Source organism: Empidonax traillii, unplaced genomic scaffold, assembly GCF_003031625.1.
Source record: "Empidonax traillii isolate 1590-97213 ecotype Southwest subspecies unplaced genomic scaffold, ASM303162v1 scaffold426:size1138770, whole genome shotgun sequence".
In the NCBI taxonomy this organism is placed as follows: domain Eukaryota; kingdom Metazoa; phylum Chordata; class Aves; order Passeriformes; family Tyrannidae; genus Empidonax; species Empidonax traillii.
In genome coordinates this window covers 757,176-891,957 of record NW_020955619.1, presented here as the reverse complement: position 1 = coordinate 891,957, position 134,782 = coordinate 757,176, and the positions used below count along the sequence as shown (strand labels likewise).

General features: G+C 51.2%; 5 protein-coding genes and 1 long non-coding RNA gene across 7 annotated transcripts in view; 2 read left to right on the top strand and 4 right to left on the bottom strand.

Annotated features, from left to right (window-relative positions):
• Positions 1–34,200: 34,200 nt before the first annotated feature.
• On the bottom strand, positions 34,201–46,435 carry MVK (mevalonate kinase). Its single transcript, XM_027894333.1, has 10 exons — positions 46,317–46,435; positions 46,066–46,213; positions 45,025–45,172; positions 44,089–44,244; positions 41,122–41,225; positions 40,260–40,305; positions 39,345–39,435; positions 38,821–38,937; positions 35,994–36,147; positions 34,201–35,678 (listed from the first exon to the last, which is right to left on the bottom strand). Exons 1-10 carry the CDS (start codon positions 46,401–46,403, stop codon positions 35,527–35,529), a joined length of 1,203 nt encoding a protein of 400 aa, XP_027750134.1. The 5' UTR covers positions 46,404–46,435; the 3' UTR covers positions 34,201–35,526.
• A 167-nt stretch (positions 46,436–46,602) lies between these two features.
• Positions 46,603–51,116, top strand: MMAB (metabolism of cobalamin associated B). The gene is made up of 9 exons (XM_027894350.1): positions 46,603–46,694; positions 46,906–46,979; positions 47,057–47,150; positions 47,267–47,324; positions 48,068–48,140; positions 48,896–48,993; positions 49,307–49,371; positions 50,290–50,349; positions 50,510–51,116. Exons 1-9 carry the CDS (start codon positions 46,603–46,605, stop codon positions 50,595–50,597), a joined length of 702 nt encoding a protein of 233 aa, XP_027750151.1. The 3' UTR covers positions 50,598–51,116.
• A 5,070-nt stretch (positions 51,117–56,186) lies between these two features.
• Positions 56,187–78,034, bottom strand: UBE3B (ubiquitin protein ligase E3B). Of its 2 annotated transcripts, XM_027894331.1 has the most exons (28): positions 77,925–78,034; positions 77,307–77,500; positions 76,778–76,898; positions 75,435–75,494; positions 74,983–75,087; positions 74,793–74,889; positions 74,257–74,342; positions 73,528–73,610; positions 72,473–72,578; positions 71,703–71,823; positions 70,900–71,077; positions 70,343–70,512; positions 69,433–69,600; positions 68,495–68,666; positions 67,783–67,901; positions 67,066–67,180; positions 66,587–66,686; positions 66,113–66,232; positions 65,603–65,779; positions 65,413–65,523; positions 64,686–64,823; positions 64,446–64,511; positions 62,169–62,227; positions 60,441–60,623; positions 59,856–59,967; positions 59,436–59,528; positions 58,602–58,807; positions 56,187–56,652 (listed from the first exon to the last, which is right to left on the bottom strand). In XM_027894331.1, exons 2-27 carry the CDS (start codon positions 77,465–77,467, stop codon positions 58,616–58,618), a joined length of 3,213 nt encoding a protein of 1,070 aa, XP_027750132.1. In that variant the 5' UTR covers positions 77,468–77,500; positions 77,925–78,034; the 3' UTR covers positions 56,187–56,652; positions 58,602–58,615. The 2 variants fall into 2 exon arrangements, with proteins under 2 accessions (XP_027750132.1, XP_027750131.1); XM_027894330.1 differs by having other exon boundaries at positions 56,187–58,807.
• A 917-nt stretch (positions 78,035–78,951) lies between these two features.
• Positions 78,952–91,584, top strand: KCTD10 (potassium channel tetramerization domain containing 10). The gene is made up of 7 exons (XM_027894406.1): positions 78,952–79,046; positions 80,449–80,662; positions 85,651–85,820; positions 85,958–86,044; positions 86,687–86,739; positions 87,471–87,666; positions 88,161–91,584. The coding sequence occupies exons 1-7, from the start codon at positions 79,044–79,046 to the stop codon at positions 88,377–88,379; spliced, it is 942 nt and encodes a 313-aa protein (XP_027750207.1). The 5' UTR covers positions 78,952–79,043; the 3' UTR covers positions 88,380–91,584.
• Positions 91,585–92,351: 767 nt separating this feature from the next.
• Positions 92,352–109,448, bottom strand: MYO1H (myosin IH). The gene is made up of 31 exons (XM_027894398.1): positions 109,296–109,448; positions 108,998–109,113; positions 108,363–108,561; positions 107,860–107,940; positions 107,269–107,448; positions 106,824–106,922; positions 106,098–106,211; positions 105,697–105,768; positions 104,876–104,995; positions 104,670–104,737; positions 104,241–104,346; positions 103,739–103,819; positions 103,343–103,434; positions 101,903–101,997; positions 101,627–101,673; positions 101,332–101,412; positions 100,680–100,785; positions 100,301–100,418; positions 99,917–100,030; positions 99,489–99,565; positions 98,810–98,878; positions 98,090–98,174; positions 97,183–97,342; positions 96,739–96,822; positions 96,203–96,296; positions 95,620–95,675; positions 95,023–95,158; positions 94,555–94,622; positions 94,108–94,205; positions 93,056–93,155; positions 92,352–92,502 (listed from the first exon to the last, which is right to left on the bottom strand). Exons 1-31 carry the CDS (start codon positions 109,419–109,421, stop codon positions 92,479–92,481), a joined length of 3,066 nt encoding a protein of 1,021 aa, XP_027750199.1. The 5' UTR covers positions 109,422–109,448; the 3' UTR covers positions 92,352–92,478.
• Positions 109,449–129,768: 20,320 nt separating this feature from the next.
• LOC114062686 overlaps positions 129,769–134,782 on the bottom strand; it is a 6,400-nt gene continuing 1,386 nt past the window's right edge. Inside the window, exons 2-3 of the long non-coding RNA XR_003572429.1 lie at positions 130,138–130,209; positions 129,769–130,053 (exon numbers count right to left, since the gene is read on the bottom strand). This is a non-coding gene — a long non-coding RNA (uncharacterized LOC114062686). The remainder of the gene's footprint in view (positions 130,054–130,137; positions 130,210–134,782) is intronic.

The following is a 134,782-nucleotide window of genomic DNA, read 5'->3' as shown; positions in this document are numbered from 1 at the left end:
GCCGCGTCCTGCGGGGGGGGCGGGGCCTCCTCCCCCCCTTCCCCGAGTCCGCGGGAAAATCCGAACGGAGGGACTGCGCTTCCCGGCGTGCACCGCGCGGGGCCGCCGCGCCGCCGGGGCCGTGGAGCGGCCGCGAGGCATCATGGGAGTTGTAGTCCTACCGGGACATCACCGGGGGGGACACGCCGAAAAGCCGCACCATACGGGGGGTGAAAGCCAGTCTGGAGCTCACCCTCTCGCCAGCTGGTTAACCCCATGGCAATGGCCATACACATGTAGGATGTGTAGTCCGAGCAAGGGCTGCCTCACCTGAGGCTGCCCTTGGTGACAGAAATCCTGGAACCCATTATTCCTTTTCTCCCCCAAAACCTCTGCCACAGGTGTGGAGTCTTTTTTGCCACTGCAGGTGTGCGGGAGTCTGTGGGAAGAGCAGCAGCCCATTCACTCCTGTCCATAATGATTCCACGTGTGCACATGCAGCTCCCCTCCACTGAGCACCCCACAGCAGCCCAGTGTGTACCTCCAGGGCTCATCCCCTCCCTGCCTCCCTCCTCCCTGGCTCCTGCCCTCTGGCACTGATCTTTGACCTGTTTGGGGGTGATCTGGCTTCTTAATGAGTTTTTAGGAGGTTTTGGGGTGATCTGGCTTATTTTTGGGGCCTTTCCAGCTCCTCTGCCTGGAGAAGCATCAGCAGCTCCCCAGGCATCTGTGACCTCAGGGAGGAGGAGGGTTGCCATCCAGGACCAATTTTGGGAGACTCAGTGTCTCTGAATACATGAAGCTGCTCCAGTCACCACTCCCCATCCAGCAAATGCTGAAGGTTGGGAAATTAAAATAATAGCTAGATCTGCTTTCAGGAGAGCGACTCCTCTGTGCAATTATAACATGTATTATCCTCCCTGTGAAAATACATTATATTGAATAAATTCCCTCTCGGAGCAGGGCTATTCATACTGCTCATTTGTTTCAGTTCAAACATTTTTAGCTCATCTCTCTGGCAGGTTCTGGTGTAGTTTTATACCTTCTCTGCAGCTTATTTATCTGCTTCCCATGCTGCAATAGAGGCCAGCGATAAGAATAAAACCATTACAGATTTGTGAACAGCACTTAGATTTTTTCAGAGATAATTTAATCAAAGCTATTAGTAAGGCAGGAAGAAAGATTGCTTTTTATTCAGGGGAAAAAAAAAATATAAAAAGGAGCTTTCATTCTTCTCAGCAAATGTTTTAGCCACCTGAAGTCACTCACAAGGACTTGAAAGGGTGATGGCGTCTTTGCCAGGGAAGAGATCCGTCCCGGAATAGCGAACTTCAAAAGGTGGGTGTTTTGGCACTGCCTTCAAGGAGATACTATTAAGTAGTTCTGACCTCCCCATTTCTACCCCCTTTTTTTTTATCCTTTTTTTTTTTTTTTTTTTTAAGACTCTACAGAGAAGAAACACTTTGGTGATTCAGGGAACCCATGAATACTTTACCGGAACATAAATTTCCCCCAGTGATGTTGGGAACACAAGGAGAGCCTTAATCTGCTAATGAATGAGCTCTGCAAAGTGAAACCAGCTCCGCTGCCACTTCCAGAGGGATTGAATTGCAGGGAGGAAGCTGGAGGAGAGAGATTTTTAAAACTCCTTCTGCTTTAGCACAAATAAATAATGCATCAGTGTGTCCGGGGTGGTAGCGGGTGAGTCCTTCCCCTGTGGCACTGGGGAGCCCACATAAAGTTTTCCATGCTCCTAAAACAGGGATAACCTGTGATCGCAGTGACAGGACAAGGGGAATGGCTTCAAACTGACAAAGAGTAGATTTAGACTGGATATTAAGAATAAGTTCTTCCCTGTGAGAGTAGTGAGGCCCTGGTACAGGTTGCCTGGAGAAACTGTGGCTGCCCCCTGGAAGCGTCCAAGGCCAGGTTGGACGGGGCTTGGAGCAAAACTGGGATAGTGGGAGGTGTCCCTGCCCGTGGCAGAGAGTGGAACTGGATGATCTGTATGTTCTTTTCAACCCAGGCCATTCTGTGATTCTATCCTATGATTCTCTGGTCTTCCAGATGACAATATCCCTTTAATTTAATATCATTTTTTTTGACTGGTGCTGGCAATCTGGAGCGTGGAGCATCTCCATCTCTCATCCTGACAAATGCACACTTTAATTCTTTGCCCAAAATGTCACTCTGCCCTGGCAATGCCTGGCCGTCAGAATGAGAAAGATTTCCCAGGGATTAAAACCGGGCCATTACTCTCTGCTTTAAATGCATCCAAGGCTCTGAAAGCTGTATCTGCTTTCGTTCCTTTTGTACGAAAAGTTATTGACTTATCAAGGTTAAAATCCATTCCGTATGGCCCAATAAAACAGGGATATCTCCGCATCCGTGCTGTCATTTGCAGGTCCGTTTTCATGGCAACAGGGCTCTTTTCTGCACATTAAACGGTTCAGTTGTGCAAAGTTCAGACATTACACAAACACAGAGGTAACAACAACAAAAAAAAAATCAATGAGCTCATAGGCATGGAAAGAGGAGATAGCATTGATCAGGGCTGCCGTCGATATTTGGGATCGCTGGCTCCTGCCCCGCTCGCAGCCCTCCTGTGCTGGGGACACAAAGGGATGGTGAAGGACACAGCAGGGGAAATGGCACCTTCACCACACTGCCAGTTCCTGCCCATAATTAATATCACCAGGGCCCGGCAAGGCACACAGGGATGTCCACGCACCCAGCTGAGGGTTTATCGGTGCTAACGGAGGTGTTGTCGCTCCAGTGGGTCCTTCCCACGGCTGCTTTTTCAGTAAAGACCCCACTCTCTGTTTCCCATCAAATCCTGGGAGGTTTTTCCCCAGCTCTCAACCATTTCCGAATGCAGCTCCCCAAGGGATGGGGGTCTGAGAGGTGGCTTCAGGCAAGGACAGAGCATGTGGGGGACATGAACACATGGAGCACATTAATGGTGGTGCCAGCACTGTGCCGTGGTGGCTCCGGCAGCACCAGGAGTAAGGAGGCGCTGGCAGCTACAGTGGGGTGCGGGGTGTTGGGGCGAGTGACTTTGATGCTGATGGGAGATGTCAAGCTTTTTGCTTCCCAGTCAAAGGGGAGAGAGAGATTCCGGCGCTAAAATGCTCGTTAGAGGAGAGACACCAACATCTGTTGGGAAAGCAAATGGAGAGCGGAGTGAGACGACCGGGGCAGCCAGGCGTGAAGAGGAGGAGAGAGAGGAGAAAGAAGGCAGGCAGGAGTGGGGATGTTGTAGAGCTGCTGCTGTATCACAGAGGATCTGCTGCCCCTTGCCCCATGCCAGCATATGGGATAGCTCCTGGATCCCAGATCTCACTGGAGAGAGAGCAGAGTTTGCCCGTAGGGAAAAACTGATCCTTGTTGGGGGGTCACCAGGGGCAGAAGAGCCTCAATGCTGGGCCAGACTGGGAGAGCCAAAACAGGAGGGCACAGAAGTCATGGAGGGCACAGAGGGAAGTTGGCTGATCCAGGCTCAGAAAGCTCTGGTTCAGGCAAGGAGCTGTGTCCCAACAGCATCCTCCCCACTGTCCCTGCTGGCTGCCACTGTCGTGGAGGGTGGTAGAGGTGGAGCTGGGTGGCATTCGGGGGCAGCTGCCTCTGGTGCTGCAGGGTCAGCAAGGCAGAAGCTCCCGTGCTCTGCGTTTGCTTCCCCCCAGTTTATTTATAGATTCAGCAAGTTATTCAGCTGAAACAAATCCTGATTCCAGCCGGGTCCCAGGGCCAGCGGCGCCTCCGTTCTCTCCCAGTACATCAGGCAGCATTTTCTGGGGGCACTGGCAGCCCCACACCACCATCCCAGTGTCTGCCGGCTGCGGGGGACGGGGGTGGCCTGGGCAGGGTGACAGTCCCTGGGGCACAGGGACACAAAAGTCACTCTGAGAGCAAGCCACGACACCACTCCTGGCAGGGTGATCTCCATGGAGGGTGAGGGGTGGGCTTTCTGGGGTGAAGGGCTGGGGTACATCCTACCCCCCCTTCCAGCCCCCAGACCCCTTGACAGCTACGCCAGGAGCGAGTACTCGCTGTCAGCCCGAGTCTATTTTTATTCCCTGCTTAAAAATATCCCCGTCCGGGTCACTGGCACATGATGGATCATCGCTCCTGTGACTTCCCTCAGGGTCTTCCCAGCTCTGAGACGAGGAGCAGAGTCTGGCTCCCTGTGAGAACCCCTCACACACTTCCCACCCTGTAAAAGCACTGAGGGGACATCACAGCCCCTCTGCTGTGGGGGTGCAGAAATATCCTGAGGCTGAGGAATGATGAAGCATCAGCCCCAACCCTGAGCTGGGCCCTGGCATGGCCCTGTGCCAGCTCTGCATCCCAGCAGCGGCCAGGAGCATCCTGGGGTCACCGTGTCCTCGCTCTCTGCTGTCACCATACTCGATCCCTTGTCAGTGGCAGAGCAGATCCAGTGCCTTTGTCTTTCACCCCTATTTGTATTTTGTGAAAAATTCAACCTTGCTCAAAACCTTGGGCGAAAAGTCCTTGTGAGCAGGGCCGGGAGCACAAGGAGCATTTTCGAGCCCTATTAGTCACAAGGCTCCGATGCCACCCGAGATATGGCACTGACTGACAGGTGATTCAGTTTTATCTCACCTGGGGATGTTTCATATCCACCACAGGGCCATCCCACAGCCTTTCTGTTTGGGAGTGCTCAGCAGCATTGCTGGGCAGAGGCAAAGCTGAGGGTCTTCTGGGGGGTCTCCAGGCTCCAGCTGTGAGAGAACCCTCAGTGGGCAGCACCCTGGCCATCACAGAGCAAAGGCATTGCTCTCAGGGAGGGGTTGGAGGTCACAGCCTCCTCCAAAGGGGTACTGTCCCCTCTCCTGTGGGCATCACCTCCTCCCTGGTGGTCCCCCAGGGCACTGAGGAGCCTGGGGTGCCTCCTCCTTTGGCATCAGAACCTATTACAGGGATTCACTGGTTCCCTGGCCAAAGCCTTTGGCTTTGTGAGTGACCTGGAAGAGGAGATGATCAGGGCCAGGAGTGATGGCGCTGTTGGGCTCGTTTCTGCCCCATCCATTGTGTGGGGTATTATGTACGTTCCTTCCACACCAATGTTTTATTTCCCTTCTTTTACTTTCTAACTGGTTTTCTTCTCCCCCAAACCACTCGATTATGGTGCTTAATTGCATTTATGAAGCAGTGCTGGCATGTGCCGCCAGCCTGGATTACAGGGTGGTCCCTGCCAAGGCAAGGAGCCCTGGGAGCGCATCTGTGGGCTGAAAGCTGAGCTCCAGGAACAAAATCAGAGATTCCCAGGAGATCTTCACCTTTAACTTCTTTACTTCTTTCCCCTCCAAATCTGCTGACATTTGGAAAAGGAGAATCATTGCTATTTGCTTGTTTCAGCAGGTTCCCCCTCTCCCCTGTGCTGCTCCCAGCTCTGCTGGTCTGTCAGGGGCCCCAGTGTGGTGGAGGGCACCAACTTGGGAGAGGAGGAAGGTGAATGATCCCTGAACCTGCCACAGTGTATGGCAGAAATGAGGCTGCACACCACACAGAGTTCAGTTTTGGGATTTGTCCTCCAATCTTTCTGGCATTCCACTTTTATTAGGGTTTCTTTGTAAACAGCACCTGGTGTTTGTCTTAGAGTTAACTGGAATCCCCAGGATCATCCTAAACCAGTGCCTTGATCCCACACATTCACCTGGCACCATGCAATGGCTGTGTTCAACCACGAGAGAAAAACACACGCTATCACACAGACCATTCAAAGTGGTTTATGCTTTGAGAAAACAGCACTCCCTTTATCAAAAACACCAGTCAAGGCCAAAACACTCCTTTTTGATCCTAATTACCTGAATGCAGGTGCTGCCAGCTTAACTGGTTCCCACACAATGGGACAGACCAGTGCCCATGGCACCAAGCAATGGCCAGTGGCCCCAAGTGATGCCACACGGTGCTCCTGTGCCCCCCATCAGGGCTGCCAGGAGAGCCGGCACAACCCCTCAGCCTTTCTGCCAGGGAAGCACCTGATTCAATCCTCCTGACAGTCAAGAATTTGAAATGATTTATTAAAAATGTATAAGGCTGGGTTGTCGGTGTCGCTGCTCTAATAAGAGCGTCTCCCCCGCGCCGCTCCCGCGGCAGCCACACTCTGCTCACGATTGCGTTCCCCTCTCTCAAACGGCTCCTGCCACCCCAGGGGGAAGGATCCCTCCACTCTGCATATTAAATCCTGGCAGATTGCTGCAGGCAAACACATCCAGGTTCCATAAGGCATTACAGCTTAGCTGTGACCTCCGGGAGGGCAGTGTCATGCTGGCAAAGCACAGGGCAGGAGCCCTCTGCCCACACCTCTGGCTGCCCCAGTCCAGCCTGGCTATGGCACCACGGTGGCACCAGGCTCATCTCCTCCTGCCCCATCTGCCCCCTCTTTCCCCCTAGAAGTTGAGTTTCCCTTCCTGAATGACCCACAGCACCCACAGAAGATTAATGGAGACATCAGGAGTATGAGTGGTTCCATTCCCACCTGATGTATTCCAGCTTCTGTAAATCTGGTTACAGAGGTTTTGATCCAAAGCTGAGGACAGAGGGAGGCAGAGACACCGGGTGTCCTGGAGTGGCAGAGGTCAGCAGGGCAGGTGTGGGACTGGGACTGATTCGTGGCTCCATCATCTCCCTGGATTTTCCCTGGGAGATAAATAGAGGATTTATTAGGGTGAAGTTGGATCCAAAATGAAAGAAGTTGGAAACAATTTCTGATACCTGGGAGCCCTTAGGGGAGGGATGGGAGGCTGTGGCCATCCTAGGCATGTACCCAGCCCCACAACCCCCTCCCCAGCCCCCTGATCCCTGCCCACAGGGGTCTGCTTGCCCAAAGATGCTCAACTTTGTGCCATCAGAGTTTTATCTCCCCTCTGGCTCTCTGGGTGCCAGGGACAATGTGACAGAGGTGCTGGGGATACTACGGCACCAAAACACTTGTCACATCCCTGTGGGACATTGTCTGGCCCTGGTCAGGATTTCAGCAGGATGACACAGGCACGAGGCTGTGAGAGCCCCAGGGGGGCACAGCGATAATGACCAAAATCAATATTTTTGCAGGAGAGAAATAAAAAGCCTTATCAAGGCCATAGACTGGAACATTGCAGGGGAAAGAGAAATGGGACCACTTGGCCAGCGGTGCTGTGGCTCTGCTATCCATCCATGCCATCCTTGTCCCTGTTACCTGGCACCAGAACCTCCTGTGTTCTCAGCAGGGTGTGCCCAAGCCAGTTGCCTCCACGGCAGATAACTGATTTCAAATACGGTTTTCTCCTGGTTTTTTTTAAAAAAGCCCCTTTCTCTGCAGCACTCTGGTTTTCCCTGGCAGCCCCAACAAATGCATTGGGCATCCCTAGCCCCTCTCAGGCTGAGGTTGTCCCATGGAACAGTCCTCACTCCAGGTCTGGGGAGGAGGAAGCTGAGCCTTGGTGACCCAGACAGCACATCCGTCACCACCAGCGCTGCTCTGCGTTTGTGTGACACCAGGACCATGCAAATCAGGCTCTGTGTGCCCCCAAGCCAGGCTCTGCATGGAGCCAGCCCTGGAATCTCTCCTGGAGAAGGCACAGCATTCACGGGCAAGAGCCTTGTTCTTTCAGGATAACTTGATGCGAGCTTGTCGGAGCTGAGAGCCTGGCAGGGCTGTCAGGATTGGCAGGACCACCTCATCTCCAGTGGCATGTTGCTCCCAGCATCCCAATCCCAGAATCCTGCTCCCAGCATCCCAGCCCCAGCATCCCACTTCTGGCACCCTGCTCCCAGCACCCTGTTTGCAGGACCTCGTTCCCAGCATCCCACTCCCAGCATCCCGCTCAGCACAGCCCAGCCACACCGCCCCCCTCTCCCACTTTTCAAGGCCAATTATGGCTCGGAAATTAGCACGATGCCCAGGTGTATGATCCCAATTAAGCTTTGCTTAAAACCAATTAAACACCATTATAAATTTTCCATTTTGGAGCAGGTTTCCACGGGACAGTTGCCTTCCCACCGGGCAGCTCAAAGCTGGGTGCCAGCAGTGCTGCCACAGCCCGTGGTTGCCCTCACCTGTGGAAAACACTTCTGATTCCAACTTATCGTGCTGGGCTGGGGCCCCTGCGGATGGTGCTGATCACTGGGGTGCTCCCTGTTTTGGGCTGTCCCTGTTGCATGCCTGGCGGCACTGGGTGCAAGGAGGGTGCTGGGGACACACGGGGACACCCACAGTGGGCTGATGGCCAGGAAGGGGTGCTGGAGGCCTTGGCTCCCGTTGCACCCCATGCCTGTGTTGGATCCCACGGGAAGAAGGGTGAAGGTGGCAGTGCCGGATGGTGCTGGGCACCGCTGGGGTCTGGGGGGCTGGGGGGCCGCGTGGGCTCAGGCGTGGTTGAGCTTTCGGTGCGCTGCCGGTGCCCTCCCACAGCGGGGCTTTGATCCAAAGAGCAAAGGCAGCGCCTTTGTGCGCTGGGAGGCTTTGAAGTCTCCCAAAACAGGGCACAGGGGGTGTCTGCCCCTTCCCTGCCGGCCCAGCATCCCCCCGCCCCACTTTCACTCCCTTTTTATTTCCTTCTTCTCGGTCAGGAGCCATCTCCGGTAATAAAACCTGCAAACTTTCCCCAGCCGGGGCTGGGGGCTGTGCGGGGCGTCACACCACACAGGGCCCTCCGGGGGTCCCAACATGCTCCCTCCACCCTCTATGGCCACACTGACATGCTCCCCCCAGGACTGGATCCCCAATTTGGGGTAAGTGCCTTCCCCGGGAGCATTGCTCCCACTCCGAGTGGCAGCAGACAGGTCCTGGCCAGCGGGTGACACTAATTATCTCTGTCCTTAATTCTCATCCTGTTTTTAATTTTCCCTTCCAAAAGCAGAAGCAAAGAGAGGCTCTTTTCCAACCTCCCCTTTTCCTTCCCTACGGCTCCACTCAGCCCCGGGAGGGTGAGCAAAGCCCGGTGGGTACGTGTGAGCCTGTGTTTTTTGTCAGAAAAATGCGCATTGATCATTTCTGGGAATCAGGCTGTGTTTTTTACTCTGAAGCATCCATTATACACAGCTGCTTAATTGACAAGCGCTGCCGAGTCACCTCGGATGCCGGAGTAAAACAGCCTAAAAGCTCCAGCGCAGAGGAAGTCCGTGCTTTATAAATTGATTCAGTGGGAGAGAGAGGGAGCGAGTGAAAAAAACATTAATTACAGATGCTTCTGTGGGCACTGTTTTATGGCAGCGAGACCAGGATGTGGGCAATTCTCCTAAATGTGCTGATTAGACAGCACTTCATGTCTGGGAGCACATTAAATGGGCTCTGTAAAGCTATTAAAGATGCAGCGCCATAAAGAATTGACGAGAGCGAGCGGCAGCAGCACAGCCCCGGGGCTCCTGCCCAGCTCTAGCCCCGAGCTCCTGCCCAGCTCCAACCCCAGGCTCCTGGAAGCTCCTGCCCAGCTCCAGCTCCAGGCTCCTGCCAGCTCCTACCCAACCCTTGCCCAGCTCCTGCCCAACTCCTGCCCATCTCAGCAGCAACAAGTCACTCTCCCAGTATGAACCAGCAGCATCAGAATATTATGATGGTCCTGGCTCCCAGGAGCCCTTGGAGCATCTCTGGAGCATCCCTGGAGCATCCCTGGAGCCGGGTTCCTTCACACCTTTCCAAGTGCTCCCAGAGTTGGAAACTCATGCTGTCCAGAGGACAGATACCCTGAGTCCAAGTGGGGTGAAGCCAGGGGACTTTGAGTGGTGCTCTGGCTTCGTCCACAGTCTCTACCCACCCAAGCAGGCAGGAGCTGGTGAGGAAGGAGCCATCTGTGCCCGTGGCTCCGGGATCTGTGCTCGGCAGGTCGGCGTGACCCTGGCGCAGTGGGTGCAGGGCCGGCCGGGCGTGCGATGTTAACACAGCACAAATCAATTTGTCAGGACACAGCTCACCAATTAGCACTCACTGGGATTATTACTCATTTGCGCACTGCAGGTTTCAGGGAATTAATCAGGGAATCACAGGGAGTCGGGACAGCCAGGGCGGGAAGGGTGATGCCGGCACCCGGCACTGTCGAAGGCGTCTGGAGCTGTGTTGGAGGCATCTGGTGTTCTCCCCGGACCCAGGGGCAATTTGGCCCTTGGAGGGTACCCCAGTATAACACCCACTGTGTCACTCGGAACCCCACATCCCCACCCACACCCCAGCGGTGCCAGATCCTGCTGCCTCAAGATGCCGGGAGAGCAGTGGGACATGGAGCAGAAGGAAGCGAGCCAAGGCAAAGTGACACTTACCATGTCATTCCAGGGATGTGACACTGAATAGTGACCCCCACACACACCTGACTCGGGGAGCGAGTGTGGCCCTGGCCCTGGTGTAGCCCTGGAAGCACCAAGGGAAGCAGATTCCAGTGCCAGGGGTTTGTGGTATCAGCTGTGCTTTCGGCATCAGTTGGGTGGGGGAGTGTGCATAAACCGAGTGACACACGTGTGAGCAAACAGGACAAGAATTCCCAACCAAGGCTGTTAAATAAAACAGCCCTGAGCTGTGCTGCTCAGTGACATGGGGATGGGAGCAGCATTGCAAGACCCCCAGGCCCCCACTCCGTGGCACAGGGACCCCCACCTCTGGTGGGACAGGCACCCTGACCCTGCCCTGCTCAGAGGGATGCTGGAGCTGAGTGCCCCAGGGGACTCCCAGCCCTTGCCCCAGCTCTGGCCCCATCTAGGGGTCCCTGGGCTGCCTCGGTGTGGATGCTGGTCTGAGGTGAGTAGTGGGAGGTGGGATGTGTGTGTGCAGTGCCAGCAGCGCCCTAGCCCGCCATCCCTCTGACGGGTAATCGATCCCTCCAAGCCGGGGAGAGACACACTGTCCAAACGCATCAGGCTTTAAATGCCAACTTCCCTAATGCAATTTTACAATCTCCTATAATTGAGTCGCTGCGAAACTTCCCTTTCCCAGCCTCCTCTCCTGTCGCAGAGTGTGTGGATCATGGGTGCATCCCCCCAGAGATGTGCTATCCATGCTGAGCAAAACCCCTCTGGGATGAGCCGTGGCCCTCTGGGATGAGGGTGCCCTGGGGTACCAGCAGCCGCCCTCTGCCCGCACACAGCCCCCTGGAGTGATGCACATTTTTCCCAAAACATGGCCATGCCGATGCACAGCCTCCCCAAATCCACAGCCACTGGGAGCCCCAGTGCAGCTCAAGGTTAGTGCTGGTAATTAAGGGCTGGGATTTGCATTCAGCAAATGACTCCAGCTAATTACAGGTTTAAAAGGAAAATGATCGGAGAGAGGATTGTTTGCAAAACTGGGGCAGGCTGAGAAGCGGGTGCTTTGCTCTCCTCTGCTCTGGAGGTCACCAGGCTGGCCAAGACATCACCCTGCACATCTGGGGACAGCACATCTGGGTGGCCATGGCAGAAGCTGGCAATGGCGCAATGGCCACAGGCATTGGACTATCAGATCAGCGAGCCCTGAGGGACACAGGGTGACTCCCAGCTCTAGAGGTGCTCCTCTGGGAGCCCCTCAGCCCCAGGACAGACTCCCCAGACCCCTCACACATGGGCAGAGTGTGGCATCCAGGCTGCTGGGCCAGTGCCAACTTCCTCCCCCCCTCCAAAAAAACAGTCACAAATGCCAAGGTGCTGAATTGATTCATTTAATTTTCCCTTCTCATTTGATCAAGAGCAGGGTGACATTTGGCAAAAGTTGCTGATGAGGGATTGAATGATTAATTGTCATGACAACCATTCCTGGTTAATGACAGGGATGAGATTGTGCCGGCATAAAAGCCAGAGAGTGGCCTTGAGTGCGGCGGTGCTAAATTACCAGGCATGTCACTGTTTGTGCTTTTGGTAAAACGTGGCCATGCGTTTCTAATGAGAGGTTAACTGTGTCCCCAAAGTAATTACAACTGATTGAAGAGGTAGTTAGTAATTAGAGGATTAACTGTAATGAGTCTCACCTGCAGCTGTTGCCATAGTTACGGTATTTTAGATGATAGGAGTTAAAATAGGACGTGGTGCCAGGAGAGGTGGTTCTGTCCCCTGGAGGGTTGGTGTGGGCTGGGTGCCCCCTGCACCCACTACCCCATGGCACAGGGTGTCCCATGGCCAGATCCTTTGGGCTGGGCATGGAACTGCAAGGGAACCCCATCCCAAAGCCCTGGGATGCCCAGGGAGAAGCATCCCCCGTGCCACTACATTCCTGGGCACTGAGCAGCAGGTGGGAGCCTCAGGGCTGGCTGTGCCAGCAGGGGATTTCTAAAGGCAGTGAAGTCATTAAAAAAGCTTAATTCTCTAAATTCTGACAACCCACTGCCAACTGGCACTCTTTGAGACCTGGGAATGAGGACCCCAAGCAGGGACAGGGACAGGGACATACCCACAGCACCGCTGGCACTGGCGTCCTCCAGGGTCCCACAATCCCAGATGCACCAAGCTGCCACCTGAACTGCCCAAACTGAGGCTGTTCCAACTCTCCTGATTCCCTACTTTCACGGATGACAATTTACAGGCCCATGTAAAACCTCCAAGTACAGTATCTTTAATTATTCCATCCATAAATGATAAGAGCCATTCATTTCAGGGCTCTCATTACGAATTTATACCCCTGTTTAATGTGCTCACTAACAGCAGACATCCCACAGCTCGTGGAGAAATATTGAACAATCCTTTCTGGAAGAGCTGAGCAGATACTGCTGGAGCTATTTTGGACTTGGGAAGAGAGACGGGCAAAGCAGAGGACACTGGTTTATAAAACGAAGAGTAAAACCCTCGCCCTGGGGAGTTCCAGGGGGGTGGAGGAGCTCTGGGGGCAGACGGTTCCTGGGGCTCAAAGCTTTTTATCCTGGTACTTCCCAGGTGGAATTCTGCCACTGGTTTTTTTTCTGGATGTGCTGATGAGAGAATGAACTTCATTTTGATATGAATATAAAAATAGAGCTTCATATATATAAATATATATATATATATATATATATATATATATATAAAACTATAGGAGGGCTTTTGCAGAGGCAATCCCAAATATTCCCATTTCTGAGCAAACACACTGAGTTGGTCTGACCTCGAACAATTTTTTTCTGGATTATTTTCCAATACAAAACCTACATGCTCCCGGCGTCAAATCAACCCCCTCCCACACCGTTTGCCTTTGGACACTGAACTGTTGTTTCCTTTCCCAGGGACAGGGGGTCCCAAGTGCATCTCTCCAGTTTGCAATTTCCCAGTATTCCAAGCCTTTTCCTTCCCAGCCCTGGGTTTATCTGACCCCCAGGGTACCCTGGGTGGGGGTACCCTGCCCCTCAAACACCCGCTGCCCACCATGCCATGAGCCCTCGGGTGGCTGTGCCCCCATGGGGCAGGGTAGGGCTTGCCCCTGAAATTTGGGCAAGGACACAACTTTATGGAGACTTTCAAAGCCATTCAAAAGCTGCTGGTGAGTCTGAAGGGAAAACACAGTCTCTACTGTAAATTGGAAAAAAACCCTAAGTGCAACATAATTAATGGTAATATTGGCACTCAGGTCTTGGGTTTTTTTACAAATCTTAAATTTAGGGGCAGATATTACCTGCCAGGGCTCCTTTAAAGAGGAATTAATAGGAGCTGTTGTAATTGCTGACGAGGAGTAGCCTCTGTGAGAGATAAGCTTATAATGAGCTGTCAGTGCCGGGTGGCTTTGGAGTATGAACACGTAAGTTAATAAACACGGATAATTGGGTGTCCCCTCTCCCGGGAAGCCTTGGTGCCACCGGTCCCTGTGGTGATCCTCGTGCTCACTGGATGTGACACTCATTGGATGCAATACTCACTGGGTGGGATACTCAACACTGGGGATGCTCACTGGGTGGGATGCTCTCCAGAGAGGACAGCCACTGGATATGGCTCTTCCTGGGTGTAACACATGGCAGATGGGATGCTCTCCAGAGAGGATGCCTGATGGATACGATGATCCCTGGATGGGCTGCTCTCTGGACGTGATGGTGGAATGCAGTGTGCCTGGCTCCCTCCCTCACTCAGCTCCCACCTCTGCCCCACCTGAGCATCCAGCATGGCTGGAGGATCCCAGTTACATCAGCTCCAGTTCCCACTGAAATTAAAAATATAATTCATGGAAACCCTTCTGCTCGTGTTGGGCTTGGAAAACGCCGAGCTGCCTCCCCCTCCTTTTTAATAACATCCAAACTGTGGAGCTAAACTACTTGACAGAGGCCTTTAAATATGTGCAAATATATATTTGCACTCGGGTTTTTTTCCCGGAGGCTCTTCCATTAGGTAATATTTGTTGCCAACATTAATTTCATTAGATTTTCATGGCATTTTAATAGGAGCCCTGGTGTTTTTTTGCATATATTAGCATGCAGGAGGAAGCGAGGATCACCAAATTAGAGTAAAAATCTGGTTGGCAGGCAGAGAAGGGAAATTCTTGGGAGCGAGACAGAAGGGGAGTCACGGTCCGTGGCTGTGACATTCCAGGTCTGGCATCCCGGGCGGGCACCGCATGCCTTCCCGGCGGCTCTGGAACCTGCCAGCGCTTAATGAAGATATTTCCACCTTGATTGTCAGCGGCGCACGGAGCCTGATTAGAGCCCGAACCCGCGTGGAAGAGCTCGCAAATTAAATACGTGTTGATTATGCAAACTCGATCCCGTGTTTACTCCTCATAAATAAGGCATGAGCCGGGCCCCGGCGCTCCGAGGGCGATATTTATTGTATGCAAATCGGGCACGGGGCTGGGAGGAGAAGGAATCAGCTGTTCATCAGGATTGCTTGCCATCAGCCTGGGAATAATCACCCGGGAAGAGGTGGCCGTGGATGGAAGTTGGACGGGCATCCCCTCCTGTTACTGCTCCCGGGGCGGGTGTGGGGTCCAAAATGCCCGTGGGCACCATGCTCAGGGTCTGCAGGGGCTTTAGGGGTATTTTAGGGTGCACAGGGGTATTTTAGTGTCTATAGGGGTATTCTAGGGTACGCAAGGGTATTTTGGCGTCTATAGGAGTATTTTAGGTTGTGTAGGGATATTTTAAGGTGTATGTGGGTATTTTTTTCTGCACGGGGCTATTTTAATGTGTGTAGGGGCACTTTGGGGTGCATAGGTGTCTGTCAATACACACAGAGCTATTTCGGTGTGCATAGGGATATTTTGGGTTGCACAGGGGTATTTTAGGGTGTACAGGAATGTTTTGCTCTCCATACATTTATTTCACTGTGCTTAGGAGCATTTTAGTGGCTCTGGGTGTATTTTAGGGTGCACAAGGAAGTTTTGGGGTGCACAGTGTATTTTAGGGTGTATAGGTGTGCTTTAGGATGCACAGGGATATTTTACTCTGTGTAGGGGTACTGTAGTGTGACAGGTATATTTTGGTGTGTATAAGTGTATTTTGGGGTACAAAGGATTATTTTAGAGCGCAGAGGGGTCTTCTCATGTGCATAGGACCTTTTTAGTATGGACAGGTGTATTTTACTCTGCTGAGGGGTATTTAATTCTGTATATGGGTATTTTAATCCTCGTAAAGATATTTTAACGTACATAGAGATATTTTATTGTGCACAGGGGTATGTTAGTGTGTTATAGGTTTATCTTGGGGTGCACAGGGGTATTTTTCTCTGCACGGGGGCATTTCACCACCCACAGGTGCATCTTACACAGCTGTACTTCACTTGGTGCCATAGGATTCCCAGGAGCCAGGGAGGAAGGCCAGGAGCTGGGCTCTGGTATGTCCAGCACCTCCAGAGCCCCCATGGGCTCCCAGCAGAATGAAAAATGGCATTTAAAGTTTTTAGAAAAGCCAGCCCTGGCAGCCTGTGTGGTCCTGCCCGGCGGTGCCCCTTCAGGGAGCTCTGGGAAGGAATCTGTGATGATGATAAATGCAGGCAGGGTGATTTTTTTTTTTTCCCTTTCCCCCCACATCATTTTATAGGAAATACATGTTGGAAATGAAATTGAAATGAAAATGAATAAATATTTCATAGAATACAATTACCGTGGCTCAGGACCAAGACAACTGCAGCAGCTCCTGCTGCACACAGTGCGTGAGCAATTCAGCGGCAACGAATTGCTCTCTCGGCTTTTAATCTGCTTTTTTGTAACACAAATAATGGCCCAGCCCCCAGCAGGGAGGTGCCCCTGGAGAGAGCTGGGGTGAGGGGCTGGATCTGGGCATTGCCCATTACCCCGGGGGCACCCAGGGTGCAGACTGACTTCGCCACACAATTTAAAAAAAACCAAAACACAGGTTAAATTCAATTCTTTGCCATAAAAGTGAGAAAAGGTGAAAAACCAGCAGGGAACAGCATGGAAGAGCTCAGCTTCAGTAAAAGGTGACTTAATGTCCTCCCTCTCCCTCCACTTCCTGGCTCCATGGGATGGTGACAAACATCACTGCTCTGTGCCTGGGCACTGGGACACGGTGATTTCCAGCCACCACCAGTCAATGGAGAAGAAAAAGGGCTTTTTCTGGAGCACAGTGGGAAGCAGAGGATTTATGAGAAGCGATTTGGTGGCAAGAGTTGGTTTTGTTTGTTTGCTTTGGCAGCCAGGGCGGTGTGGGACCCTGGGCTGTGACAGGGCTGGGTCTGGGTCGGGTGCAAGAGCAACATCCCAAGGGTCCCTGTTGGGAGATCCAAATCACCCTGGCTCCAAGGGGACACAGGCCAGTGTCACCTATGGATGCCCAAAGCAAGGCTGGCTGACACACTTCAGTCCCCAAAAAGCATCCTTCTCCCTCTCCCCCACGACCCACAGGGAACACTCGGTGCTGTCTCCCGCTGATGCCTCGCTCGCACGCTCTCTCCATCCTTCCCACCCGTGGCCTGGAAATCCAAGGAGAATCACAGAACCCCCCCCCATTCCCCACGGGCCCCCCGAGCCAGGCCCCCCCGTGTTTCCCCCGCCTCGTGGGGGTTTGATGCCGGCGGCGGCAGCGCGTCGCCGGTGGCGGGAGGCGGGCGGGAGCGCGGGGCCGCGGTGGCGCTTTGAACAGGAATTACAGGGAAAACTCAACAAAATGGCACAGCCGCGGCAGCGTCGTGTTCTCCCAAAGCAGGAATAAAACAGACGCGCAGACGGTACTTTGCAAACAATTTAATTTGCCTGATGCTTTGATATAGATGAGGATGCGGCGAGGCGGGCGCGCGCAGAGATGAAACGCGCTGTCGGATGCGGGGGGGGCTGTGCCGTGTGAGATGTGCCAGAGCACCGTGTGAGATGTGCCAGAGCACAGTGAGAGCTGTGCCGGCGTGAGGTGTGCTGGTGTGTGATATGTTGGTGCCTGGTGTGAGGTGTGCTGCTGCTGGCACAAGGTGACTCTGCCCATCTCTGACCTGACCCTTGGAGCCGACGCCAGGGTGACCCCAAGCTCTCGCAGGACCGGGGCTGCACTATGAGCACCACGTGCTGAGGAGTCCACTCTGGTGCCTCTCAGGGACACCCTCAGTGCCACCCAGCCCTTCCCAACACCCACTCTGGGCTGGGACTGTGGGAAACCTCCATCCCCCATGTGACACCTCTGCCAATGCCGTGGTGACTCCAAGCCCTTGTAGGACCAGGGCTGCACCATAAGCATCATGTGCTGGTGCTAGGACCCCTCTCTGGTACCACCTGAGGACACTCTTGGTGTCACTCAGCCCTGCCTGATGCCCACGCTGGGCTGGGGTCTGTGGGAAACTTCCACACCAGGGCCAAAGCCGCAGTGATCCCAAGCACTTCCAGGACTGGGGCTGCACTATGAGCACCACGTGTTGGTGCTGGGACACCACTCCAGTGCCTTTCAGGGACACTCTCCGTGCCACCCAGCCCTGCCCGATGCTGGGCTGGGGCTGTGGGAAACCTCCACCCCCAGCAGCTAAAGAGACAGGGCTGGGAGCGCGTGAGGAGCGCGGCTGTCAGATGTGGGGCACGCTGAAATATTAATGGAACTAACATTTCAATTACCTTTTATCTGTACAGGCTCAGGCTGCGGCGAGGGGGTTGGGGCGGCCCCCCCCGCGCGCTGTCACCCAGACATTCATGCTGTGCTGGTTCTTTTTATTGGTTTTCATCACTTTTGACATTGCCAACAATGAACCTTGAAGTAAATTTTCAGTAGTGACTGTGTCAGTGGAAAACCGTCTCCCTGTCATTTTTCTAAATTAGGCAATGATTCGAGTCCTTGGGGCTGGTGAGGGAGGAGGAGTGATGGGGCTGAGGAGGAGGAAGGGACAGGGATGGGGAGCCTCCTCCTGACCCTCCCCCAGCCCAAATCCCAAGACCCCATTCCTGGTGGGACAAGAGGGCCATTGCATCCCGCAGACATCCCTCACCTCCCTCCTGATGCTCCAAAACCTGCCCTGAGCTGTTCCCAGATGTGCCCCAGCACCAGATGTACCCTGAGCAGTGGCCAGATGTGCCCCTGTGCCAGATGTGCCCCAGTGGCAGGGCCTGCAGTAGAGCCACGGTCCAACCACCCACTCTGGCACCTGTAACCCCCCTCCTCACCGTTCCAGCAGACTCCAGCCATCAGTGACCCAGACAGGTTGGCACTGCCACCCCCATGCAATGCCCCTTGGGGTGCACAGCTGCTCCCTGAGCCAGGGCTGGCTCCTGGCTCCCAGAATTTCCTTAGGTGTTTGCTGGTCCTAGGACCTCTCTATCCCCACTGATCCCCATCCCACACATCTCAGTGATGCCGGGATCATCCTTCCAGCGTGGCAGAGCTGTTCCAGCTGCCACGCACGGTGCTGGCACGTGGGCACACCTCTGCTGCACCAGGGCCCCTCCTCGCCCCGGGGGGAGCCTGAGCAGAACTTTAATTTTAATGTTCATTGAGCATGTAAAGGGAAAAAAAAAATCAATTTAATAACCTCTCTTCACAAACAGTGCCTGGAGGCTGCTCGGCACACGCGGCTCCGAGAACTTCACAAAGTCTTTTGTGCTGTTATTTATTGTGGGGATTAAATGGAGCCGTGAGCGGGAGCAGCTCCCCCATCCCCTGCATGGAGCTGGGAGTGCTCCAGCCCCACGCTGCTGGAATGAGGCCCTGAAACCAAGAGGGCATGGAGACGTGCAAACACATATCCCCAGGAAAAACTCCTCCAGTGGCTTTTTCCAAAGGGATATTCTCCTCCACCACCAGCTCCCTGAGAGCATCTTCAGGGGGCCCTGAGAATGTGATGGGAACGATGGCTCTGCTGGACACCCAGGGAAGAATTTATTGTTGAACTTGACCTTATTTGTAGGAGAAATCATTCAGCAAACTTATCTCAGTGCTGGAGCCACGATGCTGTGGTGGGAGAAGCACTTTGCTTCCCAACACGCATCCTGGGAGCTGTGGTGGAGTGATGGGTACCGGCCCCCTCCCTGCAGAGCCGGCCCCACCTGCGCTGTAACAACTGTTTGCCATCAGCTTTTGATTGCAACCTTCTTATCTCCAGATTTCGGTACCGTTACGAATCCCAGCGTTATTCAAATTGCATCAATTATTCAATTCCTGCTGCTGGGAGGGTGATGGGAAGGCAGCATGTCACTGAGCAGCACCCACCCAGACTCCTTGGAGGGATTGCTGATCCCAGCACCCACATGGCCCCTTTGGAGGTATTTCTGATCCCCAGGGGATCCATTTGATCCTGTTAACTTGTGCCTTTGGCTTCTGTGGAACCAGCAAATCGCTCCAAAACCTCTTAAAAGTTTGTTTCCAGAGACAATTTGTGGTGGGAATTTGAATAAACTTTCTATTGATTTTGATGGCCATTTCCCCAGCAATCTTTCCAGCCCAGCACTGCCTGGTCCAGGGTCGAGTCTGGGGACACTGGTAATGTCCTTACAGGGGCTGTGGGCACTGCCAGCTCTTCCCATGGGGTGATGGCTGCTGGTGGATGAGATCCCGATGTGGGGGGGAGATAAATCCCATTTCTGGGGGGGCTAAACAAGGAGGCCCAGCCCTCCTTGCTGCCGTGCCCACAGAGTCCCAGAAGTGGCTTCTCTGGGGGCTGGAATGGGGCTGAGCCCACTGCAGCCTTCCCTGGGGAGAGGAACAGCCCCAGTTCTCCATGCAGCCTCTCTGCCTCCCCTCCTCCTCTATTCTCAGGGCTGAGATTCTTGATGGGATTGAGAAGGAATAGGTGGGAATACCCTGGGAGCTGCCAGCTCTGGTGTTCACCCACTGAGGCTGAAATGTTCCCTTGATGCTCCAGCCTGAGCCGATCACCTGCTGCTGCTCCACACACCTCCCGGTTTGTTTTATTCTCCTGGAGGAAACCAGGGGCAGATTTTGCCCGAGATCTGCAATATTGGTTCTTTCCCACTGGGAAATTGTATAGAATTCCAGAGAAGAGACGCAGCCGGCGCTCGCAGCCACAGACCCGGAGCTGCTCAGAAATTGCCTCAGTTAAATGAATTCGAAATAAACTCGGGGACGTGGTTGACATGCAAAGGTGGGTGACGGCACATGAGTCTTCACCAACCCCCTCCCACGCTTCTTCATCCCCATCCCACCACTCAAAATCCCAGGAATCCTGACCCTGCTCCTGCTATCCCTGAGTCACCACCTCCCCTCAAAGAGGGGCCCAGATTTCTTTGCTTTTGGTGAGTTTTTCGAGGCTGAAGTATGATTAACACATCAAAAGACTGTTTTGCTTTGCTTAACAATATTATCTGCTTAACTGCACTGTTAATTGAATCACGGCAGCGTTTGTTTGTGCAGGGGGGTCACCCCAACACGTCTATTCTATTTTGATGACTCTTGTGTCCTATTAGTGTTTTTTAACGCTGATTCTGTCTCTCAGCAGGGCTGGGCAGGGAAAGCAGGATGGACATGAGGCAATCCCAGTGTTTTAGCAATGAAATCCTGGCTACTGGGTTTGCTCAGGCACCGAGGATGGGTCTGGCACACAGGGCAGGGATGGGACCCCCGGAGCAGGCAGAGCCATCCCTGCAGAGCCATCCCTCCTGTGCTGCAAGTGCCAGGTGAGTGCTCCAGCCTCAGGTGCCTTCAATGCCCTGAGAACCCCAGTGCTCTGGGCATTCCCGAGGATTCCACTGCTGTGGGTATCCCTGAACATCCCCGAGTGTTACTGGTCCCTTCAGTCCAGGGAGATCAAGGGATGCATTTCAGCCCCTGTGCCAGGTGCCAGCATCCCTCTTGCCCTCACAGCTGGTAGATCCCTCTCCAGGTCTGGGAGCAGGGCCAGGCACACAGCTCACCCCTGGGAATGTGATGGTTGGAGTTCCTCAGTGGGACATGGATGAGCTGTGGGACCACAGGGATGACTGGAGGGGGATGTGGGTGCCCTATAACCCCCATTTATGTCCCAGTTTCCCAGTCCCTCCATCTCAGTATGGAAACTCAGAAACTCAACCAGATTGGGAAAACAGCCCTGTGAGTCCTCCCAAAGCACCCACTGACATTTTTCCCCACTGTGGGCACTGCAGCAGGGCCTCTGAGACCCCCCTCGAGCCCCCCCAGCTCGTTCTCCCCCTCCTCTCCCAAGGCTCCTACGCCTGAACTGAACAAAATCAGATTAAGGGCAGCAGACAAAGCCCCGTGCAGGAATAAACACGATGGGAGAGGGTCGGGGCTGCTGGGAAGCCGGAAAAACCCCAGGAATGGGGTGGCCACAGCGGGAGTGGGGGCAGCTCAGGCCCATGTCCGCCACAGGGTTGTCCCCATCCCACACTGGGTGGGATGGGGACACAAGGACACGGCACAGATGGAGACAGCACCTTCCTGAGTGGATAAGCCGTTCCAGGAGGGTTTCCAGGCACTCCTGCCAAGGGGAGAAGATGAAGGGATATCGCAAGAGTAATGGAGACGGGGACACATGAGGGCAGCTGGGGACACTGTCTGGGGCCGGTGACCAGTGAGCAGGATCACATACTCACGGCTCGGCCCGGCCGCTGCCGACCGGGGGCTTTATCCTTCTCACTGCAACCCGTGTCATTTTATTCCTGCTCCCATTTTCCTCCGGCCGCTGGCATTCCAGCCGGGCTGGGCTGGGGACAGGCTGGGGACAGGCTGCGCAGTGCTGAGAGTGGAGGAGACGGATTGCTGGAGAATCCAGACAGCAAATAATCTGGCTCTGAAAAGAGCTGCTGATGCCTCATTAGCAACTTTGAAAAGCATCCGGTGAAAAAGCCTCTGCCCTTGTGTTGGGGGTTTTCTGCTCATTCCTCCTCTTGTCCTTGATTAATAAGGACATTTGCATGTAAATTGGCTCCCTGCATCCTTCCCAGAGGTGCCGGCTCGGGTCTGTCCCCACCTGAAGCTCTCCAGTCTGCACCCACCGCCCTGGAAGGTCTGGATGCCCGCGGCATGGCATGGCATTGTCCAGGATGGCCCATGGAGCCGGGACGCAAATGTCTCCTTTGCTCTGCAGTAATTGGTTTGAGTCACCAATGTCTGCAGGGCTGGGACACGAGACAAGGGCATGGAGCAGGGACATGGGACAGGGAGAGGGAGGTAGGACACAGGGTACCCTGGGGAAACTGCCAGCTTGAAGGAGCCCAGGGTCCCTCGTGCTGCTGCCCATGAGCAGTTCTGTGCCTCGGCTCTGCTGTGGATAGTACAAAGGCTTTTCCAGTTGTTTGAACACGTTCCCGTTCCCGCCTGCGCTCCCCCGGGACAGCATTTTCCAAAACAAATGCATTTGCTGAATGCATATGGAGAAGTGCCTCTCGTCGGGCGATCGTCTGCCTGTTTGATGTCTGTTCCCACATCGTGTCACTTTAAAAGGTAACATTTTGTTAATGGAAAACATTGCCTGGCTCTTCCCTCTCTTCTCTCCCAGCCTCCTTCGATGCAGGACAGGACAGGGGACAGGCCATGTGCCACCGGTGCTGCTATTTTCTGACAAGTGTGAGGAGGAGGAGAAGGGGAAGCACAACCCTGACCTTGGGTCGCACAGGGAACTATGCCTGTCCCCCCAGCCGTGGCAGGGAAGGGGGACAGTGGGGGCTCTTGGGTGACAGGGGTGTCACCTGCACCCTCCCACCTGGTACAGCCACAGCACCCACGGCACGGGGCTGCTCCTCCAGGGTCCCACAGAGCTGTGGGGGTCCCACACTGGTCGCTCCCTACCAGGGCACAACCAGACTCCATCTCCACCCTGACCCAGCCTTGGGGTCCCCATTTTCCCCCAGGCAACACGCTCAGCTGCCAAAAAGGCAAGGCCAAGTCTGGGAGGGGATAGGGAGCCACTAGCCCTGTGACAGCAGTGACAACAGGCACTGGAGACAGTTAAACAGCCCCCAGACTTGCAGGAGAAAAGGGTATTTTTAGCTGGGCACAGTGTGCCACCACCACTGCTGTCACCATCAGCGCTTGCCATCCCCTTGGCGATGGAGAGAGCCGGGCCTGGCGCCGGGGATGGGTGGCCGCGTGCCAGCGCCGCCGCCGCTCGGGTGACGCTGATTTTCCAAACACGGCGTGCAGGGGAGGGAGACGCTCCCCCGGCACAACGAATTCCCCAGCCCCCGCTAATCAGCAGCCAGTGCTTAATTGGCACATTTCTGCCTGGCTGGGGTCTCTGCCAAGGAGGGAGCCTCGGCGCTCCTGGCAGCCGCGGCCTTCCGTGCCCTCGGCCGAGACAGGGACAGCGCAGGGACAGAGTGGCTGAGGGCTCTGGGGCCATCCACATGTCTTGCCTTGACCGCATCACTTGGCCCTGGACAGGTCCCACACCAGTGCCACCGCCCTGTCCCCCAGACCAGCCATGCCCTGGCGCGGTGACACCGAGGAGCCGGCGGGGCCGGCAGGACCGCGGGTGCCGCGCGCGGGGGTGACGCCGGCAAGAGCCCCCGTTTGTGTCGTTCCCAACCTGCCACCGCGAATCAAAGGATCTGCCACGCACGCCACAGCCCTTTCTTCTCATATCACTCACACCACTTCCACGCTGCATTGTGACAATGGGGTGTAATTAAGGTGTCAGCATATCATTTAGCCTTTTCAATATAAAACCAGGAGACAGGCTGGGAAATCTGTAGTCTTCTTTAATGAGGAATGCAGGAGGAAAATAGGAGAAGTGGAGGTAGTGGCTTGGCGAGGGTGGGACAAAAGGCACCTCAGTGGTGTGGGGCTTTAGAGGACACAGGGCACTGGGCTGGCACGTGGCCATGGGTCCCTGTGCTCCACTGGGCCCACACTATCCTGGAGGAAGAGGGGACCCTGCCGGGGCCAGGCACTCCCAAAACTCTGGGAGCATCCCTGGGGGGACTGCAGGAGCCACCAGCACCCAGAAAAAGGGACTGGCAGTGCCATACGGGGCATTCCAAGTGGTTTCCACTTGAAAGTTGAACTTGAATGCTGCTCCCACCCCATGGGACTCTTGCAGAGCCTTGTGGGACATACAACAAGCTCATGGCACAAACTGTGTGACAAGGGACAGAGCCACGTGTGCCATGACATCACACTGGTGCCAGAGCAGCACCAGTGTTGATCAGTGCTGGGTCCACCATGGTGCTGTTGGTTTGCACAACAGCCATTCCAGCCTCGCTAATATTTTTCCCAGCTCCCAGCATTCACTACATTGGGACACCCCAGCAGTATCACCCCGAAAGCAAAGTGTTCCCATTTCCCCACACCGTCCAGTGGGCACCACAGCACACCAGGGGCCGGCTGCAATCCAGAGGGCAGCCAGTGAGTTCAACACCATCAATAATCCCTGATGGCTACAGAAAGCATTTTCCCGAGGAATAAATTCTTGCTGCATCAAAAGGAAGCTACAAATCAATGCAGGAATCGCTCATTCCGAGCGCTGGGAACTCGTCTCGCTACAGTGGGAAGCATTAGCTGGGAACGGGGGGAACACTGAGCTGGGTCTGGGATCATCAGTCCCCTCCATAAACCGGGACCAAAACTAGTGATGGGGTGATGCAGGAGTGTGACGATCTGCCCTGCTGTCCGTGCTCACCCTGCTGCTGTGCCAGCCCTCAGAGCCGTGTGCTGGAGGCCACGGCTGCAAACTCCTGGTCCTGCTGCCAGCTGGAGCTGGGGATGGGTAGGGAATTGCTGCTGGGATTTATTTTTCTTGTGTAACCATCCCCGTCAACTTTTCCGTGCGGCACATCCCCGCTCCCGGCCGGCGGTTCAAAGCCGCAGCGTGGTCCCGGCACAGCCTCCCGCCTCCATCCTGGCCTTTGTCTGCGCCGGCTCCGCTCTCAGGGCACTTTGGGAGAGATGGATGTGCGGCCCCGCCGAGGCAGACGTGTTCCAGGCGAGATCCTGGGAAGAGGTTTCCTTAGCAACAATAATGAAGTGTGAGCCAGAGAAAAGCTCTCCTGGCTCCGCTCCCTCCTCCGGGGACTCCCGGCAGGTTTGGGTATCCCGGGAGGAGAAGCGCATTCCAAGCGTCCGGGATGAGTGCCGGAGTGGGTGTGGAGCTGCTCTGCATCCTGGCATCAGGATTAGCCAGGAGAGGGGGATCTGGATGCCAGTGCCACATGTGCCAGGAAGCCAAACCACATGTGGGCAATGACCACAGCACTGCCTGAGCACCCCTGTGACCATGGAACAGCCTCAGCTCCCAGATCTCCAAACCACCTCTGCTCAGGAGGATGGAAATGTACCATGGGGGCAGCTCCCACAGTCCAGCTCAGGTAGGAAACCCCAAAATGTGACAGGCGACCCCATCCCTGGCAATGCCAGGTGGCACAACCTGCCCAGCAGCTCCTGGTGGGATACTTGGGAAGTGGCATGTGGAGCATCCCTCTGGTTTCCGGGGCTTGGAGCAGTCCCAGCCGCAGGCACGGGATACATGGCTGTGGTGGTGGGTGCTGGGTGGTTCCCAGTGGGAATGGTGGTGGACTGGATGCTCCCCTCTACAGCCTGGCAGTGGCTAGTGCCACCTCTAATTGCTAGTCCAAGTTTTTAATTATCTCATTTGCATTGGAGTGTTTCCCTTTCACCCCTTCCAGAATGGAATCGCAGGTGAGGCACGTGCTGGCAGGATGGGAGGGCCTGGAGGGGTAAATCCCTCCATGGAGCTGGTAGGTTTAATGGGGCTCAGCCAGCAGCTGCTGCATCCCAGTATTTGTTGTTGCAGGGAAGTCAATCAGTACATCACTAGTGTTCTGCTCCCTCCCCTCCTTACACAGCCCCACTTTGGGGGGCAAAACCAACCCAATTGGGCTCTTGCTCCATTTGGGATCGCTGGGGTGGGGTCCATCCTCTGGGAAACATCAGCTGGAGCAAGAGACAGGGGTGGCTCTGCTGGGACAGCCCCTGCCCATGGCCTAGGTCGGGTGGGACTCCCCGGATCCCGCTGGGAACTCCCTCCCCTGGGTTGTATCCGTTCTCCAGCCTCAGTGTGGAGCCGTGGAGATGCCCCCTCCTCCCGGCCCCGCCGGCTCTCTGGGCGATGGCACTGTGCCTCGAATCACAATTACAGTAAATAAATCCTATTAGAAGGACTTTTACTACCGCATGCTCCTCATTACAATATGCCCAAACCCCTGGCTCCTGGGATCACCCTCGTAATGAGGCCGGGATGGATGGATGCGGGAAAATTAGCGCCAATACAAGTTAATTTGTTTTTATTAGTGCGGTGCTGGCAGAGGGGATGGGGAGGGTGGGTGCCACCCCACTGGAGCGCCACAGGGATGGGGACCCTCCTGTGGGAGCAGGTCCGTGGGCTGTGTCATTGTCCCCTCGGCCACCGCCCAGCTGCCCTTGGCCTTGGGGATGTCCCTGTCCCTGTCCCACGCCGGGGTGGGACAGGCAGATGGTGGCGAGGAACCACATACTGGACGAGGTCATATCTCATTATTAAAGGCTAATTAAGAGGAAATCATCAAAAAGAGGGGCTGGAGTTGTCTACATAACCCACGCCGATGCTGCTGGTAATTAAGTCGGGGCTGTGACAGCTCCTGTGGCTGGTGCGGCACTGGGGGGTCACCAGGACAGCCCTGCCCCCATCCCCTGCCCTGCGGCCACCCAGTGTCCCCTCGTGCCCCCCATAGCACCAACAGCTGGACCTGAGGGAACAGCTGGGCCTTCCTTGGGCTGGGAAAATATAGATCACACCGTTAATAATACATACATTTATTAAAATTAAACCACCGGCAGATATTACATCCAGCAGCACTGAATTATGGATAGACCTCAGCCCAACCTTTGTTTTTAATTAAAAAGCCCCTTTCAGTAATTCCATTAAAGCAGCAGCTTATGTTTTCCTTCTCTTCCCCCCTTTCAAGCACACGATCCGGCAGCATTCGGGTTGCGCTGATGAAACGTCTTTGAAGTTTCATGAATTGCTGATGTAATTGAATAAAAATAATATTAAGGGAAGAGAGAGGGAGGGGAAAGAGAGAGAGACTTTTCTCTAAACCTAAATCCTAATGAAATCACCTTACTGCGCCGGGCGGAGTGACAGCGAGCCGCTGGATTTGTGCATATTCCCGTAATCCTAAACCCATTAGCCAGGAGGCTCCGTGCGAACCACATGTTGCGGATTACAGCCGGAAAAAAGGCTCCAACAAACCCCCAAACCTCCCTTTAATTGCTGTGGGGAGGCCCGGAGACGCAGGACCCCCTGAGGGCGGGAGGTGCAGTGAGTGTGTCGGGGCTCAGAGCCCTCAGAGGCCCCCCTGACAGCAGCTCATTAGTGATTTTTTCAGGGAATTAAGGTGGAGACCTTTCCAATTATTTCGCTGTGTCCTGTTATTAATGGAAATACGAATTTTTGCCTTCCCTCACCTGCTGATGGAAGATCCCATGGGAGGGATGTCCGGCTGGAGGGGACGCTAGGGATGAGTTCTGGTGGCTGTGCTGAGAAGGAGGCCACAATCTCTGGGACTGGGAAGAGAAGGAAGGTGTTCTTATCCATGGGAGGGAGAGCAACCTGGCCTAGTGGAAGGTGTCCCTGCCCATGGCAGGAGCTGCAACCAGAAGATCCTTAAGGTCCCTTCCAACCCAAACCATTCCAGGGCTCCACGATTCTATGACAAAGTTGCCTTTCCTTTCTTCTCTCTCTCCTAATTCCTTCCTTCCCAATTTAAGCTCCTCTCCAGGATAATGCAATAAAGACATGAAGCACCTAATTTTCGGTGGGGGACAACAGACGCGACGGTGTATTTACCCAGTCAAACCATTATGAAATCCTACAATTAAGGCTTCAATCAGATAAATGCAATTACATAATACGATCTTATACGATATAATTAAAAACATCTGCAATCAAACCGAAGCCGATGGTACAGTAATCCTTAATCAGAAATTACCCAGCTCCAGCAGAGAGGCTCCAACCCAGAATCTGTTGGGACATGGTGGTGGCATCGCAGTCCCCCTCTGGCACAGTCACCACGGCAGGATGATGGTGGCCATGGGTGACCATAGGGAGCTGATGGGAGCTCTGGGCCAGCCCACCTGATCCCAGCTTTGCCGTGTCACCAAATCCACGCCCACCTCCGCCAGGACACCAGCTCAGCAGCACTGTGGGCACACAGAGGTTGTGCCACAGACAAGGGGTTCGCTGGGGGTCTCCCCAGCCCTACAGGAGGTCTCAGGCTGGCAGCTCCCTGCCTGCAAAGTGACTGGGAATTCTCCCTGGGAACCAGAATGGGAATCATTGGCTGTTTTTTGTTGCACTGGTCATGCCTGGTGCTGGGACAGGCTGAGCTGTGCTGGGAGTGATGTGGGTCCAGGGCTGAGTGCCCGGCCCTGGCACAGCCCTGCGTGTGCCGGCTGGCACCAAATGAAGACAAATGGGCTGGTGACACATCCACATCCATTAATGGCAGCGGCGCACTGGGAGCGCTGCAGATGCGCCGGCACTGCCAGGAGCAGCGGCAGCCCTGGGTCCAGCACCCCATCTGGGGGGGTCCAGGGGTAACAGGGGTCTCAGAGGGGCCAGCACAGCCCTGGGGCTCCCACGCCCTCATCTCAGCTCTGCTCAGAGCCAGAGCCTGTCCCAGGCTGTTGGCAAGGGAAGGAGCAGGATGGAGTCCAGCACTGGCAGCATGGTCCTGCCACAGGTCCCACATCGCTCCGAACCCCTCACCCTCTGTAGCCCCAGCTCCTGCCCTCTGCCCTGGCCTCTCACAGGGCTTGTTCAGAGGTGAAGACATGACCCCCCTTTGTATGTGCTGACCCATCTCTCATGGGGCTCAGGTATCCCAGGACAGCACGTGGCACTTCCCAGAGTGGAGCACCAGTCATTGGAAGCGATATCCAGCCGATGGGGTGTCTGTGCCTCAGTTGTCTGGGGGGGTGGTCAGGAAGAGCCGCGGGGTGAGGCTGGAGCACCGACCCTGCCAACCTTTTCCACCCCCTGACCTTTCCCCAGCCCCTCTCGGAAATGCCACAGAGCTCCTCTCCCAGCCGGATTAAATGTCAGGGAAGGTGGATTGAATATTTCCAGCCGCTGCATCGGGTGCTGCGGGTGGGTCTTCCAGCGCTGTGAGCAGCTCCAGACGGAGCAGGGGCTGCGATGCAGCCTGTCCCCATCCCTGTCCCCATTCCCACCCTCATTGCCGTGCCACCCCAGCGCAGGGCTGAGCCGGCCGGGACGATCTGCGCTCGGCTGCCTGCGAGCGTTTAAGCAGAATTGAGTGTGTGTTCAGGCACTTTCAAACACAAGTAATCTTCATCTTGGAGACGGGAAGTGAAATATGTTATTGCCGGGCGCAGTAAATTACCCGTGCCAGCCCTGCCGTATAAAGCATCGCCGGCGCCGGCCAGCGCAGTCACTCACCCGCGCGGGGCCTCCACCACCCCCATCCATTACGGAACAAACGGCTGCTGGTCAGCACGGACCAGGTGCTGGGGCTCATGTGGCCACTCCAGCACCAGCTCCCACCCCAGCACCACGCAGGCAGGACCTGGTGTTGGGGGATGGATTCCCCTGGAAAGCACCAGGTCAGCGGGAGCTGGGGACGGACCAGCAGCGGCACCGCCACCGGCTCCTCCGAGCAGCACATGCTGCTGGCTGGTTCCTCTCCTGCTCCTGGGAACAGCCCCAGTGGGGTCCCACATTGGAGTGTCCTTGTCGTCGTGCATGTGCTGCTCCATCGAGGCGGATGAGCTGCCGCAGCTGAGTCAGTGGAAGCGCTTGCGGAAGGCAGGAGGCAACCGCACAACTCCCACTCCTTTATTTTCCTGGGAAAGACCTCTGGAAAGCCAGCCCCAAGCCTGTAAAATAAATAAAATAAATTCCTGCAACTTTAACAATCATTGTGTTGGATTTGGGAGATGTTATTCCTCGTGACAGACAAGGGCAATTATCTGCTATCCGCCAGCAGTTTTAGCCTAATTTCATTACTGCTGTGCAATTCTTCCCGAGCCGCCAGTCTATCACTGTCTCCCAGAAAGGATTAGCCGGCACTTTCTTCATCTTCAAATGAATTTTAGCTGTCATGCCCTTGATGAATAGAAGAGGGAGGACGGCGAGCCCACGCCGGCGAGCGTGGCAGCCCAGCTGCACCACAACGCCGGCACCGGCGCTCACCACGAGCATCACCCGTGCCAGGCACACCAGAGCCACCAGGACCAGGCAGCCGGGATGTGCCCTGGGATTTCCTGCTGTGCAGGATGAACTAGCCACAGGGTTTTCTTGGAGAGCACGCTGGAGGCAGGCAGGGCTCTGAGCCGGAGCCCGGGCGCAGCCTTTCTCCCGGTTTCCAGGAGGGATTAAAATGACAGCATCTGTAATACAAGGAAATAATGAACACGCCGTCCTTCTCCCTCTCCAGGAGATGCTTATCTGTCAGCGTGGGCCACTGAGGAATAGAGAAAAGCAATTTAAACTTCAGAGATGAAGCTGCAGAGGATGCTGCGGGGAGAGATGTCCAGGCGATGGTGTCCCGTGGGGATCCACCACAGTCCCAGAGCTGATGGGAGAACTGGTGCTTCGCTGTCCTGACCAAGCTGGAATAAGGCACAGGGAGCCCAGATCGATGGCCCCGTGCCCTTATGCTGAAGCCTCTTGCCCCCATGGCCTCAGGTGGTGCCAGGAGAGGCTCAGGTTGGACATCAGGAGGAATTTCTTCATGGAAATGGCTGTTAAACGTTGTAAGGGGCTGCCCAGGGAGGTGGTGGAGTCCCCATCCCTGGAGGTGTCCAAGGAACGACTGGACATGGCTCAGTGCTCTGGTCTGGTTGACAAGGTGGGGATGAAATACAAGTTTGATTTGGTGTTCTTGGACACCTTTTCCAACCTAAATGATCCCAGAATTCTGAGAAATAACGAGGTAAACCCTGGAGCCCAACAGCATGGAGAACCCAGTTGTGTCCCGGGACAGATGGAGCAGGTCCAGGGACAATCCAGGGTCCCCCCAGGATGTGGGAACATCGCTTGCATTAATGGGAACTCCAGAGCCGGTGCCAGCACAGGGGCTCCGTTATTTTTGTAAACATTAATTCCCACAAGGCGCATCGTCCTGGTGGAATATTTTAGCACCTTTAATGCAATTTCCTGCTCCCTCTGAAATATCATTTTAATAGAACCAGCCGCACCGTGTACCTGCTCCCTAATAAACCTCTGCGACTTTAATGAACTAAATAGCAAATTACTTTTTTATTCAAGAATGAAATTTCATCATATTCATAATTCATATTTTATTTCAGACATCTGCTGCTGATTACATTACATTTAACTAAAATTAGATGATGCTCAGAATGTAATTAAGCCCCTGCCAAATTCTCTGGCCCACCAATACCAGGCTCGCTCAGCGGGGGCCGCTTGGAACCTAATATGTAATTAGGAGCTATTTTCTAGCTGTTTTTAAAGTCTGAAAATTAGCTGCCTTTATTAATCACACAGACAAATATAAAGCAGAGCCAACGCTTGCTGAAATTTCTAAAAAGGATTTTTTTTTAATTATACACCACATAGCGCTGAGACTCATTTTGAATGTTGATTTGTTGTGCACTGACATTTTGACAACTAGTTCTCAATTTGTCTGTCGTAGTTAGGCAACAACAAAGCAGACGGTAATACTTAACTTTCAAAACCTTCAGCGCGCAGGGAGGGGAGAGGGGTGGGGGAGACGGGGGGGACGGGCTCCCCGAGGCCCCTGTGTGTTGGTGCTGAGCCCCGGGAATAGATGAACCCCAAAATCCCCAGGGAGAGGTGTCAGAGGGGACAGGGAGCCCGTCTGCAGTGGGAGATAAAGATCTATACAAAGTGCCCTTGAAATGGCTCTGATGGGGGTCTCGACTTGCCCTGGGGGCACCCCCAGCCCCAGGAGGACCCTCAGACACCCTGAGCCCTCCTGTGCAGAGCCCAGGACATGGTGCTGAGCCCTTCCAGCCTTCTGGGGGTCCCCTGTTCCACTCCCACACCCTGACCCCAGAAGGGGCCCTGGGAGTGTCAGGGAGCCCTGAGGGTCCCCAGCAGCCCCCCACCCCTCCGTGGCTGCGCGCTGACATTTCCTCTCTCTCCCTGACCCTGTTTCTGCTCTCTCTGTGCTCTCCAATAATGTCACTGCTTCCTCAGCATCTATTCACCAGAGCAGAAAGAAGCCACTGCTGACATGGAGTGAAAACAAACAATAATAATACCATCTGTGCCTGGCAGGGGCCAGGCAGGGAGCAGTGGGGTCCCAGGTCAGGGGGAGATGTGCTGAGGGGCACAGGAGCCCTCTGGGGTGGTGGGAGACACTCCAGGGACAAGGTTGCCCTGTGCACTGGTAGCGAAGGAAAAGGAAGATATTTTTATATGGAAGGTATTTTTATACAAAATGCTTTCCTTTTTGCTGCCAAGAAACACCAGTGACCCCCAGCTCTCAAGGGGCCCCCACACTCGCCCACGGCAACCTGGCCAGGGTGCTTCCCAATTCCTCAATCCATCCTTTAGGATGAAGCACATCTTCCCCTCCCCGTTCCTGCGCTGGCTATTAGAGGCAAACCCAGGCTCGTTAGTCTTTCTGCAAAGCTCATAATGTGAAAAATGAAGCTTGAGAAAAATTAGCCAAATTACCAGGCTAATCCTTCAGCAGCAATCGCTGCTTCGCTGCACATCCGTAACGCGGGAGTAGCCGGCTGTGGGGTGGCTGGGAGAGGAGGGATGATCCGTGGGGAGAACACGCTCCACGGGCTTCAGATGGGCTCCAGGTTTGCTCCCAAGGCAGCAAAGTGCAGGAGAGAGGCGGCTGTGCCTCCTGCTGCATCTCCCGTGTTCCTGTGGGGCATCATTCCCATGGGAGCAGCTGCTCCTGCTGCCCACAGCTGATGGGGCAGGGATGGGGTCCTTGTACCCCAGAGGTTAAGGAATCACAGGAGGTGGTTGCAAGTTAAGGGGTGATTCCCTTGTGGAAGTTGGGGTAAGATACATTCCAGATATCCCTAGGCTATCCCAGGGGGTGTGTGAGGCCCCTGCGAAGCTTCTGATGGAGTTGGCAAAGGAGGAATTTGGAAAGGAGGGAACGGGCACTCCCGTGCTCACAGATGGATGTGAAATCTGTGCTTACTTCCAACAGACTGGGACTGGCTCCAGCTGCTGATTTCAGCAATTCTGGTCCCTGTGGCACAGGGAATGCAGAGCCCCAGGGTGGGTAGGGTCCTGCTGGCAGTGCCACCCTGGCTCGGGGCCCTTCCCACAGCAGAGTCCCACAGACCCCCGCCCAGGGCACCCTCCTGCCCCCCACAGTGCCACACCCCTCCCTGGCCTGGGAACATCCCCCACTTCCACTGCAGCAGGAAGCAGAGCAGGATGAGCAAACCTGGAGGAAACCTGCAGAGGTGGCTCGTTCAGGCTGGACATCAGGAAGAATTCCCTCATGGCAAGGGTGGTCAGGCTTTGGAAGGGGCTGCCCAAGGAGGTGGGGGAGTCCCCACCCCTGGAGGTGTTCAAGGAACAACTGGATGTGGCACTCAGTGCTCTGGGTTGGTGACAAGGAGGGGGGTCAGTCAAAGCCTGGACTTGAGGATCTGGGAGGTCTTTTCCAAGCTCAGTGATCCCAGGATTCTGTGAGTTTCCCCTCTATTTCTCCCCCAGCCCTCGCTCCAGGGAAGGCAGTTAATGAGGCTCAGCCCCTGACGTGCCGTTTAGAAGCGACTTTTCCCCGTGCTGGATTTGGCATTTCTTTGTGCCAACCCTCACAAAGTACAGACACATGTAAGTGGTTAAAAGTCAACACGCTCCCAGATACTCACATTGATTACACTGTATTAGAAAATAGTAAATTATTTATCAGCCTTTCTGACTTGTGATTAGTGTAAAGCTGTTCTTGGATGCAAATTGGAATTGTAATTAGACATGTAGAAAGCCAGCATCTGAGACCTGCTCTCCTGAAGCAGTGTAAGGTACTGTTTTCCTTTTGTACCCAGAATAATTATCAAAGAACACTTTGCACATAAAAAAACCCCATCAATTTATTAAAACCAGAGACAGTTTTACATGTGATCAGGGAACTAAAGCTGGTCAGCATGATGCTGGGAGTTTAGAGCCAGAACATCTCAGCTTCTCACACTTGCTTTTGTTATTCCTGCGCTGGAAGGGGAAGGCAAGTTCCCCACCTCTGCCAATTCATTACTCAGCTTTAAATGAAGCAACTCTTGAGCAGAGATACACTTAAAAACCCACTTAAAAAACCCACCTCAGACAAAGAGAACAATGATAAAACCCCTTTGGCAAGTACAGTAGAGACCACAGTCGCTCAGAGTCAGCTCCTGGCTCCCAGAGGCTCCGGCTTCAGCCACTTCCCAGCCAATTCCCCTCAGTTCCGTGGCACAAAGTCATTAAAATTTCAGGAGTAAAAAAATGCATTTACATTTGTGTAATAAGTCTAAATGCATTTAGGTTTTAGAGTTTGCCAACTGCAACTTACGGTGAGCTTTTGAGGACGCGGTTTGGGTTTCTTTCCCCTACTTAATTACATCAAAGTAAACCCAACACCAGGCAGGGTCAGGGATGTGCTCGTTTAAGACTGAAGCGTGAGAGAACAGTTATTAGAAGGAGAAATTTTAAGCCTGCCCTTGCCTGGAGTCGCCCTCCTTGCAGGTGACAGGTGCTGTTTGAGCCAGACCTGTGAATAAAAACGGAGCCTGACTACACACTCTGCTTATCAGCCCAGGCAGAGATTATGGAAAAGAGTGAAAACTGATAATTTCACTGGAATTGTGCTCTGTCTTGCATTTTAATTACCCAACTCTTAATTAGCAGCAGGTAAGAGTCGTATTAAAGGTTTCCTCTCCACTGTGAATTAAAGTCCAGAAGAAACAGACACCTGAGTGTCAAGCCTTCAGTTGTCAAGATGCTTTCGTCCAAAAATGTCAAAGCACATCAACCTTGCCAGCCCCCTCCACGGGACACCAGGGAAGAGGGAGGAGATACCACATGCATCTGAAGCAGCAAAGCGTCATTACCCTGCTGGAATCCAGCCAAGCCCCTCTTCTCCTGCCCCTTAGGATTAACACAGCAGTTGAGAAAGTAAATTCAAACCAGGACTTTGAGAGCCTGGGACAAACCCACAGCTCACCCAGGAGCAGGCAAGTGCTCCCGGGTCCCCATGGCAGCCCTCATTCCCAGTGACAGCAGGCCCAAAACTGGCTCCACACCCATATGTAGAGGCCCTCAGGCACACAGGAGAGTGCAAAAGAAGTTTCCAGGCATCCAGGCACGCAAAGCTCCGAGCTTTGGCGCCAAGGGCTCCGTCCTGCCAGAGGCAGCAGCTTAACTCTGGGAGAGCACGTGCAGCACTTGGGTGTTCAGAGAGGAGAGGGAGTGCAGGGTCACCCCGGGGGCCCCAATCTTGGTCTCCCAGCATTCAAATCCACAGGCACACAAGTCTTGCTTGGCTGCTTCCACGGTCAGCGGGGAGGTGTCTGCCAAGAGGAAGGCAAGAGCAGCCAGTGAGTCAGCTGGGCCACTGCAGGGAGAGCAAAACAGGCCATGGCACCTTCAAACACACGGCCCCTGGCACGGGGTCAGTGCCCTCAGGGCCTGACACACATAAATGAATGCCCTGAACCGCCCCTGGGTGACACACTGCAACCCCCAGTGCCAGGCAGCTCTGCCAGACATCCCACCCCACCCTGACACAGCCACGCCAGGGCTGGCACTGATCCCTTTGCCCTCAAAGCTGAGCCCCCTGGGGCTGTGGGGAACGGGGGAGGATGCCCAGGGTGGCAGTCACTGACCTGGTGGAAGCAGGGTGATGGCACAGCCGCCCCCGCCAGCCCCGGTCAGTTTGCTGTGCAGCCCGTGGGACGCCGTCACCTGGCACAGCCTGTCCAGGGAGGGGTGGCCAACACCCAGAACGTTCAGGTGGTGTTGGTTTATGTCAAAGAATTCCTAAAAGCAACCACACAGAGATGAGTTGAGCACACGTGGAGACAGAGAATCTTTACAGAAGTGGTAGAGAGGTGCAGGGGAGTTGCCCTGCCTTCCAACCATCCCGGTTCTGCCAGGAATTTACCCACCAGCACCAGGCAACGAGGTTAGGACAGAGTCTGAGCCTTGGGCTGTTCATCTGTCCCTGTTCCCCTCGTGCTTTGTAGAGTGACAGGGGTACAACAGCTCCTGGACCTCCTGAGAAAACCCTGATCACTGCAAGCTGCCAGCAGACATTTATTCCAGAGCTCTGTGATGCCTCCTGACTCCTCTCCTCTCCCTGTCACACGAGTGTTGAGCAGGAGGCTGTGCAAGGCCGTGGGAAGGGCACTGAGCCAGCATCTCTCATTCCTGGCTGTCCCCCTGCCCTGCCCTGCCATCCACCCAGCAGAGCTAAATCCAGGGACCTCTGACACGACTGAGGCACCACTGCAGGGGCCACATGGAGGTACCTCCTCTTGTTTGGTTTGGGCAGCACTTCTCCTCCTCACGGGCAGGGCCTGGGCCAGGAGCCAAGGGGCCTCTTGGCAGCTCCACACTGGGAATCTGGCACCCAGCTCGAGTGGGGTCGAGAGAGTTGTTCCCTCAGGAGCAGCACAGGCCCCCCTGAGCACCCCCACCCTCCCTGCCGCTGCCCCAGCCAGGCACAGACCTGCTGCTCCAGAGAGAGCTTCCCCAGCAGCCCTAAGGGATGGGTAACACCACAGAGGTGGGAGTTATAGCTTCTCTCCTCCCAGTACAACAGGTGATGGATTCAGGAACAGAGGGAAGGGCTTGGCCTGTGCTCAGAGCAAGTCTGGAGCAGGGCCAGGAGCTGACACTGGACCCCAAGTATCACAAAGCTGTCACAGCTCATCAGTACCAGCAGCAGAGGAAGGCTGTTCTCAGCAACACCACTCTGACACCCCAACTCCACCACCTCCACAGCACGTGCTGGCTGCTCCCAGAGGCTGTCACAAGCCAGGGGACACAGGACCAGTCCCAGAAGGGCTCCCTAACAACAGCCCCATGGTCCCTCCTCCAGCTGGTGGCACCAAGCTCTTGCCTGCCTGTGGTTCACAGTGAGCCAGGAGAGATGCACAGGGAACAGAGAGGTGTCAGCCACATCACCCTCCCTCAGCTCCACAAGGAGGGGACAGAAGAATCCCTCTCTCCCTTCAGAGCATTTCTGTCCCATTTAAAGAACAGCAGGGAGAGGAATGAGCCAGCAGCACACAGAGCTCAACCATCACCCTTCTGGGCTGGGCTGGACACACGTCCATCCAGAGGCCTCTTTACATGCCTGAGTGAGGGCACAGCACTGCCTGTGATGATCCAAGACACCTGTCATCTCCTGATCCAAAATCTGCCAGGAATCAGATGACAGCTTATGACACACTAGACTAGTTCGACGGGTCTAATACAACACTGGCCAGAACTGAACATTTCAGAAACAGCCAAAAATATATATTTTTATATATATGCTGCATATAATCAGCTGGGCCTCTGAGGGCTCTTCAAGCACAAGACGAAACAGTAGATTCAAGACAGGAACCTGCTCACTGCAGAGCTGCTTCCTGGGTGTGGGATACAAGGATGCTTTGGCATCTTCCACATGAGGATCTCAAAGCACAACTCAAATCATCCCCCCTCTTCCCTGTGCCCCAATACTTCCAACAGCCTGAGGACATGGAATTAAGGGGTAGAGTGGTGTGAAGCTATGCTGTGAACAGACTCCAGACCTCCTCCAGCTGATGCCAGCTCAGTACACCCTGATTAGTACAGGATCCCACCACCCTCTTGGTGCAAAGGGAGCAGAATTTTGCCATGAATCCGCCAGAAGACCCCTCAGAGCTGCAGAGGGAACAACCCACCAGCAAGAGCAAGGACGAGCAGAGTCCTTGCAGGAGGGATCCAGATGCCAACAAGGATCTGCCTTGTTGATACCAAATGGCTCTGAGTGTCCAGGTTGGCTCCCAGGGCCAGGCCAGGTTTGGCTCAGCTGGGACACACATCCCTCCCCCCGGGCGCTGGGGATCAGCATTACAGCACTCTCAGCACTTCTTCCACTCGGAAGCGTGTTCCTCCCCCACAGCAGCCTCTTCTCTGTGAGCAAAGCCAAGACAAACAGATCTTTGTGTGCACCTCGTGCATCACTGTCAGGTCAGCTCTGGGCACAGCTCTGTCTGTCGTTCTCCGGAGCCAGGACGAGCGCAGGGCACTGGGAGCTGGCTCAGAACCAGCCCATCACAAACCAGTGGCCCTGGGCTCTCACTCCTCACTCCAGCCCTGGCAGTGACAGAGCAGTTGCTTCACAGGGACTGCCAGAACGAGCACGGCTGGCCCGCGGCACAGACATCACTCCACGATTCGCAAGGAAGGGAAACCAACCCTCCAGAGCCACAGGTCCACAGAGCCCCAGCCCCACTACCCCCATCCCCACCCACAGCTGTGGAGAGGCGGCAGCAGCAGCACTTTGTGTCTCCTGGCTCCAGGAAGGGCATTAAAAGCAGCACACAGAGAACACGGCTTCGCTCGGAACTGAACATTTCCTGCCATCACACTTTTTTTTTCCTCAGACCTAATGTTCTTTAAATGACATTTTGATGTTCAACAGCAGCAGTGTCTAAAAATACTGGCGAACAAGCCCCTTACCTCCAGCACAGGGTAATACTCTGGTGATGGATTTGCAGGCATCTCTTCCAGAACACTTTGGCACTCCTGAGAAATGGCATCGATGGAGTCCAGCACCGGGTTCATTATTGCAGGGAACTGAGAAGGGGGGGAAGGAAGAGGTGAGACACTGTCCTTCCAAAGCACTGGGATAAAACCAGTCCCAGTCTCTCTGAGCTGGGCAATTCCTCACCCCATTTGGGGCTACTCATTCACAGAGCACCCCACTGTAGGGCAGTGCTGCTCCTGCCTGCAGAAAATGGAGGAAGAGAGGGGAAGGCCAGAGGAATGAAGTGTTCTTTTGCAAACTGGTGGTTTTTGTGGCAAGCCCTGTTAATGCTGGAGAAAAGGAGGAGATGAGCTGAACCCCCATTCTCAGGCAGCTGGGCTTTAGGTAGTAGATAGGAATGCAGTGACCACAGGAAGGATCTCCCAAAAGATCCCCGTGGGACCTACAGTCCCACATGAGGGTTATCTCCACCCCCACAACCACGCAGGTGCTGCACCTTCAGGATCTTCTCCTTGACCCCAGCCACCAGGACCTTGGTGCTTCGAGGGACTTTTGTGTTGGTCAGCAAGATCCTCAGCGTGGGCACCCTGAAAGCAACAGCAGACAGAGAATCCCAGAGCGGTTTCAGTAGGAAGGGACCTTAAAGCCCGTCTCATTCCAAGCCCCTGCCATGGGCAGGGAACATCTTCCTGGCCTCTTTCCTTCACAGTCCCCAAGGCTAAAGCTCATTCTGCCTCAAAAGGCCTCTTTCAGACACCCAAGATAAAGAGACCCATTAGTTTTACAAAACTGAAGCAGGTGCTTCAGTGCTGGGTTCAGGCTTTTTCCTCTTGGATACAAGGAACAACTGTACTAGTACTATAAATAGGACTGTAATGTATTTACTGAAATCCGTGTTTTTCAAGCAAAATTTTTCTTTTGAAATCCTCTCCATGAGGGTAGCCAGCAGTGGCCATTAACTGCTAATAGAGCAATTTCATGCACTGTGAAAGATTTTAATGGAGTCAGATTATCCTTGGCTGGCAGGAGGCAGAGGGAACACGCAGGACCCAGATTTCTCTCTGCCCGTGGGTTTTCCCCCCACCAGGTAAGCACAAAGTTCCCCCTCCCCACAATGTCATTTGCTGCCAGGAGCAGATCCATTCCTGCTGCCCATAATGCCATGAAATTAATATTGATCCTCTGTGCTGTGTTCATCTAATGGCAGATAATGACCCAACGTTTCATTGTGCCCCCCATCCACCCCAAACCGGGGCAACACTCAAGCTGCCCACCCCCCAAACGTTGCTGCAGAGCCCTTCCCACGCTCCAGCCACCTCCCATCACCCTCATACCCACAACACCCACCCAGAGCCTCCCTGGCATGTTCCGCCCACCGTGTGTGAGGGTTATTTTTAAACTCCAATATTACCTCCTTAATGGTGTGATTTTTCCTGCTTGGTATCTCAGGGCTCCACCTAAAGTAAAATACATGTATTGTCTCGGCACAGAGCGAGCGCAGAGATAACACAGGAGCTCTTTCATCTTCAGAACCTCACCCAGAGCCTGTGACAGTAATTGCAAGAAACACCAGCTAAATGAACCATGTTCTCCAGCAGCACGAACGTGCCTCACCCTGCTGCCTTAATGAGAGGGTCTGGCCGGATGTAGTTAACCCAGGGCCTTTCCCTTTGCTCTCCTCTACTCTGGGATCACATCAAATAATTTTTTAAAAGGTAAAGAGTTTGGCCAGCAGTAAATCTTCCCTGAATAAAAAAAAAACAGAATCCAGCAGCGCTTCCCTGGGGCAGAGCCAAGCACAGGGGTTTCCATAGACCGAATGTGCAAGCAGCCATCCTTCAGCATGGAATTTCATTGTCCAGAAGGAATGTCTCACTTGGCTCCTACCCTCACAGAGGCACCACGATTAGGTCTCATTAGAAAGATTATTAACAGTCTCCAAGGACACTTTCAAAACACTGGGAAGTCTCTGCTAATTGAAACTAAATGACAGCTGTCCAACTGCATTTTCTCCAGCATTATCCCTGGGACAGGATTAGGCTTCTTTGTTCCTGCCAGAATGTTTAAAATATCAGTTATTTGTGATGGGGTCTCTGCCCCACGGCACCTGCCTGGGGGACACAGAGCTCTGGTGTTCCTGCAGCCTGTCCCCAACATCCCAGCTGGCTCCAGTCCCAGCTCACAGATGGGGCAAACTGAAGGATTCCCTCTGCTCTGAACAAAACAGGGCTCTGAATTTGGGAGTTTCCATTGGGAGCAGCAAACACACCTACCCCAGGTACCAACAGCATTGTCCACACCCGATGGATTGCCATGGATCACCCGCTCCCCCTGGAAGGCCCAGCTGTTAATCAATGTCAGCTCCTCTTCTGTCCACCTGGAAGGCAAGAAAATTACCCCAACACACAATTACCCTGGGCCAGTGCGAGGGAGGAAACAGATTCAGGGAGATCAAATTTAACAGGATGCAAGTCCAAACCCATCGCCACCTCACTAAACACATTGGAAAGGCTGAGGGAGTTGGGATTGTGCAGCCTGGAAAAGAGAAGCTTTGGGGTGACCTAATAATTGTGGCCTTCCGGGACCTGAAGGGGCTACAAGAAATACAGAGAGAGACCATTTACAAGGTTCAGGAGTGACAGGACAAGGGAAATGGCTTCCCACTGCCACAGGGCAGGGTTAGATGGGAGAACGAGAGGGAATCCTTCCCTGTGAGGGTCATGAGGCACCGGCACAGGTTGCCCAGAGAAGCTGTGGCTGCCTCATCCCTGGAAGTGTCCAAGGCCAGGTTGGACAGGGCTTGGAGCAACCTGGGTTAGTGGAAGGTGTCCCTGCCCATGGTGGGGGGGTGGATGAGATGATCTTTGAGGTCTTTTCCCACCCAAACCATCCCACCATTCTCTGATCTCGGTGTGAGATCCTGCTCATCAACAGGTAGGACAGTGCACTCACAGGAGCAGAAGGTGAGAACAGAATGGTAAAAGCTGCATTTCAGACGTGCAACTTCAGCCCCTGCTCACCAGCTGCTCAGCTGCAGAGCCTCCCAAAATGGGTCAAAAAGTATATCAGTTCTAACTCCACCATCTCCAGCATAAGACTTTGATTTTCAGGGATTAACTCCAAACACTTGAAGCTGTGCCAAGTGCTGGCCCAGGGAGCACAGAAGGGAAGCAGACACACATCCAGAAGGTGTTATCCTAAAAACCACAAAAGCAGCTTTTCTGTTGTCTGAAAAGCAGTCACACAAAGTGGTGAATGCTTTGGGAGTTTAAATGCTGGCACAGACTTTGGTGCTGGGTCAGACTCACAAGGATCAAGGCCCCTCACTGAACACACTAATTAACGGGCTGCAGAAGCAGAAAAAAAGCAAAGGCAGAGCTGCCACTTACAGAGCAATTGCTGGCTGTGACTTCAGAGATTTCTCCCCCACTGCCTCCCAAAACCCTAGTGCTTCCCACACATCCCCTTCAGAACTCACCAGTCTCTCAAACCCACTTGTTCCCTCCACAATGAAGGATTCTGGCACCCCAAGGGAAGCTCAACACCCACAGGGTGCCAGCTGAGCCTCCTGCATCCTGCAGGGACACATTTACCTCACCCAAATCATGGAATGGTTTGGGCTGGGAGGGACCTTAAAGATCATCTCATTCCACTCCCAGCCATAGGTAAGGACATCTTCCTCTAGACCAGGTTGCTCCAAGCCCTGTCTGGGGGGCGCCTGGACACTTCCATGGACAAGGCAAACACAGCTTCTCAGGGCCTCACCACCCTCACAGGGAAGAATTTCTTCCCAATATCCAATCTAAATCTACTCTCATTTTGAGCACAGAGACACACCTGTGACCCTCCTTGCACACCACAAGCCTGCTCTACAGGCCATTCAACAGGTCTTTAGAATAAAACATGTATTCCATGCTGGAGCACAGGCACAAACACACATTTTGGAAAAGCCTCACGGAGTCTTGCAAGGCAAGGCAGAAGTTCCAAGAGCCACCCGCTGTGTGGAAGCTGTTTCCCTTCACTCGCCACTTCCCCGGGCCTCAGCCGAATGTCTTTATCCATCTCCACACACCTTGCATCCCACTTGCCAGTATTTAATCCGTGGAGCACTCAGAGAACAGCTCCCAGCACCACGACTCCCAGACAGGAGCGGGGTTTGCTGTAAACCACTTGTTTTTAATCCTCTTTGAGAGGCTGCGATTCCTGCCGACACAGGAGCCATTATATCACGCTGTTCTTTTCTTGCCATGTTAAGCAAAAACCCTCTGAAGTCTGACACCCCCATCTCTCACTCTCCCCTCTGCACGCCAGCTGCAAGGAAGGAATTATGCCGGATCCACGCTGCAGCCAAGGGAATGAATGAAGACATCCTGGCTGCTCCGAGCGGAGCTGCCCTTTCAGTTCTCAGTGTGGGAGATTTGCCCGAGCGCGGGGGGACAAACTGCTCCCTCCAAGAACCTGTTTCTGGGTCAAGCTGAAAATTCTGGTTTAGAAGGAGGACACAGTCACCTCCTCCCTTGCTGTCTCACTCTTATCCCACGGCAAATACGGCCAGAAAAGGCTGCACCTGGCACAGGGAGCACAAGGAAGTTCTGCCCCCCCTGAGCTGTGGCAAGCTGCTTCAAACAGAGCCTCCTCTCACACAGGGCACAGCACACCAGGCCTCCAGGGCTGAGCTCCAAAGGCAGAAGGAAAGAAACTCTCTTTCTCCAGCCACTGATAAAGGGGAAAGACAGGCAGGAGATCAGGAGGAAATGTAGCACACGCAGAAAAAAAAAACAAAAATCCATGGGAAATACAGAAAACCCAGAAATGATCCTGGAGGACTCAAAGCAAAACTTGGAAGATGCTCAGAGACAACAGAGGAAATCGAGGTTAAAAAAATTCAGCACATTAAAGCGTGTGTTTTATTTGCTTGGAAAAAAAAAAATCAAGGTTTTTTTTTTTTCTCTCTTTGAGTATGTGACACCAGACAAGGGAAATGGGGTGAGTTTTATGACATCTCAGCTGCTTTTATCAGGAGAAGTGAATGACAAATGTGATTTCAGGTCAGGGCTCTGGGACAGGGTTGGGAACACTGGGGAGAGACAGGAAATGGGCTCAGGGTGCCACTGCTGTGTCCACAGCCAAGAGAGAGCAGGAGAGGTGGCAGTGCCAGAATTCCTGGAGGTAAAAGCAAAGATGGGGAACAGGGAGCAGAGCTGTGGGTCCCAGGCAGGGAGGCTTCCCCAGCTCCTTACCTGGCTGTGGATTCTCCCTCCTGCAGCGGGCAGGAGATGGCCCCACACACCATGAGCAGGGCAGCAGCCAAGCACACGGCATAGGCAGCACTGGAGCCCAGCCCTGCTCCCGTGGGCAGCTCCGACCACACCACGATGTCAACGCTCGGAACGTCCCTGGAACACAGACACACAGGAATGGCACAGCTGCCCCAAATTCCACCCTGAGACAGCACTGCAGAGGCAAAAGAGGCCAACTGGGACTGATCACAGGGAAAGCTGGTTGAAAACTGGCAACATCAGCACATGCATCTGACACACAGAGGCTTCAGGAGGGCTCACTCCCCAGCAGAGCGGCCTGGCTAAGCCTGGCACAAAGCCCTGCTGAGCCGGATCCAGGCCTGGCACAACTTGTCAGGCTGACAGCAGGGACACTTGGTAACTTTAACGTGAATACTGAAGCTGGGCTCTGAATTGGTTTCTAAAAGCCAACAGGGCTGTGTCAGACTGACCACCTGCCCAGTCACACCAAGGGCATCGATGGTGCCGGGCAAATTTGGAAACTGGAACAGCCCTGAGCTGGGCTTACCTCAACTTCTCCTTTTTTTAGGCACATTCAGCCCACAAAGGGATCAGACTTAGCTCAGACAACAAATACAGGAGCTGCCTGCTGGAAGGAGGGATGTCCGTGTTGTGACTGTAGGATGAACTGCTCTTATTTAAGCCTCTTGATGTCTAAATGAAAGCAGGTGATTCCCAGCCCACCTGCCCGGGGCATCCACCCACCAAACAGCTCAGCTCTCCAGTCTCCTGAGGGCCCAGAACCCAAACAAAGCGAGACACCTTGTAATGCCTTATTTTGCCCCCAGGATTTGTTTTCTCCCCATGACTTTGTAGCAGCAACTAACGGTGAACAACACCCAACAGGTTTATTTTGGGGCAGGAGAAGAGCCTTACCCATACTTAGCTGAAATAGCCAGGCACATGTACAGGAAGGCAAGGGTAGCAAGGCTATCAGGGGCTGAAGCTTCGGCAGCAATTCCAGCAAACTCCCTCAGTGCATCCAGCTGTTCTAGGCTGGGGGACTTAGAGTCCTCAAAGTCAGCTATGGAAGCAAGCAGGGGAGAATTCAAACACTTAGAAACCATGGAATTGTTAAATTGAAAGCAGCATTTACAACAACACCACCTGTTACAGCAGGCAGAAATAGGTGGAGCTGCTTTTAGGCTCTACCTCAGGGTTTGTGATAAAAATCAAAGCGAATTCTCCACCAGCCATTCTCAAATCCAAGTGTTTCCATCCACCAATGTTTCCTTGACTACACTTCCCAGTGATCACTATGGAAAAGTAGGTAAGTCACAAACTCTTCATCAAAGGATGTGGATTCTGGAACTGGGATATTCTGGGGCTCTACCAAGTACAAGATGCTGCAAAAATTCCAGTGAAGGCTGGCATGGGGCAGAGAGGCAGGAAACAGGCCCCCTTATCCCTTCCTTAAGAGCCCAGCTCTGACCAGCTCCAGAGAGGCTCCTTTTTGGCCCCCCATCTGTGACATCCCTGGACGTGGTCCCTGCCTGGCTCCAACACTGCCTGAGCTGCAGCAGCACAGGAACAGGTCCTTGGGGCCTGAAACAGGAGGGGACACTGAAGGGGGCACACACAGACACCTGAGCACCGGAGGGGGTCACATGGAGGGAGGGTGCAGGAACAGGTCAGCAAAGCACACACACCGAGCAGGGTCAGAAACAGCGAGGGGAACACTGCAAATAACCCCGTGGGGGGTCCCAGCACTGTCACCCCACAGGGGGGTCTGCACGGTCACCTCATGGGGGGTCCCTGCACTGTTGCCTCGGGGGGGTTCCACCACAGTCACCCCTCGGGGACACCTGCACAACCATCCCACAGGGGGTCCCAGCAGGGTCTCCTTGCAGAGGGTCCCACCGAGCAGCACCGAGGGCGCCTCGCCCCGCCCGGGCAGCGCTTCCCCCCCAGCCTTGCCTGCGATCCGGCCCCGCAGGGCCCGCAGCTCGGGGGTGTTCCAGCTCCTCTGGACGCCGACCCCGGGCAGACAAACCCGTACCTGGCCCTCGGCCCCGGGCCGCAGCCGGAGGAACGTCCGCAGGTCCAGCGCCACGGCCAAGGCCACCTGCGGGGGGAGAGCGGAGATCATGGGGGGCCGGGTAGCGCTCACAGAGCCAGGCTCGCCTGGCCCTGCCCGGCACCACGGCCGGGAGCTCAGCACCCCTCACCTTGCCGTGCACCACCGCGTGCTCCCCGTGCACGATCACCTTGCCCGGCGCAGACACCGCCAAGCCCCGTTCCCACATCGCCACCATCACCGCTGCTTCACGGCCCGCGCCGACTGACAGCCCCGCCCGCCAATTGCAGCCCCGCCCCGCGGCGGCCCAGCCAATGGCCGCCAGCCCCGCGGGGGCGGGACTCGGCGCCGGCCAATGGGGAGGCGGCGGCGCGCGGTGGCGCGGCGCTGGGGTGAGGGCGCGGGCGGGGGGCGGGACGGGACGGCGGCCGGCAGGGATGTGGCGGCGGGCGGTGTTGGCAGTGCCAGGCCGGGGCCTCCGGGGGCCTCCGGGGGCGGCGGGGCGGCGGGGGCGGAGCGGGGAGGACAGGTGAGAGAGGGGGTCGAGGCCTCCTCACCGGGTCGTTTCCCGCTCACGGCGTGTGTCCTCCCCTCACTGTGTGTTCTCCCGGTGCCGCCCCCTCCATGGCGTGTGTCCTCCCCCCCAGTGTCCCTCCCCTCACTGTCCCCCCGCTCCTCTCTGTGTCCCCCCACCCCACGGTGTGTGTGTCCCTCCCCTCTCACGGTTTGTGCCACCGCAGCTCCGACCGCGATCCCCCCGGCCGTGACCGCCCCGCCCGCTCCCCGCGGATCTACACCAGGACGGGGGACTCAGGTAGAGCCCGGGGGGCGCCGGGGGGGCACCAGGGCAGGGCCCCCCCAGACCCCTGAGTGCTCCCGACTTTCCCAAAGGATTCTCCAGCACGTTCACCGGGGAGCGGCGGCCGAAGGGCGACAGGATCTTCGAGGCCTTGGGAGCCACGGACGAGCTGAGCTCGGCCATCGGGTAACTCCGGCTGGGAGGGGCCGAGCTCGGGGGGGTTTCATATGGAAAATCGTGTCTGTGGTGATTTCTCCATTCCTAGCTGACTCTCTCTTTTTTTTTTTTTTTCTCTAACCAAGGCTAGCTGGTGAGTTTAGCAGTGAAAAGGGTCACACGTTTGTTGGACAACTTCACAAAGTGAGTATTAATGGTAATCCTCACCCAGTGCAGTCGCTGCATCTGTACTGAAACATAAACTTGCAGGAATCCCATACATTTAGTCTTTAAATAAATAAGTAAATACCTAAGACTCCCTAGATTACTCTCTAAGAGTAACCAAGAAGGAAAGTGGTAGATCAGGTGATCAGTTATGGGCAGCAGACTCATCTCTAGGTTCATTCAGAGTTAAGTCAGAGACACATTTTGGACACAAGTTTTGTTGTCACAAAGCCTTGGGTTTGAAACTGGGGCACAGACCCACGAGGGCACAGCACTGATGTAGGTGGCAGCCTGTAAGCTTGGCTAATTAACTTTGCTGAGCACAGAAATGCAGAAGGTGCTAATCAGAGATTTTAGGAAGCTTTTCCAGGCTGCCTTTCCTGTATCCCAGGCTGCGGAGATGCCCTGTGTGGAGGGGGGCATGGCAGCGCTGTCTGCAGCTTGTCCCTGCCTTCCCAGAGGTTTGGTGTCCTGTCAGCCAAGGAGTTCTGTGAGCATTCCCAGTGTCCTGCAGTCAGCCAGGCTGGTTTGATGTGCCACTGAAAACAAGAACATGTGCTAATCTGGCTTCTCAGGCAGCACTTGGGGAGCACTTCCCTGCTCCCTCTGCAGCAGACTGGGGATGAGGTACATCGAGGGTGGGATCTTTGATCTGCCTCCCCTGGCGTGTTAAAGGTGGGGAGTGACAGCACTTGTGGTTTCTGTCCTGGTGCCACGTGCAGGTCCAGTGCATGCTGCAAGATGTGGGCTCCAACCTTGCCACGCCGCTCTCCTCCGCCAGGGAGGCTCACCGGAGTAAGTCCTGCCTTTTCCTGGCATGGCAGGAGTGGGGCACAGCCTGGAAGGGGGTTGTGTGGGTGGTTGGATGCTGTGCAGTGTGTCAGGGTGTTGGGTGAGGCACAGGGAGGAGCAGCTGGGGGGGCTCAGCCTGGAGAAAAGGAGGCTCAGGGGGCACCTTCTGGCTCTCTGCAACTCCCTGACAGGAGGGTGGGGCCAGGTGGGGATCGGGCTCTGCTCCCAGGGAACAAGGGACAAGAAAAGAGGAAACAGCCTCGAGCTGTGCCAGGAGACATTCAGATTGGACATCAGGAGCAATTTCTTCATGGAAAGGGTGGTCAGGCATTGGAAGGGGCTGCCCAGGGAGGTGGTGGAGTCCCCATCTCTGGAGGTGTCCAAGGAACAACTGGACGTGGCACTCAGTGCTCTGGGCTGGGTGACAAGGTGGGGAGCAGTCACAGGTTGGACTTGATGGTCTTGGAGAGTTTTTCCAGCCTAAATGATTCTGGGATTCTGTGAATCACACATGTCCTTGGGTGCTGAGTGAATCACATACAGTCCCAGCAGCTGCTGTGCTTGTGGCACTCAAGTGATGTCAGGTGGCCTGAGGCGCTGGCCCAGCACCCACCCGGCCCTGCTGAAGCAGGAGGAATTTTTTGGGATGCTTTCTTAGGACTTGCTGATCCAAGGAAAGCAAAAATAGATCTGTGTGTCGACTGAATTTGTTTCTAAATCACTTTTTTTTCAGCTGATTCTCCTTTTCCCCTCTGCAGAACGAACATCTTTCAGCGAGAAGCCGGTGCTGGAGCTGGAGCAGTGGATTGACAGTTACTCAGAGCAGCTCCCTCCCCTCAGAGCCTTCATCCTGCCTGTAGGTACTGCCTGTGCCTCTCACCCGCTGCAGGAGGCTCACTCACTTCTTTAGGGGAGCCCTGCTCCACCACTTACCACAGGAAAACAGGTTGGGAGGCCACTATTTCCATTGACAAATGCCAAATAAAAGCAGAGAGGATTTGGGAGTTAAATTTCCTCATCCTGCTGCCACTCAGATGTCCCTCCCCTTGCCTGACCATGGCACAGGGATCAGTCTCACATGTGTGAGAGGTGCTGAGCTGCCCCAGGGAGTGGAGGGGGGGCTGTGCTGTTGGTACAGACACTGAGGGGGTGTTTCCTTGCTGTTCCAGTCCGGAGGCAGGAGCAGTGCTGCTCTCCATTTCTCCCGAGCCGTGTGCCGCCGGGCTGAGAGGTGGTGAGTGCTATGCTGGGACAACACTGGGGAAAGGGGATGGGGACACTACAACAGCAGCAAACCAGTGCAGTGGGAGCCACCAGCCAGGGCTGGGCTGCAGCTGAGGCTTGAGCCAAGCTTTTGTTTGTTTAGTCCAATTCCAGGAGTGCAGGCAGCACAGAGCCAGACTGTGTCTTCCCTCCCCTCAGCTGGGTCATCTGAGCCGAGACAGCACAGACAGGGTTGTGTTGAGCTGCAGCTCTGTGCTCAGCTCCTGTCTGGTCTGATAAATTCGGGAAGGTGGGACACTGGCAGGTGTGAGATCCAGGGAAGCTCTGAGCAGCTTAACTGGAAGTTAGCTCACTGGAAGTTTTCAGGGGCAGGTTGGACGGGGCATGGGATGGCCTGGTCTGGTGGGGGATATCTGAGCCCATGACAGGGCATGGAACTGGATGGGCTTTCAGGTCCCTTCCAACCCAAACCATTCTGGGATTCTGCACACCTGTCCAGTCAGGCCTTGGACACTTCCAGGGATGGGGCAGCCACAGCTTCTCTGGGCAGCCTGTGCCAAGACCTCACCACCCTCACAGGGAACAATTCTTTCCCAGTATCCCATCTAACTCTGCCCTCTGGCAGTTGGAAACCATTCCCCCTTGTCCTGTTCCTCCAGAACCTCGTAAGTAGCCTCTCTCTGTCCAGTCATAGCCATAGATGAGTATCCTTGGAGGAGAAGAGCTGGGGGCCTCCTGGACAGTCACAAACAGTATTGGCACCATTTATCCCCCCCCCCCAAATTCCTCTGGAGAAGCCAACAGCCTTCATAGATAGAGGGGGGACCCTGGAGGAAGTTGGGGAGTGAAGGGGCTCCAGCAAATTACAGCTCTTTGTGCACTCACACCTGGAAAGCTAAACATTAACATTTTCCTTTGCTTTTTCCAGTGTGGTTCCTTTAGTCCAAGCAGGGGAAGCAGATCCAAATGTGGCCAAATATTTAAACAGGTAGGAAAAAAATAAATTACCCCAAACCCTTACTCTGTCCTACTGAAGCATTCCTGGTGGTGTTCCCATAGTTTTGGGAGAAAACTGGGGTTTTGCCTCCTGAGAAGCTTCTGGTATAAGATCTTTGAAGTGGTTTTCCTGCTTTTCCTTTGGTTTCCAGGCTCAGTGACTATCTCTTCGTCCTGGCACGTTATGCTGCAATGAAGGAAGGGAAGGAAGAGAAAATATATATAAAACCTGAGCCATAGCTTGGAGCTGGAATGTTTATTTCCTTAATCATGGGAAGGTGAATCCAGCAGACTGCTTTTGCCCATCAAGGATGGGAAAGAGAACAATCCTGGACTGGAGGTGGGAGCTGCCAAGGACTTCCAGCTGAAATAACCATGACCTTGTTGAGAAATCCTGAGAGGAACAGAATCACAGAATAATCTGAGTTGGAAGGGACCCATAAACAGCTGTTCTGTTCACTGGGCCTGGTCCACACATCCCTTGTGGTGATGGCACTAGAGTCACTGCTGCTCCCAGGCTGGAGTTGAGGCAGGAAAATTCCAAAAACACTTTGGAGATGCCTTTATTTCCCTGGGCAGTGGCAGGTGCTGTGGGAAGGACTCTGAGGAGTGAGGAAAACAATCAGGTTCTCTGTGTCAGTCACGGTGCTGGTGTGGAGCAGCAGGTGGAGGGATTTGGGAATTATGTCCACAGCTTTGAATTAATAAATGTGAAATTCCTTGTACCAAAGGGCCCTAAACTGTCACACTCAACACTGAGCCCTGTGTGCTTTTCTCTTCTGAGTCGCTTCCGATCCATCAGCCCCGGCTGGAGCTGGGCTGTGCAGATTTACAGGAATGCACCAGGAATTCCTTGGCTCTGACTGCCTCTTGTTGTGCACGTGAGGAATGTCTCTTGTGCTGACAGTCCAGTGCTTCCTCTGCCAGGAATGGGGCTCACAGGATGGAGGGGTTAGAGGAGGAAAGGCCGAATCCCATGGCTGTGCTGGGATTGACTCCAGGTGGAGCTGCCCCTCGAAACAGGGACCGGCCAGGACAGCAGAGCCCTGGGTTGGCACCACCCAGAGCACTGAGGTTGCAGGAAAAGGGGTTGGGATGAGGAGCAGGGCCCTGGCAGTGCCTCAGATGGGGGCCTGGGTAAGAGGGACCATCACCCTGAGGGTTGGTCTCACCCCCTGCAGGGTCCATGTCAACCTCAAGAGTGTTGCCCCATGGAGCCCCCAGCAGAACGGGATGGAACATGGCCTGGAGAACATTCTAGAGCTTGGAGAACCTGGCTGCTAACACCATGAGAGCAGAACACTGCTCAGCACAGAACACATCCTCTGTTCCAGCTTCCCCAGGGACTGAACACTCGATTCCACGTGTAAACATGCACATTCCAGCAGCAGTGTGAGCTCACACCCACCCCCATGTCCTGCACAACACACACGATTCCAGCTTTGCAGCCAAGTCCAAGCCCCTTCCAGCTTGGAAATATAACCGGGAAGAATCCATGTGGGACCTGGTGGTCTCAGCCTTCCCCCAGGGAACGCTGTGGGCTGCAAGGGAGTCATGCCCATCAAGGGCTTGTCCGCTAAAGTGGAGGCAGCTTTTAAATCCATCCCACACCTTCCCCTGTTCAATTATTTGAACAGAAACAATCTTAAACTTGTTCCTAAAAGAGCCCCTGGCTCTGTGTCCCTTTTTGGGCAGCGAGGAACACCCAGCACTAACAGATCCCCCATCTCATCACTCACCTGGCTTTTAGGCAGATATTTCATGGCTATTGTTAATGCACATTTTTCATGGAGTAATTTTCTGAGCCTCAGCCTGGAACACATCCCAGTGACAAATGCTCTGGATTTGGATGGTCCTGTCAGCTTCAGTGTCACCTCAGCCATTCCCCCAGTGCCTGCTCCAGACAGACCATCCAGGTTTATGGGAGCTCTGGCTCCAGGAGCGCTACTGAACCTCAGGAATCGAGAGGCTTTTCAAGTTTAATTGAATAAAATCCTTTGCAATATAAATTCTTCATGAATGCTCCATAAATCAGCTCTGGGAGGGATTTATAGTAGTTCCTTTTTTTTTTCCAGCTGGGGGGAAGAAATCTCAGTACTGGTTTGGGACCAAAGCTGGCATTGTTTGGATTGCAAGGAGAAATAAATTTAGCTACTACACTTTAATAGGATGGAGAGATTAAATTTATTGGGATGCTCCCAGCTGCCCCTCTCTCCCTCTCTATCCACAGCAGTTGTTTCTGGGGGGCTGAGGCAGAGGGAGGCTGGTGCAGGGTTTGAATTTAGGAGGGAGCAGAGACAAGGCTGAGCGCAGCCCCAGAACTGGGCCAGGAGCAGGACTTTCTGTCCTGAGAGTGTCCCCAAGGTCACCAGGGAGCCTCAGGTTGAGGGAGCTGGGGGGGCTCAGCCTGGAGAAAAGGAGGCTCAGGGGGAACCTTCTTGCTCTCTGCAACTCCCTGACAGGAGGGTGGAGCCAGGGGCAATTGGGCTCTGCTCCCAGGGAACAAGGGACAGGATGAGAGGAAACAGCTTCAAGCTGTGCCAGGAGAGGTTCAGGTTGATCATCAAGAGGAACTGGAGGAATTTCTTCATGGAAAGGGTGGTCAGGCACTGGAAGGGGATGCCCAGGGAGGTGGTGGAGTCCCCATCTCTGGAGGTGTCCAAGGAACAACTGGACGTGGCACTCAGTGCTCTGGGCTGGGTGACAAGCTGAGGATCAGTCACAAGTTGGACTTGATGGTCTTGGAGAGCTTTTCCAACCTCAGTGATGCTGGGATTCTGTGACTGTTCAGACCCTGGTGTGGCCTTCTCCCTGTGCTGGGAGCAGAGACCAATGGTGGGGACACAGGGCTGGATCAGGGACCTCATGCACCAAGGCCCAGCGCGGCCGAGCTGCCCCTGCTACGATCCCACGGCACCAGAGCCCGTCGAGGCAGCAGGAGCAGAGCCACTACAATGGAACGCAGGCTCTAAAACAAATAAAGCTCGTCTGCTCCGGGCTGGCATTTGTTTTTCCAAGCTCTTTGTCCCTACCCAGCAAATCCAGCCCTACAACATAGGGATTTTAGTGCCTGCACCTCATTAATATAACGGGGGAGGCAGATGCTTTGTCCGTGCAGTGCCCAGCCACATTCCTGCCTCGCAGGGCGCCTGCTCCCGGGCTGTGCCGGAGCTGCCAGCACAGACATATGTTGCTAAGGGTCGTTTATTCTTGTTTGTAAAATGTATGGCTGCTCCCGGCTTCCACACTGTCAAAACTGGAAGAACTGGCCCCAAAATCTCTTGCTGCATGATTGGATCAGACGCCTGTACATCTGTTAACGCTGTAGGAGCTGTAAAACGGAATAAGTTGTGCTATAACTCAAGCCCCTCGATTGCTGCCGCGATGCGGGAGCAGCGGAGCCGCTGCTGCTCCGCCAGCAACGACACAACATCCATTTGGCCAGTCAGATGTAAATTTACACAAGGCAGCGTTTCCTCGGCCGGTGCACAGAAGGGAGGAGGGGGATGTGTGTCCTCACCTTGACAGGATGTGCTGGACCCTCCAGCTCGGTGAATTTTGGGGTGCGCAGCCCCAGCAGTGGGAGCCAGCAGTAGCTGTGTGCTCCTCCTCTCGAGCTGGAGGAGCTGAAGGGACCACAGCTCCACCAGGTCAAGTCCTCTGCACTCACAGGCCTCTGAAATCCTCATTTAGCCTAAAAATGGTCAAAGTAAAACCCTCCCCACCCAAACACGTTGTGCTGCAATAAGGGGAGCCCTGGCTGGGAAGGGCAGGTACAGTTATGCCACCCCAGGGTAAGAACCACCATCCCTGCCCTGGACAGGAGCAGGTTCAGCCTGTTTGTGTGCAGGAAGGGGCTGTCAGGGCCTCTCAGCTCCATCTGCACTGCAGCCTGGCCCCAAGCACCCACCTCAGTGCTCATCCCAGTGGCCACCCCAGTGTCCCATCCCTGCCTCTTCTGCTCCACAGGGCAGGCATAGAGAGGCAATGACAGAGGGAGGGCTCAAACCACCCCCAGGGGAACCTGCAGAGGGTCAGTATTAAACAACTTGACCTTAGAAACAGCCTCAAAAGCACTTTTGTGAGCACCAGTTCAGTGCCACTTACCCAGATGTGGCAGTGCCATGTGGGTATGTCCCCTCCACCACCAGGACACTGACCTGTTGCAGGAGCTGCTGCACATTTTGGGAAAGGTGAGCAGATAAAAACAAGCTGCAGGAACATCAAATCTCGTTCTGCCCAGGGATGTGGAGACCAGAGCATGGCACACCCTCCTCTCTCTCCATCTCAGCTTGTAAACAGCCCTAGCATAGGGTGCAGGCCAAGAGGTTGCACAGAACAGGGGTATCAAACAGGGAATACCAGCCTGTGGTGTGAGTGTGGGGCTCAGGAGACCCTGTAGGAGCAGGAGAGGAGCAGCAGAGCAGCTGTGTGCTCCCAGACCCCCTGTGCCCACACAGCAGCCGCCGTGGGTGGGACACCCAGCTCTGCTCTGTGCCAGCACAGCTGAGGGAGCACCAGCCTCCAGTGACCGCTCCCAGCTCCACCTCAGGCAGTGCTCAGTGTTTGCACGGTCCAAGTGCCCCGCGTGGGGCACCACCTCACCCTCGGGATGCCCTGATCCAGGCTGGGATGCCCAGCTCCAGGCTGGGATGCCATGAGAGCAGGCGCTGTGCAGGCCTGCCTGCCTGCTGCCAGCTTTCTGCCTTGGCAGCATCTGCTGTGGGGGCTCTTTTTGCTCTTTCTGACAGTGCCAGATGCCTCTGTGTCAAAACAATGGCACTTGCACACTGACTGGGAGCCTCTCCCTCACTCCATCCCTGCTCCCGCTCCCTGCAGAGCTCCAGCGCCCACGGGGCCGGCCCGGGGCACCAGAGGCACAGGGAGTGGGGCAGGAGGGCTCCAGAGCAGGGACAGATGGGCAGCAAAGGGCCATGAGGTCACACACATCGTGGGGGGAAGCTGAAGCAGTAGCAGCTCCTCAGTCCTACATGGAGCTTCCAAAGCCAGGCCAGAAGAAAAATACGGAATATTGTTATCAACATAAACCCCACAACGGCTCCAGTGGTTGAACCTCAGGGCTGCCCCCTCTCCTGTGCTGGGGGATCCTGCTTGGGTTTCCAGCCTGTTTCCCTCTCCACCAGTGGTCCCAGTCACTATTCCCAGACATGCACCAAGCACTGCTCACCCCAGCACCAGTCCTGGGTCGGGCTCACCTCTGCCTGAATCTGAGGAGCATCAATATCCTCGGGAAGGTACCAAGGACCAAAGTCACAGCACACTGCAGGATCGGGTGAAGCTTCTCCAAGCATATTCCAAGACACAGGAGCAAATCCTGCTTTAAACAACACTGCCTGGTCCCTTTGGGCTCAGCGGTCCTCAGATCACCCCATCAGCATCATCTCTTGGATCCCATCTCTCAGGGACACATACATCAGGAACCAGCCTGCAAAAGGGATTCCCAAGGCAGTACTTAGCTCTGTTCTCTGCCTGAAAAAGAATCCCAGAATCCCAGACAGGTTTGGGTTGAAAGAGACCTTAAAGCTCATCCAGTCCCACTCCTGCCATAGGCAGGGCACCTTCCACTAGCCCAGGTTGCTCCAAGCTCCATCCAACCTGGTCTTGGACACTTCCAGGGATGGGGCAGCCACAGCTTCTCTGGGCAAGCTGTGCCAGGGCCTCCCCACCCTCAGAGTAAAGGCAGATTTCCACTAAAGGCAGGTGCCCTGTGAGAGGCACCAGCCCCCCCACTCCGCACTCCCCTCTTCCAGGAGCATCCCACCCAGGCATTCCCTGCCCTAGGAAAGGACAAGGACACATTCAACCACCTGAGCTCAAACCAGCTTTATTTTCTCTGCAGTTCTGACACACAGGGATGTACCCAACGTCTCCACGGCAGCAAGGCTTGGATAGAAAAGCTCCTCATTAATCTCCCGTGGCACAACCATCCCTGCCCTGCACAACACCTGCAGGACACATGGAGCAGGCAGGACTGACACACCTTCCCCACCTTCTGCTCAGGTAAACACGTGTTCTAGCCTCCCCAGGACACAGAAATCAGCCCCTCCACAGAAATCCTGGTCCACAGCTATCGGGGAGTCACCACACAATCACATTTTATACACCAGCTACAGTGGGGAGCAGTGTCTTGTAGTGCAACATTTCCAGGTTTGGAGGGACCATGCTAAGTCTTTTCTAGGAATTATACTCCTGAGGAACAAAGGGAAAAGGGGAGCAAGGATTTTATTTCAGTGTTCAACAACTCATTGTGCTCTAGTTCGACACACTGCGTTTCCTAAAAGAAAAAAAGGAGATTTTGGGTGGCATTTAAACTATGAGTGGTCCAGGCCAGTGAGTAAACCTCCCAACTACACAGTCACCAACTGGTTAATGCCAAAATGCTCTATGTAAAAAAAAAAAAATATTAAAAAGAGAAATTTCCTATCATCTTTAATTTCTCCAATTTCTCTGACTCACAGCCCAGTGCCCTGAACCCTGTGCATGCAGACATTCCTGTCCGCACCAACACGTCCCATCACTCCTGTTTAATATCACAGATCTGACAGAGAAAAAGGATCCTGACGTTGCTTTCCAGATGCATTTCCAGGCATCAGTTCTAAAAAAAGGGTTATTTCTCTGAAAACCATCTGAAGCAGGACAGGAGGATGAGGCAAAGGCCGCCTCTGCTCGTGGTTGGTCAGTGCCGAGAGTTTCTGATCCATTTGAAATGTGGAACGTTGGGGGCAAGGGGGTGTCCCAGAGCCCAAGAGCCTTCCCCATGCTGAGCACACCTGGGGACAGGAATCCCATGGGATGGACCAGCAGGGCAGCAGGTGAGGCAGGGTACGGCCAGAGCAGGGTGAGGTTCGCCAGTGCCAGGAGGGGAAGGAGGGGAAAGGAAACCCTGGGCAGACACCACCAGCCTGTGCAGGAGCTTGTTTTATTAGTGGGATGAAGGGGAGAAGGTGACTGTTTTCAATCCTGTCCCAAGCAGGGCAATGTCTGTGCCAGAATCCCAGCAGGGACAGGACAGCCCAGTCTCTCCTCTCCCTGGTTCGGGCTGGAGCAGGACTTGCAACAGCACAAGGGACCAGAGTGGGAAACTGCAGAAACACTTTATCAGTGTCTCTGGACTTGATTAGAAATGGCAGGAAGGGTCCCCACCTTCCCAACACCCCCCTCACACCCTTCAAAGTCGCCTGCTGCAGGCAAACGTCGTAAGGCCAGAAAGAGACAAAGCGACCAAAATAAATAGTTTGGCAACAAAGCAAATGTGGCTGTTACACAGGGACCCAGTCCTGGGTGGAAACAGTGCATGTCCCTAACAAAAAGGGCCTGCAAACAAAGTGAAATTTCCATCCAACATGAATTTTGCCAGTGGAGGTTTCCAGAGAGGAACCTGCCCCACCTGAGCACTGCGCTGGGCAGCCAGGGCTGCCTGAGCTGTGTTCTCTGGAGCTCCTGCCCTCTGGAAACTACACAAAATTAAACCATTTCTGCTCCTGAGAAATTGAGACACAACCCCTTCCCATTCAAAGCCCCGGCTCTGGCAAGAACTTGGCAGAGGCACAGCTGGCTCAGCACACTGACCCCACGCCTGCTGCTCCAGCTCTTAACCTCCAGCACTCCCAGACCTTCCCGAGAGCCACAGGGTCCATCTGCTCGTGTTTAACCTGCTGCTTCTCGGGTCTGGCACGTGGTTCCTTCTTTGAGACACACCAAGGGCCTTGGGGGGGCACCTGGAACCTCCCTGCAGTACCTGAGTGAGCAGTGCCCGTTCAGGGCACATCCAATGCTGATGCCTCCCACTTGTCTCCCTGTGGGCTCTGTCATCCCTCTGCCTTTCCCACAGACTCACTTCCACCCAGAGCAGCTCCTGGGAAAGAGAAAAGCAGCACTCCCACAGCAGCAGCTGCCTGGCCCGCCCAGCCTGCTGGGGGTCTCACGGTCACTAATCTGACTGGCACTTGGAATGTTCCTTTCGTGCTCTCCCGGGGTTTTGTTTTGAAAGACGATTTACGTGGGTGTCAAGTGAAGTGTTTCGGGTCAGGCCCATCACCTCCTCCAGCCTGGAGCCGTGCCCAAGAAGAGCCAGCCCTGAGCCCAGCAGCTCTTCCCTGGATCCCTGTAAACCACTACTCCCAGTTGCATGTCTCCAGCCCTCAAGTGAGCCGTGGCTCCCGGGAGCTGATCCAGGCTCCGTGCACGAAGCCTCCCCTCCGGCAGCAGCTCCGAGCCCCATACCGAGTGCAGGCCGCCTAGGACAGCTCAAAGCCAGTGTTCATGCTGATGGCATAGCGCAGCTTCTCCCTCAGGATGCTTTTCTTGCTGTAGTTGGGCAGCTTGAGGAGGTTGAAGCAGGTGGAGGAGGTCGGGAGCCGCCCGCCCGGCTCCTTCTTGCGGATGGTGAAGAAGCCACGCAAAACGCTGCCCAGAGTGTCCCCCGTGTCCTGCAACAGGCACACAGCTGTCACCTCCCCCTGTGCCATGGGGCCTGCACATGGGGCAGGGCTGCCAGTACAAAACCTGCCACTGGCAACGGGGAGAGCCAAACCCCAAGGCTCTGTCCCCCCACAGGGAGCTCTGCTTGTAACTGCAGTGCTGTGACACGGGCAGGGTGTGCAGGGAGATGGGAGGGGGGAACAGGGGAACACAGGGAGAGCCTGAGGAGAAAACAACCCTGGACACAGGCAGAAAGAGCCCAGAGCTGCTGTGTGTGGGGAGAGGAAGTGCAGCCATGAGCATCCTATTAGGTTGGGGTTGTTTTCACTGTGTCCTCTAGAGCACAAACAGAATCATGAAATGGTTTGGGTTGGAGGGACCATAAAACTCATCCAGTGCCATCTCCTGCCATGAGCAGGGACATCTTCCACATGACCAGGTTGCTCCAAGCCCTGTCCAACCTGGCCTTGAACACTTCCACAACTTCTCTGGGCAACCTCAGGGCCTCAGAACCCTCATAGAGAATTCCTTCCTAATACTAACATCTAATCTTCCCACCTTAAGAGTTTCCTGGTCAGACAGAGGGGAGGAAGCTGGGCAGGGAATGCCTAAGCCAGGAGCAAGCAGGGTGCCCACCTGATCATCAGAGACTTCCACACAGCGGATGGAAAAAGGAGGCTTGAGGTAGGCAAAGCCCAGAAGAGGAGGCCTGGAGCAGCTGGTCACAAACTGAAAAAGGGATGGAGAGTGAAGATGGCAGCAGGGAGGGCAGGAAGAGCCACACAGAAATAACAAAGCATTTCTGGGTCTGGTCTGGCACTGTGCACCTCAATAGCACTGAGTTCTGGTGCACAGCCCTGCCTGAGGGGTCACAGTTGTGCAGAGTATTCATGGTGACACCAGAGCATTTACAGGAACTCTGCCTGCTGGGCACGTTCAGGTGCCCAGGATTCTGATACTCCTTTTATTAGTGGCAGAAAGCACGCAGGGAACTGGAGAACAGCACTGGCCCACCCACCCAAAGCCCAGGCTGGGCTGCCACGATTTCCCACTCACCTTGAGGAACATGGCTCTCTCCTCGGGGCTGAAGTCATTGGCCAGGATGTCCCACAGCCAGATGATGACCCGGTGACTCCCATGGAAGCCCCCGTAGTACACGGTGTGTTTTCTGGGGAGACAAAGGTTTTGCCAAGCCTGTGTCATGGCAGCAGGAGGGGCACAGCTGACAAGTGCTGCAAGGATCAGTCATGTAGGATGGTCTGGGTTGGAAGGGACCTTAAAGCTCATCCTGTTCCAAACCCTCTGGCATGAGTCAGTTCACTGCTCCAGCTGACACTGACAGTGCTGAGCCCCCACCGGCACTTACTGGGCACTTGGTCAGAGGAAAGGGAAGGGCAGGGAGAAATTCTGCTCCCAGGAACCAGTGGAAGAAAGGGCCCTTCCCATTCATTAATTATGCAAATTAGCTTTAAGGGACATGTTCCTCAGCTCTGTCTCTGCTTGCTCCTCAAATTCCAGTTAGGAGGAGCACAAAGTTGTGGACAAGCCAGTCTCCTCCAGCCTGCCATAAGCTCTGTGACCAAGGGGCTCAGTTTACTGCCTTGCTGAGGGGAGGCCCAGCAGAACGAGCTGCTCACTTACTTCAGGTCCTCGAGGTCAATCTCGGCGTTGTCCCCGGAGATCAGGCGCTGCAGCTCCGGCGCGGAAAACATCCGGATCCACTCGGGCTTGATGATGGACCTGAAGCCGCTGATGAGAGCGGCTGTCTGGTTCTTGATCTGCGTGTGCATCCGGAAGTGAGCCATGAGGTGGATGTAGCTGATCCTGGGTGGGACAGGGCAGGTGGCAGGGAGGGATGGAGCAGCCAGGGATATCCTCCGTGCCAGTCCTGACATGTCTCTCCAGTCCCAAAGGAACCGGCACTGCCTGGAAGGGGACTGTACTTTCCCCTCCAGGGCTCTGTTCTTTATTTAAGCACATAAAGATGTTGTTCTGCCCAGACTTTGCCCCCTTCCCCACCTCTGTGACTCTGCTCATGTCTCGGAGCTCCTGCACAACCCGGGGACTAACTGGCTCCAATAACCCCTTGATCAGCCTTGGCCAGACACAGCTCACAAAGGAGAGCACACATCCAACTCCTCTTTAAAGGATCAGATCCTCAGGCAGACACTCTTCTAGTGCTCCTGCCCCCATAGCTGGAGAATGAACACACCAAAACCACACAGCACATTCCCACCTCCCTCCAGGAGTGTGGAAGAGGAGCCCTGTTTGTTGCAGGAAGGCACCATCAGGCTTCCTCCTCTCACCCACAGGCAAAACATCTGAATTTGTTGATTCTTCTTCCTCAGCTCCCTGGCAGACCCCACCACAATCCCACTGACCGGGTTTCTGCCAGGTCACCTCACTCCATCATTCCCAGACAGAGCTGTTCCCAGATTGTTTCTGCTCCCTCCCAGCTCCCAGTTTGTGTGCAAAAGCTTCAAAGTTTTCGCTGTAAATGATCAGAGCAACATCCAGGACTTTTAACTTTCTCCCTGAGCTGACTTCTGATAAGGCAGAGGAAGATTCTTTCAAATGCAAACTCCCTGGTCAGAGCTGGGGAAGGGAAAAGACCACGAACATCAGAGTGCAGAGCACGACTAACACAGCCAAATCCTCAGGTAGGACCCAGCTTTCATTTGCCATTAAAGAGAACAACCCCCAGATTACCAGTTCAAACACACATCTGCTTAATAGATATTTCATCCTGCTTTTATGATCACTGAAGGGGATAGGGAAGGGAAAAAAACAAAAAAGAAGGGAACAAAAAGGTGGGGTTGGTTTTCAGGCTCCCGAGTTGACATTTGAGATAACTATCTAAAAGCCGGTTATCTGTGAAAACAGCCTCAGGGCTCGGTGTCTCCTCTCATTTCCTGTGTCTAAAGAACGACTGTCGACTGCATTTGAATTCACCACTGTCTGCTCCGACCACGGTGCTTTATACAACTGCCACATGTTATCATTCTGAGGAGATCTGTCTGCTCCAAGGTGTCTTTGAGCATCTGTGCCCTCTGTGTTCACCACCGTGTGCCTGAATTGCTTTGAATCCATCTGTCTGTATCCATCACCATCATTAAATCCTGCAGAATCTCCCTGACTGTGTGCCTTTGACCTCAGAAGTGCTGTTTCAAGAAGTAAATTGTCAATTTTTATTTTGCAAATCAAATTTAATACAATTTCTGCCGATGAACTGTAACCAGCAAATTCCATTAAGATATTTATGTGCTCCTTCTACTCCAATCTATCTCAATTCATTCCAGATGCAAGCCCAAGGAACTAGAATAAAGTATTTTGCAGTAGTGACCTTAAAAATGTAATTGCTGTACTTACTTATTTTCATTGGTAACGGGAATGGTCTTCCCTCCAGGAACAAGTTCATGGCAAACAAGCTGAGGGAAGAAATGATTGGATGGCTAATTACTGCCTGGAACCACAATGGAAGGAAATACCATGCTAAGCTGTTACCTCCCCATAAAACATTTATTTTTACAATAAAACAGTAGGATTTAAAATTTAAGTAATAATCCTGCTTCTGCCTTGAACCATTTTCACTTAACTATTAACAGAGCAATGGAACAGCAGGAACTCCAACTCTCCCACCAGCAGAGCCAGCCCTTCTCCCAGGAAGCCTCCTCTCCAGCCTGATCCATCACTACTGAACCGCACACAAATCAATTCCAAGAGCCCTGGGGGACTGTCACAATCCCAGAATCCAGGGGCTGAACAAGCTCAGAGCCTCCAATAGCTCGGTCTAACAGCACAGTCCAAAGCCGGGTGATCCACAGGTCTCATCCAGGAGTTCCTGGAGCTCCTGTCCCTCCAGTTGGGCACTCCAGGTAGGAAGGGAGAGAGCTGGGAAGGATCTCCCAGGGCCTGGTGCTCCCCTCCAGCTCAGGGACAGTGCAGAGCTCTCCAGGTGCTGCCTACACACAGCTCATCACAAACTGAGGCAGAAAGTCCTTATTCACACATCAGAGCACCCTCCGTGCCTCAGCTCCAGGGGAATTCCAAGGTCAGGAGAGAGCACAGCTCAGGGAATGAGCTCAACTCACCTGTGTCCAACACCCCTACCCCAGCAGGAACACAGTTCATTCAGGGTTATCCCACCTGGCTCCTTCAGCATGGCCAAAGCACAGGAAAAACAGGAGAGCCTGGTTTATTTTTAACCTTAGTGTACTACAGCCTTCCATTTCTCATTGCTGGGCTCTATACCGTTTCCAACTTTTCTTTTTCAAAAAAGCCCTCAAAGCTGAACCCTCAGCAATCCTGAGGCAGCAGGAGGGTGTCCTGCAGTGGGCACAGCCCCTAATGGTGCAGAGCAGGGCTATGTCACACTCAGCTCTTCCCACTCACCTGTGCAGGTGCATTTTCATGGCTAGTGCTGCTCCTGGACAAATTTGCCAGCTGAGGAATAAAATGCAGCACGCAAAGCTCCCAAGGACAAGCTGCCGCAGACAGACACTCCCTGACTCAGTGCTCTCTGTGACACTGGATCTATCCTGCTCTCAGTGCCCAGGATCAGCACAGGCTGGGGGCTCCCCTCGGAATTTGCAGCCACAACACACTGAGAGCCAAGGCATTTTTATCTTATCTCTCCAGATTTTCCAGCTACGCACACACAACATCACAGAGCCCAGGGCTCAAGTGCAACCAAGTACCTTCAAGCCTTCCTAAGGGACTGACAAACAGCTTTTTCTTCTCTAGGCCAAGAGACCTCCTGACACACTTCATGTTTCTCTGACAGAAATGGCTGTGTTGGAAGAAAAGGAATTTCTCCCTACTCAGAGATTCTTCTTTCAAAGAAAGGAAAACCAGTTATGCAGGGAAAGCATTAAATGCTTTTTCAACTACAAAGGAAAAAACCCTGGCAGCAGAAAAATTAAGGATCAGAGGGCAACCTTTTTGTGGAAAAAGCTGTTCTCTGCTCACAGCTAAATATTGAATCTCTGAGCTGAGCTCAGAGAAGCCCTGAAGCTGAGCCAGCCTGGCAGCACAGGCATTTCTTCTGTAAAGAAGAGCAGAGCTCAGCCCTCACCACAATCAAACACAAGGTCATTTCCCAGTCAGTTCCCTGGGGATTCCTGCTCAGATGTGCCACGCACAGCATCCACCTGACTATGCTCAGTACAGTTCCAGCGTAAAAAGCACGAGCTGGGACAGACTCCTGGCTTTTAGACACTCAACACCAGCTCTCAGAGAGCCCAGCAGAAAATAGTATTTTCTGACTGCAGGTGTATTTCTCTGCTCTAAGGACACCAAATCTGCCACTTCTGGCACCATAGACTTTCCCACAGCAGCGGGAAACAACCCTCAGGACCCCTCAGCACTTCAAAGGCTCTTCTGGTAGCACCAGCCAGACAAGCAAGGAGACACTCCCACGTGGATCAGCTGGGATCTAACCAGGAAGAACAGGGACTGCCTCAGACAGGGCTGTGGATTCCATCAGTGGCCAGAATTCTGCTCATCACCATCTATCAGGAGCTGGACCCTGATGATCCCTGTGGGCCCCTTCCATGTGAGGATATTCTATGATTCTGCTCCATGACACCATGAAGAGGGTGTTTGGGACCAAGTAAAGGTCCAACATGTCACTGAATAAAAACCTACCTGACCCATCACATCTTCATCATAGGACAGTGTTAAGCCCAGGTCACTGATGTCACCATCGTAACGCTGGAGAACAACAGGGAAAGGGAAAGAAGGTCAGTGTTCAGCAGCAGAACCACCAGTTACTTCCAGGGTGGTTTAAAAAAAAAAAGATCAGTAACCCAAAGGCACTTGTAATAGGCTATTTCTAACAGCAGGTAAGGTCAGGGAGGTGAACAGCAGGAAAGCTGATGCTCAAACCTTAATTGAAGTGAGGTTTTTATAGAACTCGGAGTCCAAGGAGGGAAGTTCATCCACGGAGCTGTAGAAGACACTGTGGTGGTGCCCAAGGAGCTGACTCAAAAAGAAGGAAGCAAATGGTACATCCACAACTATTCCCTGTGGACAAGAAAAATGCACAAGTCAGGCCCTGCCCCACACATGTGACAACTTTACCTGCAAGGTTACCTGCAAGGTCTGCAGGTAGAGCTTGAGATGTAGAACAGGTGCAAAGGTCATCTTTGCAAGGCATTGAAATCAGCTACAAAACCAAGATCCTCTTAAAATCCATTAATTAGTGCAGCAAGTGCAAAAAGGCAACAAGGGAACTCCATGTTTCCTTTAAAAGAACTGCCTTGCATGGAGTGGGTCATTAGGTCACTCCATCCTCCTTTTTGAGATGTCCCTTCAAGGCACCAACAAAGGGATGCTTGGAAGGTGTAACACCAAAATAACAGACTATTCCAGCTGGCGGCCCCAGCACCAAGAGGAATAATCAAGGTGTGTCACAGGTTTTATCTCCAAGATTATTTTTAACATACGCCTGAAGAAATTCCAGCCTGATCCACCTTGACTATCTTTATCCAAGTCCTTTTTCCAAACTCACCTCTTCAGTAACACCTCCCCAAGCACAAGAGATGCTCTCAAAGGCACCCCCACAGAACTGTACCAACAGTGACAATATCCTGCTATGATGCTTCTGGCTCACCTCATATACAGCCTTCCCAAGCATCTTCCCAACAAACTCGAAGAGCTGGAGGTAGTTCTCATGGATGTAGGACGTTGGGGATGGATACAGCCTCTCATCACCACTGGTGGTCTGCACACAGAGGGGAGAGCACAGTGAGCCAGGCTGTTCCTGTCTGCAGGGGGTCACCACATCAGCACCTGGGTCATACCTTGAACAGGTTGAGTGCAGGGTCAAACACTTTTTTAATGATCTCTTCCAGAAACTCTTTGAAGACCCCATCTTGATCAATACCAGCCTCATCGACTCCCAGATCGTTCACAAACTTCACTCTGATCACTCCCTTCATGGCGTTCTGGGAAAGCTGTCGGAGCTGCTCGTATCCATCCTACACAGACCAGGAGATCCAGAGCACAGTCATGGAGGGAGGCACGTGAAACACCCACACAGACATGCAGCAGAGACAGGAGACAGATACACCACAGAAACCTGCATTGCTATTGAACCTTGTGCTCAAAAGGAGGAGCATTTTCCAAGTCAAAACCCCAGGTTCGGAGCAGCTGAACTGAACAAAGGCCCAGCATTTTCCCTGTATCATCAGTTCTGAGACTGATGGGTCCCTCAACACCCACAGAAAAGGCTAAAACTCACTCTAGGCCCCTATTTTTGTCAGGCCAAGGTGCTGCCCTGTTGGTTGGCTCCTGCAGGGCAGGTCCCTCACCTCCAGCATCCGTGAGCGGCGGATGGTGATGTGTGTGACGTGAGGGGACGCCGAGCTGGTTTCAACCAGCCCCAGCTTCTCCTTCTCCTTTGTGACCATGTTTCGGAAAAGCAGCACCCTCTTCAAAAAGAAAACAAATGTCAGTCTTTGTCCACAAGGATCCTTATCCTGCAGTGCAGCAGGGCTTTGGAACACACACCCAGAACTACTCCTGGTTGTCCCGATCCCAGCTGGGCCCAGTAATGTCACTGGCACCCACTCACTCCGTGCAGCTGCCCACACAAATCAGTTCTGTCTCGACAACAGAAATCAAGACATTTAAAGGAAATATACTGGGGAGAGGTGGGAAGGAAGGAGAAGACTTCTATTCAACTGGCATTTCAATCACGAAATGCTCCAGACATGTCTCTTCCACCCCAGCCCACCCAGCTCAGTGCCTTCTCAGCCTCCATCCTCCGTCCCCGTCCCACTCACGTTCTTGTGGGGAATGACGTGTGGGATGTACTGCAGGAGCAGCTGGGCTCGTTTCTTGTCCTTGTCCAGCTCCTGGAAGAGCACACTGGGTTTGAGGTCCCTTTACAAAGAAAGGCAGAGTTTCAGAGATCCCTAAGAAACGCCTAGGTGTGGGGAATAGCTGGGGGCAGGAGACAGGAAACCTGCAATGATTTCAAAGATGACTTAAGTGCTCAGGTGCACCCTTGTAAGAAGGTGAGAAGACCAGAGACACTCAAGCTCTTGGATGCTGAGTCAGGTTTCAAAGCACCACCTAAAACCTCACACTGTGGAAAAGCAGCACAACACGAGGGGTGTCCTTAACTGCAAAAAGAGGGAGCAGTTCTCACCTCGATTTCACAGGCAGAATTTAAAGAAGGGATCCCAAAGCAGGCTACAGAGGGGACCTGGAGAAGTGGGACAGGCACAGAGCTGCACGTGACCCTGTCCTGGACACTCACTTGCGGAGCCAGTGCTCATCAGGAGCGAAGCGCCGGCGACAGTCCCGCTCGTACAGCACCATGAGCCAGCCATGCACGGAGTGGAACAGCTCCAGGGTCTCCCCTCGGGCATTCTCTGCACAGAAGGGACAAAGCAGCCATGTCCAGGCACCCCACGCAACAGGAGTGGCCAAGAGCAACCCACTGATCACCTCCCAGCAACAGGACAGGTGTGTTCCTCCTGACCTCCACTGCCCTTGCAGGGACGGATTTTGTGCCTTGCAGGAGACACAGGGTCTTCTTTGATCAGAGCTACATCAAAGCCACCTCATTTCACAACAGAACTGGACTATCTCATCTAATTACCAGAGCTGAGCTGTACTCAAATTAACCAGCAGATAGATCAACACCAGATATCTGTGGAGACCTGAGCAGGCCTGGTCCCAGCATTACATTACTGTCCAACACATGGCCCAGCTACACTAAACTTCATCCCTGCCAAAAACCAACATGCCCATCATGCCTGTTTGTTACACAAATTCTTACTGGAAATAGGAAAGTGCTCGGTATTTGGTGCCAAGCACGACAGTGGCATCTGGACATCAAAAGACTGGGACATATTCCCATATAGTAGTGGGTTTTGTGCCAAGTAATAATTAGCAGAAGCTTCAAATTCCAAAATTAATGCTATTTGTTGTTCTAACAGTAGTATCAGTTCAAGCTACTAAAAGCACTTACCTACAATTCCATCCCAGATCATCTTAAACACGAAGGAATTCAGGAAAGAGGAGATGGTAACGAGCTCCTCCAGCTTGAATGAAATCTGCTCTTCATAGACCTCTATATCATCAAGAATCCTGTCAGAGCAAACAAATGCAAATGCACAAGTGTAAATTTAATTCCCTTTTGAAATTTTCATAAAGGCACATTTTCCTTTAGCAGCAGCTCTTATTTCTATGACAACTGACACCCATGAGGATCTAAAGTCATAAACAACCAAACCTTATTTATGGATTTTGATTGATAGCAGATCCTGACAGAAGATGGTATGAAAGTCTGAGATACAAGCCAAGCCAGAGTTTCAGGCTTAGAAGGACCCGCACTATCACTCCCAAGAAAACTTTTGCATCATTCAAGCTAACAGAACTGTCTCTCCCGATCAGCATGGGCAATTTTCCGCCCCCTCTCCCATCCTTTGTGCTGTTTCTTTCTCCTCCTGGTTTTGTTACCAGTCCAGCCAGATGGATATTCCTGAAACAGCTCATGGCTGATGGGGAAAGGCCTTTTGAAGCCCTTTATTTCTCAGGACTTTACCCCAAAATCTTGCCGCTTTACCCAGCCTAATTACCTCAATGAAAAGGCACAAAACCTTAACTACTCCTCCTAAAACTTCAGGAACACAACAGCTTCATGTTACAAATGCAGGGAGCAGCCCCCACGTGCTACCTACGTGATGAGGTGGCGGGAGCAGTCACAGAAGAGCATCAGCATGGCCAAAAGCCTCTTGGATTCCTCTGTGTCATTGTTTAAACACTCCAAGAAGAGTTTCAATCCACCCTGTGGTCCCAGCTCACAAATAAAAGCCCATAATTTGGGCAACAGATCATCCAGGTAGGTGAGACCTATGAAAACAAAAAGCACACTCAGTAAAGCTCGTTCTGCTGCCAAGTCACAAATGTGACTTGGAGCTCAAAGACCCTTTTGCAATGCAGAAGAGGAACATGAGCATCCCATTTGGTTCCCAGGGCTGCCTGCATTAACAGAACATGTACAATCACCAGGAAAGCAGGAAAAAAAAAGCTTTTAATGAGGCACTGTTTGCACACCTTAAGCCTGTTTCCTCTAATTCTTACGTAACTTTAGAAAATAATGAATTCCTGTGATCCCATCACCATTCCAGCATCTTGGAGATGGGAATACAACAAGGCTGTACCCCTGGTCACCACTACAGCCACAAAGTACCCACAGTTCTGCACTCTCTCTACCCACCAGACCAAAGCAGTGCTGATCTCCTCCTCCATCCATTCCCAAGACAGGTAATTTGTTCCCAAGATGTATGAAAGCATCAAATGTTCTCACCACAGAAAGATTAATATTGCCAGGCTTCCCAAAAACACTGACTCAGGCTGAAGTTTGACATGGTGTAAGCAAGGTTTCACAGGAGGAAAACTTGCTTCAATTTGTATTCTGGAGAGTTAATGCTTGATCAAGTAGTGCTGAATGTTATTGACCAGCTGGATGATTCAGGATGGAACAAGCCTTCCACTGCAGCCAGTCAATAAACTCTTGTCAGTAATAAAACTAACAACAAGTCAACAGAATTTAATAAGGGAAATCTCTTTTTTCTGCGCATTGGGAGAGATCTGAAGAGCAGAGAGGGGCCCTGACCTGTGAGGATCTGCAGGCGGATCTGGGTGAGCGTGGTCAGGGTGGTCTGGTACAGGACACAGATGCTGCAAACCTTCTGCACCTCCGCCGAGTCCACGCGCTTCCCCCCCACCGGCTTGAGGATGTTCCGGACAGAGGCGGATTTCTGGAACGCTCTCTTGAACAGGTCTGGGGACAGAGAAGCACAGAAGTGATGTTCAAAACCATTCCCACTGCCAGAGGGCAGGGTTGGATGGGAGACTGGGAAGAAATTCTCTCCTGTGAGGGTGGTGAGGCCCTGGCACAGGTTGCCCAGAGAAGCTGTGGCTGCCCCAGCCCTGGAAGTGTCCAAGGCCAGGTTGGAGCAACCTGGTCTGGTGGAAGGTGTCCCTGCCCGTGGCAGGGGGGTGGCCTAAATGATCTTTAAGACCCCTTCCAACCCAAACAGCTCTGTGATTCTATGATTCTAACTGCAGTAACCACAGGAATCTGGTGCTACGAGTAGCATGTAGGAAATATCGGATTTACAGTTATCTCATCCCCAATCCTCTTCTGCAGAACCACCACATGTCACAGGTGCACGAGCCACCTTCACCTTGCTTGTCACATGGGAAGTTGCCCCCCACCTCGCCTTGGGAAGTACTAAGTTATGCAGTAAATATTTCAGCTGCAGAAATGATGAAAAGAAACTGCTACAATAAGCAAATATTTTCCCAGCACCAAATGAGAGATTTTGCCCCAGGTCACAGAGCCACTCTGAGCAGGAATTACAAATAGGAGAGATCATATCCCCACCTCAGCAGCAGCAGCTGCTGCAAGCAATTACTCAAAGCTTTCAGCATAAGTGAAAAAGCCAAAGCCCTGTGAGTCTGGGAGAGAGACACATGTACAAACACACACAAAACCCCCCCTACAACCCTCCAGAACTGACTTTTCATTGGAAGGCTGTTCTGAGGGGAAACTGGCTGTGCTGGCAGCTGAGCTATTTCCTGATTTTCCAGCAATTTCTTGCTGAGCACATCACTGAAGAGGATGCGGATCATATGGACTCCCCAGAGGTGCTGCAGTTGCTTTGTCAGCAGAGGCATGGACTCATTCAGTCTGAAAGACAAGGCAGGGAGGCAGGTTGGAATAGAACACCAGGCACTGACACTGATACATTTAGCTCATAATCCAAACTGGAATACGCTCCCACCCTACAGATGGTTCTCACAGGAAGGGCTGATATAAAGGTGCTGTATCAGTGTACCAGTATGGCCACTGGTCACCAGTTTAACTACAATCCATGAATTTACTCATGGAATGCTCTGTATATGAAAGCAACAGTTTATATTGTGCAGACAGAACCTGAAATGTCTGAGAAATTATTCTGAACAGGTTCTCACTGTTCATCTCGAGACATAAACCACATTTGCAACATATGAAAAAAGGAAAAGAAATAAAAGGAGAGGCTTAATCATCTCTCCCCATAAGGTGCTTCCCACTCACCCATAATCCACAGTCTGTGAAAACCAGCCCAGAACAGGGTGCCAGTGGGTGAGGTTGGATTTCTTCTGTGACACGTACTTCTGGCAGTAGGAGAGCATGTTGATGAGCACCCCCACAAAGTGGGCTGTCTCCTCCTCCAGGACCTGGTCATTCAGGGAGCCCAGGAACACCAGGTTACCTGGAGGAATGGTCAGATAAGCAAGACTTAACAGGAACAGATGCTGTGGGACAGTGGCTACAGGTGAAATCAATCCTTCCTCAAACCCAGGAGAGGATTTCTGTCAATAGTGATTCTTAGAGGTCACCCTGCAGCAAGTCATTTCCCGTGACATGTCCTTTTGGCCACCTTCTCCTCTGTGTGCTACCAACACCTTCTACAAAGCACAGCAAGCCACAATCCATGATTATTCCAGAGTTCCAAATGTTAATCTTGTTACTTTTACTGAAATGTGAATTTAAGTATTTAAGCAGCATCTCCATTTAGGAACTGAAATCCAAGTCTGCCACATTACAAGACTTTCTCCTTTCTCGGAGTCCAAGTCAAAAGCTGGCAGAGATGATGCTTCCCAGTTCAGCATGATGACATGCAGACAAAAGCAAGTCTCTGACCCTTCCTCCATCTGCAGAGGTCTTAAGCCATCTTTGTAATACCCCAAAATATGTTCAGTTATTATTTGGAAAATATGAATAAATCATTATCTAAATACTGATTAAAAAATGATGAGTTGGAGGCAGTTGGAGAAAGAAGATCTGACTCAAGACCCTTTTCCAAACACAGTAAGAAGTGTTGCAGTGTTGCTTACCCAGCAAACAGAGAGTGTGGCTCCCCTCCAGGCACACACAGACATCTCGGCATTGAGCCTCGCGGCTCAAGAACAGGATGAACTTGCGGAACAGATCGTGAGATTCTATCACTGCCAGACGCTGAAAGACACAATTGACCTGCCCGTGAGGCACCACACAAAGCCCCACACCTGATCTGCCACAGCACCTGGGACTGGCCTTTCTTTCCAAATAAAGCAGCAAGTTGAGACTGTTGCCCTACAGAGTGTTTGACATGGAGCTGGCCCGGGAAATGAAACCCCTTGCAGGTGAACAGGTCATGTAGTAGTTGTAGACAGAGCTTTGCAATCATCTGTCTGCAAGGACACAGGATGCCCATTTGGCACAAAACCTGCCTGTCTGCACCAAGCAGATTAAATTGGATTAATGGACAGCCCACTAGTTACCTCCTCAGATCCTCTGCCATGCAGCAGGGTGATTTTTGCTTTGGCTCTGTCTATGGTTACAGAAATGGAAGAGTAGGGCCATGAAAAATTCAAACTGTTGGTCATATATGCCTTTATTACTTATTTACTTATTTTAGGGCAGTTCAGCCCATCATCCCACTGGTGTTAATAATGTCTGTATTATATATCCAGAGTATTGTAAGGATCAAGCACTTTCACAACAGAGTTGAAACTGGCAAAGAGAGAAATGCAAAATCTCTGTTCCAAGAGCTGATAAAATGGAATAACAAGTGGCCTGATGTGATAATCAGCAGATTTTTGGTCCTATGAGATCATCCACTTACCTCAGGTGTGAGAGTAGCAAGGTGAGTCATTATAGCAGGCACAGACATGATATGGATCAGGAAGGACCTCAACAGATTGTCTGAGAACTGTGCAGCAACCACAGGGCTATGGAGAGAGGGAAACACTTCAGAGCACAACCTGACCCAGAAAAACAAGATACAGCCTTCAACTGAGCTGTTCAGAACTGGTTACTGATTCTTCCCTCAGCAGGAATCAGAGAATCATGGTTTGGGTTGCAAGAGACCTTAAAGGTCATTTGGTTCCATCTCCTGCCATGGGCAGGAACACCTTCCACTAGACCAAGGTGTTCCAAGCCCTGTCCAACCTGGCCATGAAGCATCACAGGAAAAACAACATTCACTTACACCTCTCTTCTCAGAGTAAGTTCACAGAACTGCTCTGGCTCAAAGGAACATAAGACAGCTCAGAGCATAAAGCATTTCTAAACAGCACACCCACAACACTCTCAGGGTTAAATGGTTCACCTCCTAATTCCCCTTCTCCCCACTGCCAGAAAATCTGTAATGAATTGCTTTCCTTAGGAAGATGTTGGATGACATGGACACCCACTGCTCCCCTCCGGACCATCACACCCTCACCATCCCAGCAGTGACAGCGGCAGAAAGGAAGTGACACCCAATTAACCACTGCGGTTTTAATGCTCATTAGTGGCTGCAGGTTTCCAAAGTGTTGCTTCAGGGACAAACTTTGCCCCTGCAGATGGAGTAACAGGTACACCTGCAGCAGCAGTTCATCGTGGAGAGGCACGACCAGCTCACCCGGAGAGCTCCAACCCTTCTGAGGTTCAACAGACAGACCCTGCAGTCTGAACCGAGCTGCCCCCTCAAGTTAAGGCTCGCACTAATTACTGCCTTAAAGGCATTCTGAGCTGAGAAAGGATGACAGCAAAGTGAGCCATTTGCCTAAAGCAGTTTCTTTCATCAGGGTGATGCTCTCAAAGGCATGAAAACACTGGCAGAAGGAGAAGTCTTTAAAAAGCACAGTAAAGACAAGTTTGGCTGTAAATCCCCCGGAGCAGCTCCAGCTGCCTTACCGCAGTGCCAGGGAGAAGATGGCAGTTAAAGAGCCCTTGGACAAGGAAGGTCTGGATCTTGCCAAGCCATTAGTTAGCAAAATCTGGAATAAAAACCAAATAAATAAAATAAAAACCCTGTAGTACTCAGAAAAAAAAAAAAAAGGTTATGATTCCTCCCGAAAGATATTAGGTTTATTTAATGGAGAGAAAAAGGACACCAAAGCAGCCAAAAATCCAGTTCCTACAAGTTATTTGGCAGCACGAGAAGGGTTTCAGGTTAATAATGGCAGAACTCAGAAGCTGCACTCAAATCAGACACTCTACAGCACTTATTTCTCTAGGACCTGTACTCATAGGGTGCCCAGGCTTTCCTAATTAATAGGCAATAGTTTGGTAATCTAATTCTCATTTAAAAGGTTAATTACATCAGTTCCTTTCCCCAACAGAGCAATAAACCAACCCAACCCATACAATGTGGCAACAGCAAAGTTTGGGAAAAATATTCAAGATTCCTCCTTGTCCATCTCATTATGAGATGATTAAGAGGATTTAGATTCAGGAGTAGGGATAGAAAGGTGGTGAGATTTTGTTTTACTGCTTTGAGAAAAATATGACCACAGAGAAATCCCCAGCAGCTTCTCCCTGACACTCCACCACAGATCCAAACAGCTCTCTTAGGACAAGGAGCACAGGCAGGACCGGGGTTTCTTTGGAGAAAGAGACAGGAGTGTACCAGCTGAGACTGACCTGCAGCACAGAATAAAACCCCTTCTGGTTCAGGTGTCCCATGATGTTTGCACAGATGTGGTTCATTGCAGGCCTCAGGGTTTCACCTTTGGGTTAAAGCACTGGTGTCACCAAAACAGCATCACAGCCCCACTCTGCATTTCCCCACACACAGCACAGCCGTGTGGAACTGCCCAAGCCCTCCTTGCACAAATCCCTGTCCTTATACACAAGCCCATCATTTGGGCAGCATTTCACATGGTCTTGTTTAAGATAGAAGAGTCTCATTTCCTCACAATATTTGTTTATGTGTATTTCCTACAAAAACCCAGAGCCAAAAGCACATTCCCTTATCTTCTGAACACTTGTGTGGGGGGGATTTGGAATATTATAAAAACATTGTAACAACTGTTGGTGTCCTAAGGGAAACATCCTAATGTCAAGGGGATCAGTCTAATGTCAAGGGGATCAGTCTAATTCCGAGGGAACCCTTGTGTTGTGCAAGATCAGAGGATTTTAATAGTGAGTCCCAAATCTCAAGGAATTAATGCACCAACCTTTTCCCCGAAGGATTTTCCAGGTCGAAGTGTCTGTGAAGGTGATGAGCATTGTGAGGTGCAGATTGACCAGTCTGGAGTCCTGCAGGATGTCAGGCTGTGATAACAAACACCAGGGTTAATAAACCTAATTAGCTTTGTGCCAACTGTTAAGTGCTGGGAGAGAAAACACAAAGAAAACAGTCCTTACCTTAAGCTGCTTGAGAAACTCACAGCAAAACCACAAAATATCTTTGATCTGCTTTATCCATAGGAGTGTGAGATCCTTGGAGAGAGCCAGGGACACGTACCACACCTGAGGAAGGGGGGTACACTCCATGATCAGAGTTTGTGCTTGGCAGAGCACATTGCCAGAAGTTTTGTAACTGACCCCAGATGTGGGACCAAGATACTTCTCTCCCCAGATTCCCTGGTCAAAGGACACCACCCACCCCAGGATCAACTGCCCTTTAAATCCCATGGCTGTACACAATAAAAATATCAGAGCAATACTAAGGGGCTTGTCCAAACTTTCACCATGGAATCTCTGCAGAGTTCAGAAGATTCTGAAAGCTAAAAATCTAAATGTCACTCAAGTAAATCCCCACACATACAATAATAACAAACACCACCACCACCCCAAACCAAACTCCTCCTGCTGACCTTGGGTTCGTTCTCCACATCCATGCTGTTAAGGATACAACGGCACAGCTTTTCAAATCTCTGGGGAAATAATAAGGTGGGATTAGTCCTAACTACAGGAAGGGTTATTCTGGAAAAGCACGAGGAACAGCTCAGCAGAGAGAGCAAGATCTCCCTGGATCAAACACCAAGCGTTCTACACACACACTCCCTCCAGCCATGGCTGATGGCTCCTTCTCTGGGAGCACTTGCACACACTGTGCTGCTGCTGGGCAGAATTCCCTCCCTGAGCACAGGAGGAATTCCTGCAGCCTCCCTGCTGAACTGCCTCCCTCACCAGCACCAGGGAAAGCATCTTCCTGCAGGGGTTCAGCTAGAACAGTTTGGTGCCAAGGAGTGCAGCACTGTCCCAGATTCCTTGGACATCCCGGCAGAGCTCGGCCATCACATCCACAGCTCCTGAATTATCATTTCAGTCCAGTTTTACATGTTCAGGCCATGTATTTCCCACGTGCTTGCAAGGTATAGAGCCACTCTGAGCTAAGGAACTGGATGCTGGGTTATCCCAGCTGAGAGCAGTGTCTAGAAATGGAGTGGGAAGGAGCAGAGTCCAGTCCTTGGCTCAGCACGGGATGGACTCGCTAATGGAAGGGGAGAGAGAAGAGGAACTAGAAGGGATTATTTCAGCAAAGCACCCAATTGCTGCAGTTCAGAACTTCAGAAGGATGCCATGCACTTAAAAAACATGTATGACATGCACAGGGCTTTTTTTGATGCTGTATCTACAGAAAACTGCATTTGCAGCACAGAGTTCAATGGAACAGAGACTGAAAAAATCACCCATTGCTGCAATTTAAACAAAGTCTTTCACTTCCTAACTCTTTCCTTACAATTAGCCCTCACAGTTTCCTGGGCCAAAATTCATCATCTCTGAACCCACAAATTCAGGGCATGGTCAGAAAGATAAACCATATATATCAGATATCAACAGATATAAATCAGACACAAATAGCCTCCACTGTGCCAGCACAGTTCGTTGGGAGCTGCCACAAGGTCCCTGCCTGGGGAATTGCAGTGCCAAAACCCTCAGCACTGCTCAGTTCCTGCAGCTGGCACAGCCATCAGGAAAAACATTCACCAAACCATGTCCTGAATACAGAACCAGTACTGAAAAATTCAAGGCATCTCCTGTTTCGTTCCTACAGGCAGATCCCTCTAGGAAGGACCAGGAGAGAGAGATCACATTTCTGAGGCCAAAATACTTTGCAGGAACCTACAGGATCACTGGATAATGAATTAAACATATTTAACACGTTAAAACATGTCCTCAGAAGAAAAGCAGCAGGTCAGGGCAGTGTCCTCACCTCCTTGTCCTCTTTAGGATTAAACACAAACAGCAGCTTCCTGGCAATTCTGAACACAGAGAGAGCACTTCTTTTACTTGAGCCAGATTCATTTGTCCCAAAGAAATCGTCCACCTCCTTCCTATCAAAGAGAGAAAAATGAGTAGTTAAAAACCAAGAAAACTTCTCCAGCTAAGAGCAAAGGTAGAATTCCGGGAGGAAAGGGGAAGGGAAAGGGAAAGGAGAGGAACATTTTACAAGGGCCTGGACTGACAGGACAAGGAGGAATGGTTTCCCACTGCCAGAGAGCAGGGTTAGATGGGAGAATGGGAAGGAATGGTTCCCTGCGAGGGTGGTGAGGCCCTGGCACAGGTTGCCCAGAGAAGCTGTGGCTGCCCCATCCCTGGAAGTGTCCAAGGCCAGGTTGGACAGGGCTTGGAGCAACCTGGTCTGGTGGAAGGTGTCCCTGCCATAGCAGAGGGTTGGAATGAGATGAGCTTTAACTCCCTTCCAACCCAACCCACCCCATGATTCCATGAATCCCACACACCTGATGTCCCTCTGGAGGCGGCAGCGGCACAGGAACCTCCTGACCAGGGCCTGGAGCTGCACAGCCGCTCGTTCCCTCTCCTTCAGCTCCCGCCGCTCCTCCCGCGCCTGCCGCGCCTTGTCCAGGAACTGCGCCCGGGAGCTCTGGCTGGCACTGAACATGGCTGGGGCTCTGGGGGGCAGACACCTGGAAAACTGGGAGCAGAAGGGGAGAAAATACACAGGGTAGGAAAATTCTCTGCCTCTGCACTGACTGTAGCAACGTCCAGGGAGGGGGAGAACCCGACAGCAGAGGAATAAATGTGACCACACACAGGCAGGGCCCTGTCACGGGGCTGCCCCAGGACACACACACTGACACAGAAACTGCCAGCACAGTCCACAGCTGCTGCAGGCAGGGAGACTTTGAGAGGAAAAAATAAATAAACCAGTGTTTTGACACTGTTTTCCACTCCTGAACTCCACCTCCCCTTCCAACCTCTATTACGTTCACACGTAAGAACAACTCTACAGGCATGGACACGGGGCAAAGGGCACAAGGGACACTGATTTATTGCCACTCACCAGATAAAATGCCAAGAGTCAACAAGAACCTTATAAACAGTGACAAGAAACTCACCTGAGGGGTCGCTTCTTCAGGAGAAGTGTGCAATGCTCATTTACACACACACATGATCCCAGCTGGCGCCTTGGGGCAGCTCCTGCACGGATTAGCACATTCCCTGTGGGTGGTTTGGGGGTTTAGACCTTCCCTCTGCAGTTATAAGTCCTTTGGGCCAGATTTCCCTCTCGGCACACCAGCAAGGGAAGGGTAAGCGGGGAAAGCTACAGAAGAGGAGAAGCAGCACCAGGGCTATGTGCAGTGGCAGCCGGGTGGAGGGATAACTCCGTCTGGGAAGGGCAAGACGATCCAGGGCCGCGGGGATCGGCGGGATCCGAACAGGTGCCACCCCTGAGATGTAGGGGCAGGACCGCGAGCCACCATAGCCCCCGAAGGGGGCTCCACACCTCGGGCCTGGGCCAAGCCGTGAGCGAAGCAGCCACAGAACCCCCCGAGTCCCTCTCAGAGCCCCCCCAGGGCGCCTCTAACAACCCTCCCGGACCTCTTTTACAGTCCCGCCGGGTCCTTCTCACAGCCTCCTCGGGACCTCCTTGCAATCCCCCTGAGACCATCTCGCAGCCCCCTGGCCGCCCTCAGAGACCTCCCCCAACGACCCAGTCCCTTCCCAGCCGCCCAATCCCGCTCACAGGCCCTCCCACCCCGGGCCCAGGCTCCCTCCGCGCCGCTCTCTCCACGGCCCCCGCAGCCCCCGGGTCCTCACCGTTGCCCCTGGCGGAAGCCGGGCCGGCCGGGCCGGGCCGAGCGGCCCCGGGACCCCCCCGGTCCCCTCAGGCCGTGGCCGCAGCCCCCTCCCCACACCCCGGGTCCGCTCCCCGGGTCCGGCCGCCAACCCGCCCCGCCGCTGCCGTTCCGCCCGTTGCTCACCGGTTCAGCGCGGGGAGAGCAGCCGGCGCCGGGCCCCGCTGGCACCGGGAAGGTCGGGCCGGGCCGGGCCGGGACAAACCGGGCCGGGCAAGGCCGGTCCAAACCGGTGAGGCGGGAGAGCAGCGCGGCAGGGCCCGGCGGGACATCGGGAGGATTTGGGGGGCGCACCCGGGCGGGGCCGGAAGGACGAGAGGGGCGGAAGTTCCCCCGCCCGCCTCGCGCTCTGTCGGTCCGAGGGGCTGCGGCCCGTTCATGGTGAGGGGGACGGGAGGGAGGACAGGGGGTTTGGGGGATGGGGGGGAGGCTCCGGCCGTGGGAGGCACTGAAGGGGGCGGTGAGGTCTTGCCCAGGGAGTGCGTGCGGGGGGCGCTGCCCTGGGGAGGGTTGGGGTGCGGCAGGATTTGGGGGACCGACCCTTACAGTGGGATATGGGGCGGGTCGGAGGGGGGGGTGGGTGGGAAGATGTTCAACCCCGAGGTTGGGGTGCTCAGAGAGAGGGGAGCAGGTCCAGGGCCCCCAGGCGGGGTCGACCCCCGGAGTCGGGGTGCTCGGTTTGCACGTGTCCAAACCCCCCGGGCGCCCCCCGGCCTGGGGCCGGTTGTTTGGGGAGGGTAGGGCTGGGGTTTGGGGTGCAGCCCCCCAGCTCTGTGCCGGGGGGGTGGCAGTGTGCTGGGCTGAGGCTGCTGCCTGTGCTCCCCTGAGAGCCCCGGGCACAGGGACCATCCCTGCCCATCCTGCCCCTCGCCCTAGACACACAACATAGACACACAAATCCGTGGGGATTTGTCATGGGACAGTGTCGTGTTTAGTGGCAGTGCAGCAAAACTCATTCCAGGAAGTGCCATCCAAGTGCTGTGGAAGGGCTGGGAGCTGGATGTGCAGGGATGGGGGTGTTAATCATCCCACTCTGTCCCTATGAGGCAGAAGTCCAGGGAGACTCAGGGTGATTAAGGATTTGTCGTTAGCGGCTCTGGAGCATTTGTGGAGCTGAGCCAACCTGTGCCTGTTCCAGTGTGACCTCCTTAGCTCAGGGACAGGGAATGTGGCTGGGGGCCACTCTGTGTGGGGACTGCAGGCACAGGGACTGGGGGGTGCTGGATGGTGGGATTTGGTGTGTGGAGAAGTGTGGGAGGGCAGGGAACAGAGTGGAAAGCTCATGTGTGCTCTCCCTGGAGCCACGTGTGCTCTCTCTCGAGCCATCTGTGCTCCAAGGGAAAAAAAGCCTTAAAAACCTTCTGCATTTTGACGAATCTGCTCCAGTTTTGTGTTTTGGGAATTGCCCAATTATGTCCGGGATTACTGATGGAGTAAGAGCTTGAGCTGGAGGAGTTGTGTAAGAAATGAAAGCAGTTGTTGTGGCAAAGTGTTGGCTTTGCAATGTAAGACCCAGCTTAGCATTCCCAGGAAAAACCCTGAGAGAAAAAATGAGGCTGAGTCGATTTCTGCCCTTCAGTTTCGATAGGAAAGAAAACAAAGTCAGAGGTCTAAAACATTGGAGAACTTCACGAAGGGCCAAGGGGAGCCGGGGGTGTGAAACACCCGCTGAGGACGTGGGGGTGGGGGTCACACAGTGGGGGGCTCCTTCCTTGTCCCCTTGTGGGGGCTCCTTCCTTGACCTGGGGGCTCCTTCCTTGACCCGGGGACTCCCTCCTTGCAGGAAGAGATGTCGGGAGAGAGCGTGGTGAGCTCCGCGGTGCCGGCGGCGGCGACGCGCACAACGTCCTTCAAGGGCACGAGCCCCAGCTCCAAGTACGTGAAGCTGAACGTGGGGGGGGCCCTGTACTACACCACCATGCAGACCCTCACCAAGCAGGACACCATGCTCAAGGCCATGTTCAGCGGCCGCATGGAAGTGCTCACGGACAGCGAAGGTAAGGAATGGGCTGCTCCCACCCCCCCCTCACCCCACCGCTGCCTCCTCCTGCTGCAGGGTGAGCCAGAGGGCTCGCAGAAACATCACAAAACAGAGAGCAACTTCCAGTTGTAGGGCTGGGTGGCTGGTCGGGGGGATGGAGCAACTCTGCTATGGGGAAAGGCTGGAGAGAGTTGGGATTGTGCAGCCTGGAGAGGAGGAGCTCAGGGGTGACCTAATTGTGGCCTTTCAGGACCTGAAGGAGCAACAAGAAGCATGGAGAGGGACTGTTTAACAAGGGTCTGGAGGGACAGGACAGGGGGAATGGCTTCAAACTGACAGAGAGCAGGGTTAGATGGGAGACTGGGAAGGAATCCTTCCCTGTGAGGGTGGAGAGGTTGCCCAGAGAAGCTGTGGCTGCCCCATCCCTGCAGTGTCCAAGGGCACCTTAGATGGGGCTTGGAGCAACCTGGGATAGTGGAAGGTGTTCCTGCCCACAGCAGGGGAGTGGACTAAATATCTTTAAGATCCTTGCTAACCCAAATCTGTCTGTGATTCCATGATTATACAGCTGGGAAAGATGTGGAACAAAAGACATGGGTGACTTGAGTGGGTGCCTGGACACCAGTAGGACACTAAGAAGGGCCAGTGCTCCTGCCAGGCCCAGGTAGCACCTGGAACATCTTTTCCTTTTGAAATACTGACACAAAAGCTCAGAAGCCCATGGAAAATTGTGAGGATTGTGATTAGGAATCCAGGAGTCAGGACTTGTGTGTTCACTTTGAAGCCCAGGAGGCTGTTCCTTCTTGTCTCCTTAAATATAAAGCTTGCTCTGAACATGGGGGGTGGGGGGTATGAGCTAAAGCCTGATTTTTAAAAAATTTATTTTCTTGTGAGCCTGTTGTTTGTTTGCTTCACTAAAACTGAACCAGTTGCAAAATTTTCAGAGAATTTGTAGTTTTATATCAGCATTCCCATGTTTTGGGCATGTCACAGAGTTTAAGTGGAAGCTCAGCTTTATTTCTGTGCTGATATTTTGCCCATAAAAATGTTTATGGACTGGGATACCTTTGAATTAACAACAACTACTACTGCAAAGCTGAGCCTGGAGGTTCAAAACACCTTTTTTGGGACTAGTTAATTATTATTTGAAAATTTTGTTTGAATTTGCTGAAGGTGTAGAAAATTTGGCACATGGTGAGAGGGGTTGGACTGACTTTTGAGTGCTTTGGAATAGTCTGTATTTAGAGGCTTGTAGGGCTCTTGTGATAGGAGGAAGTGGATTTGGAGGAGAAAAAAATGTAAAAAATACAGTCTAATTAACTGAATATTCCTGTTTTAGCCGGAAGTCTTTGTATTTAAGCTGGGGGAAACAAAGCTGTCTTGTTCCAGGTGTTATCCCATGCCAGGATAAAGCCGTAATGTGGGTCCTGTGGTTTGGGGCTCCAGATCAAAGGGTCTCTGGAATACTTCTCATGGATACAGACCAGGGAGGTTGCATAAAAAAAGCCAGTCTGTGGGCCAGATTAGGCAAAAAAACTGTCAAAGGGGAATCAATGCCCTGACTGGGAGCACTGGAGGGGTGGAAATGTTGCGAGCCCCTTCCCCTCACTGCTAAACTTCAGGCAACTCCAGCAGGATCCTCCTGTCCCTCCCTAAAGCTGCTCTGTGCTTCACTAAATTTGATAATTCCAGTCTTCTGAAGGTTGGAAATGGATTGGAAATTCCAAATTTTTGGGAGCCCACCCTGGCATGATCCCAGAACTTCCTCCAGGCATCCTGGGCAGGTACATGAGGGCTGGTACATCCCATTCCCGGGGCTCGGAGGCCCTGGAAGTGCAGGTACTGTTTGCACCCCAAATCTGAGAGTAACTGAAGTTTCTTCTGCTAAAATGTCACGTCTGAGACGTAAAATCCCAAATTTATTTTGCTGTGACTCCCACAGTGTCTGTGTGGGATTGTTCCATGAAGCCAGTTTGTGTTTTAATAGGAATTTGATACTTCCTGTATGTTGTAACCCAGACACTCCCATGGCAGCAGTTCTTGCTTTATCTCCCCTTGCCTGGAAACTGGGACAATAGCATTGGGGCTGTCAAAGGAAACAATTTTTATCTGGAATGCTTCAAAATCCTGCTAATTGGTCACACCCAAAACCTGGCACAAAGCAAAATGTTTCCTAGGAAAAGAAGCCAGAATGTTTCTTAGGAAAAAGAGCCAGACTTGGGGAGAAGCTGGAGGGAGTTTAACCTGTCTGGAATGTGGCACGAGGGGTCCTGCTCTGTGTCTGGATCCTTCTGACCTCAGACATAGCTTCCAGCCCCTTCTTCCAGCTGAACAATTCCAACCTGCTGCTCCTCAGGCTGTAGGAGAAAAGTCTGGAGTTCTCTGGCTGTGGGTGGCAGATGATTATTTTCAGCTTAGAAATCGGTGATGAACTGGAGCATTTGGAACATTTCATTTGCATGGTTATGAGCAGAGAGAAGGATTTGAGTTTTCCAGGTGCATCTACCTGTTTTCAGTTCTCTTTTGCTGCTGTGGGATTTTTCCCTCACTCCCTGCTGCTGTAGCCAGCTGACGGAGATGCTGTTCTTTGTCCAGCTGCTGATAAGAGACTGGAGCATCAGGCAGTGTCCAGTGTCAGGCTCCTGTTTCACCTGTCAGAGCTTGGCTGGAAAATGTTATCTGGTTTGGCTGGAGTGTTTGGATCCTGTTCTGGACACTTCTTGTAAGACAAAAGGGTAATTCCCTGAAGGTCTGATGTGTGCATGTACCAAGGAGTGAGGGGAGGGGGGAATTCTGCCCCTCTGCCCTGGTGAGACCCCCCTGCAGTGCTGATCCAGCTCTGGGGTCCCAGCTCAGGAAGGACATGGAGCTGTTGGAGCGAGTCCAGAGGAGGCACCGAGATGGTCAGGGGGATGGGGCAGCTCTGCTGTGTGGAAAGGCTGAGGGAATTGGGATTGTGCAGCCTAGAGAAGAGAAGCTTTGGGGTGATCTAATTGTGGCCATCCAGGACCTGAAGGGGGTACAAGAAACATGGAGAGAGACTGGTTACAAGGATGTGGAGGGATAGGACAGGGGGAATGGCTTCAAACTGACAGAGGGCAGAGTTGCATGGGATATTGGGAAGGAATTCTTCCCTGTGAAGGTGATGAGGCCCTGGCAGAGGTTGCCCAGATGGCTGCCCCATCCCTGGAAGTGTTCCAGCCCAGGTCAGACAGGGCTTGGAGCAAACTGGGATAGTGGAATGGTGCCCCTCACCATGGCAGGGAGTAGAAAGAGATGTACTTAAAGGTCTCTTCCCACCCCAAACCATCCTATGATTCTCTGATGCTTGCAGCTCTTGGATTCTGTATCCCTGCCTAAATGGATACAGGATGGCTTTGTAACACTGCAATTAAAAAACAGCTCTGACAGACTTCAGCTCAGCCCACTTGTTGATTCTGCCGTGGCTGAGGGTCACTGGGGTCACTTCCCTGAGTCATCTCGTTTGGGCTGTTTGGGTGAAACAGAAGGTTTTTAAAGCTGTTTTAGTGGTCACTCGTGTTTTGCAACACTGCTCCAAATGTTTTCTCATTCTCCCTCCCTCCACATGGAAATGAGCAATTCAGCTTTGATTTCACCATCTGTAAACATGGTGTTGCAGCAGATTTTTCCAGCCTACAGAGGAATCAGAGGGGATAGCAGAAGTTTGGGGATGGTAATTCTGCCCTCAGCTTGCCCTTTACCTTCCTGGGTGTTGGTGTGCTCTGGTGAACTTGGGCAGCAGCTGCACTTGTGGAATATGGATGTCCTTGTTCATTGCCATGGCTTGTGCTTCCTCTTTGTCACAGAATCCCACAATGATTTGAGTGGAAAGGACCTTAAAGATCACCCATTTCCACCCCCGCTGCCATGGACAGGGACACCTTCCACCACATCTCCCACTAAAATGGGATTTCTTGTTTTGTGCATTGCCAAATGGGCTTTTTTCTGCTCCACTTGGATAGGTGTAATGTGTTCATTAGTCTGGATGAGTCCTTTGTTCCATGATTTCTCTGTCTCTAGTTCTGCCTCCTGCTTTCCAGTTTGTTCCTAGTCTGTTAAATCACCCTTTGAGCACACACTGTGTGTTCTGGGAACAGCAGGAATGAGGGAGGTGGGAAGCCTGGAGTAAAACTACTGCAGAGTGTCTCAGTTTCCCTCAAAACAGCATGAAAGGGTCGTGTTCCCTTTCCAAACCGAACCAAATGTTCAGACTTTACTCGTAATTCCATTCATGCAGAACACCCAGGGTCTGCCTTAACCTCCTTTCCTTATTTGTCCAAAATATGACTCCTTCCCCACAAGCGTTTCCTCGCTGCATTCCTGAGCCTCAGCCTGAGAGTGGCCATCTGTTCAGGCAGGGAGACTCCAGCCTCCACTGCCTCATGTTCCTCAGGGTCCTGATTCCAGCACCAGAGGTGACATGTGGATCCTGCAGTTGCAGCTGTCCAGGGAGAGCTCTGGTTGTACCTCTTTTTGTGCACCCTGGAGAAGAGAAGGCTCTGGGGAGACCTCAGAGCCCCTTTGAGTGGGGGTCTCCACAGCTGGAGAGGGACTTCGGACAGGGGCCTGGAGTGACAGGACAAGGGGGAATGGCTTTAAGCTGAAGGAGGGAAATTTAGATGAGATATTGGGAAGAAACCTTCCCCTATGTGGGTAGTGCGGCCCTGGCACAGGTTGCCCAGAGAAGCTGTGGCTGCCCCATCCCTGGAAGTGTCCAGGACCAGGTTGGATGGGGCTTGGAGCAACCTGGGCTAGTGGAAGATGTCCCTGCCTGTGACAGGGGAGTAGACTAATAATCTTTAAGGTCCCTTCCCACCCAAACCATTCCATGATTTTCTTCCCACTGTGGTCCGTACATGGCAGTGCTGTTGAGCTCCAGGGCAGGGGCTGTCCCTCTGTGTGTCTTTCAGCACTTTGACACCATCAGGGCCTTTTGCCACATTTGCCTGTGCTTGTCCTCACTGTGCTCTTCCCTGTCCCCAGGCTGGATCCTGATTGACCGCTGTGGGAAGCATTTTGGGACCATCCTGAACTACCTGCGGGACGGGGCCGTGCCGCTCCCGGAGAGCCGCCGGGAGATCGAGGAGCTGCTGGCTGAGGCCAAGTACTACCTGGTGCAGGGGCTGGTGGACGAGTGCCAGGCAGCCCTGCAGGTGGGGCACAGGGCTGGGGAGGGGCTGGGAGTGGGCAGCAGGAATTTCTGCTCTTCTCACTTGGTGGTTTTGGAGGCTTGGGATGAAACTGGAACAGTTCGTGTCTCTGAGCTGCTGTGTGGTCCTTGCTCCCGCAGAACAAGGACGCGTACGAGCCGTTCTGCAAGGTCCCGGTGATCACCTCCTCCAAGGAAGAGCAGAAACTCATCGCCACCTCCAACAAGGTGAGAGGGGCCCGGCTGTGCCCTGGGGAGAGCTGGGGGTGTTCAGGTGAGAAGGCTCTGGGGAGACCTTAGAGCCCCTTCCAGTGCCTAAAGGGGCGCTCCAGAGAGCTGGAGAGCGGCTTTGGACAAGGGATGGAGTGTCAGGACAAGGGGGAATGGCTTCCCGCTGTCAGAAGGCAGGATTGGATGGGAGATTGGGAAGGAATTCTTGGCTATGAGGGTGGTGAGGCCCTGGCACAGGCTGCCCAGAGAAGCTGTGGCTGCCCCATCCCTGGAAGTGTCCAAAGCCAGGTTGGATGGGGCTTGGAGCAACCTGGGATAGTGAGAGGTGTGTTTGCCCATGGCAGGGGGTGGTCATAAAGCACAGGGCAGGTGAGAATAGCTGAGGATCCAAAGGCAGAGGATATATCATCTGTAAGAGTAGCTGAGGATCCAGTCCCAGAAGGGGTCAGGAGGGATTGCAGCCCCACTGCCAACCTGTGCATCACAGGTTTGCAGCAACAGCAGTAATACCAACAGAATCCCACTGGATTGTGTTTCACCTGTTAGAGCTCTGGAGTGTGTCTGCAGGACTTGGGGCTGGGCTGAGGTTCTAGCTCTTGCTGTGTTTCCTGTGACTGATCTGGGCTTTGTTTCTTACAGCCAGCAGTGAAGTTGCTGTACAACAGAAGCAACAACAAATATTCTTACACCAGGTAAGTGACTTCAGTTTGACTTGGAAGTTTTTCATGGACTAAAATCCACGAGAAGCATTAACTTTTCCTTCCTCCAGACCCAATGACAGATTTGCATTGGCATGCACTCCAGTTTTTCCCAATTAATTTCAAACTTGAGTCAGAAGGGAGCCTGCTGCCATCAGTGGAAGGCTGAGCCTGTGCTATTTGTGTGCCAGAGGAGTTCCTCTAATCCTTAGGTGCAGCTGGCAGAGGCTTCTGGCCAAGTGCTATCTACTTTTCCATGGATTGCAGTGTGATAGTTGAGTACAGGAGGCCTTCCATGGTGCATCCATGGCATGACACTGTGTCCATCCAGCTGGTGCTGAGCTCAGGAATGGCTTTATTTGGGCCACAGGATTTTGCACACAGGTGAAATGCCATTGGACAGTTGTTCTCAGGGCTGTTGCTGTTGAGTTGCTGCTGGTTCAGAAGCAGGTTTTCCTGCTTGTAGTAGTGAAATAGCAAGAATTAATGTCTCGGTTTTGCCCCATCCCTGGAAGTGTTCAAGGCCAGGTTGGACAGGTCCTAGTGGAAAGTGTCCCCGCCCATGGCAGGAGGGTGGAACTGGATCTTTTAAGGTCCTTTCCAACCCAGACTATCCTATGATCCCATGACACTGTAAGTGAAAGGAAGCTGGTTGTTTGGGGGCTGTAAATGCCCCCTGCTCTGTTCCACGTGCCCTGTAAATCCCTGCTGCCTCCATCCCGCAGCAACTCCGACGACAACATGCTGAAGAACATCGAGCTGTTCGACAAGCTGTCCCTGCGGTTCAACGGGCGGGTGCTGTTCATCAAGGACGTCATTGGGGACGAGATCTGCTGCTGGTCCTTCTACGGGCAGGGCCGCAAGATCGCCGAGGTTTGCTGCACCTCCATCGTCTACGCCACGGAGAAGAAGCAGACCAAGGTACGGGGAAAGCAGCGGCTGCCTGGCTGTGGCACATAACACCGGGGCAGTTGTGATTGTTCCATAAGGCACCTTCAGTCCAGCTCTTCATCTTAGGCTAAACCTGTGTGTTTAACCAGGTTTGGGGATTGGAACCAGGTCATCTTTAGGGTCTCTTCCACCCCACATCATTCAGTGGTTCTACATCCTTGTGTAAAGGGGGATGCAGGCAAGCAATGGCACACTTTCCCTGTGCTGCTTACCTCTCCAAAGAAAGACCTGTCTGAGCCTGCCCTGCGTGCAGGGTGATTTTGGGAAAAGCCCAGCTAGTTGCAGGGTCTCAAAGGCTGGAAGCAAATAATGGAGTGGAAAGGGTTGTGCCAGAAATCATTTCTGTGGCTGGAGTGCAATTAAGAAACTGTAAAAGCAGGTATCAGGGGTTAAAACTGAGGTAATCTGGTGCCTGCAGTGACAGGCAACAGGTGAGAGTGACCTTCTCTTCTCTGGGTGCGCAGGTGGAGTTCCCAGAAGCCCGAATTTATGAGGAGACACTGAACATTCTGCTCTACGAGTCCCAGGACGGGAGGGGACCCGACAATGCACTCCTGGAGGCCACAGGGGGGGCAGCAGGTCGGTCCCACCACCTGGAGGAGGACGAGGAGCGGGAGCGCATCGAGCGCGTGAGGAGGATCCACATCAAGCGCCCCGACGACAGGGCCCACCTGCACCAGTGAGCCAGGTGAGCCCCGGGCCCCAGCTCTGGGCAAGCAGCAGAGGACCAGGAGGCTCACCTTCTACCCAGCACAGTCTGTAAATTATGTTTTGTAACAAACTCTAGGTTATTTGGGGTATTTAAATGCTGTAGTTGTAGGACAAGAATAAACGAGGTTACTGGGCGTACGGTGGGTTCTGTAAGGGCCTGTTGAGCAGCTGGAGAAATGCCCTGAATTTTTAGCACTCTTGTTGTTGCTGTTTTGTGCTAGAGAGGAGGAGGGCTGGCTGCCTTTGGCTTTGGTAATTATCCTGCACTTTAAACACAAAACAAAACAACAAACAAAATGCTCAGCCAGCCCAGCTGTCCTCCTTCCCTCCGGGCACTTCCTGACCCTCACTCCTGGCACTCAGGAAAGGCTGGGATCTGGACACAAAGCTGCTGCACAGCTCTCTGTCTCCCAGGTCTGCAGGGCTGGGAGCTCAGGATTGCCTTGGGGTGACTCCCTGGAGGACAAATGGCACTGGCTGGTGATGTTCCTGAAGTGCTGGAGCAGAGGGACCCCTCAGAGCAGGGGGGCTGCTCCCTTGGGCCTGGCTGTGGCTCCATACAGCTCCCTGGACCTCGTCCTCCAAGGGTCCAGTGGAGCTTCTGCAGCACTGAGGGGAGACCCCTCCCTGCTTTATCCCTGCGGTTCAAGGTTGAAATTCCTCCAAAAAGAGGAGGATCAGGAGCAAATTGTCCGTGATTGCTTTCCCTTAGGGTGATGTTGGTACCGGTTAGTGCTTAGAGCTTCTGCCTGAGCCTGGAGCTGGGGAGTTGGTTTCCAGCAGCTCCCAGGTCAGCCGGTGTGTTCTGTGCTGTGTAGGAGTGACAGGAGTTACTCAGGAGTAACAGCAGGTTCAGTGCCTCTGTGGCAGGGGAGCATTGGTGGTGGTGGGGGGCAGAAGTTCCCTTTTGGAACTGATCCAGGAGCAGTGCCTTGCTCTGAATGAGGGCAGCACTACAGAGAAGAGCAGCAGACAGTGGCCCAGAGGCAGATACTCCTTGTTTGACTGTATCCTGAGCATATTCCAAGTCTTTTCAGCAGTGGCAGCTGTGTGTGGAAGGGCAGAGTGTGGAGAAGGCAGTCTAGTTTTCTGAGAGTGCTTTTCTGTTGTAAATGAATATTTCATCTACCTCCTCAGCTCCTGTTGCCTGTTGTGGAGTCAAGTGACAGTGATGGTGGGAGATGGGGTATCACTCCATAGGGCTGGAAGCAGAGCCACAGCTGTGATAGTTCAGGTAACAAATCCTGGGAGGGAGAGAAACCCAAGGTAGGAAGTGTTAAACTCCCAATTCAGCAGTACTGTGGCCAGCATTGGAGCACTCTGGCCTGGGGTAGAGTTTCCTTTCACGCTTTCTGTGGAATATTTAGCACTGCCCTTAACAGCCAGAGTCCTCTGGAGCAGCAGCTCTGTGTTCCTGCTCCAAGGATCCCTGCTCCTGGCTCAGGGCTGCTGAGGGCATGTGAACAGTTACAAACCAGAGGTGTTGCAGCACCACCAGCCCTGTTACCCCAAGGCTTCTGTTCCACAGAGCAGTTACACCCCAGTTACTCAGAGCTTGTCTGGAGGGGCTGAAATTCAGTATGAAGTGTTTGTATAATTTTGGATCATCAAGTAGAGCTAAAAAATTTCAAAATTAAGCTGAGGACATCTTTCTAGTAACCAAAGACTTCTCTAAGTCACAGGCAGCTGGTGTCTGTGGCAGGTGGGGTTGTTGTACCTGTCTCTTCTTTCTGCTTCAGCTACTGATTTATAAGAGCTCAGCAGTTACCCTGAGGTTCAGCAGCTTCAGTTCTGTCCTGACAGTTCAGGGCTTCTAGTTTGAGTTGTACTTACACCTGTTTGGGTTTGTAGGAGTCCAGAGTGCAGGGGCTGAAGGAGCCAGAGCTTCTCCCCTGCTGGCTGTGATAATCTGGGGAGTGAGGAAGGGAAGTCCTGGATTGCTGGTTCTCCAGCACTGTGTACTTTGACACTTACTGGTGTGTTACTGGGCTGTTGTGGGTTTCTGAGCTTCTGTAACAGACCTGCTGCCCCTGAGGGGTTGAGACTCTGTGTTTCAGCAGTGGGTGAACAGGGACCACCAGCCCATCAGTGTAGAACACCAACAGTCCTGCAGCAATCCCTGCTCCCTTCAGCTGAGCTGGGTCTGACCTAGCTGGGAGACCCCAGACAAACTCCAGCCATGTCCCATGGGGCAGAGCAGGTTCAGCTCCAGGAGGTGACACCAGTGCTAAGCACCTGACAGGTCACATCTCTGTGATTAACTTCTCTGTAAATAGAGTCTTAACTGGCTTCAGGCTTTTCTTGTTTGGGTTTTGCAAACTAAGTTCTTTAAAAAGCAGGGAATGGTTGTTTTTAATCTTTGTACAGTGGTTTGTAGAGCTGTTGGTTTAGCAAAGTCACTCCAGGAGAGTTTAAGTTCTAATTTCAATTTTGTTTCTGTGTTTGTGGGCAGACTCTGCCTTAACACACTCCTGAGTTCACCCTCTGTGCTGGAGTGGTGCACAAAGCTGTGCTGTGGTGTTGGGGTGTCCTTTACCTCCTGCCCCGTCCTTGAGTGCACATTCTGGTAATGCCATTGCACAAATGCTCTCAGCTCCTGAGCCTCGTTACTCTAAGTGGTTTTGCCTCAGCTCTCAGGTGCAGGTGGGGCTCAGGGCAGGTGTCCTGGGCACAAGCAGCTCTTCAGATTATCCCAGGGACAGCAGACCTGTCTGCTTCCCTTCTCCAGCCACCAGCAGTGACAGCCCAGCCCAGGAGAGCTCAGCAAAGTCTTCCCTGGGGAGAGATATTGTGGACCTGCAGCTCAGAACACAGGTGGGGCTGTAGGAGAGGTGGCAGTGACCACCCCAGGCTGACACCTCCCCATCTGTGTCCGTGTAGCTGGAGCACCAAAGCAGCTGCTCCTGCACTCCCAGAAGCAGGTTTGGATCCCCCTGAGCCCCGCGACCTTTGGAAGGCTCTGAGCTGCCATCTCACCTTAGAGCAAAGTGTAGGCAGAACCTTTCAGTCTTGTTTCATGGACAACAGCAGATTCCTGTTCTGTACAATCATTCCCTCCTGTTCAGACTTGGGCACAAAACAAGCTTCCGCTGGATTTCATTGTATGGTTGATGTTTGCAATATGTACTTTTTGTTTTTTTAATATAACACAATAAATTAGAAGAAATTTCATATTTACATGTGAGTCATTTTATTATTTGTTGGAAGGAGAATGGCCTCGTGGGCCATGGAGCTGGGAGGAGCTTTGGGGGAGAAATATCACCTCCTTGTGGATGTTAATTTGACCCCCTGGCACTGCTCAGGGCAGAGACCCCAGGGATTAAAGGCAGCAAGTCAGGGACCTGAGCATGGGGAATTTTACTTCTAATTGTGGTGAAGGGACAAGGGGTGGATTTGGGTTAAGTTGTCCCTTTTCACTTGGTGGTGTGATGATTCTATTTTGATTGGGGAAGGGGGGAATTTTTGTTTTGGTTGGTTGGGTTTTATTAGATAAGTGAAGGTTGTGTGGTGAACGTGGATTTCTCAGTTTAACTGCAGTTTCAGCTCAACCAAAGCTCCACCAAAACCATCTTCACCAGCTCTGCTGTTGCCCTGACCCTCCTCTCATCATTCTGAGCTAAAGGCTTTGCCAATCTGCTCAGAGAAAAGGTGTTTTCAGACCAGAGTTAACATCACTGATCTGCATTTTTTGCAGTTCTCCTGAGTTGTGACTCAAAGTACAGCTAAAGAAGCCTTTTGGCTTCTGTCTTAGTCCTTCCTGACCAGTCAGAGCTATCAGAGATGGACATTTTACCTGTGGGATTGCAGCTTTTGGTTTAAACGTGTCCCTGTGACAGTGTAAGGAGAATCTCTGCTCAGTGGAAAGTTACAGCAACATTGCGGATTTTATTTAGCTAGAGTTGAATAGTTTTAAGCTATAAAAAAAGAGCCTAAAAGATGCAAGCAAACTCTCAAATCACAGCAGCCCTGTGGCATCAGAGATTCCAGGGGAGATGTGAGGGCTGGTCTCATCCTGCAGGCTCCTTTCTGTTCCCAGTCAAGGCAGGGCCCAGGAACAGGAACTGGTTCTCATCAAGACTTTACCTGTGTTGACACCTGGGATGAGAAAAAGGAGTCATTAAGTTAGGGACAGCTGACCAGTGCCCTGAGGGTATTACAGCTCCATGGAATTCTTCCTTGGAGCTCTCAGTTCCTCCCATGGCCTGCTTGGGTGACAAGAAGTGCCTCCCTTCCATCCCCCAACTGACTCCAGGCAAAACTTGGTTGAGGGAGGCAATAAGAGTTGGAAAATGTCACCTGAGACCTCATTTTGCAGGTGCTTGTTGAATTTGGGTCAGGTTAAATTCTCTAACTGACCAAGCCATGGGTGAGCCTTGCTTCTCCCATCCCTGTGCCAGCTCGAGGGCAAGCAGCAGTTGCAATTCCTGCACAATTCATGGAGCTGCAGCTCCCAGCACAGCCAGAACCAGCTGTTGTGCATCCCCTCATGCAGGCAAACACCGGTGAGCAGTGACTCCTGTACCTCTGCTCTGAGAGGACTCAGCTCCTCCTGAACTGCCACAGAGGGCACTGGGCTGTGTTCTCTGCAGGTGGAGGGTGTCACAGGAGGAAGCACAAGGTGTATTCCCATGCTCAGATGAGGCCTTACCACTGTTAGTTGTCCGTTCTTGTCCTTGAAGACCTGAGGCTCCATCCCCACAGTGAACACCATCGTCCCCTCCTTCCCGGAGCCGATGCGGAACCGGAGGCTGCAAGGACAGAACCCCCAGGAGTGCTCTCCCCACAATAGGCTTTACTCTAAGCCCCCTTTATTTCTGTTCCTTGGCAAATCTCCTTAGATGAGAGATCAGAGCACCAGCTTAGGTGAATTTCCTAAACAATTGCATTATCCCCCCCAGGCTGATGGGTTTGATGAATGGAACGTCCCTGCCTGGCCCAGGCTTTGAATGTTTCTGGTGCAATTAAGCACTAGAAGTTAAGCAGATCTGACCTGGAGAAAACCACTGAACACACCAAATCTAATTACAGCTGAAAGGCAAAAGCCAGGGAGAAAAGCTGGAGCAGAAGTGCAGGTTTCACCTGCCAGCTCCAATTCACAGGGAGATCAGAGACACAGACCATCCACCTGCCCTCAGCTCGGGGCCGTGGGTGGAAGGATCCTGAGCTCTGCAATCACATCTTGGGCCTCCTCAATCCCTTTGGGAGAGGAGCATTTATCCTGAGGTGACCCCCAGCTTTCCAGCTGGCTTTCCTCAGAGCTGGGGTTAATGGGATCCGCTGGGAAACCACTAAACTCACAACCTCACGCTCAGGACACAGCAGCAGGAACCTGAAAAAGTGGTTTTAAAGTGCAATTACCTATAAATAAATTTGGGTTTCAGGCAGCTGGGGCATGGGCAGCTTTCAGAGCAGAGCAGCACACCCAGCAAGGTGCACCACCATGGAAACAAGCCTCATTAGCCTGGGAAAAGGGTTGGAATGATTTTTAATATATTTTCTCTCAGTGCATCCTATCCTCTCTCTCCTGTGCCTGTGGAAGCCATGGAGTGCTGCTGCATTAGACCTGACCAGCTTCGGGCACTGTCTGCTGGGTGAGGGCAATAGTCTTGACCTGAGTAGTCCAGACCTGAAAGGTTTTGAAGCAGGTTTTTCCGTAGAATAGAGCCTGCCCAGTGGTGCCCATCCACCTCCCCTCCTCACCTTCCCTTCACAACCTTAACGACGCTTTGCTTGTTGGCCAACATGCAGAGCTTCGTCACCGTCTCGAAGATGTGCTCACACTGCAGGATCACATCGCCCTGCAGAGGAGAAGAGAGGGATAAATTCACCTGGCACCACCCCAGAATGTGACCACAGAGCAATGGGGCACTAAGAGACACTCCTCTGGAATGCCAGAGCAGTGACTGCCTGGCAGAAGTGACTGAATTAAACATCCTTTCCAGGGATTATTTAGGATTGAGAGCAACTCTGGCTCTAAAAAAAGACAAGAGAATGTGCAGATATGGGAACGGAGCTGGGGAACGGTCTGGAGCACAAGTCTGATGAGGAGGAATTAAGAAGCATCAGTAGTTGATGATACTGAAAGCATCAGCCACAAGACCTTATTTCTAACCACCACCTCACAGGAGCTACATCACAATTTTCTACCTTCTGTTTGTTGTCCTCTGGAACATGAATGACCACGATCCCATCACTCAGGTTACTGGTGGAGATCCCTTCAAAAGAAATCCAAAATTAGAGGAAAACCCACCAAACCCAGCTCCAGAGGGCAAAGAACTGTGTTCTCTCAGTTACAAAATTCTACTTTCAAGGCTGAAACCCAAACTGTTTGTCCATGCCCCCGGAAAAGCTGTTGCCAGGTAGATCATTGCTCCAAATACGTTTGCAAGACTAAGTTTCAGGAGTTCATCCTTCCCCCCCAGGGCCTCTGCCAGGACATGAAGCCCCATGATGACTCACAGAATCATCACAGAGTCATGGAATGGTTTGGGTTGGAAGGGACCTTAAGGCCCATCCTGTTCCACCCCCTGCCATAGGGCAGGGACACCTTCCACTAGCCCAGGTTGCCCCAAGCCCCATCCAACCTGGCCTTGGACAGAGGGCTCCCAGAGTTACCTTTCAACGTGGCGTAGTCGATCTTCTGCTTGACCTTGGCCACCTCCACCACGTAGGCTGAGCTCTGGGTCAGCACCAGGAGCCGCTCCCGCGCCTTGAACCCGTTCCTGTCATATTTTATCACGGGGGTCACATACTGAAAACAACGAGTTGGAATCAGCACTTTCACTGCTGTGGGGCCTGGGCCAGGCAGTTGAGTTTTCCTGGCTGGAAGCAGCTCAGTGAGGAGCAGCTCTGCCCGTGGAGATGCAGGCCCAGCTCTCAGCAGCTCCTGCTGAGCTCTGCTCACAGCAATCTGGACTCTATACTGGGAAATCCAGGTGGAAGAATCCTGCTCTGAGCAAGATGGGTCCCCTGTGCCCTCTGTGCCAGAACCATGGGAAGTGCACAGACACCCTGGCTCTGCTCCTGCTCTGTAGAGGCCGAACAGGGTGAGAAGTGGAACCTTAAATAACTTACTTAGGTGCATTTTGAGGCCTGTCTCCAATTTAAAAGCAAGGAAATAGTGGCTCCACTGCTATTCATCAGGCCCTGTGTGACCAACCAGCTCCCAGGACTCAAGTGAAGGCAATTCTAAGGGTTCTGTCCTTCCCTTACCTTGATGTTCTCCCCTTGGATGAGCTGCAGCACTTTGGGGTTTATATCATTCACTTCTGAGGAGCAAACCAGAGAGAGAAACTGAGTGTAGGTGACAGATCTACAGCCACAGACAATTACCACTGCCCCAGTCAGCACCAGAGAGCTGCACTGTCTTCATCCCAATTGTCCTTGTCCCCTTGGCACAATCCCTTCCAAACTGAGGGTGGTCACTTCCAGCCACCCCTAAACCCATTTTGGTAACTCTCCTGCCTGACAATTAATTCACACTGGGAGTTTCTGCCTGTTCTTGAGTCTGCTCTTGGTTCAGCCCCTGATCCACCCCAGCCCACAGGGAATTCTGCTCGGGTTTCTGGATCTCTGTCCCACAGGGATCCCAGTACCCCCAGTGTGAGAACCAGTCTGGCAGATTGATCTCTGAGTAGGTGTCATTAGACATGACAGAGGAAGGGAACTCCAACGCAGCAGGTGATGCTGCCTCTGCCAGGTAGGAATTTCTCTTGCAAATGCATCTGTTTGGCCCAACAGACCTTCCCTGAGCAGGAGCCCCTAGCCGAGCGCCCAAGGGTTGCTGTGCACTCACTCAGCCGGGTGTCCAGGAAGGGCTGGTTGATGCTCTGGACATATCCCTCCTTCTTCCCTTGGAAAACAGCACTGGTCACCACCTTCTGCTGCAACTGAGGTGGGGAAGAACAGCCTTTAGCTCAGAGATCCTCCATCAAGAACATCAGCAGGTGTGATGTGAACACTGTTACTGCCCACCTGACTATGGAATCATGGAATTGTGCTGCATTTCTTCCAACAGCTTTAAGCTATTCCTGTATTACACCAAATAAAGGGGCAGCAGGAACAATCCCACAGATTTTTCTGATTTTTGTATCTTTTCTAATTACATGGAGCACAGTTTTAATGCTATAAGATAAAGCCCCACGTGTCTGTAGGAGAACTGCTCTGTACATTGCAAGAAGGAATCCCTGACTCCAGGCTGCCATGTGATTGCTCTTATCCCTGAGTGGGTGAGAGCAGCAGCAGCAGGAGGTGCAGCCTGTGTTCCAGATGATCCACAGGGAGCAGGGGGTCACTCAGGCACAGTGTGTTTGAACTCAGGTGTTGGGTTACCTGTGCTTTCCTCTCGGCAGTGAGCCCCCGGCAGTATTTCCTCACCAGGTTCCTCATGCAGATTTTCTGGAGCAGCTCGGATGTCTACATTTAAAAAAGTTAAAATAAACCAGTCAGGAAGTTATGCAAACAGGTCTGTCTGTTCCACCAACCTAAAAGATCATGGGAATAATTTTGTCTTTACAGGGCTTGTGTCTGTGCAGTGCTTTTCTGTCTGTGCATTTTATCCTTCCATTGTTTAAAACAACACAGATCTCCCTACTTTCCTTGGAAACACAAAGCCGGGGCCATTCCTCCCATTCCCAGCCAGACACAGCAGATTTCAGGCTCTTCCAAAGCGGACAAGCCAGCAGATCCCTGCTCTTCTCCCACACGAGGAGTGCACATGCATGACCACGGAACAGAAGCACCTTCACCTCTCCCAAAGCCTCCAGCAGCACTCACCTCTTCCAGGATGGAGGGAGGTTGGAGCCAGCTCTTGTCCAAGACATTTTTTGGAAGGTGGTCTCGGAGCTTGATCAGGTACTTGTACTGGGCAAGCCTCACAAAATCCCTGTTCTCTGGGCAAAGGGGCTTCTTTCGATTGATGAAGCCAGTTATGAACCTACAGAAAACACCAAACCAGAACTGAACAGGACCCCGAGAAATCCATGGAATGAGGTGAGGGACAGAGGACACACATCAGGTTAACAGATCGCTGATGCTAACTGACGTACAGCAGTGGCAATCTTAAACTTTATAGTATCTTAAATATTAACTCTCTTTTCCCAAGTTCTGTTGGCCAGAACACGGTACTTTGGAGTCTGAAAGGAAGATCAGCTCTACTTTGGGAGCTGAGTTTAAGGGAGTGGAGAGGGAGGATGTCAGGGAATGGAGGGGTATGCAAAGGATTAGGAAGCAATTGTTGCCTGTGAGGGTGGTGAGGCCCTGGCACAGGCTGCCCAGAGAAGCTGCCTCATCCCTGGGAGTGTCCAAGGTCAGGCTGGACAGGGCTTGGAGCAACCTGGTCTAGTGGAAGGTTTGTCCCTGTCCATGGCAGGGGGTGGGACTGGATGAGTTTCAACTCCCTTCCAACCCAAACCGTCCTGGGATTCTATGGTTTGGAAATACAAACCAGCAGAACCACAGAAATTTGTACCAGTCAGAGAATTCCTGAAGAGGTGCCAGGCATTTCAGACCAACCCCTGGCACTTGTCCTCCTACCTACAACCACAGCTTGGAGATGGCCGGGAAGGAGCTGGTTTTGACTCCCTGCACTGTCAGTACTCTGGGCTCGTTGTCCAGAGACCATCTCCACGCTGGGACCCCCCTCCCACAGCCCTCCTCAGGACCCCCCCACAGTGATAGTTACTTCCTGATTGTCTGAACTGCCCACGTCCTCTTCTTGGCCTCCTTCCGTGCCAGCGCTCCTCGCCAACACGCCTCCAGCTTGATGGCTGCAAGAACAACCAGGTATCAGGGAGCCTGTGCCAAGCTGTCCTCTAATCCACACAGCAGAAGCTAGAACTGGTTCTCTTGGAGCTCTAAAGATCAGCTGATGGGAACAGCAAGAAGTTTAGGATGTTTTCTTCTCCATCATAAGTGGTTGATCCAGTTTCACCTGCACTGGGGGAGCTCAACCCCAAAGGCAGTGCCAGACCTTGTCACTGCTCAGCCTCCTGCTGTCCCTGCACACAGCCCATCTCAGAAAGCTGCCCTTTGAGTCTGCAGGTTTTAGATCAGCCTGCCTGATGTGGTAAAATGTTTTTTTTTTCCCTTCATCAGTACCTCAGAATGTCCCCACGTGTGCAGCAGAAGGTGCTGCTGCTGCTCAGAGCTGCTCCCACAGCTGGTGCCTGGCTGAGGCCAAGAGCAGCCTGTGGTGTGAGGAGCCAAACACAACCAAAGAGGTCTCTGTAACTGCTCTGTGAATGCTCTTTGTGCAGCTGACACCTGCATCTCACCTGACACCCACAGCCCTGCGGGGAAGCCACGAGTGTTACCCACAGCACTATGGATTTGTGACCTCCCAAAGCTACAACTCCAATGGAAAGCCCAGGCCTGAGAGAATCCTCCACTCCAGAGCCCATACCTGCTTTCCTCTTCTTCTGGTATGCTCTTTTCCCGAGGAATCCTTTGTATTTGGCCTGTAGTCTTGAAACTGGAAAAAGAGGCAGGGACATCACTTGTACCTCCAGGACTAGAGACTGAGGAGCCAAGATCCCACACTCCACCAGCACAGGAGGGGCTGCACAACCACCAGGGAACAGAGGAGCCACAACACCAACAGGCCCAGGAGTAGCCTGTGTAGGTCCTTTGTTTATGCTTTTCAAGGAGGTGCAGACAGGTGCCACCAGGATGAGACTGGTGAGATCCCAATTCCAAGGGAAAAGTATTTGGTGCATCTAGGCACGGACTCATAGGACTGAGGAGCTCTGAAGGAGCCACAGATCCAGGACTCAAGCCAAAGAGCCAGTGATTTCTCCCCACCCTGGAGAAAGATTACTGAGTTTTCCATGGATTCTGCAGAGCTATGCAGACCAGGGGGCTCAGCTCTCACCACGGTGCACAGAATCCCAGAGTGGATTGGGCTGGAAGGGACCTGAAAGCCCATCTTGTCCAGCCCCTGCCATGGGCAGGGACACCTTCCACTAGCCCAGGTTGCTCTAAGCCCAGTCCAACCTGGCATCTCCTACAACCTGGAGCCCAGAACACGGTTCACCAGGCCCTGCTGCTTAGTCTGTGTCAGAGGAAGGGAACTAGAACCTTACTCAGCAGTTGTTTCCTGTACTCAAAGGCATCTTCTGTAGCAAACAGAGTCTTTGGGAAACGAATGAATATTTTGGTTCTGAAAAAGAGACCAGGAACAGGTTATTATTCATGGTGGGCCCTTGTTTCAGCTGCCCCCACCAGGTTCAGGGTCTTCAAACGAGCTGTGATGGCACCCAAGCCTAAAAGGTGCCCCGGGCTGCCCAAGCAAGCAGGAGACCTGGATATGAGGCAAAGCAGCCCATCTGCCCTAACCCAGAGATGGAAGAAATGAGGCTGGATTGAAGTTTCCATGGAAACAGGTAAAAATAAACAAGAAATGTATGCATCTGGGGGCTTTATCTGTCTCCTTGCTTGTGTCACAGACAGGACAGAAGATCCAACAGCAACCACTGAGAGCAGAGATCACAGCCAGAGCAAGGACATTTACCTTCCTAACTTGTACTCCTCAGGCTTGTAACCTATGTGCTTGATGAGCCTCTCCACGCCCTCAGCTGCTGTCCCGTGCCAGTTGGGCCAGGTAGCTGGACAGAGGCATTTATACCTGAAAGGGTCAGCAAGACATCAACACAAATTGCATGAAATTTGAGAAACCCCTTCCTGAAATCTCCCCCCGCCCCCCCCCCTCAAATTCCCACTGCTTTATTTGAGAGAGACGATGCCAAAGCAGGTGAAAACAGATCCAGACAAAACACATGCAAAGGTTATTTTTGATGGAGTGTCTGCTGACACCTTTCATCACTGGGAGTGGACTTTTAACCACAGCTTGCTCAGAAGCCCCCATGGGAGGGCAGGATTCCCTGGGAAAGCTCACCTTTGCAGGAAGAGCTCGTACTTGCGCCGGTACGCGAAGCCGGCCCGTCGCACCCGCAGGTGCTCCATCAGGCCCAGGTACTTCACCTGGTGTCGGATCAGGAAATCATCAAACTTCCCTGCAGCAAGGATACACATTCACTGGCAAGTTCTGCCTGTGGAAGCTCCCCCACTTGTCCATATGTTGGGAGAAACCAGGGAGGAATCAAATCCCCAACGATCCAAGGTGATGACTTTGCTGCAGCTCAACTAAGTTATTTACGTATACATACATATAAAAACACACACACACACGTACACAGGCACATACACAGGCTGCACCTTGCTACAAACAAGTCTCTCAGTTCATTCCTTGACCTCCTCCGTGCCTCCAGCCTTACCAGGCTCCTTGTTCTCGTTGGGTTTAATGCAGCGGACGTAAGAAGGTTCCTTGGACATCAGGATTTCTATCAGACTCGTCAGGCTGTTTTTGAACTGGGTTGCAACCTAAGACAGCATCGAAAGAACTTTCTTAGCCCTGGAACTCATCACTGCAGGAACTGAGATAACTCACTCCCTGCATCCAGCTTAAAGCTGGAAGTGAAAGCTGTCATGTTATATATACATATATATATATGTATATACACACATATATAAACACGGGCTGCTGTCTCAGCAGCATCACTGTTCAGCTGCCAGGAAGTTTGCAGGGGTGGAACAGCAGCAAAAACATCCACCAAGTTCAGGAATCCCAGAATCATTGGGGTTGGAAGGGACCTCTGGAGATTATCCAGTCCAACACCCCAGCCCAGGCAGAGTCACCTGGAGAAGATGGCACAGGAACTTGCCCGTGTGGGTTTGGAATGTCTCCAGAGAGGAGATTCCACCACCCTCCCTGGGCAGCTGTTCCAGTGCTCTGCCATCTCCATGGAAAGAAATTTTCCCTCATGTTGAGGAGGAACTTCTCATGTTTTAGTTTATGGCCATAAGGACTAAGGGCAGGATCAGTGGTTAAACCAAGGCTTGGGGAGTTAAGTCTAAAGGAAAACTCACAGTCTCTGGTCTCCTCCTGTTGTCCAGCTCTGACAGGAGAAAACAATCTCTAATGATGGCATTCTTGGAGTTGCACAGAACCTGAAACAGGAGGAATTCAAAGTTGCCTTATTGAGCAGCACTTCTATTGCTCCTGTGAGCAGCACAGCCCTGAGGACACACATATAGGTGCCTCAAGGTCACTTCCAAAGGGAAAAGTATGTTCTTTTTTGCTGCAGGGATTAAACACATCTTCTGCAAAGCATTTTTGCTCCAAGCAGTTAACAAGAAAACAGCATCCCTTGTTTGTCCTTACCTCCTTCAGATTTCTGTACAGCAGATCATTATTCTTCTCCAGAAATCCTGAAAAAAAAATTAAAAAAAAAAAAATTTAATTCTTTTGGAGGCCACAAACTTCAGCACAAAATCAGGACATTTCTGTCCTCAAAGTTCTCACTGCAGTCACGTGTGAGACGTTCAAATAACAGTGTCTCCAGAGGGCAGGTATTTGGGAATTCCTCTTCCCATCAAGTCATCAGCTCCCAGACCACCTGAAGAGCTCACAACTCCCAGACTGGCCCTGCTCACTCACCAACAGCACAGTAAGTGACCTCTCCTGCGTAGTGGAGGAGCCGGAAATCCACCCAGTCGATGGATTTCCGCGTTTTCTGGTCCGCGAGTTTGCGACTGCAGGGAGAGAACAGCAAAACACCAAGAGAAAGGGCAACAAACTGCTTTGCTCAGCTTGGAGAGAGTCACAGCTACAGGACAGATGGAAATGTAGGATTTGTGCCTTTTGAGATGGGGCTCTGACTGTAGAGTTACGGCCCAGAGTCAAACCATCATTTCTCTCTGGTGGCAGCAGCTCCCATAAACTCAGAATACCTGTGACCTTCCTGCTGACATTTGACAAGGATCACCCTTTCCAGAAATATTAAGATTTCTTCCCATAACATTCATTTAAATACATTCTTATTGCTTATGTGGGGGGAAAAGATTAGCAACTCCCTCAACTTCAAAGCAAACCCGGGGCAAAGGATTGCTCAAGATATTTTGCCCTGGAGCAAGAACCCAAATACAAAGGAGGAATCCAAATGTTCAAGAATAGCAGGAAAATTTTAGAAAGCAAGGATTCCTTGGAGGAAAAAAAAAAAAAAAACACAAGAAAAAAAAAGAGCAACTTCACAGTTGAATTTTCAGCTTTGTAAGCAGTCAGTAACTGCAGAGCTGGGTGTCACAACAGCACATTAGTCTATCAAAGCTCCTTCCAAGAGCATCGCCAAGTACAGATCCTGTTTAAGTAGCTCCAGCACTGCTATTTAAAGCTTTAATCAGGCAGAACAGCATTAAGGCACATTGTGGTGACAAGGAAGTTGGCTCCAAATTTTCCACTTGGCTGTGGCGAAGTTCAGAGCTGTAGGAACAGTGACAGCTCAGCAGCGGGACTCGGAATTGATGCCTTGTCAGAGCCTTCAGCAGCTCCTGCTGGGAACCAGCCCAGTGCCAACGCACTCATCTGCCACCAAAATGGGCTCCAAACCCACTGCAAATAGAGTATCAACCAAAATGTCACTCAGCTCGGGGATAGGAGCAGGAGCATTTTCTCTCCTTTTTGAACTCAAATCTCACATGTGGCAAGATGAACGTAAATATTTATACACCCCTTGGGCATTGGGCTCCTTGTCACAACATCCTCAGCTTTCCCTGGAGTCAGTGGGGCCAAAGCCACCTAGAGCCAGAGTCATCTAACCTTCCTGGGCTAAAATCATGGGCTGAGCCCATGAGTCCCTAATTTTAATGTGGAATGAAACCAGTTCACAGATCAGCATCACACCAGTAAAGAGACAGGACACTCCACACACACCTCCCAGTGCCCTGGGTCAGATTCTGCCAGCACAGCACATTTCAGTGTCAGACACTGCATGGGCTGCTTGATTTGCTCTGGTACAAAGCAAACATTGTTCCCTCCCAAACACTGTCATGGATTTGAGATGGGGAGAGGCTGGGATAGGATACAGAGGTAAATGCATACGTCACGAAGTGGGGATGATCTCCTACTTTCTCTTCCAGCTTTTCCAAGAAGCTCAGGTCAGTCGCCTCCCCAGGCCGCAAACATTCCTCATCCTGGAAGAGCAGACACTGGATCAGGGCTCCCCTGATCACCTGCTCCCTCCTCCACAAAATATAACTGTGTTACATAAAGCCTGAGACCAGTTGGTGGAGAAGTAAAGCACCCACCCCCTTCAACCCCCACAGCTCTCCACTCGTAAGATCCTCTGCCTTTCTGGTTGTTTGTTTACAGGGTCAGTGTGTTTACACACTGAATGATGCAGATCCATCCCATAATCAGAAGAAAAAATACGTGATTATGGGTCATTAGAACAGGGCACAGGCCAGCATTTTAATTCAGCACAAACTCTGTTCTTACCAGAATGGAGATTATTCCTTTGTGCTTCTGCTCAACCAAGTCACAGATGATTTTGTTGTTAAAATATGGGATTGGCTCCCACTGTAAGACGAAGAAAGGAAGAACAGCTTTAGATGAAGACTTTTTCTTTGCAATTTTAAAGTTCTTTGGAACTTAGATCCCACTAAAGATCAGTGTTGTGAATTAGGAACCTTGTCCTCTACAGGAATGTTTTCCGCCTTCCCATGTCTTGCACTGCTGGAGTTCCTCATTCTCCAGGGACATTGTCACTGCTCAACATCTGAGTTTTGGGGAAGGCCTTGCTTCTTTCTTAAATGATGTAAATTAAGTCTTGGCTAAATTACACTTCAAAAGGGGATTCAGAATGAGACCCGTGGCAATCTCACACTTCCCGTGGGAACAATAACAAACTGAAAAAAACAGGATGCCTTTCACATTGCTGATCAAAAGCATTCAGTGTAATGACAGTTCAAAGAGAAAAGGAGGGGGAAATATAATTTACCTCTATCCCTTCCAGTTCATATTCCTCCTGCTCTGCTTTCAGGGTCATCTCAATCAGCAGCTGCTGGAGCTTCTCATTGCAGTAATTAATGCAGAACTGCTCAAAGCTTTGGAGGGTTTAAATGAGCGTCAGGTTTTATGTATTCCATGGGCAGTTCAGCTTCTCCCACCACCACCTGCTGTTCTCAAGCCAAACCACCCACTTCCACACAGACCAAACCCACACATCCCTCCCACACAGCAGTACCAACGGCCCAAACCCAGGCCTGTACCCCAAGCTAAAGCTTTCAGTGGGGTTCAGCAAAGCCCCTGCACCCAGATATTACAGTCCCCCATGTCTTGCCTTGCAGGGGGAAGAGCACACTCCAGAAGTCAGGCAGGACTTCAGCACATGCCCCAGGTCACCCCAAGCCTCAGGAACAGCCCTTACCTGTTTGTGTCCAGCACTTCAAAGCCATAGATATCCAGCAGGCCAATAACTGTTTTCAGAGTTGAATCCTGTTAAAGACACCACAGCTCTGCAATTGCTCCTTCCCTGCATGTTCCTTCTTTCACCTGGATTTTAAACTTTCTCTTCGAGAGTCACATCCCAATGGAGAAGCCACTTTAAAGCAGGACCCCAGGCAAGAAACCAACCTTGTTGGCCAGAGAGCCGTTGATTTTGTTGACGAGCCAAGTGAAAGTCCGTCCATAAATCGCCTTGGCTACGGCGTCCCGGGCATAGAATGCCAGATCCACGTTCAGTGGGCTCAGGACCTGGAAATAAAGATATGCCAGAGCTGCCAAACACCACAGATAATCATAGTAACCTTCTGCCAAGCCAATGCACACTTGTGGCTTGGAGAACCACCCCCACTGGTGTGCACCACAGCACAGCTGGGCTGCAGCTCCTCCTGTACATACCCATGGCAAGGGGTGGAACTGGATGATCTTTAAGGTCCCTTCCAACCCAAACCATTCCAGGCTTCCATGATTCCACCTACAGCTTTATTTCCCATCAGTGTTCCTCCAATCACAACATGCCAGCAGGACTGGGACATTACATTTTGGGGAATACTAACTTAGACAAGCGGGGGAGCTATTCTGACTTCCTCTTAGTTTGATTTTATTAAAATAAAAATACGAAATGCTCAAAGAGCAGTTTTTGCCAGTGATTACTTACAGTTTCCCAGGAAGCACTAAGGACTGGAAAAAGGGAAACTGTTTGGCTCTAACACAGGGCTGCCTGCAAGTCCCTGTTCCCAAGTTTTTAACAGTTTCTTGTTCAGCTAGAAACCCCAATATTGGAGATATATATAATTTAATGTCTCAGCTAGAAGAAGGGGATGTGGAGGAGGAGTGGGACAGCCAGAGTGACCTGTTTGTACTGTAACATTGAGAACAGAGCCCCTTGTGTGTCCCCCCCTCCAGAGTTGGGGGTCTCCCAACGTTTGGGGTTACACAGAACCACTCGGTACCTCTTCGGATCTGGCCTCGATCTTGCGGTTGGTGAGAGCTTCCTGCAGGATGGACAGGTGGGCACCCAGGAGCTGTAGGAAAGGGAATGTTTGCACTTGGAGCAGAGCCAGCAGGACACTTTAAACAGGCAGCACAGTGTGACCAGTGGGGCACAAGCCTCAGTGCCTTCCCAGCCTCCCTCATCTTTGAGCAAGAGCAATTAAGGAAGTTCCAGGGAGATGAGCTACAGAGAAAATTCCAGACAGTTTACAAAAAGAGCTGGATATTTATATAGTTATATATTTATATAGTTACCCCCCTGTTTTGGGGAACAAATGTTTTGTCCTTAAGAAAAAACCACAGCAGGGTTAAGGTTTTCTTCATAGCACTGGCAATTCTGGCACTGTCTCAGCAAAGGTACCTTTGAAATCCACTTGATCTGGGTGCCATCCCGGATGATGGCATGGCCATTGCTGTCCTCTTCAAACTGAATGTTCCCAAGGTGCAGGACACTGGCAACAATTCCAAAGAGGTGCTAAGAACAGGAGACAGACCATTAGAACACAGGTTTCCACAGCTTGGGAATGGTGCAACTCTTTCCTACACCTGCTGGTGACCAGAATATTGCCCAGGCTGAGGGAGGTGAGTCAGAGAACCTGCTCCAGGGGTGTGATGCCCCCACGGGCATCATGCTCCTCTCCCATCCACTCCCTCAATCCCATGGAATTGCAGAATGGTCTGGGTTGGAAAGAACCTTGAGGATTTTCCATGCCATAGGCAGGGACACCTTCCACTATCCCAGGTCGCTCCAAGCCCTGTCCAACCTGGCCTTGGGCACTTCTAGGGCCAACGCAGCCACAGCTTCTCTAGGCAACCTGTGCCAGGGCCTCAGCACCCTCACAGGTAAGAATTCCTTCCCAATCCCCCATCCAACCCTGCTTTCTGTCAGTGGGAAGCCTTCCCCCCTTGTCCTGTCACCCATGCTCTTGTAAAAAGTCCCTCTCCATCTTTGTTGTCGGCTCCCTCCAGGTAGTAACCACCAAAATAATGTCCTATGCCACCCTTAATACTTCTCCCAAGCAAGGCTGCTTCCATCACTTCAGAAAAACAGCAGTTCCCTCTTTAAATTCCCTTGTAACACACACACCTCCATATCTTTCTCAGTGAAGTCAATGATAGAAAAAGCTTTGCGGACTATTTTCCAGTCGTTCTTGTCATTAATAGAAAACACTTTGGCACATCGACCCTACAGCAAAAGAAAGATGGATTAGCACAATTCATTGGCAAAGCAACCTTATTATCAGCAAACAGATACTTCTGGGCAGACTGCTTTCATTTCCAGTTTCCTCAGCAAGTTATGTCAGTGCTATTAATCCTAAAAGTGGCTCTTTTGATCAGAATTTTCAGTTTATACTGAAAACCTCAAAATAAATCAAAGCACTGAGTGTTACCATAAACTGGTTAAGGCTTGTGCAGGGCCTGAGCTTGCAGCCATCCTCTGTTTTTTTCAGGGTAAGAATATCTCCTGCCCAAGCTGCCTTTGCAACCCCTGTGATTCCTGGTGTGCCACAGAGGGAGCAGCTCCCACTGACCTGGATGAGATACGTGTACTTCTGGGGGTTGCGCTCCAGCCCAAGCCAGGACAGAAGATCCTTCTCTCCACCCTCCAACAACTGGTAGAAAATATGGAAATTCCTTTCCCCGTGGTTTTGGTGCACAACTCTGGATTTCTCAATTAGGTAGCTGAGGATGTGCCCTCCCACTGGTGCTCCCTGGCAGGACAGAGCAGTCAGATCAACACCAAAAATGCCAATAACATCCCTATGATGGCTGTTTTTTTACACCCAGGAATGAGCAGGAAAAACCCGATTCTGCTGTCACGTATCTGCCACCTTTTATTTGAGAGTGAGTATCCAGCAACATTGCAAGGGTTTGCTGTCCTGCTAACTGTGCTTTACAACTCTCTCTCAGCTTTTCAGGGAGCACTGGCTGGATTGCCAGTGATGTAGGAAGCTTTCAGGATGGATAACTTGTGACCTTACCTGCAAAATGCAAGGCCTGTAAAAACAGAGTCACAAATGTGCAGCGTAAGGATTAATAAATCCTGGGCTGCCTGGTCAGTGCCCAAGAGGTTCTCTGACCCAGCTTTTTTTTCCACAGTGCTCCACTGGATTTGTTCTCACCTTAAAATCAAACTGGATGTCCATGTATTTCCCAAACCTACTCGAGTTGTCATTGCGCAGAGTTTTTGCATTCCCAAAAGCCTGTGGATACACAGACAGGTAAAGTCACTTCCCACCTCACTGAGAACCTGACACAGGGCCAAGTTCTGGTAACAAAGCTGAGTCCCACTGAATTCAGTGGAATTAAAGAATTACAAACACATGTATTTCTGTAGCTTCAAGTGAAATTCAGCTAAACCAATTTTTGCTTTACAGAACCTGTAACTGAAGCCCCAAGGGGCTGTTGCACTCCGAGGTTTCATCCATCCTCTGCTAGAAACCCCACACTTAAGTTTCCAAACATTAAATTGTATTAAATCCCAAGGATTGGGTCAGAGGTTGTGCCACCAACAGGTCAGTGTTGGCCATTCCTGGACCCAGGGGTGCAGACTTGGAGGAAGCCTTGACAGTGAGGCCACCAACACCAACCCTTGTGCATTTTGTCCCCTGATTTAGTTTCTTACCTCAAGAACAGGGTTGGAAAGGAGCAGCCGGTCCCGGACGATCTGCAGCTGCTCCGTGGTGGGACAGGTCACTGCGTAGTACTGCAGGATCTTCTTGGATGCCTCTGTCTTCCCAGCCCCACTCTCCCCAGAGATGAGGATGAAGTGGTTGTTGTACTCGCTGCACATCACCCGGTAGGCGTTGTCAGCTATGGCATATCTGGACATGGCACAGGAGGCATTTGGAGGGGAACATCCATCAGGAATGGCACAGGAGACACAGTATCAAAGGCTTGCCAGGGTATTACTCCTGCTCTAGCTTTACAAGTGTTGGACAGGATCATAGAATCCCAGATGGTTTGGGTTGGAAGGGATCTTGGACATCATCCCTTCAGTGAAGAGTTGGACTTTATTATCCTTGTGGGTCATTCCCACCTCCAACTTGGAATACTCTGTGATTCTGTGATCTCATTCCAACCACCTGATAAGGGCAGGGACACTTTCCACTGGGAAAACTGAGCTCAAAATGAATCTGAACTCAAGGTCTAACAGTAAAAACTAGACCTAGTGCCTGTGGACACACCCCCACGGTGCCACAACGTTACAGAGAAATCCCAAATCAGTGATCCGGACTGACATCCCAAGGGATTACTTACAGATGTGGTGGCAGTTCAAAGAAGTTCACCCCTCGGTAGAGCTGCATCTGAGTCACGGTGTAGATGTCCAGCTCCTTGTAAGGGTTCACAGACACGAGGAGGGTACCAATGTATGTCTGCAGGAGGGAGAGCACTCAGGTGGGAAACCTGCTCCAGCACCAGAATCACCCACCCTACTACAAACCTGCAGCAAGGCTTGTTGCTACACTCACAGACTCTACACAGCTCTTCCTCCTGAATCCGACCAGCAAGGCCCCCTTGGAGACATTTCACACAAATCCACACCACCAGCACTCACATAGATGAGGTTCTCCTGGTAGCGCTTCCGCAGGTTGTTGAGGAAAGCAGCCTCACTGGTGTGGGAGTCCAGGAGCACAAAGTCCTGCACTCCGACCTTGTCCCGGGCTATCAGAGCCCCCTCCATGTTCTCGTCGGTGTTGTCGTCCACTTCTTCCTTCTGCAACGCAAAGTGGGGGGGGACACAGGATTAGGAGGGAGCAGAGTTAGGAGAGACCTGAAGGGCCACATCATCCTTGCGCAGGTAATGCCAAGAGATCCTTATTCCAGGATCCTTGTCCAAAGATGGCAATTCCACACCATAAGAGTTTGCATTTCGACATCGTCGCAGTCAAGATGTCCGAGACTCACTGCTGGGATCAGGGAGGAAGACCAGGGTTTCCAGACCCTCTCACTGACACAACGGCAGGGTGAGACAAATCCAGCCTGGGAGATGCAGTTGGGATCTGGACACTTCAGTAACTCAGTCTGGATAGAGCCCTTGCAAGCACAAAGCTGGAATAAATGGTGGAAGACACCCATCAAATCAATAGTTCTACACCACCTGCAGACAGAACTGCACAAGTGGAGAAACTCTGGGAAAACCTTCATGGGACCTGACTTTTAGGGGAAAACCAATACCACTTAGCACAAGACTGTTATTCCCAGTGTCTCCAGGTCGAGTTCTGGTGCTGGCAGCAGAGGTCCCCACACGCCAGCATGAGCCACAGCCACTGCGCTGATAAAACCAATCAAACAGCGGCTCAGCACAGTTAAACCCTTCCCAGCACACTCCCATCCTTCCCAAAAGGCTGACAGATGCCAAAAAGGGTATCACTGATTGAACCTAATTCTTTTGCACCCTCCACCTCTGATTCTTTATCGTGGAAGTTGACTTCACATTGGAAATCCTCCCTGCTGAGGATCAAGCTTGATTCCCAGGCTGCAAGAATAAACTGTGCTTTTTATTTAATTAAATCAAACTGCTAATTTCATGCTGGCAAATAGAAAACAAGTTTTGGCTGCACATTCGCCATGTATATGCCTACATTACACATATTCTTCAATAATAGAGTGCTAAAGTGGTGTTTTCTGGGTTTCTTTTTTGTTTGTATTTTAAAGACACCAGAATTGGACAGTTCAGAGAGAACTAGCTAACTAATGCATTAAATGCTTCCCTGAGGACAGAAATGAAATCAAAGAGTTGGAGCAGCTTACCTTGCAGGGTTCCAGGCTTTGGGAACTGGGGGAGAGGATGCGGCCAAGCAGCCGGAGCAGCTCCGGAGGCTCAGGGCTGTGATCACCAGCCCAGCACCTTTGCCGTTCTGCTCCTGCCCTTGGGGACATTGGCTTTGCACGTTTTGCTGCTCCACTGCTCCAGGAGATGCTGTGATTGTGTGTGAGGCTTCAAACAAGCAGTAAAAGGGTGGTGATGGCCTGTCTGTGCAGTGCCACCTCATGTTCTCCCTCCTCTTTTTTTTTTGTTTAACTTTTATTTTTCTGAGGCGGAATCTTTCAAATTGTAAATAGGCACAGACTAAAACGTTTCTGCCAAGCTTTTTTTTTTGGCAAACCCTGTCTCTGGAACGAGGCTTTTGGGATGAGCCTGCACTGCACTGGGGGACACTAAGGAGACCAAGGCTTGGGGCATTTAGGAGCAGGGTTGCAGCAACTGAAGAGCAAAGGACCCAGCCACACAATATTCTTTATAACTCAGGCAAGCTCAGAAGAATAAGTCCTTAAACAGGTATTTTAATGTTATTCTCATTTTACAGCCTGTTCTTTACATTCATCTGTTTATCTCACTGAGAGTGATTTGAGCTTTGAGATGTATATTCAGCAGTAACACTACCACATACTCCAGAGAGAGATCCCCTGAAAGCCTGTTATTTAAACCTTATCACAGTTTAAAAATAAATAAATCAGACCTGCACTAACTTCACACACAAGGAATTACATCTTTGCCTTTCATATCCTCTGCCTCCAGCTGCCTGTCCCCACCTCCAGGCTGCCAGGACACAGCATTCCTCATTTTTCCTGAGCCAGGCCACAGTGTGACTGTGATCACTTCTTTCTTCTGCCAGAAAAACACCCCCAGTTTTTCCTTTTAATATTAATATCCCTCTTTTTTTCTCTCTTCTGCACAGAACTTGTTGTATCTATTTGTTGTGTTTGTCCTTATCTCAGGCTCCATCAGTTGAAATCAAAAATAAAGGATGATTTCACTTCTCAAACCAGTACTTCGACAGACCCCACTACCTGTGTAGGGAGGGATGTGGAGGGGGGACAAGAAAAAGTATAGTAATAAGAACAATAACAACAACAAAAAAAATAGGATTTATCCTTCTTAGAAAGCTCTTGGGACAAACTGCACAGGAAACTTCCCTTCTCTCCCAGCTGTGAATTAGGAAAGGATAAGCCTGAAACCACAGTGACCATCTCCCTGCTCAGGTTTCCCTAACCCAGTTCTCTCACGTGTATGTTAATTGGTAAGTGACACTGGTCCCCATCGAAATTCCTGAACTCTTTTCTGGACTTTTTTGTGCTCAGATTTTCTCAGTATTTTGCTGTGGCTGATATTTTTATCATCATGGCACCATTTACTGCCAATTACACCCATTTCTGAAAGTTTACCACAATTTTCTGCTTGCCTGATATCGCCAGGAGTAAGATACCCCAGGACTCACCAAGGCACAGAACCCCAGCAAGACTCTGCTCTTTTTTAAGGATTATTTTCCTTTCCTCATCACTCAGGAGTCAGGAGATTTCTTTCTTGCCTCCTGAGATAGGAGCTCTATCAAAAAAAAAACCTCTCCCTTGCTACAATGAAGAGGTTTGCTTTTCCCACAGAGATTTGTCCATCAACACAGAAACTACAAGGAGTTACGTCAGATCCCAACACAAATTCCGTGCAACTCTTGGGAAAGGTCTAAAATGAGATCAGACAGAAGAGGCCAGTTTCTTTGACAAAGTTTGTACCAGTATGAAGCAAGATTTGGCAAGGAACGGGTAGAAAACAACTCCAAGAAAAAAGAACCAGAAGAAAGAAACTTTGCAAAATTATCACTTATCTTCCCCAGAGGATCAAAACTTCATTTTTCATCAGGCTCTAAAGGGAACTGTTGATATTTCTTTGATTTAATGCCGTAGAACAGAAGAGATTAATGTAGAGGAGGTAGAGGACGAGCAGCTATGAGGCCACTGCTATTTTGGAAGCACTAGAAAAGCCCAAACCCTGCAGGTACAAGGAGGTGAGAGCAGGAACAACCTCACCCCCTGCACCTTTGGAGCAGCTTCATTCCCCCACCCACCCAGCCAGGCCCCACCTGCACCAAAATGCCATTCAACCCCCAGACCCAGGTTATTGGGGCCATGCACAAGGCCACCAATTCCCACCACAACAGCAGAAAATCTTCTCAAGGATCCTCCACACTCCCAACCAACCCAATCTGCCAGAACTGCTGGATTTCCCTCTTTCCCTGCCACCAGCACCCTACAGATGCAGAAGTGGTTTTACTTCACATCTGCCTCCTGCTTTACCTGCACCCTCCTGTCACCTCCTTGTCCAGCCCGGCTCCTTCCACAAAGAGTTAACGGGGCTGGAGTTGAGGCCCATTGACACCCAGGATCGTGTGTCGTGTTCTCTGCCCCTCCTTGGGCAGGGCTGCACATCCTCCTTCTGTCATGAATTATCCAACGTCCTGTCAGCGCCCGAGCCCGGGGAGTGCCGACAGCAGGCTCGGGGAGATCTTGCATCTCATCTGCGGCTGAAGGTGGACCTTTCTGAGGGGCAACTGGAGCAAATCCAGGCGCAAAATTCATCCCACCACCCCGACCAGGCTCCTCAGCCCCTTCCCGCAGCTCCCGCCTGGGTTCCCACTAGAGGTCACTGCAAAACCCGGTTTAATTTGCAGTTTCTGCAAATTATGCTTCCCCCCCACCCCCCCCATGCGATAGTTTCTCCCCCAAAAAATAACTTCTCAGGTTGGACCACCACCACTCTTTCTCCCCCTGACCAGCTGTCTAAGACAACAACAATAAATATTTCCCTATCATATTCTCTGCATAAAGAATTGCAACCAGGATGAAACCCTCCATTTGGGAAACCAGTGATCCTTGAGCAGGAGCAAACACCCTCTCTGTTCTGTTCACCGTCCTCCAGATGATGCTGCCAGGAATTAGGAGCTCTGTGTTTAAGGAGCTTCACACCCAAGTCCCACCTCACTGAATGGTGAAGGAGATCTCGTGAAGGGACTCGTAGCAAGATCAATAATGCGTATTTCCACAGAGAAGTGGGAAAACCACCTGTTTAACGGTTTATTTAGACCCACCTGTTTCTCAACAGAATCAATTTTTGGTATCAGAAAGACAATTCTTCCCACCAGGAGCGCATTTGTGTTATGATCTCTGCAAAAAACTTCCCACCCCCTCCAAAACTCCAAGCCTTGTCTCAGGCTGGACATGATGACCCTAGAGCCCAGTTCAAACTGATTGTTCAGCTCTGTCTCCATCTGCCATCATAGAATCATGGAATATCCTGACTGGGAAGGGACCACAAGGATCTTAGAGTCCAACTCCTGGCCCTGCCCATCCCAAAAATCCCCCCCCTCCCCATCCCTGAGAGTGTTGTCCAAATGCTCCTGGAGCTCTGGCAGCTTTGGGGCCGTGACCACTGCCCTGGGGAGCCTGTTCAGTGCCAACCACCTCCTGGGGGAAGAACCTTTTCCTGAGATCCAGCCTGACCCTCCCCTGACACAGCTGTTCCCTTGAGTCCTGGCAATTTCTGCAACACCAAATATTTCTGAAATTTTGTGTGTGTGTGTGTTCTCTGTAGTTACAGCACCAAGAGAAAAGCAAATCAAACTGGTGCCACAGGAACGTGATGCAGTAGAAGGGAATTTCTGGGGTCATCTGCTTTAAAATAGACATGAGATATAAAATAGACACCAGATTTCAAATGGACAGAGAGCCTCAGGCTTGCTCAGGACAGATGAGCAGCTCTGCTAACACAGGTTCCCTCGGGAATGTCATAGTTCTGTTTTGGAAATATTCATTTACTTGGGAGCAGCACCTCCCTGACCCAGCCCTGCTCCCTTCGGGTGCAACAGGAATTCGCTCCTTAAGAGTCCTGGAAGTTGGGCTGCAGGGATCACAAGGAGGAAACCCCTGGGCCCTGCCCCACCCTCGGCTCTCAGGAGGAGTTGGCCAAAAGGGCAGCGACATGAAGGATGGTAAAGAAAGACGTTCTGGGAGAGGCCTTGGCAGGGTCAGCAGGGGAGCAGGACAGGTCCAGGCAGTCTTGGATCTTCCCTCGATTCCAGCAACAACCTCCAGGTCAAGGTTTCAGCAGGAAGGGGCTGCAGGCAGCTGCTGGCTCTGTTTCTGCTCCAGGAGGAGCCAGGACACGATCCCGACATCCCCAAAGAGAGTTCAGACTGTCAGAGCACGGGCAGGACCTGGGGCAACAGATCCCCACCCAGGAATAACAGCCAGCCGGTGTGACTGGGAAACACTTTCCCTGCCCTGTGGAAACCTTGGTGTGGCTCATGAGGACTAATCTGTTCAGGGCAGTTTTCAGATAAAGGGGAACCACACATAAAAGAGATTAAACCAGAGCAGATTCCACCAAGGGACCAGGTTACGGTTGTCCCATCACAGCAAAGCCAACAGAGAGATGAGATGATTTTTAGGTATTTCACTGAGATTGGCCCATAGATCTCTGGAAGCCTCTTTTCAGATTTATAATGAAACCGGAATGTTGTACATCGACTATGCTTGGGAAGGCTGCAGCAGCACCGTGGAAAAGGGACAGTTTGGGTCTGCAAGGAGGAACTTGGGCCATCTGGAATTACTGTACACGCTCCTCGAGGCAAGAGAATTCATAAATACAATTATACTGCGGAAAAATTTACACATTGTAACCTAATTTCTTTTCAAAAGAATACAGAATAAGAGGGTTTTAAGGTTAATCAACAGCCCAGGGAAACGCCAAGAGTTCTTAAGGCCTCTTGTCTGTCTCCAGGGCATAGTCTGCTATAGACTTGTTAAAGGGTGACTGTCTGTCTTTCTCAATAGAGGAGAGGTCGAGGTGAACCACTTCACTTTCATAAATCAAAAGAAAGAAAAAAAGTGAGAAAATCTCCCGAGTTCAAACATTCCTTTAAAACCCAAACTTTAAATACTAAATGGGCTTCATGGCTGCCATTTTGAAAAACATTAGTTTGCCAAAGGACCCTTTTGATTTCTATTTGAAATGCGAGCGCTCACAGATAATCCATTGAGAATCAAACCCCCACAAAAGGCTCCCTGAAACAATCGCGGCGCTGGTGAAGGACAACATTTTTGTGCCCAAAATAAAACATTTTAATGCGCTACAATCCATTACACATATATTCCTCCATTTCCTTTCAGTAATTATTCATTAGAAAACATTTAACGTCACTGCAGATTTCACACTGGGCAGTCTGCACACAAAGGAGAAGAGTTGGCCCATTTATAAGGGGCTGAGGCCGCCTTTTCTCATCCGAGGAGCTCCAAGGCGGTGGGGGCTGCCGGACACAACGGGCAGGCGAAATTGTGCGGTTAACGGTCAAAGCCCCCCTGCCTACTTTGACACTCATTTAAAGATGACGGGGAACAATAGAGATTTGTTCTTAGCAACTCTTTCTTGTTGCACGGGGGCTCCGCCGGCCGCGCCGGGCGGATCCAGGCACGGAACCGGTGCCGGGTCCCACCTGCCCAGCTCGCCCCCCCCACCCCGTTAACACAGTGGGGCAGGTAAAGGGTGGCGTTAGAAAGAGCCCCGTTCGGAGCGTCAGCTCTAATAAAACATCCCCTGTCGGGTCCACGTGAGCAGCTCAGTTTTGGGTCAGTGCCAGGAAGCTGCTGGGCCAGGTCGGTCAGACCGGCCCTTCTCACCCTTCAGTTCCCAGTGCTCCCACGTTACAGCGCTGTCAGCAGCACCTGTGCCTTCAGGCACCTGACTGAGGGCATAAATCACTTATTTATAACTTTTTAATGGAGAAAACCACGCCAACTGCTAGGAGAGCCCCTTTTGCTGTATCAGCTTGTTTCACAGGCAGCAGAGATGCCCAAAATTCTGTGTTCATCCCTGTATCCCAGACACTCCTGTGTGATGAGCAAGGAAAGCAGCAGCAATTGAACCTCACAGTTTAGGACCAAATAAAATCCAGCTTGAACTCTGTCAGGTCAGAACACAGACACTGAACTGCTCTCTCAGTCATTGGCTTTTGATATAAATGCCAGAGTTTTCTTCATGCTTAGATTTATTGTCACTGCTGAACCAGAGGCAGCTCCTTAATGAATCCTGGATCTTTATTAATTGCAGAACAGGATGTTTTACTAGAAAACATCAATTACTGATGAGCTCAATAGCCAACCTCCATATGCTCCATATCATTCCCTGGTTAACAGAGCACAGGATTTCCAGCTGGAAAGATAACACTCAGAGTTAGCTGGAAATACAGGGCAGATTTATTCAACTCCTAGGAAAGAGAAGAACATTCTTGGAGTATCTGACAGCCCAGAAGTTACAGGGAAAGTAGCATTAAAAAAATAGTAAATTCAGGTATTCAAAAGTGAAAATGCCCTCATGGTATTTCAAGACAGCCAGAAGAGAGAACTAGAGGAAAATGGTACCCAAAAACACACTTCTGGACACAGCAAGAAGACCACTTGCAAAATAAGGATTGGGATCACATCACCCCTAGAAGTGTTCCAGCAGAATCCCCAAAGGTAAGAAGACCCTTTGGGCACCAGAAAGTGGAGAGGAGCTGCCTGTGTGAGTTTGTGTCAGAACTGGGAGCAGACACCTGGGACAACAAATTACTCTCCAAAACAGGATCACAACTCAAGTTCCTATTGCAAAACCAGTTTTTATCTCTGCACAAGAGTCCCCCCCAAAAACTAGTGTCTGCTTTGGTAACAGCTACAAAGCAGTGACTTGCAGAGGCTGCAACACAAGGTCTGATTCACACCAAGGACAGCAAAGGTCACCCAAGTGCTCCCAGTAATTTAGAACAGGCTCTTGCTCCAGGGCTGCTCTGTCAGGGCTGAGAGAACAGCAGGTGCCAGGGCTGCAGTTTTGGAGGCAGTGGGGTGAACTGGATGGTGTAAGAGGAAGAAGCTGCAGGGACTCATTGCCTGGCTGCAGATTCCCCGGCAGGGCAGTATTTCAGCAGGGCCTGGAGAGACATCCACAATGGGAATAAATAGCAAAACCTCCATCCTACTGAGCCAGGAAACATCTTTATCAGCCCTTCCTTGATTCAGTTTTCCTGGACCTGCTGGCACACAAAGCACTTCACTAACAAGCATTGAAATTCAGAAGTCAAGCACGAAGACACATTACCAAGAGGCCACATAATTGCTTCATTCTGGGAACTGCCACCTGAAGGCACAGGAGAGCCCTTGTTCCCCACCACCCACCCACCTAAGAGAGGTGAAAGGGACCAGACCTGCCTTCCCCCACCTGCAGTATTGACCAGCAGAGTCCGGTAAGACTTAACACAGGAGGAGTGTCTATAAAAGAAATAAATTATCTTTCCTCTACTGCCCGCACAGTGCACCAAAACCATTTTTGAGGATAGGAAGAATCACTGCCTGCAGCTCTGAAAGCAAGTGAGAGGAAAGGGAAGCTCTATTCTTGGCTTGTTACAGCAACGGGGACAGAGAAGGAGGAAAGGAAGCAGTGCACTGATCCCTCTTAGAGCATCCACATTGCTTTTACTCCATAACAAGTGCAGAAGGTGGTGGTGGGGATCTCCAGCATTCCAAGTGCAGCAGGACCCATCCATGAGGGTCACCAAAGGGTTGTTATTCTGGTTTTGGTTTTAAATAAGGATCGAAGTTCTTCATGCAGTCACACACTGGTGCAGTGTGGTGTGAATCCCCTTCTCCACTGATTCAGAAAAGATTCCCTCTCTTCATGGAAATGAAAGTCAACTCCTTCCCTCCTCCTTTGTCACACCATTCTCCCCCAAATCCCCCAAAACCTGTTCTCTTCCTCTGAGGAGGAAGACAACCAACGCTCCCAACATGATGCCAGGCAGTTCCCAGCTTGCCATGAGCCAGAAATTCCCATTTTAAAAGCACACATGAGCACAAAACCTTAGGAAGAACTCTGCACTTACCCCCACTTCTTCCACATTGCTACATAAAGGCAGCCCAAGGCAAACCAAGCAGGAAAGAGGAAAAAAAATTAATCCCTCCCACCTTCTGAAACACAAAACTACCCACTCCATGTGGGATCTGTGGCAGGGCAGAGCAGGTGGAGGCACAGGGGACTCAGCTGCTCCATAAAAGGCTGCTGGATGGTTGAGAGAGGGAAAGATAATCCTCTGGAACAGGGAAAACCTGGTAACACAGGTGAAAAAGGTAAGTGAAGAGGCACGTTTTATAGGGGCAACAAAGCATTAATCACTTCTTAAGCTTAACCTTTTACAAAACAACCACTGTGGTGAAACTGCTGTAAAACCTTCTTTGGTTTTCCTCTCACAGGAAAGAAGAAAGGGACTTTGGGGTTATTGTACTATCAGCATTTCAAAATAAAGCACGATTTTCACATGAAATTATTTGTGCTTAACCAGGATAAAAAGAGGATAGACAGAAATGTATGTTCTGCTGCAAATTTTAGTTCCTAATGCTTGAATTTTTCAAAACTAAACCCTCCAATAGAAACTGCTGTCGAAAGGTAGATGTTAGAAAATTACAGGCTAACAAATGTCACACCAATATATCAGCAGATGCTTTTGTATTTTACTATGTTATATATTTGGAGATGATATGAAATCCTTGGATTTAGGTGCATATTTGAATCAGAAAGTGTTACTATTCCTCATCTTGAAACTTAAATCTATCTAAAATGAACAGGTTTCTTTTAGAGAGTTTCATTCAAGGGCATAAGTAGCTTTATGAATTATTTAGCTTGTTTTCTTATACTTAGAGCTGGATGTTATTTGAGGAAATAGAAATAACTGCAGTGATTTAGATGTAAATGCTTCATATATAAAAAATAACAGAAAGAGGGTTTGGAGGAAGGGAATGCGTCACCTTTATGAGACTTCCCTGTAAGAATTCCTCACCCAGGACTGTTTACAGGGAGTGAAAGTGATCCTGGCAGTCAAAGTGAGAATTTCCCTTGTGCTGGATGAGCAGCAAAGGGAGGATGTGGGGGAAAAGCAGTGGAGGGAGGAGAAGGCAGACCCTGCAGCCAGAGCTCTGTCCCAGTCCCAGCTCAGAGGGAACAATTATCCCAGCAATTATCCTGGTAATGAATGTGCTCATCCCATTTGCTGGAATTCTGCCTCATGTTATTAATCCAGTGAATAACCAGTCAGGGATCCTGTCTGAGGGGGGAATACTCCCCCCCCCCCCCCAAAACCCGAGCACTGTGTGAGTTGCTGTTTGCTCCTCGGCAGCTCACGTTGGGAGAACGTTGGTTTTGTTTTGCCTTTCACTGTGTGTCAGATCTCCATTTCCTCGGCAGGTGCCACATCCCTCCCGTCCCTCCCTCTTCCCAAAGAGCCCGGCGCTCCCCACACAGGGAGGGAAGAAAATCCCGTTGAATTTTCCTCCAGGCCTTGCAGCTCCTGCCAATCCAGGGTTGGATGCTCAGCAAACAGGAGGATGTTGCTCCCGTCCCTGGCAGATTTGGACTCTTGGAATGAGGAGCCTGGGACGCCCAAGCACTGACACAACTCGAGGGCTCCAGAGCTGGGGTGAGGATACACAAAGCCTGAGGGATTATGGATCTTACTGGAAGCACTGTGCTGGTTTTGTGGTCTTTAAAGCTGACCTTGAAAAGGACAAACTGAGAAGAAGGAGCAGGGTAAGGGTTGAGAAACGCAGGCCCTGGCTGGTTTTTCCGAGGAGGATGAATAAAGAAGGAGCAGGTTTAACATCAGTAGGGCCAAAGAAGCTGCATGGGGTTGTCTGACAAGAGCAAATGAGTTTTACTTTGAGCATTAACTGCAATTTATGTCAAATATTTGTCATGCAGCATAACAGGAAGGAAAGCTTTTACGGCAAAGTAGCAAAAGCCCCAAGTTACTAAAAGCTGTTAATAAATCTGGATCTGTCACAAAAATATACATTGAAAAGGAAATCTAAGATTTTTTTTTAATTGAATAAAATAGTTTTCCTGAAGAGGAATTATTTTTGAGCCGTCTACAACTGTTATTAAAAAGAAATTCCCTCATTCTGGTACCAATTTAAAGCCTCCATGGCAAGGTCCTTATCACAATGGATGGACTGTTCTCATGCTGAATTTTGGATCATTGCAGGGGGGATCTGCTGTCTCTGACTCGCCCAGAGCAGCAACACTGGAAATCACATGCAGAGTAAAAATCCCTTCGGTGTTGCAATAGCAGAACTCCAAGGATTTACCAGGATCATTGCCCAGACACCCCCAGCAGCCTTAAGTGCAGCAGTGAGGGCTCCAGCCCCCTCACAGATCCTTCACCCCCCTCTCTGCTGCTGGGGCACGTCCAGGCAAAACCCCCTTCCACCTCCTTTCACCAGACAGAAGATGTGGAAGGAATTAATTATGGCAGATTAAAATCAAATCCTCCCTTGCCTTTGGTCACTGTGTTTCTCTCTGTGCCTCAGTCCCTGTTATCTCTGCCTTTGCCTCCCTCAGTCAGGGAATCCTTTCCTTGCTTCTCTTTGGCCTTGGCATCTCTCCAGCCTGGCTCCCACCTCTGCCCCCACTGCTCCCAGCTCCCCACCTTTGATCCAGCTCCTCTCCAGTGACTCAGTGTCACTCCTTCCTTCCTCCTGCCCCTCTCCAGTGCAGTCACTCCAGGGAGCAGCTCTCTGGGAAGCTTTTCCACCACAGCTCCTCCAAGGACACAACTAACCTTCATGGAGGGAAGGTCAACAACACGGACGACAATTTTCCTTGGGAAGAGGAGAACAGGAGGTGCAGAGGGAGCTTTTTGCCTTTGTGCAGGTCTAAACACACCAATGCTCAATAAATTACACATAAATAAAGGGATAAAAATCCCTTTTATTAAATAAAGGGATTAACCAAGTTATTTTGCAGCAGGTGGAATGTTTGCTGAGTAGACCACAGGAATTTCACCGTGTCATTCGGTTCCTCCTGAGTCAGCTCTGGACTCAGAAGGTCAAGCTTACCTGGATGTCTGTCCTCCAAAGCCCATCAGCAGGTTTGGGGATGAGATTTGGGGGAGATGGCAGGAGGCAGAGCCCCATGCCAAGACTGTGGCCACTGTCCAGGCAGGGCAGCTCCAGAACCTCCGGAGCATTTAGGAAGACTAAACCAGACTGTTTAAGAAACCAGCCTGTGTTACTGATGCACTACTTCCATGGAGCTCTTGCAGAGTTTTCCCTGGAATTTTTCCTACAGTCTGTGGCAAGAGAAGGTCATCAGCAGACACTGAGAAACCTGCACCTTCATTTGTTATAAACCTTTGAATTTTAGTATCTTGTTGGGGGAAAAAAAAGTTGCTGGTTTGATCCTGGAGTTCCATCTGCTCTCTCAAGGCTTCATTTGCATGGAAGTGAGATGTCACCCCAGTCCCTGCTTCCAAGAAATTCCTATGCTGAAGTCCAAAAATGAAATCAGCCAGCAGAGAAGGAAAGGGAACATTAGGAGCACACAGGTATCGAGGAGGAAAGTCGCTCTTACCTCTGAAGGCACATTGTCCAAAATAGACTCAACACACAATTCTGCACTGTGAAGTTTTGGAAATGAGTCTTGATACTTGTGTCTGAATTACATCAGTTGTGTGCTTAATAAAAATATTATTTCCAAATCATTATCCCACCATATAGCCTTGGAAATGCACGAACCCAATATTTACTAACACAGTTAATAGAAATCATAGAATCGTAGGATTGGGAAGGACCTCAAAGACCATCCAGGTCCAAACCCCTGCCACGGGCAGGAAATGCCCCATGGAATAAATCTCGAGCTGTTAATGCATCCACCACTACAGCCACTAGAAATTAGAGTTACCTGGGTGTCCATCTTGAGTGCTGTTACCAATTATTCCAGGTAAACCATTCAAAAGGTGCTTTGAACTTGGTTAAGGTCCCTCGTCACACTGTGCACTGGGCAGCAGACGACGTCCTCACCTGAATTGAGCACCTTGAATAATTCACTGGGGAGCCAGGCACTTTGTCCTGTGGCACTTGCATACACTTAGGGGCCACTTTTCCAAGATAAGGACTAGAAACTGGATCTTCCTTGAGATTATGTTGCACTGGGATCTTTGCTGAGGCAGTGTAAGTGTTCTGTGTTAATGACAAACCACCCAAAGTGAGTGCACCCATGTGCTGCATTAAACCTGCCCTGGAGTGAGCTCAGCCCCGTGTCAGCACAGCCCAGGGCTGGGTGCTCACCTGCTCCTCCACAAGCCAGTGTCAGAGGCTACAGGAGCCCATTGGAGCTGGGAGCTGGAAGGTTAATAATGTATATCCAACTGGTTATAGGATCCCCCTTCCCAGGCTGAGGCTAAGCCATGCTTAAAAATTAACAGTGCAGATATCACACAGAGGAGGAGCAGGTGCTAAGACTACACATGAATCTTTCATGTGATTCCAACTCACGGAGGAAATTTTACCAACTTCCCTGCACTGCTGCAGCCTCAGGGGTCTCTCCTCCTCCCTGTCCACTGGGACAGGGCACAGAGTGGGGACAGACTTACCCTAAAGGGATCAGAATAAAACAGTGTCGTGGTGGAGGAGGAAGATTCCATTCTCACATGCACATATTGAATTCTGCCTTTTTTCTTCTCCAGAGTCCTGACGTGCTGTAACCAGATCTGGGAGAGTCCATCCTACCTCTGCTGGCATCTGCTCAGCACCAGCCTCACACTTAGTATTAGCTCATGGAAAACTAGTCCTCGAGCTTCAGGTGATTTCTACAGCTGCTTAAACAAAGAGAAAGACAGAGAGAATATTCCTTTTTATTATTATTTCTGTTATTATTAAATTCATTCAGGATCGATCCCATCCATTCCCTGTTGCATGTCGTGTGGTGCATCTAAAATGCAGGAGCCTGAACACAGCCCAGAGTGCAGAGCTCTGCAGCACAAGGGCAGTGAGCATTTGCATCACAGAGCTGAGCCCCAGCCAAGGTCCAGGGGAACAGGCCCAGGGATGAACCTCTGGAGCTTCTGGAAAATGCTGATAAACCCTGCCCAGTCCCTCAGTTTAGATCTTGGGCACCTTCCAGGAAAAGGAGAGGAAAATATAGTAGTTAATACAATGGTGTAATACATAGATTAAAAGCATATAAATGAGTATTTTTTGACTTCAGGGCAGAAATACTGAGGAAAAATTATTAATTTATGTAGGGCTGGCCATGGGAGCGGAGCTGAGTGTGTCAGTGAGAGTTACAAGAGATGGAAAACAAAGTGTGCTCGTGGCCAGTCAAACTCTTGGAAGTGAGGGCAATATTGCCCCTCCCAATCCTCCAATGCCTGACCTCCCTTTCTGTGAAGAAAGCATGGAAAAAACAAGCATGGAATTAAAAGAGATAGGGAAACAATGTTCTTTGCTGCTAAATGAAACCGGGAATTAATTTTGTGGGTGGACTCCAGGTGCAGGGATAAACACTCTTTGCAACTCAAGCTTGAGGCTTTAACCCTGAATCCTGCCTCACTCCAGCCCCCACGCTGGTAACACCAGAGCTGGGAATGCTGCACTGAGTGCTGCACAGGGAGCTCCTGGGGATGTCACAGGAAATCATTTTGTGTGTCCTGTTCTCCCATACCCAGCACAGCCCCCAGCCTGGCCTGGCTCCAGCAGGGACCTTTCAGCAGCTGGCACGGGCTCCGTGGCACAGCTCCTTTGTGTAGGGAGATCACCTTTAGCCATTACTGATTTCAGGAGTTCAGATTCCTGCCTTCCTGTGACATGATGAATGACTTTTAAGTAACATAATATCTGGTTTCCTCCTCTGTCACACACCCATTTCATTGCAGTGACCAGATCTGCAAGGATTGTTTGCAGTCAAAGGGGAAACAGAAATCCTTTACCTTGTGCCCAGCCCCCCCTTGTTCATTTTTAATGGAATTCTTGCTTGTGTTAAAATGGTGATCAATTATTCACCCCCCAGATTCAGTAATTCCAAACATCCCAAGTAACAAATAGCACTGCTCTGTGCTGTTAAAAACGCCAAAATATTTTTGATTTTCTTTTCCAGCTGTTCTCCAGGTAAATGCAAGCTGGCCAGTGGATTTTAGGGGCTTTCCTGGAAATATTAATTAAAGTGTGAAGCAGGCCAGGTGTGTCAGAAGGTAGCACAGGGCAGATCCATAAGCCCAGGACCCAAGTCTCTCCCATCACTGCTGGGAACAGCACTGGGAACAAAGTCCTCTCCTTCCAGCCCACCAGCTCAGGCTTCTCCTTCAGCCTGTTTTAACATTTGAAAAAAGTAATTTTTGTCTGGCTAAATTCAGCTTCAGCTCCACATCTGAACAACGTGACTGACAATCTTCCCTTCTCCCTTGTGTGCCTGTGGTGAATATTCCAATATGGATTGTTCTGCAGAGCCCAAATGCTAATGGCCAAGAACTACTAAAAATCCCAAATATAGATACAGAGGGGCATGGAAAGCTGTAATAAACCCCAAATATAGATATATAAAGGCATGGAAAGCTGCAATAAATCTCTTTCAGTCTCCCTTCTCCCACAGGTCACTACATCTGTGTCTATAGCATGAGGAGGGTGTGGGGAACTGGCCACAAGCTGTACAAAAGCCTTTTCTCTCCAAGTTCAATCAAAAGGACAACAGTAGATGACAGACTCCTTGGATCTTGTAGTATTTTAGGCTGTCAAAGCAGGGACCTCCTGCAGGGCCAGGGACAGAGACAGAGGGGGCTCTGCCAGCCAAGCTAAAGCCAACAAAAATACCTAATGAGTGAAGAGCTGGGAAGATGGTTCTGTCTGGAGGAGCATGTGCAGGCTGGTTGGGGGCATGGAACATTCATTCCAGAACTGCCACTTCAGGTGACTGGTTGGACTAAAAAAAAAAATTACTGTTTTGGTCACTGTTTTTACTTCATTTCAAAATATTTGGAAGAGAAATGATACCATTCCCCCTTATCCTCATTTTCTCCCTGGAACACAGGAAATTCTGCTCTATAGGCCAGACTCTGGCACTGAGCTGTGTCCTGCAAGCTGCTGCTCTGGCCCTTCCCTTCCTGCTTTCCCTCCCCACTAACTTCCACCCCTCTCACCCATTCCACACTTTCCTACCTGTCTGAGTCGCTCCCCTTCCAGCTTCTCATCACTGAATTCATTTGGCTGATCTAAAATATAAAAGGCATCCCTGCAAATTAATTAATTAGGGGGGAAAAAAAGGCACCAGATGGAATCTATCAGGTGAAAAGGATGGCCACACCCCATGGGAAGAACGAAGTTCGAGCAGACCTTTCACCTGTGATCATGGAATCCCAGGATGGTTTGGGTTGGAAGGGACCATAAAGATCATTTCTTTCCACCCTCTGCCATGGGCAGGACCACCTTCTGTTAGAAGGTGATGGCACCTGTGTCCAGAAAAAGCCATGCTGAGAGGAAAGCTGGAGTTCCAGCACAGTGTAACAGCCAACTCATCCAGGTGTTGTTCTCCAGGTGGGAATTGCTTCAGAAAAGCCTTCAGAGGCAGCTGGGAGAGGTGAGGAGGAACTGACTCCTGCTCTGGGAAGGAGGCCAAGGGGAGCAGCTGGAAAGGTGCAGTGCCTGGACAAACATTGGGTAATCCTTGCTGGTTTTCTCCAGGACAATCCCAGCCTGCAGGCTTGATGTCATAGAATTCCCATGATTAAGTGTCTGCTAATTAAACACACAGTATATGATTATTAATGCACTCTGCCCGAACTCTTCTGAAGGGGAGAGGTTCTGCTGTTCCAAACCAAAGGATTCTTGCCTTGGATTCCTGAAGACTCATTTGTGAAAAAATGTCCAATTTGATGTGTCAAATCTCACTAGAGAGGTGCTGTAGTTTCTTTATTTGACCTTCAAGCAAAGCTGAAGAGGAAGCTACAGAAAATGTAAATATATTAAAGGAAATGCCCTCTGAAATGTGTGTCTATGACTTCACCTGTGTAAAGGGAAACTTGCATTGGAAAATTCAATATTTAATCAAAGTCTTCTGTAATTAGACTTGGTTCCACAATCTTTAATCCAAAGAGGAGTATTGCGATGGATTAATTCTGCTACCTCTGGCAAAGTTAAAGATTCAATAAAAATTGACTTGGTCTCCTAACCCACAGCTGACTCACTAAGTGATGCAAAGGGAGAGCTCAGGAAATGATTTTACAAACCCCTGTGTGGCTGAAAATCATCACAGTGAGGACGGTGAGAGCTGTCCCTTCATCAGCAGCAACTGGGATGTCCCTTCCCAATGCAAATCCAATACAGGATCATTTATAATACTTAGAGCAACAGGATGGTTCAAGTCCTTCCCTATTCAGGGGTGTCTTCACAGAAATGCACCACCTGATAGTGATAAAAATGTTCCTTCATGACAGAAAAAAGCCCAGAAGCTCTGAATGAAGCATTAAAAATGCCCTTGTTGAGCTGTGGGGAAGCATCTTAATTTTTAATTTTTGAAAAAAACTTCCCACAGAAATTTGGCAAAACTTTCAGGAATTTCTTATATTTGCATGACATCACTGCAAATCTGTTTAAAACTTAACCAGGGCATATGAACCTCTCACGGGCAGTCTGAGCTTCTTCCAGAGTCGTTCACCACCGCCCTGTGCCTGCACAGCACTTTTGGTACAAAAGTGGAGTGAAAGGGTCCTCCAGGTGCACACCCAGGTCAGATCCTAATTAACATCCATGTCCTCACACCAGGCAAGTTGGAAATAACACAGAGCTCAAAGCAGCAACACTCGGCAAAAGCAAAGCCTGGAAACAAACCCTGTTGTTTCATTAAACTTAAAATACAATTTGACTGTGTCATAGTGAGGGAGATGAGCTATCTGCATTAAATTGTGTTTAATTTCACTCTAGAACTATAGGGTCCAATTAAAAATAATGAGGCCTGTCTCCAACTGTCAGGCTCAATTAGAGCTAATGGGAACTGAGAGCTCCTGGAATAGATTCATTTTTGTCTGATGGACGAACTGGGGCAGGGGTCTTGCCAGGGGTCAGTGGAATAGACCCGGCAACAAAACATGGGTCATTCAAGCTTAAGGAGTCTTAAGGAACCTAGTTATTAAATAAGGAAGTAGGAAGGAAATCAAATCCAAAAGCACATGAATAACCCCATCAGATTCTTTTTTTTTTTTTTTTTTTCTTCTGGTACATGCCCCTATATTTCAATCCATCCATTAACCTGCCCGTTATAAACAAAAAATATAATCCATAAAGGTTTGACAAGGCCAAAGAAAAACTAGAAAAAGAAGCGCCCAACTTCATATTCCAGTGCCAGTTTACAGGAGTTTGACAGGACCAAAATTTTCCTTTGAAAATGCTCCAGAAATTGTAGCAAAGTGGCTGAGCTTTTATTTTCCATATAAAAAATAAACCCAGGAAAGATAATTTGAATGTAGCAAGAAACCAGGCTGTCATGAGAGATGTCATGAGTGATGAATTGATCTCTTCCTGTTCAGCCTCAGCAATAAAACCAGGAAAAATCGGTCATCTCTTGCTTTCAAAACTGTGATGGGACAGTCAGACAAATTCAGAAATGAAGCCATTTGTCCTTGAGGAAACATGAATGGGTGACAACTTGGAGGCACTAGACAGTAGCTGTCACTTCCCATGAGTAATTAATCCTGAGGAGAGGGAGGTGTGGAGCCTGTTGCCTGTTTACTCTGCTGGAATGACAGCCCGTGTGTGTTCACACACTGGACCCTGGTGGGATGGGGATGTCTCCCAGGAAAGCCTTTCCCTGAGCAGCTGTTGTCACCAGCAATGACTCTGAGGCTCGTGTTGGGCAATGCTGACACGCCAGGCCCTGGCTGGCCCTTTGTCTCTCTCTGGAGACACCTTTTTAATCTAATGATATCTTTCTCAATGTCTAACGCTGCTCGTGCAACGCGCCGCCCTCGGCTCCTCATCCCCTGCTCCCCTCCCCCCCCGGCTCATCCCGGCCTGCAAAGCCAGGCTTTGCATTTTAAATCTGTGCTCTGGGACTTCTGAGCACAGGAAGAGCAGTTCAGCCTCTCCCCAGCAAGTTCTACTAGGAAAGAATGGGCAAATTTATAAACGAGAGCCGTTATTTTTAACCCGTCCTTCCCTTCCTGCACACCAAGAACCTCGTGAGGGGACCAATGGCCACATTAAAACAACAAACAAAATCACAGAATCACAGAATATTCTGAGCTGGAAGGGACCCACATGTATCATGGAGTCCATCTCTTAATGAATGGTCCATAAAACACGTCATTGCTAAAACATAGCCTAGGTTTGCCGGCAATACAAAGGATCAGTGTTATTCCCTTCCCTCAGTGTCTTCTCAGGGTTGAAAGCTCTGAAAGACATCACCTCAGGTCTGGCTGAAAATCTTCTTGGCTTGACCCAATGGATGTGCTCAGGTGGGAATCACTGTGGGGTGGAAGATCTTTGGGGGCTGAGCCACCACTCTGCATCGGAGTAAAACTCAGAACAGGGCACAGATTTCAATTACAAATCTTGGATATGGTCCAGCTGTAAGAAATTCATGTAAAGATGTCTGTATTTCCTCCAGTCTGAAGGATATCCAGCTCATGCAGCACTTGGGAAAACAGAAGCACTGAGGTTTTGGAGAATTCTTTATTTGCAGCAGGTTTGGCCTGCACCCAGTACAGAAACTGCTCTTAGGATGCACAGCTGGGAGTTCCTGGTGGGAATTCAGGTGTAAAGTAAAATGTCCCATTCTTGGAAGGGTCCAAGGCCAGGTTGGATGGGGCTTGGAGAACCTGGTCTAGTGGAATGTGTCCCTGCCTGTGGCAGGGAGTGGGACTGGATGAGCTTTAAGATCCCTCCCAACCCAAAGCATTCCATGACTCTACAAGTACAAGGACATGTGTGTTTAAGAAAACCCTCCTGGTTATTTCATATCTTAAAATTTTAAGTTTGGAGCATTACACAGGATCACCTGAAGTGTTTGAACTGCACTAGAGACAGTTACAATTGTGAAGCAACGAAGCTGACAATTGTGAAAGTGTCACGGGTGTGACAAAAGCCAGGAAAATCAGATGTAATGTAGAAACTCCATGTTCACATGACACTGAATTATTCCCGTTTCACCTGAGGGCCCAGTGCCATAATCCAGATTTTTCTGGTATTTTTAAATTAAAGGCTGAGCACACAGAAGGGCATTCAGAGTCAAGCATAGAGAAGTGCTGAAAAAACAACTGGCCACCAGTTGTGATATGAACAAATACCTGAGACTTTGATCTGCCAGGTTGGCCAGGGAGAACATTCTGATGCTGAGTAGAAGAAAACAAAATCATTTCTCTGTGCAGTTTGTGAAATGGCAAAAAAGTCCTGTGTTTATAGAGTACTGAAGGAAAAGCAAAGCCAAGTGCCACCTGCTAGATTTTAATTTCCATTTATCAGATCCTACATGGAAGATCATGTTATTTGTGGCTAGTTCTGCCTCCCTTATGAAATCAGAGATTTTTTTTTGGCCCTCAGTGGCCAGGAGGAGACTTCTGGTTTCTTTTAGATATCACAATAGAATCAGCCCTGTGCAGCCTGACGGTGTCATCTCTCCAGAAGGGCTCAGAATGGGTTTGTTGACTTCCTTCAGCAGGTGCATCCCTGAATCAACTCCTACTGCTCCACAGAATGCCCTTAATTTGGTATAAAGAGTGAGATGTTGCTATCACTTAAATCTGAAGACTGTCAGCACTGCAATAATCAGACGTTTATCTTACGCTGCCGTTTGGAGGGAATTCCAAATACAAAGAAACTCAGCAGGCAGTCCATGGACTCCCCCCGGCCCCTTCCTGAAAAAAAAAAAAAAAAAGAAAGAACCTTATGGGAGGAAGAGAAAGAGACACATAATTCATCTTGGAGATACCGGAGGTTTTTCCTGTTGAGTGGCTCCGGTTTTGCCCGGGAGCAGCTCCGGGGTCCCGTCACCCGTCGGTCACTTTTTACTGTAGAAGGAACCCCCAAACAATCAGTTTCTTCCCTTGTGACAGTAACCCAGGGAACAAATCTATGATGACACTGGTACATGCATTCGTGAACTTCGTGGCCTCGTAGGTCACTGGACAAATCTCTCTAAACTGAACTGTTGACAGTTCTTTGCAGGGTTCCCCACAGGAAACCCAAGGTTAATTGACCATTCTTTCAAACCATGAAATGCTTTTGAAAATGTTAGTTTTAAGTCTCGGAGCCTAAAAGCTGATGAAACAGCGTGTCCGTACTGGGGTGTCTTCTAATTACTGAAATGAAGAGTTATGGGCAGGGGAGGTGCAGAAATGGTTTAATTAGACTTGTGTGTCGTGGAAGCATGAAACAATATTCACTACATTGTGATATTGTTCAGAGCAGAGATGCTGGGGGAGCAGGGACCTGCCAGAGAAGCTGTTCATAAAAGAACTGACGACTTCTTGATTATGTTAATTTGATGACGGTCTTATTAAGAGAAGGATCTTAGAGCCTTAGAAAAATATGCACATTCTTCTCTTTGCTCGTGTGGCCGGTCCCACTGACTCCAAAGGAATGAGCAGTGCTGGCTCCTGCAGGATCCTTCCACCTGGGAAGTTGTAGTTATGCAAACCCTCAGAACCAGGAATCCCAGGAATCACCTAACACGTGAATGACTGGCAGGAAAGTTCATTTGGTTTTTTGAGGGATAAGTGTGCAGTTAGTTACATATTCAACCAAGATTCACAGAAGCCAGGAAGGAAATGGAAATCAATCCTTCTGTCATGGATTCTGAAAGGTCTTTATCACACTGAATTTGGGCTTTACACTTGCAAGTATTACCCTGACACCCTATGAGTGTTATTGTTTATTTAAGATAAAATGTGTCTGTGTATACACTGAAAATATGGCAGAAATAGAAGCAAAGAAAAAATTGTGTGGCTTTTTTTAAGGCTTTTCTCCAGAAACCTTGAGGAATGTTTTCTTTTAGTATCTCTGGTTAATAAGCCCGATGTGATCAAGGAGTTTCAAGTTCTGCAAATAATAATTAGAATAATGAGAGTAAGAATTTCACAAAATACTTCAGTAGTTAGTCAACATTCATTGCTTCTTCAATAAAAAGCTTGTATATTCACCCAAAGCTGAGAACAATTAGCTCTAAAAGCTCCTTTTTTGTTTCTTTCCTCACTTCATCTACAAACAGGACAATCTTTATGTGAGCACATGTGTAGATAAAAGCAATCCATGGGGATCTGCTGACAAAATGAGAAATATTAATTGAGGCAAAACTCATGGTGAAGAAATAGGTGAGATCTACACAGGATTTTCTGCACAGTTCTTCAGCTGTAAATAGACCATAGACTACAAAAGAGCAATAAAGAGATCAAAAGTGACAATTTTCCGAGCTCTGTGGCTCAAGTTGCCTCTTTCAACGACAAGCTAGATTATAAATTATATCCATCAGCCAACAGCATATTGATTTCCCTCCATATTTGAAAAAAAATTATCATTTCCAAAGAATTTATTTATTTCATCCCCAAAATGCAAAATAAAAGCATTAATACTGTGCTGACATAGTGCAAAGATTTTCATTGTCGAAATTTAGGACGTTGAAATTAATAATGAAATTAATAATTAGGCCATTAAAAATTCGGGGGGACAATAAGTTTTTATTCCAACCTTGTACCCCTTCCTGTCTTAAGGGAATATTGTCTTCTGCACGTGCTGCTCCTAATTGTCACACACTGTGCAATATCTACAGACAACAGTATGGTTCAAGGAAGGAATTTTGGCTTCAATCTCAATTTTTTTCTGATTTCTACAATCTTGTGCTAAGCCCTGTATTTCTAAAAGTAACTGTTTTGCTGGAGGCTATGTGAAAATACACTAAAACTACATTTCTCAGAGATCACTTTCTCATTAATGACATTTTGAGGGTTAAAATCTCCTGACAGTGTGTGATAAAAGCAATTCTGTTGGCCATCTGAAGTGGTGGAAAACACACCAGCCAACCAGAATTCTCCTGTCACAACACTTCCTCCATATTATTGCATATAATAACGGCACTGCACAATTGTATCATCTATAAACGACATTTTGCCACAAAATAGACAAATATCAAGGCAAAATAATCTTGCAGTTCACTCACAAAGATAAAAGTGTCCGAAGCTTAGGTTTAAGTGGCTAAATTATAGATATATTGTCAGGTTCTGTGTGCCTTGTTGGGTTGGTTTGGGAGCTCTGCGAGCTCTTTAAAGCACACACAGTCCTGGCTCTGCAAGATTTCTGCTGCAGGGGCAATGAGGAGCCACAGGTCCAGTTTTCCAGGCATTTGGCAAATCCCAGAATGGTTTGGGTTGGAAGGGACCTAAAGCTCATCCAGTGCCAGCCCCTGCCATGGGCAGGGACACCTTCCACTATCCCAGGTTGCTCCAAGCCCCTTCCAACCCGGCTTTGGACATTCCAGAGACTGGCCACTGTACTCACACTCCTGAATTCCCACCAGGAACACGCAGCACACGATGCATTTTGTTCTTAAGTGTGAACAATTTCGCCTTAAAATCAGTGAGTAGGTCAGATGGCACTTTTAACTTCAGCAACTTCATCTTCACGAGGATGAAGATTCATTTCTTCCAGGCTGGACTTTCAGCACTTCCCAGCAAGCAGGACAACTGTGTCCCTGCGGAATACAGAACAGCAGGCACTGTTTTAGGAACAGGGCAGTGAGGGAAACTGCCAGACTGCAAAAGGAATCACCATTTGTTGGTGTTTGCTGCCTAAAGAAGCAATAAAACAAAACAGCAACAAGAAAAAATAAGAAAAGTTGTAATTGCCTTAGGAAGTAAAAACAAAGGGATTTTAAAGGGAGGAAAAGCAGGTTTCCCTTTGTTTGTGGCACGTTTTCAACAGTTTAAAATGCAGTTTGCCTGCCCAAAGCAGGCACTGGGACCTCCGGTGTGTTTTCCTCACCTTCTCCGTGGGGAAGGGCTTTTTGTCCGTTACATCCATGCATGTAATCAGTGCCTGTGCCTTTTGTCCCTCTCAGAGCCACCATCTGTGTGCTCCCGAGTGGCCAGACAGGGCTGAGCCCCCGGCCCGGTGGGATTAATCTGCAATTTCACACCAAATGATTTTTAAGTATAATTTGTTACGATACAGTATCCTGGAATAAAACAAACGGTCGGGGCTTTTCCAAGGGGATAAAAGGGGGAAGCTTGTAAAGTTTCCTGGGTTTCAAATGGCTTGGCCAGAATCCACTTGCACATTGGTTTCATTCCGATATGAATGCCCTGGGAAAAGAGCCCGTGGGGAACTGAAATAGCTGCTTTTTATTTCTGAGGGAGAGAAAACAACCCCAGACCTGGGCACTGGGAGGGGGGGTGAAGTACAACATGATTCCCATCTTCATCAGGGACTGAGAATCTGCAGGATGAAGTTGCAGTTTAAAGTGCAAATAGAATATTTTGTAAGGAGGGGACTGAAGGGCTGAATTGTAAAGGCACTGGGTAAATAAAGGAGGAGCTAAAGAATCCTCTCTTTCACATCAAACAAAGCTGGCTTGAAGTGTGCAAGGAAATTCTTCCTTTTTACAGAGCACTAAATGCTTTAAAATCACCACATTTCACCAAACAGAGGGTACTGATCTGAGTTCACATCATTATTTTCTCCACATGTTTTAGACCCTCAGGCGAAGAAGGATGAAAAGTATAATCACGAAAAAAGCCAAGTGAGGAGTAGGAAGCTCGAAGTGAGGACACACCACTGTTCCTTCACAGAAAAAGATGATCAGTGAACATGAAGCTGCTGTTCAGCCATCCTGGGTTCACCACAGACACCAGTCCCAGTCCAGACTGATAAGAGATGGGGGAAATATTTTGATTTTCCAGTCTGGTTACACAGAAGTTGCCAAAGTCTTCACAGAGTTCTCATAAACCTCTGTTTTTGAGGGTTCCTCAACTCTCCCTTGCTTGTTTGTTTGTTTTCTTTTTCCTCACTTGTCTCCTAAAGCAAACTGGAGAGCTTGGAAAATAAACCAAGCTTGTTTTATGATGACCTCAGCTGGCAGCAAAATGAATTCAATTACTACAGTTTAAATGAAAGTCTATAGAAATTCAAAATATTTTTGTAGAAATTCACACACAAGAAAATTATTGTCTTTACAAAGTAAATCCCTATTTTACCTGTGTTGTTTTATTGTGTTATTTGCTACACCAGTATAAACTTTTCCAAGAAAAGGAAGAAACTGATTGCTGAACATTATGTTATTTTAAAGGCTACAATTGATTTTACATGTCACCAAATAAATCCAACAGAAATTGGATAAATAAAAGTACCTAAACCACATTTCTCTGCTAATATTCACTGTAAAAATTATTTCAGTTGTGGCAGGTGAACATGCCCTATTCCTTAATCTAAATAAGACTA

Bases quoted from the DNA above. Each gene is read 5' to 3' on its own strand.
- UBE3B (XM_027894330.1), bottom strand. From the start codon at position 77,467: ATGTTCAGTGCCAGCCAGAGCTCCCGGGCGCAGTTCCTGGACAAGGCG. The intron at 73,611-74,256 runs GTCAGTCTCAGC...TTTTTATTCCAG, and splicing joins GGTTTTATTCTGTGCTGCAG to ATTTTGCTAACTAATGGCTT. The intron at 72,579-73,527 runs GTAAGGCAGCTG...CTCTCTCCATAG, and splicing joins ATCTTCTCCCTGGCACTGCG to CCCTGTGGTTGCTGCACAGT.
- MVK (XM_027894333.1), bottom strand. From the start codon at position 46,403: ATGGTGGCGATGTGGGAACGGGGCTTGGCGGTGTCTGCGCCGGGCAAG. The intron at 46,214-46,316 runs GTGAGGGGTGCT...CTCCCCCCGCAG, and splicing joins ACGCGGTGGTGCACGGCAAG to GTGGCCTTGGCCGTGGCGCT. The intron at 44,245-45,024 runs GTAAGGCTCTTC...TCTGTGTTCCAG, and splicing joins GCTATTTCAGCTAAGTATGG to GGACGTTCCGAGCGTTGACA.
- MMAB (XM_027894350.1), top strand. From the start codon at position 46,603: ATGTGGCGGCGGGCGGTGTTGGCAGTGCCAGGCCGGGGCCTCCGGGGG. The intron at 46,695-46,905 runs GTGAGAGAGGGG...GTGCCACCGCAG, and splicing joins GGGCGGAGCGGGGAGGACAG to CTCCGACCGCGATCCCCCCG. The intron at 47,325-48,067 runs GTGAGTATTAAT...TGCCACGTGCAG, and splicing joins TTGTTGGACAACTTCACAAA to GTCCAGTGCATGCTGCAAGA.
- KCTD10 (XM_027894406.1), top strand. The intron at 80,663-85,650 runs GTAAGGAATGGG...CCCTGTCCCCAG, and splicing joins AGTGCTCACGGACAGCGAAG to GCTGGATCCTGATTGACCGC. The intron at 86,045-86,686 runs GTGAGAGGGGCC...TGTTTCTTACAG, and splicing joins TCATCGCCACCTCCAACAAG to CCAGCAGTGAAGTTGCTGTA.
- MYO1H (XM_027894398.1), bottom strand. From the start codon at position 109,421: ATGGAGGGGGCTCTGATAGCCCGGGACAAGGTCGGAGTGCAGGACTTT. The intron at 105,769-106,097 runs GTACCTTTGCTG...CCTTTCCTACAG, and splicing joins AGATCAAGTGGATTTCAAAG to CTCCTGGGTGCCCACCTGTC. The intron at 100,031-100,300 runs GTGAGCTTTCCC...TGACCCTTTCAG, and splicing joins TACGAGCTCTTCCTGCAAAG to GTATAAATGCCTCTGTCCAG.